Source organism: Mustela erminea, chromosome 9, assembly GCF_009829155.1.
Source record: "Mustela erminea isolate mMusErm1 chromosome 9, mMusErm1.Pri, whole genome shotgun sequence".
Lineage (NCBI taxonomy): Eukaryota > Metazoa > Chordata > Mammalia > Carnivora > Mustelidae > Mustela > Mustela erminea.
The window spans coordinates 47,442,445-47,566,384 of NC_045622.1; the positions used below are offsets into that span (position 1 = coordinate 47,442,445).

Below are 123,940 nucleotides of genomic sequence, written 5' to 3' on the forward strand. Positions count from 1 at the left end.
AAGAAGTATTGTTTTAATAGAATTTTGTAGAATCATGGAAATTATGTTTTTGTCACATGGCAAACATAGGCCATGCTCAGTTTAGTGAATAACTGGTATCCAGGATCTCAGACCAGGCCTTTTTTGCAGAACAGAATCTTCAGTTAAAGATCCCATAAATAAACCAATATGAAGTTTTGCGGCTTCCATTAGAGATGGGCTGGTGCGTTCATGGCATAAAGGAGATCTTAAGATCTGTCTTGGCAGAATCTCAAATGACATTTGGTTAGTTGGGTTGATTCTCTTGGAAAAAAAACAAAAAAACAAACCCATGATCTGCAAATTATTTTAATAGAACCAAGGTCAAATTTCTTCAGTAGAAAAAGTAACAAAACATGAGTTTTCAGAAATCAGAGACACTATAAGCAACACTTACTAATAAAGCCCATGACCAAATGATTCCACCTGCAAAATAAGTTGCATCCCTGTTAGGCTGATAGATGGGTTTTCATTAGTCTTTATAAGTCATTGGTCTTGCATCCGTATGGTGATAAACACTTGAGTTTGGATAAGACTTTCTTTGACTCTTTTAACTAAGAGGTTAGAGCACAAAAGCTAGCCACCTCTTTATTTGAGTTACTTAGGTACATGAGACAAATTCTTAATTTCCACTGAATTAGAGCAGAATTTTTGGAGATGTTGTGTTCTGGATCCTAATGGAATCCTTGATGGGTTATAACTTTAACACTTCAAGGAGTGTGTAAAGGGGGGAGGTGTATAAAGGGGGAACACCAGGTTAGATATGAGGAGTCCTAGTACTGCCATGAATTAGCTGTATCTTTATGCAAAGCACAATCTCTTGAGGATCAGTTTCCTCATCTATGAGATAGACTCATAATACCGGTTAGGATTATTGTGAAAATTAGGTAAGATAAATTGAAAGTTAGGACAGTGCTCAGTAGGCAGTATGCAGTCAAACATTAGTTCTTTTCTCTTTACTTAAGGGCAGACTTTGGATGGTCTGATACAATATAGATCCTTAGGTCAAAACAAAGAATCCATTTCAACTTTGAAGAAAAGAGCACTGTTTCTGAAAGGGCCTTAAAAAGAAGTCACTTATTTGCTCCATCTTTCTGCCTTTGGGCATTACTATCACCCAAGAGTCTCTTTATTTCTTTACATATTTCAGGAAAGGTAATCTTACACTCTTTCCCAATGGACAATTCCAGGGTTGCAAACTCCTCATTATCAGGAAACTTAACTTTATTACTGAAATACCTCACAGTGCAATTTGAACCTCTTTCTTCTTGAGCCCATTCTCCATGGGAAGAAAAATGGGTTGATCCTATCTTTGTAAGGGACCATGTTTTCCATTTATTATTGCCCTTTGCCTCGTTTTTTTCCCTTTAATGACAGTCAGAAAAAGCTCATCATGGTGATAATCATTATTCTCTTGGGTAGTGTCAGGCTAGGTATTTATAAATTCTTAGTTTCTTATTAGTATCAGATTTAGATCATAATTTCACTGTTGATTAACTTTTCAATTATCCATTTATTTTTCTTCCTTATATACTTGATAACAAAGTGTGCTTCTGAAGAATTATTCTGGTTGTGTGGTTCTTGTTTTCTCCTCTTGGTAAAAATAGAGTCATGAATCCTAGTTTTGTCATCTGCTTTTAGAATTTCATTTCATAGATGACGTATATTTGATGGACATAATTACCAACACCCAAATTTAGCAGGGTTTTTTTCCCTTTCTACTTGTGCACTGTATTCTGAAATAAAAACTGGAGTACCAAATGCCTAATAAAGCAAAAACTCATGTACAGAACAACAAAAGAATCTGGTCTGTTAGGGTAATTTATCCTTAGTTAGTTGAATGGTCCACAGCTTTAAGGTTATACAGTTATGCCTGGATTAAATAACAATAGCAAAACTTGATAAGCCCTCTGAAAAACAGCTGCTAAACGTATTGCTTTCTGGAATGTAATCATTAGAAATACTCTCTCATTCTATACAATTGCAGAATGCTAGTGGAACTTTCTTGTAGGCTATTTGACATTGAATGTCAATTGATTTAAAACATGTTTTTAATCCTCTTATTCCTTTAAGGCGTGTTGGGGCTTTCATGTCCCTTTTGTGGAAAATTTCAAATGACTGGAATGTTGGCTTCTAATTTCTGCTCACTGAAGTGTCCTCTAGACATACCAGATGGTTGGAGCTCCTTTGATGATATGTAAGGGAGCTACATAAATGTATTTATGTAAATACACTTACATAAATGTAAGTGTGTGAGTAAAGTTGCTGTTTTCAGCAACACACACACACACCCCTCCAAAAAAAACTCTGCTTAAAATTTCAAATAATAAAGGATTAAGAAGAGATTTTTGATCATCTAAAGGGAAAAAGTTGTGCCCCACATATATTGTTACAATACTTTAATGCATGACTTTTAGTGTAGGGATGAAATAAAATGCAAAATATATCATTCTGGAAGTCTTCTCAGCAGCTAGTTAAAATATTTAGAGAAGCTGTTTTATAAAGACTTAGAGAACCCCTGAATTTCCCCCCTTTCCTATCTCTTTCCTTTAAAACATGGACCTTTAACATACACATAGTTTTAACAAACATGTTAACCATCAAATCTTATGAACTCAGTTATTAATATCTGGCTGGTTTTAAGCATAGGCTCTCAGTAATATCTGAATACACCAGTATGTAAAATCTTAACTATCTGCTTCAATACAGGCGTAATACTTGGTTTTGAATGTTAATATATAGTACACTGTATTGTCCTATGTGTTCATGTATTTAGTTTGTTTAATAAAAAGCCTGTTAGGAATATAAGCCCATAATGACTTGAGTGCACTTAGCTGAAAACCTTCGATTAAAGGTGATTATATGAAAACCTCAATCCGCATTAAAAAGGTGGGATCAGAAACAGGAATGTGAACAAAAAAAGTCTTTAATGAAGTTGCATCCCTCTTTTTAGAATAAAGACATAATTCATCCCTTTAATGTGTTCAATTTGGTGTTTTTAGTATTTTTTAAAAGTTGAACAACACTCACCATTATCTAACTCTAGAACATTTTAAGTATCCCCCCAAAAAACTCTGTACTCATTAGCAATTATGTCTCCACCCTCCTCCCCCAGCATCTGGTAACCACTAACCTACTTTCTGCTTCTATGGATTTGCCTATCTTGGACACTTTATTTAATTATACAATATTTGGTCTTTTTGCATCTGACTTCTTTCACTTAGCATAATGTTTTCAGTTTTATGTTGTACTACAAATCAATATTCTTTTTATGGCTAAATATATTCCATTGTATGTATATTCCACAATTTACTTGTCCATTCATCGTTTGATGAACACTTGGGTTGTTTCTATTTGGGGGTGGTTATAAATAATGCTGCTATGGACATTTGTGTACAAGTTTTCTGTATGGGTATATACTTTCACATCTCTCTTAAAAGCAATTAGTCTAACAAATCACTTGTGTTCACTTAAGCAGAACCTCTTAAAATCCCACTTGGAGAATGCAATCTACAATCTTAGCTCGATTGGTCAATTAGGAGACCCCCGAATAATGGCTAACATCTCAATATGTCTGTAGAAATCTTTCTATGAACCTACCATCTATATATGATAATCAATTTCATGAAGACTGCTTCAGTCTTGTAGAAATTGAGCTGTCATCGCATAGAGAATTTCTAAGGTCCTCTGCATTGTTTCAAGGGATAGCTACAAACCATGTTGGAAAGTACTCATTCAATCTTCTAGGATTCAATGAAGGAGCACTTTTAATATATACTTTCCTTTACATACTGACTGTCTTTAAAATTTGGATTTTTCCATTTTTTTTTATTAATTATTTTTATTCACACATATTGTATTATTTGCCCCGGGGGGATTTTTCCATCTTCAAAAAAGATTGTCAAGTCACCAAACCACCTGTCCATTGTAGCTTAAGTTTTAATTAAAAGATAATTCATACTGAGAGTAAAAGTAAAAAGAATGTATTTTGTGTGCAAAGGATGAATGTATTAATAACTTTTTATTTGTAAAGTTTTTTTAAAAAGATGAATGGAAATTGCTTTCTCATGTACTTGTATATAAATAAACATTTCCTGTTGCCCACATGTGGAGTATCATATGCTATCAAAGTACACAGAAGCAAATAAGCTTTAAGTACATGAAAGTCCTTCAGCATGAGGTGGAATGTGCTCTGAATTTGGGCACCTGAGTTTGTTTATTCTCTAATTGGCTAACCTTGGACAAGTCATTTAACATTTTGCACCATAAATTTCTCCTTTGTAAAACAAGGGACTAGATTAAATAATTTTAAGGCCTTCTGATTCTAATACTATATTATAACTATAATACTCTGCTATATGAGACCAGTGCTCTAACCCCTGAGCTACGGAGCCTACTCTGCTATATTCAGAATGTGAAAGTTACATGCTCATTATTTCTAATGGTGAGAAAGATGCTTTATCTGAAGATGTAGTGGAAAGAGTATTACACTGAGACGCAGAAGACAAATTCTAGTCCCAGTTCTAACATGGACAAACTGTGTGACTTTGGGCTAATCATTTAATTTCAAGCGTTAATTTTCTCAACTACAAAATACACAGCAGATTAGGTATCTTTAAGGTCCCTTCATCTAAAACACATTATTTCGTTCTATATTCTTTGGAGACATCACTTAAGACCTTATCTTTCATGATTAGGAATGAAACTACTTACTCATGACCAATAAGGCATTCGTTCATTCACCCATTCATTTATTCACAATTTACTAGCATATGCTATAGGGCAGGTACAGGAATCTCCCACCTGTACTGCAGGAGTCATGGACTTGTTCTTTTTCTTGAAATTCATCTCCTCTCCAATCCTTTCCTCTCATCCCCTGTGTTGGGACATGCACTTGAGAAATCGAGTGCCTTGGATTATGAGTCATGGAACATGGTAGAGTTAAGAGGATGATAGAAGAATCAAACCTGATTTGGGGCTCCCTGACGAGTGTTCTGAACATAGGCTATCTATGTAGCCTTACTTGACATTATCCTTTAGTGTTTATAAAGTATTGGGCTTTACAAAATCACTTACCATAATTTTATGTTCTTCTCTAATTACAGCTTTTCTACAGTTGCTATGAGACTCTTATTTTTACTATTTTAGCACCTTCATTAAAAAGATGTTTTATTGAATTTCTCTCCCAAATATACATGCTGTGGTTTACGTGTTCTGTTATTAATATTAATTTAAATTGCATGAAATTTGTTTTTGTAGGTTAAAACCAGTCAGATATGACAATCTCCCATCATTCTAATATGACCTACTATGCCGTAAGCTGCAAAGCTTGCATGAGATGCAAATACTATTAGCGAGAGGAGAAACTTTGACTCTTATGTATTTTCATTCCATTTTGTTTTTTTCCCCACTAAGGAAATTTGGACAAGTGATTTCACCGTGAACATTGTTTTTTTCCATTAGTTAAATGGGATAATTGCAAACTTGAATAAGATTTTAAAATACATATGTATGTATTTTATGAGGGTAACTATCCTTAGTTGACTCAATTATTCCACATCTGCTAACAGGCAGACTATACCTCATATAAACTATCTATATACCCCCAAACACATCTGCAGCTGAGATATGAAACTGGGAGCTATGTTTAAACCAGTCATGTGTCTGTGCTTTTGGCCAGGTGCTCACCTCTGAATATTTCTATAACTGAAATATCTTATTTCCTTTACTTACTTGCAGGAAACCAAATGTTATTAACATAAGACACCCTATCTAAAATTTTCATACTTGGAATTTATTCAGGTTTCCTAGAAAATAGTTTTATTTTCACACCTAGATAAAAATAAGCTTGAAGAAACAGGCTAGTGTGACTTTGATCTTAGAGATGAAACCGCAAGAACTATATGTGGTCTTACATTCTACAAAGGTTAGCGATACTCATATTCACATTTAATTCTCATGTTAACCTTGTGAAGTACTTTCTACAGCTACAAGTTTGGATGGAAGACAAAGGTTAAGACCCCGGTTTGAACATAGGAAGCATTCCAAACAAAAGGAATGAAAAATATGAAAGCTTTAGGTCAAAGTATCTGTATTACTCAGAGCAAGTTACTTAGCCTCTTTTTATCTTGTTTTCCTCATTATAAAATGAGCATCTCCATGCCGGTCTTCAGTTATTTGACAAGCACTTGCTATGTGCCAAGAAGTGTTCTAGTCACTGAAACTAGAGCAGTGAACAAAATACAAAAGCTTACTTTCATGAAAAGAATAGAAAATAAAGAAATATAAAGTAATATCAAATGGTGATAATTACCATGAAGAGAATAAACCAGGGCAAAGGAGAGAAGCAGTAATGGTGCAGGGTCACTCTTTTATACAAAGTGGTTAAGGAGAGGCCTCATCAATAATGTCATTCGAAAATAGAGCTTAGGAAGAGGGAATGGTATATTTATTTTGGTGCAAGTGTTGTAGGCAGAGGGAACAGAACGTATAAAGGCCTCAAGGTGAGAGAATTCCAGTATGGCTAAAACACAACGAATGAGTGAGGGCTAAGGGGAGATGAGGTTTGAGGGGAGTGTGATATGGATCATAGCAGCCCTCGGAAGGTTGAGCAGAATAGTGTTTTGACTTATATTTTAACAGGACCACACTGCTGCTGTGTTAACAATAGCTTATAAAAGGGTAAAGACAGAAGCAAGGAAAACTATTTGGAAGACAACTGATATAAATCAGGTCCAGAAGGTGACCTAGACCATAGGAGTAGGTATGGAGATTGTGGGAAGGTTCATATTCTGGTTATATTCTATTTGACTGTTTTCTTTAATTGAGGTATAACTGACATATATCATTAGTTTCAGGTATACAACACAATATTTGATATATGTATATATTGTGAAATGAACACCACAATAAGTCTAGTTAATACTTAAATACATGGTTAACAATTTTTTTGGCGGTGATAAGAACTAAGTAATTTTTTATTATAGAAAATATCAAACATAAATTAGAAGAGTATAACAAACCTCCATGTACATACACATCACCCACCTTCATCAATCATCATCTCATGGTCAATCTTGTCTCTTCTATATTCCCACTCATTTTCTCCATTCTGTATTATTTTGAGGCAGGGCCCATACATTATATAACTTCATCTAGAATTATTTCCATATGAGCTTGACTTCACAACCCTGAGATCATGACCTGAGCTAAAACCAAGAGTCTGAGCCTCAACTGACTGGGCTACTTAGTCTACAGAGTTTTAAATAGTTTTTAAAAATACTTAAAAATGGATTCTGTATGAATTTTAAAGTTCAAGCCTACAGGTCTTGCTTATGGTTTAAATGTAAAGAAAGAGGAGTCAAGCATGACTGTAAAGTTTTTGGCTGAAGCAGCTGGTAGTGTTTCATTGACATTTGCTCATATGAAAAACACTGCAGGAGGAGGAGTTTGGTTCAGGATGTGCTGAGTTTGAGATGTCTATTAGATATCCAAATAAGAGATCTAAAGTTGGTAGTTGGAGATATGTGCCTGAGATTTGGGGAGAGATCAGGCTGGAGACAGAAATTTGGGAGTCAGTAACACGGAGGTAGAATCAAAGGCCTTAAACTGGTATCATCAAAGAAGTTAGTCTAAGTGAAGATACCTTAGGACTGAACGCTGGGGCACTCCCAACATTTAGTTAGGGATAGGAAAGAACCAGAAAGGGAGACAAAATGTATGACCAGTAAAATAGGAAGAAAATGAATAGTAGTGTTCTGAAAATATTCCGAGGAGCTGTGATCAACTGTGTCAAATGCTGCTGATCAATTACGAAAGATGAAGAGTAAGAGATGACCATGGATTGAGTAACATGAAACTCATTGGTGACATTATTATTTTAATGGAGTGATGGGGATGAAAATGCCGTGCATGAGTTCAAGAGAAATAGAAGAGAGGAAAAGGACAGTGACTATGGAATAAACTTTTAAGGAGTTTTTGCTGATAAGAGGTGTTGAGGAATGTGAGGCCAAAAAAATTTTTTTAAAGCAGGATATATTAGTGCTGATGGAAATGATCATGGAATGATTCATGATATAGGAGAGTTAGACAGCACCTGGAGTGATGTCCCTGAGTGCACAAGGGGAAGAACTGACTTTGAGTTATCACAAGACGCTTCATATAAATGAGCAGGAGGGAAGGCAGGGTCTCTGGGCACCTAGGTGTATGAGTGAGACAGAATGTGAGATAACACATGGAAGGCATACAAATGTTAGTTCTCTTCACTTGGAGCTTTTTTTTTTTTAATTTTTAAAGATTTTATTTATTTGACACAGAGAGAGAGTGCATACAACCAGAGGGAGTGACAGAGGAAGGAGACGCAGACTCTGCTGAGCAGGTAGCTCAACGCAGGCCCTAATCCCAGGACCCTGGGGTCATGACCTGAACTGAAGGCAGATACTTAAACCAACTGAGCCCCCCAGGTACCTTTTCTTTTCTTTCTTTCTTTTCTTTTTCTTTTCTTTTTTTTTTTTTTTTACAAGCGTTAATGCTAACAGCCTAGAGCCACAGACAGCTATTTTTACTAATTAATGGGTCATGGAGAACAGAATCGGGTAGCTTTAGAAAATTGGGAAAGGCAAAATGTAGGTGGAATACTCATACAGGTGGCACCTTGGTTAGGATTACTTGGCTATATATAATTAAAATAAGAAAGAAAGAATAAAGAAGACAGGGTTTCCTTTTCTCATGTGAAAGGAGTCTAGAGGTTGGTAGCCTGGAACGAGTACTGTGGTTTCATGGTGTTATCAGTGGAGTATCTCTCAACTCTGGCCTCTAATTTTAAGACAACGTATTGTGCAAGATGGTTGCTAAAGCCTTCATCTTCATGTCCGTGTCCCAGCAATGGGAAAGAAGGAAGAAGGGCTTGATCTCTTCATTCCATGGAGACTTCTTGGAAGTTCCATGCAACACTTCTATTTATAGCGCTCTGTCCAGAACTTGCCCTACAAGGAAGGCTGAGACACAGTCTTTCAACAGAGCGTACTGCTCCCTTAGTAAAACATGGGTTTTATTACAAAGGAGGAAGCAGAGAACTGATATCAGGGTAGACCTGAGCACTTGTGGGAAAAGCATGGTTTTATAGATAAAACTCCTGTTTGAACTCTAGCTCTACCATATTCTGATATGACCTTGAACAAGTTGTTTTATCCCTGTGCCTCAGTTTTCTCTCCTCTAAAACTGAGCCAATACCACTCATTACATGCTATTCTGAAGATTAAATGAATAATTCAAGTAATGTGCCACAGTGTTTGGCATATAATAAATGATACTACCACGAAATAAAAAATTAGCCAACTAGCAGGCCTCTAAGAGGTATAGTCTTAAGTCTTTTCAAGCCACTTTAACAAAATACCACAGACTGAGTGGTGTATAAACATCAAGAATTAAAGATTTTATTTTTAAGTAATCTCTGCAGCTAACATGGGGCTCGAACCCACAACCCCAAGATCAAGAGTCACATGATCTGGCAATCAAGCCAGCCAGATGCCTCAACACCAGAAATTTATTTCTCACAGTTCTGGAGGCTGGGAAGTGCCTGTAGGTGCCTGGAGATACAATGTCTGGTGAGGCTGTTTCCTGGTTCAGACTGCTGTCTTTTTACTGCAGCATGACAGGAGTGAGGGAGCTCTCTGTGATCTCTTTTTATAAGATCACTAATCCCATTTATGAGGTCTCTACTCTCCTGACCTCATCACTTCCCCAAAGCCCCACCTCCAAATACCATCACATTAGGGATTAGATTTCAACATATGAACTGAATATTAAGGACACCTGTTGTGATGAGCACTGGGAATTATAAGCAACTAATGAATTGTTTAACACTATATCAAAAACTAATGCTGGCTAACAACATAATTAAAAAAAATAAAAATAGTACATAAATTAAAAAAAAAGAAACCTGTTTCAATCTATAGCAGATATTGTAGAGTTCAGGTTGATTGGCTGCTATTACAGGTTTAATGTTAGAGGAACTGGATCAACTTCAAGGAGAGTTGGAACACACTGTCAAAGGCATTTGTTGAATCCAGTTCACTTTATCATATCTATTCAGTTTGTTCACATTAATATCTATTTAAATGCTTTCTTAATCTATTCATCTGGTACCAGCCAAACTGCAAATCCTGAGATATACAACCTGGTTAAGACCTGCAAAAATAGGACTATTTTGCCAAACACACATACCTCATATTTAGATCTCCAGAGTGGGAAAATGCTTCTCCAGCCATTCATTTTTGGATCTCTTTTCTAACTATCTTGGATATCACTAAACTCAACCTAGTATGAGTGTGTGAAAATGGCTTTAGCAAGCAAGCAAATAAACACAAACTGAGTTCTCCACCAACAAAATTTCAACTAAAGAAATTCTGAGGGATAGATTTCAGACGAAAGAAGAGTGACAGTGCAAGATATAAGATAAAGAGCAAAGAGAAAGGTAAATATATAAGTAAACCTAAAAACAAAATACAAATAAAGAACTGTAGAAGTTAGTATCTGATAGAGTAAAAAATGAATAATTCAAATTCATGAAAAAGATAAGAGAAGGGTAAATGGATTGAAAATGACTTAAGGTCTTCGGGAAAGGATTATAAGCACTGATTAGCTTTATACTTTCATAAACTAAGGGTGCATGGTATAATTCCTAGGGCAAAACCAAAAAGAAATAGCATTTAATTTCCAAACCTAGGGGAAAAATAGGAATGATTAAAAAACAAAAACAAAATAAAACAACAACAAAACCCACAACAACCAGAAAAGAAAGGAGAAAGAAACAAACAGTGAACCAGCACAGGAAGTATGAAAGAAGATAAACCCAAACATATTTTAGTTACATTGCTAATGGACTAAATGTTCAGTTAGAGGACAAAGATTCTCAGATTGGACAACAGCACAAATCCAACCAAGAGTTTTATAGAAAACACACCTAAGACATAAAGATACTGAAAGATCAAAAAAGATGTGGAAAACAAAACAAACAAAACCCCCAACCTCTTGCAAATACTAACCAAAACAAAGCTAATATAGTATAGTTATAAAAAGTTATTAGCCCATAAAAGCATTCATGGTGGGGTGCCTGGCTGGCTGTCCAAAGAGCATGCAACTGGTGATCTTTGGGGTAGTGGGTTTAAGTCCCATGTTGGGTGTAGAGATTATTTATTTTATAGGCTTTATTTATTTATTTGACAGAGACACAGTGAGAGAGGGAACACAAACGGGGAGTGGGAGAGGGAGAACCAAGTTTCCTGCCTGATGCAGGGCTCGATCTCCACATCACGACCTGAGCCAAAGGCAGATGTCCAATGACTAAGCCACCCAGGTGCCCCTAAGGATTAAAAAAAAAAAAAAAAAAAAAAAAAAAAAAGCATTCATGATGATGATGAGATGAGCTTTTCAAGATGGACTTTTCAGTCTATCAGGAAGATACAGAATTGAATTTGTGCCTAAAAATGCAGTCTCAAAAAACAAAACCTGACTAAAATGCAAAACACATTCACAATCATACAGGGAGATTTAAAAATACCTCCTTTGGGGCACCTGGGTGGCTCAGAGGGTTAACCCTCTGCCTTCAGTTCAGGTCACAGTTTCAGTGTCCTGGGACTGAGCCCCTCATCAGGCTCTCTGCTCAGGCAGGAGCCTATTTCTCCCTCTTTCTGCCTACTTGTGATCTCTGTGTCAAATGAATAAAATCTTTTAAAAAATTAAAAATAAAAATACCTCCTTCGATAATTGATAGAATGGGGAAAAATCAGTACAAATAACTTGAACATGATTAACATATCTAATATATAGACACAAAATACTGTGTCCAGTAACTGCAGAATACATGTTCTTCTCAACCATACATGGAACCTTCACAAAAACTGATCATACATGAGGCCACAAAACAACTCTTAACAAATTTCAAAGGACTGAAATAATATAGTATAAGTCTTCTGACCACAATGTAATTTAGGTAGAAGTCATTCATAAAGAGATAACTAAAAAAAAAAGCCTATGCTTAAAAACTAAGAAACACATTTGTAAATAACTCATAGGTCAAAGAAACCACATGGAAAGTATTAAACATTTTGAAGTGAATAACAAAAACACTAACACACAAGTGTGATCTCAGGAGAATGTCTAGATAGACAGACTTCAGATTAAACACCCTACGGGTGATAACTGTAGGTAAGTGGATGAATTCAACCACAGAGTACATGCGGAAGGAAGTGCCAATAACAGAACACTAACAGGCACCATCTTTTAAAGTGTAGGCAAATAAAAAGGCAAAAAGATTTTTTTAGGGGAGATGATCAGACAATATTTCTGAGACTCCAGTAAACAGGGATCCTACCCCAGCACCCATGCTTCAGGGTGACTGATGCTTTAGAGAGCATTCCTCAGGATTTTCTAAGTTCTCCATTTCTGGGACTAATAAGCAAGGCACCCTGAGCCCAGATCTGGTCCCACATGAGATCTCATTGCAGGAAGTACCTCTTAAAATTTTCTAAGTTTCACTTTGGTGCCTGGCATAGGTACCATTTCTCCCTTTGAGGTATGCTCCAATCCTCTAACTCAGGCTCAGTGTGCAGCACATGCCCAGAGGAGCTCTAGGTCTTATTATACCTATGGAACTGCCCAGGGTCTGAACAGAAGGCCATTCCAGTTTGATTGAGCAGTATTTCTTTCCCATGACAGTATGTGACTGGGCTGCAAGAATGGTGCTTTGTTTAGGTGATTCCTATTGGGACAAATGAATTACAGGTTCTGGGCTACCAAATGTCACCAATGACCCTTGGGATTGAGAGGGGTGTGTGTGTGTGTGTGACGTGTGTGTGTGTGTGTGTGCCCATGCATGGGGTCTTACCTGTTTCAACTGGTGCTGTCTTTGGTCTGTAGACCCCAGGCTTGTGAGCCTTGTGGCAGTTGTTCTTTACCTTGTTCACCTCGTGCCATTGACACTAGGGAGATCACCTTATCCCTTTGCAGGTTCTGCACCTTGTGCCAGGCCGGGCCCTTCTCAGCCAAGGCCTTTTAGGACTGTTGCTCCACAATGCCAATTGTCTCTTCTAATCAGTGTCCTCTCTTGTTTCAGTTGATAATGACACTATGAGAGCATGAGTCCAGGTCTGGACTTAAGCCATGCTGATGAAGGAATGGATGTTCCTTGCACAAAAGAAACCACTTTTCTTGCTCTACCCCTGGGCCTCTTGCCTATTATTCCTGGGTGTGATCAAGAGATCACAGCCTAGGAATGAGGTAATTACAGCCTTAAAAGTTCAAGAGAAGACATGGATAGAATATGTATTCTGTGTTTACATTATGGAAGTCCAAGTGACAAATATGACCAGAAAATGAATTATTATTCATTTTCCTGCATATTCTGGGTGAGGTGTGTATTTTTGGTAATCATCAATGAGGCACAGTAACGACCTCTGGTAGTCACTGGAAGCCAGTATTCAGTGACACAATGGATGCAACATCATGAGTAATGACGTAATCAGCATTAAATAGGTGGTACTGGGAAACTATAGAGGCAAGATCCATACAGTTCAATACAAACACTTTCTCAAGGGTCATAGCACTGTGAATAACTGCACTACCATTCTTTCATTGCAGAGGGAGATATGAAATTAGCCAGGAATGGCATACCTGGCAATAAAGAAGATGAAGAGATGGAGTCTATATATTACAAAGAATCTTCACATGCACTGACTGAGCAATAAAAATATACTCTTTATCTACCCATTATTCTAAATCTTTATTGACGAAACACTCTACTTATGTGGGCCCATGAATTCTGTAATCCATTTTAAAATCATATTGTTATATAGACAAAGGCCTTGCAAAAAAATATCTGCCCTCTAGGCAGCCCTGAACAAAGAGGAGCAGAAACTAGGCAAAAGCAGAAACCATGGGAATAGTGACTTAGAAAAGGAAGAAGTGCAAAGAGATCAAATAACGTAGTGACTTAGAAAAGGAAGAAGTGCAGAGATCAAATAATGTTAGAAATGACAAATCCACTGGATTTCAGGGTTAGAAAACCATTGACACTATAGCCACTGGAGGTGGGAATGACAGATTGCAGCAGGTTGAACAGTGAATGGTGTGAAAGTTGACAGTGGCTATTTTTTAAAGGAGACTGGCTATGAACAAGAGTAGCTATCAGGGATGTAGCAAGGAGTATATAGAGTATCAAAAAGAATGAGCGCAACTGAATAAAAAAAAGTACTTGTACAATATGAGATCTGGTAGGCAACAAAGGAATCAAACAATCTAATTTAGTATCACTTATAGACAGTAACCCCGTGTCCTAACATGGTTCAGTATGAAGTACACAACAACTCAGGGACTATCTCTGCCCAAACCCAGAAACTAATTAAGTTTTCAAGCTTTGCTTATAGGAAATACTGGAGGACAGAGAGTCAAGGTACTAACACTAATCTAAGAAGTGGGACATGCTATAAAACAATGGTTTGATTTCTTCAAAAAAGTCAATATGGTGAAAAATAAAAGGTGAAGTTCTAGGAAAAAAAAAACCCCTAGAAACATAATGAAACATCATAGATTAAACTTAAATCCTGGTTAAACATCATCAATTATAAGACAATCTAGGGCAAGTAGAAAAATTTGAAAATGGGCCGAATATTAGATGATACTGGATAATTACTGTTATTTTTCTTTGTTATGATAATGATACTGTAATTATGTGGAAGAAAAGTCTTTAAGGAAACTCAGGTTTAAGTATTTGGGAGCGAAATGTCTTATCTGTAGCTTATCTTCAAACAGTTCATCAAAAACAACTATATATCTATATAGAAACAGTAAAAGCAAATACACACATACACAAAAGACAAAACGTTAAAAATGATTCAGTCTAAGTTGTAGGTATAGATGTTGTATCATTCCACTATTCTTCCAACTTTTCTGTGTTTGTAAATTCTCAAAATAAAAAGTTAGAGAGGGAGGAGAGAGCCAAAAATTCAGTACTAAGAAAGCAAAGATGGGTATAATAATCAACAGCTCAAAAAGAAAGATTAGCACTATACAGAAGGTGTGCATCACTTTCTGGAATTAAAGAAGCTGTGGATGAGTACAGACCAGTGGGTAGCTATGGGTGTGGGTAGCTGAGGGAATAACCAGTGATCTCAATCTTCTCCATGATGCATGAGGCAAGGAGAGTACTCTAGGAATACTGAACAGCTGCTGTGGCAAACGGCAAACACGGCAAAGAGACATATAAGATTTCATATTTTACATAGGTTAAAGAGTTCACAGGGTACAGCTGCTAAGGAGAGTCTAGAAACTACTCATTTTTGCTCCTCTAAGCCCTTCAAGCTTATCTCCTTTCACAGAACTCACCAGATGTTTACTAATTGTTTGTTTACACTAATAGACCCTGAGTTTCTTGAAGGAATGGGCTTGACTTTCATTTTCGAGTTCCTAGCACCTAGCCCAGTGCCTAACATGCAGTAACCATTCAATAAATATTTACCAAATAAAACAAGACTGTTGGGTGCCTGGGTGGCTCAGTGGGTTAAGCCGCTGCCTTTGGCTCAGGTCATGATCTAAGGGTCCTGGGATTGAGTCCCGTATCCGGCTCTCTGCTCAGCAGGGAGCCTGCTTCCCTCTCTCTCTCTGCCTGCCTGTCTACTTGTGATCTCTCTTTGTCAAATAAATAAATAAAATCCTTTAAAAAAAATAAATAAATAAAAAATAAAAAAAAATTTTAAAAATGACTGTTTCACATTTAACTCTAAACAGTAAGTTTTTATTGATCTTATCCCCACCCATATATGTTGCTTAGTTAATTGATTCTCTACCATGCTCCATAGCAACATAAATGTTTTAGTACCAATTAAAAACCTCTATCATTGCATTTACTGCATTGTACTGAATTGTCTACGTCTGTCTTACCCAGGAGACTAAAATTTTGGGGGATTACTGATCTCGTAGCTTTGTATCACAAACACAGCACTATAGTTGGCCCTAATACATAGCAGGCATTTTCTGAGCTGGGCAGAACAATTATGACTTCAAATTTTGGTTTGCAAAAGCTTTATTTCTGAATGTACATGTGATCTTAACAAATACTTTTAACAAGCAAAATTAACAATATCACTAAAGGACAATCAACAATAAGATAAAGTGCCTAAGTATTTGAACGAATGTAGTCTGGATAAAACAGTGGGAAAAACAATGGCTTTACATTTTAAAAAGCACAAAAAAACCTATTTTCTATTTGCTTCTGTTTAAGTTTTCAAAATTCAAGACTGCTTTCCATACTACAGCAGGCAAAAATTTCCAAACAGACTTACCTTTAAAAGCTTAGCAGCTGGCTCCAGGTTGACTTTCTATGAAAATAATTCTGGAGACCAACTGTTTTTATTCTCAGGCAGAGCAGGTGGGCAATTTTCTGAAAATGGAAAGCAACACTGGACTTCTGAACAAGAATCAAGTCCCCAAACTGACTCTTTGGAAAGCCAGCCTGAACTTGTTCTTCGTTTGACACATTTCAGTTTCTTTCTCAGTAATTCTTCTTGATCAGTAGAATCACAAGCAGCAGAGCATTTCCTTAGACCCACGGCTTGGAATTCAAACATCTCTCTAGGAAATACTTTTTTTGTGGTAGGAGGGACCCATTCATTATCAGTTTCAGGACACTCAGCAATATTGAAAACCTCTGGTTGTGTAGTACCAGATTTAATAGGGCTTCTGAATTTCTGGCTGGGTGTCTTTACATTGTTTCGACACCTACGGGTGGCTTGGTGTGCATCATTTTCAGAGGAAATCCTTCTTTTTTTATAGTTAACATCAAGATCCGAATAAAAGACAAGTAAATTTTTGAAAGCTCCTTTTATCCCATGAGCTCTTGTTTGGTGGAATCCTGCGACTGGAGTTGACTGTGAACATGGAACAAAGTCTTGACTATCTCCAAAATCATATTCTGAATCTGCCTGAAAATGAGGTGGAGAAGAACATGTTCTTGGACACACAGAGGCAGATATGCTTTGCAAAGTTAACTTTTGTGAAAATTGGCTGGAATTCTCATGAAGTGATCTCAGTGAGAAATCTGATTCTGTATGATGACTTTCTGCCAAAGATTTTCCCCACTGTAACAAAATGTCCTGTGACTTTTTAGTAATTTCTGTTGTAATGTCCGTTTCTTTAGGACTATCATCAAAGAGATCAGCAGAAGCATCGTAGCTACTACCTTCGTGACCAGTAGAATAGTTCTGTGTTAAGTTATTGTTGATATGTCCACAAGGCATTTCTTTCAGTGTACTTGTACTTTTGGGACTACTGCAAAGTGCTTCTAAAGGATATGTAAGCTTTCTGCAGATTGTAAAACTGTCGCCTTGGTTCTTTGGCCACCTATAATGTTGTTCATGTTCTAAATTGCAAAAGTCAGAAATATTATATCTCCTGGAACACAAAGTTACCAACTTTTCACTCATTTCAAATGATTTTTCTCCACATCTTTTGAAATATTTGCTACTGAGATAAGAATGGTCACTCTCTGAAGTATGGCAGTGAAGTGAAATTTCAGCCCTATGCGGTGGAATTCTGGTAGACTTAAGAGTACTTGTCGTTTCTAAACCTTCTGAAGACGGAAACAGAGCTGACTGACAAGAATTTGGTGGAAAATATTCAGAAATATCACTTCCATTACTACTTATAGAGACAGCCTCTGTTGTGTTATTTGACTGTGACTCCTCAACACTAGGACTTGGATTTGCTTCACGGTTGGAAAGGAAGTTATCTTTGCTACAGCTTGCTTCGATGGCTGCTTGTGATGATCTTAAAGCTATAGGTGGTATATGGACGGTTCCCGTAGTTGTCTGGGAAGTCACAGATAACCTGCTGTGGTCTGCATGTAATCTATCGATGTCACTATCTAGAAGACATTTCCTACTACAGGCATCTGTCTGGGTTATAGCAATTTCACTTTCAATAACTGCCAGAAACTCATTCAGGCTTTCAGAGAATGGCAGATCATCCCAAATCTCAGCGTCAGAGTCCTGGGAACCACCAGTTACCTCTTCAAGTCTGAGTGATGAAGGTGGACAACATGTAGATCTCTCCTGAAGGCTACTGGGGTTATCTAAATCATGGTACTGGTGACATGTGGGCTCACGTGGGGAATACCTATTTTTAATTTCCACTGCACTGTGGAAGGATTTTTTATTACCTGACTCAAGGGGCTCTTGCATTTTCAAAGGGAAAATATTAGGGTGAGTAACTCTGATTTCATGACTGCTATGGACTGTGGTGGGCTGATAAGCTTGTAAGCCAAGCTCTTCATCCAACTTCTGTGCTGTACTCTTTTTATCCATGTATGAAACAAGGCTCCAAGAACCCTGAAAGGTATCATGGCAGCTATTATTGGAAGCAGTGGCCTCTGTAAAATAGATGTACTTTCTGTTCTGGTGAAGAGTACCAATGGCCTTGCTTTGTTCTGAAGCTGAAAAATCATCATTTGTTAGGTGTGAAAGAGTAGAAGTGAGCTCAAGTGATGTCTGCCAGAATCTTGAAAAATTACCTCTGCTATGGGACTTGAAAAAACAAGAACTGCTGTCAGGGTCACAGATGTTGCTGAGATCACTATTCGTGTGTTCTGAAGCAAGTAAGTGGCTACTTGATGCCTGGGTGCCACCATCAAGTTTCCTGAAATCAGAAATCTGCAAAAGCTGATGGAAGTAGTCAATGACAGTGAAGCTGGCAACACCTGGGTCTGGTAGAACAATCTGGCAAGCTACTAACGCTTTAACTTCTCTCCTGTGGTTAGAGCATTGCTTTAAGAAGTTATTAGAATCTGAACCTTGTCCATCTCGGTTTCCAAAATTCTGTGAAAGTAGTAAATGAATTTAAATGAGAACAAAAATCTCTTCTTTTGACTCAAAAGTGAAACAGAGACTTAACAGATTAAAATAGACACAGTTATAACTTCTACCCCATAATTTCAATTCCTATAGTGTTTTAGGCAGAGTAGCATAAAGTAATAGAAATAAACCTTGGAGTAAAGAGACTGGTTCTAACATTTACTACTGTTGGGGCTTTAGACAAATTATTTAACCTCTCTGAACGTTAGTTCTCTCATGTATAAAATAAGGATAAATATGCAGGACTATTATATTATCAGTAACACAAGGAAAACTGCAGTGCCAAGGAAACAGTAGTTGCTCAATAGTACCTACTATTATATTTCTCATTAGACTCCAGAAACTTTAAATGTTTAGGGAAAAGTTCTCACTCATTAAAAAGAAGAAAAGAACAAAAGCCATCTACGATTTTAACAACAACAACAAAAAGCTCAATGGCTCCTGATTTCACTGTTAACTTTTATTTTTTCTCAATATTTAGCTGTGGAATGCTCTATTCCCTCTTTTGAAACCTGGATTCAAGTGTGGGCAAAATCTCTATTCGTTCCCTTTAGCATAGATGAGACAGAAAACGATTATTCCTACAGAGTCAGTATATTCTTATAACTTCTACAATCACTTTTGTAATTATTTAAGACCATTCTTCCCACCTATTCTTAGAGTAACAAATACTCAGAAACTTTCTTTTCCATGTTAGTTCTCTCCTCCTTTTACAAATGATAGAATCAAACCAATAAAGAGTTAAGTTTTACTACAGAATTTAAACAAATTTTGGAGAGTGAAATAAACGCCAAATATCAAAACAAAATATCTAACTATTCTGACTTTAAAATTAATTTACATTTTTAAAGCTCTGAAAGCATCTGAACTGGCCTCTTCTGACTTGAAAGAGGAAGCTGTCACACATGGTGTTTTAACAGATCGTGGTTAGCCTATTTTTACAGTTTAAAGTGCTTCTACAGACCCTTACATGTATGACTCCTAAAGATTATTCAGAAAATTCAAATTATTTTATTACAATGAAAATGTTAACAGAATACTAAAAAGAAAGCTAGTCTCAATTACCGTCACTCCAAAAATAAAGCTTTGTCCAACAAAGCAAATTTCAACTGCTTTAGTTAATAGGGTCCGAATTGCATCATTGTCCAGTGTTTCTGAAATTTCATTAGGATCCTGAATGTACCTTGATTGGAAAGAAAATTAAAAATGTGAAGACAAAAGCTTTGAACTTTTAACTTGCCATAAAAAAAATACAATTAGTTTGAAAATGCAGCATAAACCTTGTGAGTGACATATAGGGAAAAAAAAAAAAAAAAAGACTTTAAAAGGTAGGCATTTTGCTCCCTCTAGTTTCCCATAGCTTAGAAAGTAAAAAATGATCAAGCGTGTATAAAGTGGATCCCTTCCTAGGAATCAAGCCCAGCATTTATTTGAAAAGCGGCAGTAGGTGTAGTAGTGGGATCTCTAGCCCTCAAAGCAGAGGGAATTCTTTCTTCTTTTGATAATCCAGTTTGTTCTCAACTACAAGGAAATGGACAGAGATTATCTTCTGGCAAGTAAGAGAGTATTCTAGAGAGTAGGAGATGGAAGGGAAGAAAAAGCTTTAATCGCTTGAATCATTCTTACATCTCAGGACACCTCAATAGGTCAAACTATGCAGATGACGTTGCAGTGCAAATGAAAGAAATGACAAATTTTCAACCTCTGGTATGCAAATATTCCCTCAACGTCTTCTTCCATTTTAAGGGACTTTAGCTACTTGAATGCTAACCTCAGTCTGGATAATCCTTTAGTTTGAAACAATTTTACTTTCTTATCTTATATTCCTCTAATATGGATTAGAGTATTGTAGACTAATATTTTTACGACAGCTAAATTTCCCTGAAAAAAAGGAGCCTAGCTTAACATTGTCATAATATGTAATGAGGAAATAAATACCTTTCTATTTATTTGATCATCTTTTAAAGGAACTGATAATCTGAGGTCAAGTGATTATCTTTCAACTAAATGCTTATTACCTTAAAAACATGTATCTTCAAATTCTACTGATACACTAAAAGAGTAGCTAAGGAAAAAAAAATACTTTAAATAGTCTTACCTGTGCAAACCAGTGGCTGTAAGACCAAAAAATGCATCTAAGCAGCTTCCAAATACAGTAATGCCAAATAATTTGTTAGATTCTGCGACTTTTAAGGAAAGTTTGTATCTATAATTGGCATTTTCAGCTTTACCAGTAGAGCCACATTTTGGACAATGAGACCTGGAAGAGTGGAGTTAAAAAAAAAAAGTACAGATGTTCACTATTTTTTTTTTTTTAAACTATGGAAAGCAAATCTGGAAAAGTAAAGATTAAAAATAATATTTTGTGTACAAATGTACTTATATAACTCATATTCTTAAGTGATTTCAGATCAGGATCTTTTCAATTTCTCTATTTATGAGAACTACTTTTCTGACATTAAGTAGCACCAAATTGATAGAAAACTGAAGGAGTGCCTAGCTGGCTCAGTTGGTAGAGCATGCAACACTAGGTCTCAGGGTAGTGAGTTTGAGCCCCACAATGGGCGTGGAGCTTACTTAAAAAAAGGAAAAATAAAACCTATGTGCATGAGAGAAGGAGAGACAGAAAAGAAGGAGAGTGAGGAAGAAAAAGAGAGAGGGTTAGGAAAGGAAAGGGGAGGTAGAAAGATATTAGGGAGCTAAATTACCATTAACAAATTGAGGCATATTATGGAATTGAGGGGGGGTGGACAAAGTAAACAATGAAATGAGGATCACACCAACAGAAGACCTGATGTTTAATGTCTATCTTTTAAGAGAATAATATCTGTTATGAGAATGATGAATAATCTTGAAACATTTAATAAATATTGAAGTACATTTAATACATCTTATGGTAATAGATTAATCCTAGGATTTTATTCTCCCTTCATGACCCTAATGATCTGGCTTAAAAATGAAAGGCAAAATGCAAAGAGAAAATAATGTTAGAGATAGTTGTATAATTGTTGTATAAAAGTTGTATAATTACTGTCAGAAAGCCACCAGGGGGAGCCTAAAATCCATAGCTCACAAGGTGACTATTTTGAACAAAGGTTAATCCTTTGTTTAAGTTACTGATTCACCATCACTAGATCTGTGCTAATTATTTTTTTTTTCTTTTGCTACACTGAAAATGGCTGCATGCCAATCCATTCATTTATCCTTACTCTTACGTATTAATAATACATTCAGGTCTAATGTAAACCTCTCAGCAAATCTTAGAAAAATATGCATCAGCATTTTTGCAGTTTACAAATGTTTTTAAGCAGCCCAGGAAATTTCTATGCATATTAAGATTTAAAAACCTCTAATCTATTAGCTATACTGACACTTACTTATTTTAATCTAGCTTTATTCCTCTTGGATTATACATATTTATTATGTTAAATATTATAATGATAATATAAATATATTAAAGTGTATGTAATTTAGTGTGTATATGCATTAATACTAAAAGCCTAGTTTCTGTTAGACTATCATTGGTCTTCTGCTTGCAAGATAGTCCATCATTAGCCTTACAGGTCTTACAGTTATCAAAGACATCACTGAAGGAAAAACTACACGCTAGGAACTGAAATCCTTAGATTTGGGTCATAAAATTCACCTCAATTGCTCCATTTGTAAATACCTTGTTTATTTTGTTAAAATAAAGATTCTGATTCATTAAGTTTGGGACAAGGCCCAAGATTCTGCTTTTCAAATAAGCCTCCAGATAAGCTGATACAGCTATTCTCAGACCACCTTTTGAGAAGCAAAGGTAGAGATAACACATTCAAAACAGTCCCCTGATTTAACTTCTAGAGGCACATTTTCCAAAAACATCATTTGTTAACGGAACAGCAGTCTTCAAATTTTTCGGTCTCAGGGAGGGGCAGGGAGCCTGGGACTCCAGGATCATGACCTGAGCCGAAGGCAGTCACTTAACCAACTGAGCCACCCAGGTACCCAGGCCCCTTTATATTCTTAAAAAACTGAGAACGTCAGAGAGCTTCTATGTGTCTAATATCTACCCATATTTTTTTTTTTTAAAAACATATGTTTTTATCCCCAGGGGTACAGGTCTGTGAATCACCAGGTTTACACACTTCACAGCACTCACCAAACCACATACCCTCCCCAATGTCCATAATCCCACTATCTACCCATATTTTTAACTGAATATGAGATATTAATGAAAATAAGAAATTAAAATTGAGAAATCTAAAAAAATATTTATTAACTACTCAAATAATAGATCCATTGAGTGGCTAACCAAAAAAAAAAAAAATCTTTATGAAAAATAACTGTGCTCCAAAATAAAAATATTATCATCAAGAGAAGGGCATTGTTGGGGCGCCTGGGTGGCTCAGTGGGTTAAAGCCTCTGCCTTCGGCTCAGGTCGTGATCCCAGGGTTCTGGGATCGAGGAACCTGCTTTCTCCCCTCTCTCTCTCTGCCTGCCTCTCTGCCTACTTGTGATTTCTCTCTCTCTGTCAAATAAATAAAATCTTTAAAAAAAAAAGAGAGAAGGGCATTGTTTTATAGTTTGTAAATTTCTTTAATGTCTGACTTAATAACTACTGCTGGATCCTCATATTTCCTTCTTTGCTCAATCTGTTGTATACCTAAATAGTTCAGTCAGAACTCCCTTACCCAGGGCTTCTTAAGCTCTGGGAAAGAGGGGGGCAGTGATGTCATTCTGGATACAAATTCCACTATCAATCTGAAGGTAATATAGTGATTAGGTAATGTAGACAGCTGCCAAATTGTTTAGGGTTGAATATGTTTCTGCCGCTAACTAGCTAGCTGTGTGATTTGGGGCATGTTACTTAACTTTTCTAAGCTTTAATTTTCTCCTTTGAAGGCTGGCATTAATAGCATTACTCACAAGGCTGTTGTATTAAAAGATAAGCTTATAAAGCTCCCAGCATAGTGCTTAGCAAATGGTCAACATTTATTAATGTTATCTATTGTTATTATCAGACCAAAGAGGCAATAATGGCAATATTGTTCAACATATATTTTTGTTGCAGGTTATCTTGATAAGAAATAACTTGGTAAAAAGCAAACAAAACAATTTAAAAAAATATTTCACATGTATTGACTACTGATTATGTATCACATAATGTTCTAAGCATTTTGTGATATTTACTCATTGGGTCTTATATAAACCCTATGACACAAATATTACCCTCCCCATTTTGAAAGCCCAGATAATTCAAGAGACAGGGTTGGGAGTCTGGCTCCAGAGAATTATGCTTTTTAATCATCATGATATATTGCAATAAGTATACTTTTTTAAATAATCTTTTTAAGGTTTTATTTATTCACTTAACAGAGAGGGAGAGTACAAAGCAGGGAGAGCAGCAGGCAGAGTGGGAGGGAAAAGCAAGCTTCTGCTGAGCCAGGAGCCAGATGTGGGACGCAATCCCAGGACCCTAGGATCCCAACCTGAGCCAAAAGCAGCTGCTTAACATAACATAACAAACTGAGCCACCCAGGCATCCCTGCAGTAAGTATACTTATAAACACTATCGTAATGTCATTTATTCATTCACTTAACAAGTATTTTCTTATTTATTTATTTATTTGACAAAGAGAGAGAGATCACAAGTAGGCAGAGAGGCGGGGGTGGGGGGAGGGGGTAGCAGGCTCCCTGCTGAGCAGAGAGTAGATGTGGGGCTCGATCCCAGGACCCTGAGACCATGACCTGAGCCGAAGGCAGAGGTTTAACCCACTGAGCCACCCAGGCGCCCCTTCTGGGTATTTTCTATGAACTAGACTTTGGGCTGGATGTTGAGGATTTAATGATGACTAACACAAATAGGGTGTTTCTGAGTTTACAAATGAATGCTTGAGAGAATGGCTCAATAAAAGAACAGCAATAACTACTAGAAGGATCTCTTCTCTTAGTCTAGATAGGGGCTGGAATTGCTAATCCTTGCCCATTAAATGCTAACTTGACTATTTAAGAATATTGCTGGCACAGTATTTTTACTTACTTACTACCAAATACTTACTATATATTCTCTCCTCTAGGCAGAAAGTAAAATATTCTTAAAAAAAAAAAAAAAAAAATATTTATGCAAGTGGGGGGGAGGGGCAGAAGGAGAGAGAGAGAGAATGTCAAGCAGACTCCATGCATGACCTGAGCTGAAACCAAGAGTTGGACACTTAACCTACTAAGCCACTGAGGTACCCCAAGTATTCTTTTTATTTATTTATTTATTTAAGAGAGAGAGAGAGAAGGGAGAAAGAGAGCACACATGTGAGCACAAGCTGGGGGAGAGGCAGAGGGACAAGCAAAATCCCTGTTGAGAATGGAGCTCACTGCAGGGCTCCATCCCAGGACTATGAGATCATGATCTGAATCGAAGGCAGATGCTTACCTGACTGAGCCACCGAGCCCCAGAAAGAAAGTATTCTTAAGGAACCCTAATCCTGACTTATACTTTAAAAATCAAAGAACCTTAGACTTTCAGGTATAACTGGCCTGCATCTCAGGACCACAAATAACTGACTGAGCCACCCAGGCGTCCTCAGGACCACAAATAAAGTATTGTGTGTCTAGCTGTTGAAAGGTACAGAGATTTCTCTAATAGTCCCTTTTCTGAAGGAATTTATTTATTAAACAAACAAACAAACAAACAAACAAAAAAATCTGGGTATGAAGTGAAAATAAAAAATAATAAACAAACAAACAAACCCTACACCATTCCCGCGATATCCCAGAAGTGGATTTGTCTTCTCTAAAGCAGGTACTTAGCAAAGGCTTGGAGGTAACCTGAACACCCCCACCACCACCCTGCCCTAGAGGATTACCAGATAATTCTATTCTGGATTTAAAGAACCAACCCAAGAGAATCTGTCCTGGTATATGGTGATTTTTTAAAAAAATAATTTATAACTTTAATATAATCTAGTTCTACAACTTACTAAACAAAAGTACAGTTCTGTCTGGAGGTGTTTTCACCTTCAGCACATTGGGTAGGTTCTTCTCTGGAATGAATTTTCTGATGTCTAAGGAGTGCTGAACTCCATCTGTAGGCTTTCCCACAGTCTTTACATATAAAAGGTTTCTCTCCACTGTGCATTCTCAGATGCTGACCTAGATATGAACTCTGACTGAGTCTTCCCAGTGTCATTATACTCAGAGGGCTTCTCTTCTCAATGAATCCTCTGATGCTGAATAAGATGAGCACTCTACCTAAAGGACTTTCTATACTCATGACATTTGTAGGGTTTTTCTCAACTGTATGAATACTCTGATACTCAAAAGGTTTGAGCTCTGGTTAAAGGTTTTCCCACAGTGCTACACTTAAAGGGTTTTTTTCTAGAATGAATTCTCTGGTGGATTCTAAGGCATGAATTATAAATGAAAACTTCACCACATTCACTATACTTATGGTCTTCCTTCCCTGCAGGAGTTTTCTTATGGGTGACAATCACCTGCCTGCAATGTTTCCACTGGGCAAGGGACTGCCTCAGTCTCTCCAGTTTGGGATTTCTCTGTTGCTTCTCTAAAGTGCTCTCAACTTCAGAAGTAGCTTCAAATGTAGAGGTGCTGGTGGTGAGTTTTTCTGAGAACACCTGTGATTCCACTTCAGTAATGAGTGGCTGTAACAGTGATCCTTTGTCCCTGGACTCTGGGTTATCTTCCCTCTCTGGGAAAGGCTGGGTCTCCTAAGGTACACACTTGAGCTGGGCTTCCCGGCTTGGTGCCTCTTCTGCCCATGGTTCTTTCTGTATAGGTCCATGAGCCAGGCCTGGGACTGGGAGGTGATCAGATACCACTAGGTCTGTGTGGAACCACAACTTACAAGGAGACTTAGAGACTACTTTCAGAGTCAGCACAAGATGAAGGAAGAATAGCCAGAGTCTTTTTCAGGGCTTGAGGGCAGAAAAGATAGAGACAGAAACATCTACTAAGCACTCTACCTCGCCTCAGAGAGATTTGAATGTGGCAACTCTCCCTACTGCAGTCCCTCTGTCCAGCCTGAAGGCCAATGCCCTGGCTCCCACAACAGATCACGTGTCCCCTTCTCGCCTGTAGTCCTGGTTCAACAAGTCCTTTCCCCAAACACTCCAGCACAGTTAGTCTCCTTTCCATTCTTGGGATGATGTATGGTATGGTGAATTTAATCCTTATTTGCTGTTCAGCTGTAGGAAATCTACAGTGTACACACGTATTTCCTCTCTCATGCTTACAGACTTTACTTTTACCTTTTGGAGACCAGGATTATCCGAGAGAAGCACTTCTGACATGAAGGATATATAAAACTGGAATTCTGGAGAGCAAGAACTGAGGCCAGAAGAAATTTTCTTCCTCTATTCATATGTTCTCACTGCAGTCTGCAAAACAAAATAGTCATGGGATGAATGGAAAATCTTTCATTGTATGTACATAATTCACTTCTTAGGAAAACAACTTAGTCTCCACTGTAAAGCATTCAAATAGGTGTCTTTTGTGGTATGTGTCAAGATATTGAAAAACTCATTTTATTTTTCTGCCTAATTAAAAGTGTTAGTAGCAAGAAAATACGATTTAAAATAGAGTAGCTCAAACAAATTTTTTGTTTTTAAATAAATGCCGCATCCCTGTAATTCAGGAATGATATAATTTAATCCTTTTCACAACTTTAGAAGAGCTTTAAGAACTTGTTTCTTCTGTTAACTTGAAGGAACTTAAATAAACTTATATGATTCTTTTAAAGAACCTAAATTGGGTAATGGTGCTTTTAGGCTGAAAAAAAAAAAAAAAATCCCTTTACTAGATTTCAGTGTATATATTTTTATACAACTTAAAGAAAAAAAAAAAAGACAATTCTGATTCTGCAAACAGACAAATAAAAATGTTACATAGTCAAAAGAGAGATTTAAGATCCTTTTATAAAACACTCAGAAGTAGAATAATAATGTTCTCTTTTTAAAAAATCAATGTTGGTTTACCAAAATTTTAAAAATATTAGCTTATTTATAGCATGATATAAATTTTTGAAATTAAAGCTTCTGTACATGTTTAAGATAGAAATTTATCATAAATTTTTCATTTGTAAACATATGGAAAAGGTTTCAATTTCTGAAAATGAGTGGAACTGTTTCTGTGACTGCCATTAGCAAAATCAGACAAAAGGAAATTAGTTTAAAAATCATAATAGACTCTTTTAGTTATCATTTTTCCTAAGGATGACCATAAATGTAGAAATGTGGTGACTATGGAAGGGAAATCTAAAATGATACCAATTCCATTAAGCAAAACATTTCTGTGAAAATAAAATCTTGCCACCTAAGGCAGTAAGATGAAAACTTGTAAAGATGAAACATAAAGGGATTTCTATAAACCACTGACCTATGTTATTAAAGAGAACATAGAAAAAATAAAAAATAATCCTAACTCTTTGTTCTTTGTTGTCATCTTTGTTTTGGAACCCTCAGGATACAAGACTAGTAAGGTTCTACCACAAGAAGACATGTAATCCCAGATTTGGTTGTCATCTAAGTCACATGGCAATCTCTAAGGACAAAGTAGAGTAGGGGAATGGAATACAAGGGGAAGACAGGAAGGTCACAAAATACTGCATTAGTGCTCCTAACCTCAAGTTCCTTTCCAACACAACAAATGATGGAATGTAGGTCAGCAAAGGCATCTTCCCTCTGCATCTCCTCTAAAATCCAGTTTGTGGAAGGGTGTAACATGGTGGTACAGCTACTTATGAGCTTTGGGAGATAAAGTAGGACAAAGCTCCCTACCTGAAAATGTCAACTTTCTTAAAATTGTGCTATTTAGAATGAACCCTCAGTTCCTTACAATAGCCTATGAGGTTCTTGGTCATCTAGCCTTGCCTCCTTACCTCACCCTGTAACTTTCTCCTGCTTAATCTCTGCACTTCAATCCTTGCTAGCCTTCTTTCTGCTCCTCAGACACACCAATTTCACTCCTCAGGTTTTTGTACTTTTCTCTTTGCCTAGAGTATTCTTCAAGTAGTTGGCTCATTCTCATCCTTCAATCTGTAACTCCAATACAACCCCTCAGAGAGCTCCACTTTATCTCAAGTAGACACACCTTTCTTCTTAAAATTTTATGACATCACCCATTTTATTCCTTCATAGTACTAATCCTGCTTGTGATATATCTAACAATGAAATTGCATATATCACCTTATTTTTGTTTGTTCTACCCCTACTAGTCTCAAAGTTCCTCGAAGAAAGGGATGTGGTCTATCTTGTGTTCTACTATATACCCCAGGGCTTAGCTCAAAGTACATTTTTTTTTTTTTAAAGATTATTTATTTATTTATTTTAGAGAGAGAGAGAGAGAGAAAGAGAGAGAGCGAGTATGATAGGGGAGGATGTCAGAGGGAGAAGCAGACTCCCCATGGAGCTGGGAGCCCAATGTGGGACTCGATTCTGGGACTCTGGGATCATGACTAGAGCCGAAGGCAGTTGCTTAACCAACTGAGCAACCCCAGGCACCCACAAAGTATGTTCTTAATCCATATACATTGAATAAAAAACTATAAGCAGAATTTTACAATTTAAGAAAAAATTTTATAGGAGCAGGTATATGAAACACAATAGATTTCTTTCCCTTTTTATTTAAAGCCCCCTTTAAAAAGTCTTTCTCTATTAACAAAGAGGTCTGACATTTGTTTTCTTTGTCTAGTCATTTCCATTTGGTTTATTCTTGCTAACACCTCTTTCCTTGGCTCTCTCTTGTTATTTAAGGGTTAGTAATTTATGCTAAAGAGAGCACAAAAAAATAATATGAGTTGTAACCCTTGTTCTCTTCCCTAACCCTGAACACTCCCCTACTACAATACGTTTTACATTTCTCTGTCTTTGCTTCTTTCCCTTCCTCCTCTGTCTAAAATGTTCTTTCACTTTCCTGGCTAATGCTTATTCTTCTTTAAGAAGTCTTCTTAAGGGCCTTTTTCTCCAGGAAGCTTTCCCAGGTAAAGGACCCCATTTTTAAATTTGCCACTTATCACATCCCAATAAACTTATCTGTTTAATGTTTTCTTCTGGAACAGAGTAAGATCTTAGAATTACCATCTCATTATATCCCCAGGGCCAAGCTTAAAAACTGTTGATCTGAACTTCAGCTGTTAACTTCCTTCCTGATTTTCAGCCTACTTCTTCCTAAGCTGGTTTTACCATACACCATTAAATATAAATCCAATTTTACCAAATCACAAAATAATCTTATATTTGTATATATACACATTAGCAGGCACAGAGTAGTTTGATATAACAGTAGCGTATTTAAAACTTCTTTTAAACATTTGCATTATATCCTTATTTCTACTTTCCCCCTTAGTTGTGGTCATATAATGAGCAGAGACTATCTTCTTTAGGGCTCTAAAATAAAGTTCTATTTTGTACTAGAACTATATGGGGAACTTATATCAAATCATATTCTTGACACAACTGTTATCAAACTAAAACTTTAGGAAATGGATTAAACCTTAAAGATAACTAGGATACTGTGCTAAATGTTATAGAAGAAACAATGCAAAATAAGATGCTTACTGTCTAATTGGGCAGGCAGCTCAACAACAAATGAAAACACAGGCAGAAATATTTGGGATTAATTTCTAAATTAATTGTGCAAGCACTAACTGCTGTGTTTTGAAGTTGGGTAAACCATCTTTATTTAAGGGTCTATTGCCCTCTAGCGGGTCAAATAAGTATGTCTAAAAAAACTACAGTATTTACAACTTAAAGGCAAATTTGAGAACTAAAATGAAAAAGGTCAACTATTTTTACTATTTGTGTTTCACCTGGTAAGCCCCAGAAAATGGCAAAAAGACTTCTCATTAATTTTCCAATAGACAAAAATCCAGTAAAATCCTTTCAGGCAGCTTTTTGCTGTTTTTACAGTGTTTCCTTTATGACACTTGTCATCTAATTTATCTCTCTCTCTACTGCTTGACTTGTAGAATCATGTTTGATACAGAACTGAATGAAACATCAGGAACAAGTAAATACCAAAGTTATGAAAATCTTACAATGGACTTGGGAACAATTTCATATATAGTATCTCTTGCAATTTATTTTTATTCTTGATTTTCTTGGGAAGGATGGTGAAGAAGCATTTAATTTCTTTCAGCTCTATCACAGCCAGAAAATCATATTCCAGTTCAATTTATCAGTTATTCATTGTGCAGCTGCTAAATACCAGGTACTGGGGGATAAGTGATGGGTAAAATGGACAATAATCACACAAAAAATTTTAACTAATAACATGGCAAATTCTATAAAAGAAATATACATAATGCTATGAGAAAATATAAGGGGACTAATCTAGTCGTAGCTTCAAGGACAGAGAATAGTTAGGAAAATACATAATCATTTTCTGGAAACAATTTTTCAGTTGTCAGATTAAAAGTGATTTTAATTTTCTTTATAGGTTTAAAGTATTTTGAAAATGTATTATGTTTATGCTTCAAAAAATGAATAAATATAATAAAAATACTAGGTAGTGAACTTAGAAATAACATACAAAGAAAGCCTTGGGTCCTCTCTCCATCTCTTACACTTAAAAGTAGAAACAAGGAGGTTGAGATGGGTGGGGCGGAGAAAAATATATGTTAGGATAGGTTGATGGGAACTAATTAGGACCTCAGTTAGCTTTTGTTTTTAAGTCCCAAATTTCCCAGGAATGTCCAAGAATGAAGACTGACTGAGATTTATTAAAATACGTGGGGTCCAGTATTTAACATAGAATACATGCTTTCTTTCTAGTCAAGCTATATGGGGATCTAAACCATATCCAAAGATGCTGTATTAATTCACCATGAAAAATTACAGTCACAGGGAAGGGACACATCTTAAACACACATTTTCTTTTGGGTATAACTATATGTTAAACCAAATTAGAAAGAGGAAGTTGCTTGAAAAAGGGGTATTAGGTGAATCAAATATTTTAAGGGAATTAGGCTAATATAGTTGATGTGTTCTTTTCTCACTAGAGATTGTTGTCAGTGGGCCCAGATACAAAACTCATTAATCACCATCCATTTTCATACTAGCCAAGTGGTTCTCAAACTTTAGTATCCATCAAAATCACCAGGAGGGCTTGCTAAAAGGACTTCTGGGCCCCAACTTGAGTTTGATTCAGTGAATCTGGGATGAGGGCCAGAGAATTTGCACGTCTCACAAGATAATACTTATGTTGCCCACACTTGAAAATCACCGGCCTAGCCATTGAGGCTGTCTGATGGTGAACAACACTTGCGATTAATGTGGTTACAGTTAAGTCATAAAGCTTGAGAGTATTATAGTCTCTTTCAGATTATTTTGTAAATCTTTGCTCTATTATCTGGAGACTTTTAATCTAAACTCCTTCACTACCAATTTCCTAGAAGACACCTTAATATGAAAAACCACAGCACTTGGGTGGTTCAGTTGATTAAATGTCTGCCTTCTGCTCAGGTCATGATCCCAGGGTCCTGGGATCCAGCCCTGTGCTAGGCTCCCCAGGGAGTTTGCGGCTCCCTCTGCCCCTCCCCCCACTCATTCTTTCAGTCTCACTTGCTCTTGTACTCTCTCTCAAATAAATAAAATCTTAAAAACAAAAACAAAACCATGCCCCTATATGCACATACAGTGACATAATTTTTTCTCCTTTGGGCTAGCCTACAATAATTCTTATTAAATGTTAGATCATGAAGAAAAATTTAATTATTTAACATTGTTGAGAACATTCCTGTCCTCTTCAAGGTGATTTTAGCTGCAGTAAGAATCAAAATGACATGAGAGAGATTAACAAGAAAATCAAATTTAACAGCATGTGTACAGAGGGAATTCACACAATCCTGAAAATTCCAAAGACGGTCAGGCAAAATGAGGTACATATGTCACCCTGAACTAAGTAGAAGTGGGTAGGGGTCCAGGACTTCCTCGAGAAGGCCCGCAATCCTCAGAAAAATATTAAAAAGGGTCAATGTTTGGCAAACAAATGTTTGCTGGGCCACTCAGAAGCAATGGGAATAAGAGAGGACTTTGCTCAAACAGGCCTTGCTAGGTTTCTCCTTCCTACCATACCTTACTATGTATCATAATGTGGAGATAGCTTTCATCTTGGATGAGGTCCTCTATCTACATTCTTTTTAGGCAGTTATGGGGGGAAGTAAAGGGCTCTTCTTGAATCTGCTGGGTTTTGATTGCTTTTTAACTCAAAATAATCTTCATGACAGAGTGCCCCATCTTGGGGCAGCCTCTATACTCCCAAAACTGTTCTTGCTGGGCAAGAAAATCTGTCACATTGTTGCTTTCAGATCTCCTGTTTCATATTACACAGGGCCAAGAGGCCTCAGCTATTTTAAGTTATTCCCTTAAAACTATCTAATGGTCACCCTTGAGGGTGCATACTTGTCTAATTTTTCTAAAAGTAGTCAAAACAAGTCCTTGATAAATGATTTACTGACATTAACATGAAAATTCTGGAAAGGGATGAGAAGGCAGAAGACAAAACTAAACAAACAAAAAATAAAACCTCTTTTATTTGGAGAAATATTGGTGAAAAATACTTTAAAAACTCTACCCCAGGGACGCCTGGGTGGCTCAGTTGGTTAAGCAGCTGCCTTTGGCTCAGGTCATGATCCCAGCGTCCTGGGATCCGGTCTCATATTGGGCTTCTTGCTCCGCGGGGAGCCTGCTTCTCCCTCTGACTCTGCCTGCCACTCTGTCTGCCTGTGCTTGCTCTCTCTCTCTGACAAATAAATAAATAAAATATTAAACAAAACAAAACAAAACAAAACAAAAAAAACCACTACCCAAGAAGAGGCTGCTGTCTGGCTCAGTCTGTAGAGCATGTGACTCTTAATCTGAGGGTCATGAGTTCAAGCCTCATGTTGGGTGTGGAGCCTATTTAAAACAAAACAAAAGAAACCCTAACAACAATAACAAAAAATCCAAGAACCACCCAAGAAATTCTTAGTGAGTACAACAGTTTGTCTATTGAATTTGTGGTAAATGTAATACTATTTTAGGGATGGGGAGGAGGAAAGAGTTACAGACAAAAAAACACAGGCTCTTGTGTTCAAGACACTTATAAACTGTTGGCTAAGACAATGTGTAACTACTAAGGAAGTGACACAAAGGTACTTACAATATCTGCAAGCTCCAGACTTCCACACCCAGGGGACAGTTATGGAGAGCCAACTATTTTGACTTCTCATAGATATTTCAAGTTTTCATAGGTAAAAAACTTGAATTCTTAGTTTCCTCTTAAACTTCTTTGTAAAGACCACTTTTAGACAACAGGCTTGAGCAGAGGTATGTACAGCAAGGCAAAAGGGTCCAGTGACCACCTGGTTGAATACAGACAAGCCTATCAGGTGACCTACCTCAAAATATCCATCGTCCCTAACAGACCAATGGGCTACTTACAACCAGGAACAGTTACCAAAAAGTTTCAAAGTACCAAAGTACCAAAAGGAAAAAATTCTGTATGTCTCCATACCTCTTCACCTTCCTCCTTGAAATAACAGCCCCACTTTCTTGTGGTGGACGTCTCGTCTTCGCTGTCCTGCCTGCCACTCGTTTGTGGTATATTCAATAAACTATTTCCTTTGTGCTGTCTTGGGTGAATTCTTTCACTGCCTGTGCTACCCATTTCCAACCGATCATTGCCCCACATCTGGAGGTCCCAATCTGATCAGACAGACACCACATTCTTTTTTTACAATTTTCTCCATCTCAGCAAATGGCACTACTCTCCAATCAGTTAAGTCAGGTCAGTTACCTAGGAATCATCTTTCATTCCCTTTTCCCTCAAATCCCACATTATACCCATCTGTATGTCCTCGGATCTATATCCATACCTAAAAACTACCATCCACTTCCCCCCATATATTCTGCCACCACCTTAATTCAAACCACCATCACCTATTACTTCTGCTGCTGCAATAGCCTCTTAACTGCATGATCTGGTCGGCGCTCATCTCTCAAGGCCCATTTCACCACTTGTCCTTTCTGAACACATTTCAAGCAGCACCGGTCTTTCCTTAAGTTCTTCAACACTCAGGTGCCAAGCTCTTTTCTACCTTAGGGCCTTTGCACAACCTATTCATTCTGGAATGTTCTTCCTTCTAGTGCATGGCTGGATCATTTTCATCTTTTAGGCCTTACTCTAAGAGTCAACTCCTCTGTTAAAAAGAAAACCACAGACCCAAAATCGAGTCCATTTAGGCAGGGTCCCCAAATCGATGTTTAATACCTAAACTAATTGCAGTTTTCAACCTTTCCGCAGAAATAATAGTCTTAACTGGTCAGTTACGGGTTTTCCGGATCAAAGCCAACAAGGGCTCCCTCCATCTTAACAAAGGTAATCAGCATGGTAAGACTTCCGGCTCCCCCACCAGCAGGGAGAGTGACCTTGCTTGGAACAATCCTTTCTTTTGCTAATAACTTTCTAGCCCTACCCTCTTTCCCATAAAAACCTATTTTGTACAACCCTCCCAGAACGCCCTTCTACTTGCTACTAAGATGCTACCTGAATCATTTAATAAAGCTGAATAGATCTTCAAATTTACTTGGCTGAATTTTGTGTTTTAAGACCTCAGAAAGGCCATACCAAACCAGCCTAACTCAGTTTCCCATTATCCTTAACTCGAACCATCAAAGGTTTAAGTTGTATTTGGTGAGCAATCTAACTTGTTCACCATTGTAATACCAGTACCTAGTAACTCTTGGCAAAGGAAGACACTTAAAACTATCTGCAGAATGACTAACTACTGGGTACTTTGTGACCCAGTCTTGCAAGGTCAGGAAAGGCTTCCTGACTTAATAAAATACAGGTTGGAAGGAGTAAAAATTGGCCAAGGTGGGGATGGGGTTAGGTCTGGAGGTGAGGTGAGTTGGTGCATTTGAGGAATTGAAAAAAGACATTCCTTCCACAGGGCTGGAACCTAGGGCTAGAGTGGTGAAAATCAAAGCTCAGAAGTGGGCAAAAGCTAGATGAGAAAGGCCCTGTAAAATATGTGAAGGGTTTAGACTTAAACCTGAGGGCAAATAGGAGGCAAGAAAGCTTTTAAATGGGGGGGGGGGTGCCCTGACCAGATCTGCGACTTATCTTACAGCCTGGCAATGCGGAGACTGGATTGGAAAATAATACCATTGAAGTAAGAGCCGCTGGGAGGCTAGACGCCTACCTATGTAGCAGTCTTGGTGTTAATTGTATGCATTTGAGATATTCAGAGACTGGTAAGGACGAGCCGAACATGAGACAAGGAAGGAATCTGGAAAACTCTTAAGTTTCCGGTTTGAGCACACTGATAAGCACTTTTCCCTCTAGATCAAAGCAGTTTGAAAAGACCCCTTTTCCGGCACCTGGGTGGCTCAGTCGGTTAAGCGTCTCCGTTGGGCTCAGGTCAGAATCCCAAGAGTCCCGCACTGGGCCCCCTCCTTGGCGGGAAGCCTGCTTCTCCCTCTGCCCTTCGCCCCACTCTTGTGCTCTCTCTCACTCTCTCTCTCAAATAAATATGTAAAATCTTAAAAAAAAAAAAAAAGAAAGAAAGAAAGAAAGAAAAAGACCCCTTTTCAGCACGCATTACTTGGCATAGCCCGCAAAATCTCTAATTCTGAGCACCCCAAAATCAGGAGTAGTACTTTCCCTCTTTGTATTACCGGTTCCAGACGCTCACCCACATCTAGTTCGATGGCTTAGTAAATGTTGAGTAAACGCTAGTTCAACTCTTATCAAGAGCAGTGCCTAAAATTTAAATGACTGACCTTTTTCTCTTTACTCTCAGAAACCTTTTACAGAAAAGACTAACTCTTGAAAAAAATAACATAGAATGTTCTAATTTTCATTTATAACGACACTGAGGACCTCGTTAGGAGTCTCGCCCTTTGCGCGACCCGAGAATCTCTTCCCATAGTTTCTCACCTGAAGCAGAGGACGGAACCTGCCCGGGCAACGCTCGGTGGTGCAGACCCCAGGGCTTAGCGACCAGCCAGGCGCCTTCCAATCGAATCTCCCGCGTCCTTTTCCGCCGGAAGTGACGCTTTGGCAGTGGTTCCTCACAGCCAATCAGAAGAAGGCGCCGCCAAGGGTGGAGATTGAACACTGCGTTCTGTGAGTTTTTGGGAACGACCATTTTCGTCAAACTGTGGGTAGAGACAGGGTTTGGCGAATGTTCTTCTCTGAGTAGTGGAGTCGTGGCGTAGTCTATAAAGTTGGTTTTGGGGGTCGTATAGGGATCCCAGGAGGTGGTGGTAGCACCCCTCCAGTCGGGGCTCAGCGGGGTGACTGGAAGGAGGAGTGGAAGCTGAGTAAAGGGGTTGGTGGCGCGGTGAAGACGGAAGGGGGTGAGGAAGCGGGACCTGAATGGGGCTATCCCGAGCCGGGAGAAGAAAGGGGGCGTATCCTGGAAGAAGGGACCAGGACGTAACTTGACTCGGGGCTATGTGGGCCCCGGCGCCTCCAGTTAAGGGATGGGTTATGTGGACAACATGGAGGTTTGGGGTGACCCATGAACAGAGTACCACAGGAGGTGGTTGACTGACTTAATGGAAGTGGGGTGCAAGGAGCCAGACCGAGCGGTCTGCGGAGTGACGCAGTGTAAGTCTCTACACCTGTCTTGGGGCTTCAGTTTCCTCATCAGTTAATGGGAGGGGCGATCATACACGACACACTGATGCTTAAGTTAGATGAGTTGATGTGTGTGCCGTTATGCCTAGCGATATAGTGACCTTAGAGAACGCTCAAGAAATTGTCATGGTAGCTATTATTATTATCATATGGGTTTGCGGAGGGCAAGGGGTGTGGCAATGGAATTGAGGCCGGCAGGGAACAGCCGGAAAGGTGGATCTGTGGAGCGCTCTAGGAAAGGATGGGATTCCGGCGGTCAGGTAGGAGGAAGTCCAAGGATGGTTAAGGTCGGCTTGGGCTGTAACCGCGATGAAGCTGGACTCTATAGGGGCCTGCACGAGACGAACAAGAAAAGTTGCCTCGCCCTCGCGTTCGGGGGGGTTTGGGTGACCAGGTGTGGGCGGTGTTGCCGCGGGGTGAGTGGCTTTGGGTTACAGCGGGGAGGAGCTTATCTGCGGTGGGCGGAGCTGTGGTTGGGCTTGGCTCTAGCCCGCTGCATCTACCGGTCTCGCTCCCACCCGCACTGCAGCCGCCAGCTTGAGGCATGGGGCGTCCCACCGTCCTGCTCCTGCTCTTGGCTATCCTGACGCCCGGGGCCGCCTTCCATGTACCGCCGGCCATGAAGGCCCTCAGCAGCCTGCGCTGGTCAGCCAGTTCTACATTCCGCCGTACTGTTGCCAAGAATTACTCGGTTCACTACATCCAACAGAAGGTAAGGCGGAGCGGGGTGAGCGTGCGGGTAGACGAAGTTTCGAAGTCTCCCGTGTAATAGACCCGAGCCTAGGCACCGTAGCCCACCCGGACTTTCGGATCCCTAATGCCTAGGACTTGTTCGATCTTTGGCTCACAGCTCCCAGAGGGTGACACCAAGTTTCAGTTCTGTTTAAAATCTCTCCTCCCGTTACCAGTAATGTAACATCAATCCTGGTTCCACACTTTCTTCTGTAATTGGCTATGATAGTCACTTCAACTTCTTCTGCTCTCAGAATTCAAATTCTGAAAAATCTTCAAATTCTGCCGTAATTCAAATTCCCCTGACCTCCCGTCAAATTAAAATTACTTAATGCCAACTCTGTCTCCTACTCCGTGGTGACAGTCATCCTTTGTCCCTAAGCAGCCTCTAAATACACGTTTCCAATATCTTACTAGGTAATATTTAGTATTCAACCTAAAACGCAAGCCTGTCATCTCTTGCTTAGCTCAAAGTTGATTTTGTAACCCTTTGATTAAGAGTTTTTAACCATTCCTATTCTCCATAAGACTGAACTTATGTGTAGCCCATGCTTGTAGAGGAAATAGTAGAAGAGAGTCAAGATTTGAGGGGGGGGATTAGCATATCTGTGGTTCTGAAGCTTGAGTTTAGAAGTTTAAAAGAGCCTTGATGCTTGGCTGAAGCATAATGCACTCTGACAAGCCTGGATAAAAAAAGTATATCCTGCGTAAAATGACTGGATCTCTTATGGTTCTTTATTTCTGGGAGACTCTGTAAAGATAGGCAAAGTTTAGGGAAATGTGTGGATTAGAAAGAATTTAAGAGTCTGAGATTTGGCTTTTGGAGTTGAACAGAACAGCATACCGCTCTGTTAGCTCTGTGACCTTGGGAAAGATACAGTACTTCTCTGAACCCAGTTTCTTGGGGTGCCTGGGTGGCTCACTAGGTTCAGGGTCCGCCCTAGGCACTGGTCATGATCCCTAAGGTCCTAGGATCAGGTAGGGCTCCTGCTTAGCAGGAGTCATCTTTTTCCTCTCCTGCTCCTCCTCTGCTCTTGCTCTCTCCAGCTTGCATGCTTGCTCTCTTTCTCTCTCAAGTAGATAAAATCTTTAAAAAAAAAAAATGAACCCAGTTTCTTAATCTGGGGATTTGATAATGGTTAAATGGACAGATGACAAGTCCCCAGCAGAGAATTTGGCCCTAAATTTTGAATTTTGGTAGAGGGATCGTATGAATTTGTAACTTATAAGAAATTATTTTTAACCCAGAAATTTAAATTACAGTTTATGAGGAAGAGAAAGCATTTTATTTCAGTAGGGGTACCAGGAAACAGGGGACTTTTATTTTTTAATTTTTGAAACGGGACTTTTATTCAGACAACTTACTTAAATTAAATCTGTAGGGTACTGTTCTTCATTTGTAAAATGAGAGGGTTGAATAAGGAAGAGCAAAGTACACACTCTACTGAGGAAAATTAAGGGCTTTGGGGGAGCTATCTCAGGGGGTTGGTGGGTGAAGGCCCAAGTGGAGGCCAAGTTAGGGTATTCTAGCAACCCCTTTCTTCCTGAACACTTTGAGCCTGAGCTTTATGCTTTGGTTTATTTCATATATTGGGATTTTATATATGATTATTTGCAGAGTTTTACTGATAAAGTAAAATTGAAGGGGAGCTTCTGGAATGAGGATCTCTGAAATCTTTTTAAAAGTGATGAAGGGGCACCTAGGTGGCTCAGTTGATAAAGTGTCCCACTCTTGATTTTGGCTCAGATCTTGATCTTAGGTCAGTAGGATCAAGCCCCATATTGGGCTCCCAGCTGAGCATGGAGCTTGCTTAAGTTTCTCTCTCTCCCTCACCCTCTGTTCCCTCCCCACACTTGTGCACATGTGCTTGTGCTATCTCCGCCCCGCCAAAAAGAAAATAAGAAATGATGAAAAAGAGAAGTGTCAAGAGAAAAGGGGGAACAAAAGGAAGGAAGAGACCAAATGATCTGTGAGCCCTTAATTTATATTCCTTCATTATACATTCTTTTCTTGACCACTTACCTATTTAGAAATAAAATTTAAGATCGGTCCTTTTTTCATTTTTGGTCATTTGATAAATCTGACTTTACTCAGCCACCTTTTGCCCTCTGACTTAGTTTATATTTTAGGACACAGATTCCACATACATGTTTATTACTATAATAATAATTTTCCTTACACCAACTCCAGCTGAGCTTTATTTCATTTTTTGAGAAAACTTCCACATATATATTTATTACATAATAATGATTATAGTAGTTGCTAATTCTGGACCATAGATTTTTAGTGGGACTATGTCTGTATAAACTCAACTTCAATTTTTTTTTTTCTTAGTTAGAGGACTTGAAATACTTTTGTGCCTTTTGATAATAGACATCATTATTGGAATTGTAAGGCTCAGTTTTTATTCAAGGTTGAATTTTTATAACCTTTGTAATGATTTTCTTTATCTGTGGTTATATCTGTCCAGTTGACCAAGCCATTCCCAGCTGTCCTTTTAGCACATAAGTACATGAATGGTCTGGGTATAAAGGCTTAGTCCATGGCCCTTTCCCTCCCCTTTGCTCCTTAACATACGCATATACCTTTAGCAACATAGAACATAGATTCAATTGAATTTTATAGTGTTGGAAATTCTGTCTGAAATACCATTTTTCTTCTCCTCAAACTGATACCTGTATCCTCGCTGAAATTTCACCTCTTCTGTGAAGCCTTCTGGACTTTAGGGCAACCTAGTTTGTCTTTGATCACTCTGCACGCTTACTATTTTCTGTGTATACCCCATAGCTAGATAGTGCTTTCCAGTACCCAGAAGAGCCCATTAAAAAATATAAAGTACAAATTAAATACTTGTTGAGGGAGTGAATGAATGACTATCCAAAAAAAGCCTAAACAAAGCAAAGTCATTTAATTCACAAAGCAAATCATTTAATTGACACAAGTTATTTTTTATTCTTATTTTCGTTTTTTACTTCTCTTCTTCACTAATTATTTTTCCCCTTCTTTCGAAGTCTTCAAATGTTGTTGCTGTAGTAGGAATACTTTTTTATTTGGTTTCTTTTTTCTGAAGTAACTGAATCAGGAGACCCAACAAAGGATAGTACATCACTTGGTCACATCCAGGCTTTGGGTACATGTGTGATGCCAGAGTTTTAAGGGGCTCCTTGGAATCTATGGCTTGTGGTTACAAGGTTTCCCTTCTTCTCATTACTCTCCACCTCCCACCCTAGCCCCTCAGAATACAATGTGAGTCCTGAGGGCATTTTACTGTGTGATGTAGTGGGAAAAAAGAATGGGTCCTTTGAGGCTCTCTTTTTCCTCAGTGTTACTAGGAAACACTAGTGTTTCTAGTGTTCTCTAGAGAAACAGAACCATAGAATGTGTCTCTCTGTCTGTCTATCCCTCTTTTCACAGAGATTGATTTATTTTAAGGAATTAGTTCTTATGATTATGGAGGCTTGGTAAGTTCAAAATCTACAGGGTAGGCTAGCAGGCTGGATACCCAGAGAAGAGTTGCAGTTTGGGTCCAAAGAGTCTGCTTGCATAATTCCTTCTTGCTCAGGAGAGGTCAGTCTTTTTTGCTCTTCAGGCTTTCACCTGGTTGTATGAGACTCATTCATATTATAGAGGGTAAATCAGCTTTACTCAGAGAGTCTGCTGATTTACATATAAATCCTATCCAAAGAAACACCTTCATAGAAACATCCAGAATGTTTGACCAAATATATGGGCACTGTAGCCCAGCCAAGTTGACATGTAAAATTAACCATTATTTCTTCCAAGCTTGTTGTGAGGTTTAAATATAGTAACACATGAAAGCACAAGCATAGTGCCTGGGACATAGTAGGAACCTAAGGAACGTAACAGAGTAAATGCTGGTTTCTTCCCCATTCTGTCCTAAAACCACAGTCCCCATAGTGTTAGCATTTCAGATTGAAGCAAATGAGTGACAGTTGTGGTAATGTCTCTTTTAGAAACTTAATTGGTCAGTAATCTATACTCAACTATTCCTGTTTAACTAATGATCAGTGTTTATTCATCTTGACCCAGCATTAAGCTCATGGCCACTGACTTCTGCAAAGCCTTCCCACAGCTCCTTCCTTGTCTGCTATGAGGCAGTCACATCAGTGGGCTAAGCTGTTTCTACTGGTGTGTATCCGTAATGGTTCTTTATTTCCTACTCCAGGTTTCCCTTTTCCACTCATGCCACAGTGGCCCTAATGTCTAGTAAAATCCTGATCTTTCTCCTCCTCCTCTCCTTTTTAATTTTTTCCCCTCTTCTCCACTTTTTATTATTGGTTCATCTATTGATGGCTTTCCCCTAAGGCCCAGAGTATATGTCACAAATATGCAACTTCTGAATTGATTTGTGTTTTTACTCCTAGAATCATTACCAGAAGGGGTCTTGGAGATCATGTAGTCCACCCCTTAGATATGATGAGGTAACTTTGATCTAAATTAGAAGAGTCAGGAACTTGTTAGAGATTGATTACTATACACGTTTGAGAGCAAATTATATTTCTCCTATTAGCTGAGGAACTTCAGACAGGTTACTCTGAGCATCTGTGTTTATAATCAGCAAGATGTCTGGGATAATTATACTGTTCATCTCACAGATTTGTTGTGACATGAGCTAGTATGTGTAAAGGACTTAATAGTACAGTTTATATATCATTTTACTCAATAAATGATAAATATTTTAATTTTATCTTGAGGTTTCTTAATATATATGGCTTTAACTTACCCCCTCTCCACACAGAATAAAATATTCAAATCATCACTTACTATACCTAAAATAGTTATTCTGGAAAATATGAAAATCTATACAAACTCTTTTTTCAGTTACATAAATAGTAGGTTTAAATATAGTAACACATATAGTAACATATTTCTTTTTATCAGTGGGTTATAGTTTAATAGACTTGTAAATAAGGCAAAGAAATGCTCCAGTCTGGAAATTGCACATGTCACTTCCTTTCATAATTCTTTGAACCATACTGATTATATTGCTGCATCTAAGGACAGGGTGGGGAGACAAAAAATACTCACTTTGGAGATCCTAGAAGGAAACAACAACACTAATGACTACCATACTCAGTCTCTTATTCACCACCCATCCACCTACTCGGTGTTCATCCAATTCCTTTTATATGTCAGGCACTGGACTAGGTCCCAGGAAGGCAGAGATGATTACATCCTGGTGGAATTCACATACTTCTTGACCATTCCAGTCATACATACTTAAGCTTATATCTGAAAAATATGAAAGAGGACTGACAAAATGTGTAATGTCTTGGCATTATTTGGCTGCATTTGCAGATTGCTTCAAAAAATCCCTGAAGTTGGCACTCCTAGATGGCTCAGTGGTTAAGCATCTGCCTTTGGCTTGGGTCGTGATCCTGGGGTCCTGGGATCAAGTCCCTGCTCAGCAGAGAGCCTGCTTCTTTCTCTCCCTTTTTTGCTCCCTCTGCTTGTGTTCTCTGTCTATATCTCTCTCTGTCAGATAAATAAATGAATAAATAAATCTTAAAAAAAATCCCTGAAGTGAGCCTGGTCTACTTAATATTTTCTTGCTCAACTTAATCATTACCATGATATTTCGCTGACCTGATGTGTATATATACATTGAAGCATGTGATAAATAAAGGAATTTATTTATTCGTACTGTCACTTAGTATTTAAAATAATGGGTTTTGCCTGTCTTTTTCATAATGAAACAAAATTGATATAGAGCTTTATGTAAAAAATCTGAAGTATGCTTTTTAAGTGTCCATCAAAAGGAAACTTTTGCATTGACAATGTGTATGTTATTGGTGAGTTATAAAAATCTTTTTTTTATATCTTTTTTTAAAGACCTTATTTATTTGACAGAGAGAGAGAGATATCACTAGTAGGCAGAGAGGGCAAAGAGAGAGGGGGAAAGCAGGTTTCCTGCTGAGCAGAAAGCCTGATGAGGAACTCGATCCCAGGACCCTGAGATCATGACCTGAGCCAAAGACAGAGGCTTAACCCACTGAGCCACCCAGGCCCCCCTTTTACTATCTTTTTTATTCTGGTTCCCAATTTAAGAAAAATCTTTGTTGTTTATGAGCAGTGAATGAGTAAACATTTATTGATTGTCTTATCAGGGCCAGGTATTATTTTAAAACTCGTTTACACAATCATTTTCAAAAATAGATGGTTTAGTTGAGGTTCGTAGAGGTTAAGTGACTTGATCCAGCTATTGAGGGAAATATATTTTAATCTTTTGCTTCCAAGATCTATGATCTTTCATTCAGTTGACATCACGATGCCTCTGTTTTCAAAACTGATGTCTCTGTGTCTATTATATTCCACATTCAGTTTTAAAAACAATACTGTGAGGTAGATATTATGCTTATTTTTAGAAGTGAATCTATCAGGCTTCAGAAGGATCAAAGGAAGAAACATCTACAATATGCCATTTGTAAATCTCCTGCTTTCTTAGTCCCAAATTGTAAGTAATTTGTGGTACATCGATAAAATGAAATATTATGCCTTAAAAATGATGGTCTTGAAGTATATCTGGTAATGTGAGAAATGTTCTTGAATTAATGTTAAATGAAAAAAGCAAAATAGAAAACACGAACATACAAATGTTGCCAAATTCAATTGAAAAATTCCAAATTGAAAAAAACAAATTTCAAATTCCAAATTAAAAAATTCCAAATTTTAAAAAAACATTCAAAATCCAAACAAAAAAAAAACCTTCTTTTTGTTAAGTTCTTACTCTTTGCAAGGCACTCTTCTAGGCCTTCTAGGCCATGGGGAGAAGAGCGTTCAAGGCATAGGGAAAAGCAAGTACAAAAGTCTGAAGGTAGATGTTTGTCTGGCAGGAACCACTAAAAGGAGGCCAACCAATATGGCTGAAAGGACCCAAGGAGAGGGTAGCAGGGGGTGAGGACAGTGAGGAGGAAAGAGAACAGAAACACTCCTCTAGCAGAAAAGGAAAGTAAATGGGCTAGAGAATTAATAGTTTGATTATAGCCAGCTTTGAAGTCTCATTCATTTAATAAGATTATTTGATAGGCTGTATGTTTCTCTAGCTACATTTACTTCCTTGGGTATGAATGAGAAGTTGGTGGAGAGTTCTTTTTTTTTTTTTTTTTTTTAAAGATTTTATTTATTTATTTGACAGGCAGAGATCACAAGTAGGCAGAGAGAGAGAGAGGAGGGAAGCAGGCTCCCCGCTGAGCAGAAAGCCCGATGCGATGCGGGGCTGGATCCCAGGACCCTGAGATCATGACCTGAGCCGAAGGCAGAGGCTTTAACCCACTGAGCCACCCAGGCACCCCTGGAGAGTTCTTTTTAACCATTTGCCAAATCAGTGAGAGAGAGAGACATGGGAATTGAGGGACACATGCAAGGGAGTAGTTTATTCATACCATGAAATTTAAGCCAAGTAAGGAAAAGAGTGAGGATGGGGTGAGGAACAGTGAAAAGTAAATTATGTGAGGTTGAAGGTCCTTCTTGCTTCCTGCAGTTAGCCCTTTACTGTGTTCCCCTGGGTCACTTCAATCACCTCTTCTCCTCAGAGCCTGCAATGATTTCTCATTATTTGTTGTTTTTTTTTTAAGACTTTAGACTTTATTTATTTATTTGAGAGTGAGTGAGAGAGTGTACAAATATGAGGAGGGGCAAGGGGAGTGGGAGAAGTTCAAGCAGACTCCCACTGAGCAGGGAGCCAGATGCCAGGCCCTGTCCTAGGACTCTTGAGATCATGACCTGAGCACAAGGCAGACACTTAACAGACTGAGCTACCCAGGCACGCCAGCTGATTGTTTCCTTTATTCAGAACAAAATCCTGTATCATTCAAAGCCTTCCACCCTGTGACCCCAACCCATTTTTCCAGTGTGCTAATCTATTCTTCACAAATGCTCTTTCTTTTCCTGTTTCTATGCTTTAGCCCACATTGTTCCTTTTGCTTGGAATACCTCTCCCAATGCCCTTACCTCCTTTATCAATCTTAGCCTTTTTTTAAAACCCCATCTCAGACACTGCCTTCTCCATGAGGTATGTCCTAATCTCCTGGAATGTCAGATCTATCTTTGTACTTCTCTTATGGCACATGTTTTATTCTAGCCTTGTGTTAAAATCTTTTGTACCCTTATTTTACTCCATTTTTAAAGCAGGAACTCTGTCTTGTAAGTATCATACTCCATAGCATACTGCCCATAGGTTTTAGATAGTTTTTATAGTTCTAGAGTATCATCATTACAAATGTTTGTTGAATCTGTTCTCCTTTACTGCTTCCCTCTACATTGAAATAAGGAAGGGGTGTGTGTGTGAATAGGGAAGGAAATGGCATGGAGACTTTATTTTCAACTGTCCTTAAAATCCTTTTGGGAAACAATGTAGAATGCCAGGCAAATAAAAGCAGTCCCACTTATTCACATTCTCTTATTCTGATGATCTATCTGGAAGCTGTAGCTAGTTATCTGAACTGACCCTTCTCCCCACACATGTACAGAGAAAGAATCATGGGAGGGAGTGTGGCAAAGTTTGCTCTCTGTTTTGTGTCTGGGTGAGGGCCAGGGAAAGGATAAATAATGAAGATAATTAGGAAAAATGTCCCCATAAAGCCTACTTCTGTGGCAGTTGTGTACTTCCCATATTTACTAGAGACCTGAGGTAAAGGCAATACTTATTATGATTCATTTGCAAAAAGAAGCCAGTTAACGATGTATATTTGTAAATCCTTACTTTCTGTTATGTATTTGTCAGTTCTGAGTTATCACACAGTACTGCACCTGGAGAGGATCAACTGTCCTGTCTCTCTGAAGTTCATGATGTTCTTTCTTTTCGTTTATGTTGTGGGGATGCATGCATGGGTTAGGAAAAGGCTGATTTATTAATAAGTCAGATTTCTTTAGGAGCTTTCCCTGAATAGCTTTGCAAGTTGGTTATATGGTACAATGAAGTATCATTCTATTACAGTAGATATGATATCTGACATATAGTAAAGTAGCACAGTGTTCATCCAGAAATATTTATTTAACTCTTCCCATGTGCCATACGCTATGTTAATAGCTGGGGATAAGTGGAAATCAAAGATAGACTTCATGAAGTTTACAGTGTAGTGGGAAAGAACATAGTGATAAGTAATTACTAGTGTGACAATGTGTGCTCTAAGGAAGTAGATTGTTGTGGGATCTATAATGGAGTCCTGAGTCTTACGTATTAGAAAACCCTTTAAAAAAAAAAAAAAGATTTTGTTTATTTATTTGAGAGAGTGAGAGAGAGCACAAGAAGGGGGAGGGTCGGAGGGAGAAGCAGACTTCCCACCGAGCAGGGAGCCTAGTGTGGGACTCAATCCAGGGCTCCAGGATCCTGACCTGAGGTGAAGGCAGCTGCTCAACTGACTGAGCCACCCAAGCGCCCGTGTATTAGAGAATCCTGGCAGCAATGGTGTCAAAGCAGAGACTGGGAATTTGAATAGGAGTTAGCCAGGAGAAGGGAGATAATCGAGATTTCTGCCCAGGTAGAAAGTGTATCTTAAGGTAGGAAAGAGAAGTCCATATTGGAGGAACTGAAAGGTCAGTAATACTGGGACAGGGGGTCGGACTCTCATGAGGCAAGAGGTGGGCTATGAAGTCAGTATTATTACTATTTCCGTTGGCACAAGCATGGTATAGGTATTCCTGTCTGAATTTTTCATTGACTTCAAGAACATAACTTGGTGTTGAAGTGGTATGGGGCAAAGCACTGCTCTGCTGACCAGAATAAATGCATTCACCTTGTAACAGGTACAGCCTAAGTGCTCTTAATATTTTTATCTTCTACACTGCAAGGAGGTACTACATCTTCTTTATAGAGAAAGAAAGGGCTCAGAGGTAAAGTGATATATCCATGATCCCATAGTTGATAAGTGATAGTGCCAGGATTTAAACTAAGCCCTGTTGACATCAGAGCCCTTGATCTATGTTACTTCTGTGTTAGCTCTATTTCTGGAATAGACATAAGATTGTGTAATTCATGGCCTAAATTAGAGATAGTGTGGAAGTCACATTTGTTAAGGAAATCCAGATTAGACCATAATAAAGTTGAATCAAGAGGAATCTCAATTCTCTAGCACCACGCTGGATAATTTTGGAGAGGAAAAAAAAAATCGTAATGGAGGTTTTAACAATATAGAACTTTCTTCTGACTTGGCTTTCCTGTTACAAAAAGAAAATCTTGAATGCTCTTTATTTTTATTTTTTTTTAAAGATTTATTTTATTTTATTTTATTTATTTGACAGAGAGAAATCACAAGTAGACGGAGAGGCAGGCAGAGAGAGAGAGAGAAGGGGAAGCAGGCTCCCTGCTGAGCAGAGAGCCTGATGCGGGACTCGATCCCAGGACCCTGAGATCATGACCTGAGCCGAAGGGAGCGGCTTAACCCACTGAGCCACCCAGGCGCCCCTTGAATGCTCTTTAAATAAATGAACCATGTTAACAGCAAAAAGGAGCTATGAAACCTTCCGAGACACAAACTATTAGGTATTTTTGGAGGGCTCTGTAATTCTAGAGTAAAGGATGTTAAGAGACCTCCACTGATGATCACAAAAAGGTACTCTCCAAGAAATAAAGAAAGAGACTAAACTGGTTGTGGGGCAGGAGTGAGGTCCTTACTTTAGAAATTGTTCCCTTAAGTTTGGTGCTTAGTTCACCGTAGTTCCATTAGGGAATCCTCCTTTTTAAGCTTTCCCAACAATCTGTGTACAAAATTTGGCTTGGAATAAGTTAAAGATCATGTAAATATTGCTTATCTATACTCCATGAATTAGTCACTGCTATATATTTATCTTCTATTCCATTTGAATGTTCCTTTTTTGTCTACCAACTCAAAGGAATAGATGTCACCATTTGGCACTTTGGTTTTGAAAGTCTACCTTGGTTAGAAAGTCAAGTTTGGGTAACAATTCCTGCATATTTTGTTTTCTCTGGAAGCCTGGATAATGGTCTCATTTTTTTTTTTCAAGATTAAAAAAAATATTTAGAGAGAAAGGGAGTGAGAGAGAGTGCATGTGAGTACGAGAGAACCAGTGCAAGGAGGATCAGAGAGAGAGGCAGAAGCAGGCTCCCTTTGTGGGGCTCCATCCCAGGGCCCTGAGATCATGACCCAAGCAGAAATCAAGAGTTGGATGTTCAGCGGACTGAGCCACGCGAGTCCCCTAGTGGTCTTATCTTTAAACATAGTGCTTAGAATGATAGTATTCTCCTATTTAATAAAGTATTATCATTTTAAAGGATATTAAGCTGAAAATTTAAACTAAATCTCTAGGAGAAACCTGGATATTTGAGCCATGATTGTAATTATATTATTCTGACCCCAAGAGGAAATAAGTAGTCCTTTGAGATGTGAATTCATAATCTTCAACATATGGAGTGATGAAAGTGATGCTACAGATTATTTTAAAATTCTTTAGAAATAAAATTTTCAATCACCTTTTATTTTTGCGATATATACCTTTCCTCAGAGCTTACATAATTCATGTAGTGATGAATGAGTAACTAAAGGTATATTGCACTGTCACAGCACTGGATAGAAAGTCAGAAGCAAAAACCTGTCACACATACCAGGCCACATGGTATTTAGTATGTTGGAGACTTTCACTGTCACCAAGTCATTGCCTTTTTGCTGTTTTCAGTTCCATGATAACTGCAAATTTTAAAAAAATTTTGCTTTGCCAGGTCATACTGTTCTAAACAAAAAGTTGGAACAAATTGCTCAAGTTTTTTTGGTTTTGGTTTTTTGTTTTGTTTTGTTTGTTTTTTGCTGAAGTTTTATATCACTGAGGTATTTGGGTTGCTCAGTTGGTTAAGTAACCAACTCTTGATTTTGGCTCAGATCCTGATCTCAGGGTGGTGATGCGCATCCTTGCCTCAGGCTCTGTGTTCAGACTGAGTCCTCCAAAGAGTTTCCTCTCTCTGCCCCTGCCCCACCTGTACTCTTGTGTTTGTGTGTGCGTATGCATGCGTGCACATATGCTCTCTCTCTCAATAAGTAAATGAAATCTTTTTAAGAAATGTTTTATATGACAATTTATTCCTCATAAGTAGTACTATTAAACATATACCATTGCATATGTTTGTGCATGTATTTGGCAGTGGTTTCAGATTTGGGATGTGCATGCTAATAAAACATGTTCTACAAAATACACTGTAATACACCAAGCTCTCACTTCCTTCAGGACCTTGCTAGATACTTGCATGCATGTATTATCCAACTTAATCATCATAAGACCTCTCTGAGGGGTGCCCTGGGTGGATCAGTCAGTTAATCGTCTGAATCTTGATCCCAGCTCAGGTCTGAGAGCACACCTTAGGGTGATGAAATTCAGGCCCTGAGCTGGGCACCAAGCTGAGGGCGTGGAGCCTACTTTTAAAAAAAAAAAAAGATCTCTGAAATAGGTACTATTTTTTTTTCATTTTATGTGTAAGAAAACAAGCCCACAGACATGAAGTAACGTATTCAATTCCAATAGCTCTAATAGATGGCAGAATTGGCATTCAAACTCCGATCTGTCTCCGATCTTTCTCTTTTGCTACCTTATAGAACATTTGCTTGTGGTTTTCAGGAGAGAAAAAAACAAAGTTTTTGAAAGATACCCTTGGTACTGATCCGATTTTATTAGTGCAAAGGTGTGTGTGTGTGTGTCTGTGTGTGTGTGTGCACGCGTGTGCCCAAACCTTGACACTGGTATTTTTGATAAGTTTTCCTGATGGCTTATGACTAGAATGTTTGGCCAGCATCATTGTGATTTAATAACCTAATTTAAACAAGGAACTACAACCCAAACAATGACTCTGATTCAGCCGATAGGAAAGTGAGGAAGTACTTGTTATCATTTGCCAGTGAATTCTTATTTTTATGCAGTTTGAACCGTGGGTCACACTGCAGACATTATCCTTTAAAACTGCCGGAAACCTTTGTCACTTCCGGAGCACTGATGGCTTCTTCCTTTGAGGGAGCAGCTCATACAACAATTTCGGAAAGCAGTGGTGATAACTCCCTTCTCCTTGGCCTAGGCTGCTTCCTTTCTCTTAAACAATTGACTTTAAATGACAATGAGTGGTTTGGCTACTGCAGACCAAAACGCTCTCTGTTTGCCTTTTTATGTAGTTTAAAAGAGGAGGTAATTAATATGTGCTGACCACCTCTCCGTGATCTCTTTGAGGGCAGCAATGTTGAGTCTCACACATCTGTGGATCTGGGTGGCTGCAGTACCAAGCTTTGTACATGTTTAGCTGTACTGATAGAATGACACTGCATGTAATGTTCTTGTTATTGAAAACATTAAATGCAAATATCCAACTTCAGACAAGGTATAAAAGAGCCTATTGCTGTTACTTACATACCCCCAGTGTTTTGGTTCATATATGAAGAATTTGAGTATAACATGGTGAAATGAATGTTAGCTAAGATGTCAGGGAAGTTACTCTCCAGAAAATATGGATCTTGGTTTTTTAAAGATTTCCAGAAGGCTTTTTTTTTTTTTTTTAAATTTTATTTATTTATTTGACAGAGAGAGAGAGATCACAAGTAAGCAGAGAGGCAGGCAGAGCGAGAGGGGGGAAGCAGGCTCCCTGCTGAGCAGAGAGCCCGATAAGGGGTTCGATCCCAGGAACTGAGCTGAAGGCAGAGGCTTAACCCACTGAGCCACCCAGACGCCCATCCAGAAGGCGTTTTTGCACTTAAATTGTGTAACATTGCCAAACCCTTTTTTTAGTTTGAATTTATAGTCATTTATCTGTAATCTCTATTCCCTAGATGACCCTTCTCCATTTCACATTCTAGACAAGCATATACATATGTTTACTCTCGCCTATTGGTCTTCCTCTGAAGATTTATTCTTTAAATACTTCTTGAATCTTCAAGGCATCTAGCCTGTTTAGCACTTGCTTGTTCCCTTCTGTTAAAAAATATTCCCCTCCAGGGAGCCCTTCTTTGTTAATTGGAAAAGTAGTGAGGTCTTCTGTTGTTCTTTTGCTCCTTTTTCACAGTTAATTCACTGTCCTTGTTTCATCTTTGCTTACACACATCTAAGATGTGAAGACAACTCTAGTTGATTTGTGAATTACATGTACTTCATTTTTAAATTCCAAACTGCCTCATCCCATGCCTCCCAGGATATTTTGATTACCGTATCCATTGTTCAGCTTGTATAGGCTTAGACAAAACAAATGAATTTTAGGATCAGCCTTTAAAAACATAATCAGAGAAATAACCCTGCTAGAAAAGAATCTCTAATATTTATTGTATATTGTTATTTCTTACTGATACCGTGTGCCAGGCATTACACATTGGTCATTTCATTATTTTGTACATTCTGTTCTGGAATGTGGCTCATACAGTACTGGTATCTCTCTGCTTGGGATGGTTTATCTTCATCCTTTCTCTGCCTAGCACTCCTGTCCATCTTTCATGGCTCAGGTCTTACATCACCTCTGTGAAACTTCATGGGGCTGCTTTGTTTTTCTTCCCAAGCTGTGTATTGACTAATATCCCCTTTGTGCCTTCTGCTGTACTTTATAAATACTTCTTTTGTACTACTACTCTAGATTGCAGTAATTTGTTTATATGTTGGTCTCTGTATTAGTATTTGAGCAGGCTCAAATTGTTAGGATTACACCTATCAGTGTATCCACAGTGTACACCCTCAACAGTTGTTTAAATGAGTAATTGGCCCAAGCTGAGGTGATTATTCCCTTTTCTGAATGCTGTTAACACTTGCTTTTATTATATTTTGCCTACTACTACCAATAAGGCATACACTTGCCCAATTAGAACAGAAGCTTGTCATTGAGCTAAGGCCCCTTACAGTGTCATGGGTTAGTTCTTTAGGCCTGAGGTCTGGAGAAAGAATTGGGACAGTGGGACAGGTGGACATAGAGTGGAGGTAGGCATCATTCAAGGTGCTGAGATAATTACTTGATAACTGGTATAGAGGGATTTCAGTATTTTAACTGGCTGAGTAGCAGACTTGGTTCTTCCAAGTAAGGAGTGCCTTGAGAATAGGATGCTGCTTAAACTGGTTAGTATCCCTCATATGGATAGGTTGAACTGGGAGGTATGGGTGTTCAAAGCAAGTTAAACTTTTATTAAAAATATTAATGTCATTACGTAACACTCCCTTCTAAAACTCCTTTGGTTTTTTTTTCACATTTCTGTTAATGGCACTAGTCATTAGTGCCATTAACTCCTGGTCACCCAGGATTACAGTATTTTAGAGTCATCTGTTCCTTTACTTTCACCTCTATACCGAAGTCCAATTAACCACCAAGACTTCCATGATTCCTTCCTACTTTATGCCCCTTCCTTTGCATTTCCAGGGTTACTAGCTTTTATAAACCTACATAATTCCAAGCTAAACTATTATAATAGCCTCTTCAGTCCCTTTGTTCTGTTAGTCTCAGGCCAGGCCAACTGGCAACTATGGTTTTTTTCTCCCCTTCTCTTTTCCAATCCAGGCCTTTCCTGGGCCCTGCTTAAACCCCACCTCCTCAGGGAAACCTTCCTCAACTGACCCAGCCTAGTATGAACTATCTATCCTTCCCTGGGCTCTGCTGGTACTTACTGTCTATAACTTTTGTTAACTATATATTAACTTTGTGAAATGGCTCTTGTTGCCTGAACTGTAATTACATCTTAGAATATGATTTAATAGGTAGTTGTCTCTCAAGTTGAAAGCATACATGCCCTAGAATTAATATCCTTACAGGTCATAATGATTCAGGACATTTAGAGTTTTAAAATTTCCTGATTGACATAATTTAAAATTCTGTAGCCAGGTTGCTGAATAGCAGGTAATTTTCTTTGAAAGAAATGCTGACTGTAATCCACTAACTTTAGTTTATAACTATGAATGGATCACATCCTCCTAATGAAACACTAATCCTAGACTATGTGGATCCTATAAAGATGAATGTTTCTCATATAATGGAGAGGTAAAGCCTGGAATGCAAAAATCTTTACTATAGGGTGAATGTAAAGTATTGCGATAGATAGATAGATAGATAGATAGATATAGATATCTGTATATATAGCACACGATTTCAGAGAAGGGAGAATTGCTTGGTGAAAACTACTTCTTACTGTAGGAAGATGATTGTTTAGGGGCGAAGGCAATTGGTATCTCTTAACAGTCTTAGAAATTTTCCCTCAATGTTTAAATCATTCCTTTCAGAAATTTTTTTGTTTTTTCTGTGTGTGTGTGTGTGTGTGTGTGTGTGCGCGCGCGCGCTTTATTATTACCATTCTTTTTTTTTTTTTTTTTTGCAAGAGCACATAGGAATAATATACATTCTTGTCCATTTTCTTTATTTCAGTTCTAGTACAATTAGCATACAGTGTTATATTAGTTTCAGGTGTGTACAGTTTTAGATTTCAGGTGATTCAACATTTCTATAAATTACTCAGTGCCCATCACAGTAAGTGTACTCTTAATTTCCTTCACCTCTTTCACACCATCCCCCCCACCCACCTCCTCATTGGTGACATCAGTTTGTTCTCTGTATTTAAGAGTCTGTTTTCTTGATTACCTCTTTTTTTCTTTGTTCATTTGTTTTATTTCTTAAATTCTGCATATGAATGAAATCATATGGTATTAGTTTTTCTCTGACTTATTTCAGTTAGCATTGTATTTTCTAGATCCATCCATATAGTTGCAAATGACAAGAGTTCATTCTTTTTTTTCTGGCTGAGTAATATTCCATTGTATATAAATACCACCTCTTCTTTATCCATTTGGCTATCCACGGACACTTGGGTTGCTTCCAGAATTTGGCTGTAGTAAATAATGCTGCTAAAAACATCAGGGTGTATACATCTTTTCAAATTAGTGTTTTCATATTCTTTGGATAAATACTCAGTAATGGAATTACTGGATCATATAGTAATTCTACTGTTAATTTTTTTAGGACCCTTCATACTGTTTCTCATAGTAGGCACACCAGTTTGCATTCCCACCAACAGTGCACAAGGGTTTCTTTTTCTCTGTGTGCTCACCATTACTTGTTTCTTGTGTTTTTGATTTTAGCCATTCTGACGGGTATGAGGTGATACCTCATTGTGGTCTTGATTTGCATTTCCCTGATGATGAGTGATACTGAACATCTTTTCATGTGTCTGTTGGTCATTGAGATATCTTTTTTGGAAAAATTTCTGTTCATGTCTTCTGTCCATTTTTTAATAGTATTACTCGTTTTTTGGGTGTTGAGATGTATACTGTGGATATTAACTCTTTATTGGATATGTCATTTTCAGGTGTCTTCTTCCATTCAGTAGGTTGCCTTTTAGTTTTGTTGATTGTTTCTTTTGCTATGAAGAAGCTTTTTATTTTTATGTAGTCCCAGTAGGTTTTTTTTTTGCTTTTGTTTCCTTTGCCATAGGAGACAAATCTAGAAGGATGTTTTATTACCAATGTTAGAAATTACTGCCTGTGCTTTCTTTTAGGATTTTTATGGTTTTAGGTGTCACATTTAGGTCTTTCATTCATTTTGAATATATTTTTGTGTATGGGCTAAGAAAGTCCAATTTCATTCTTTTGCACGTAGCTGTTCAGTTTTCCCATCAGCATTTTTTAAAAAGATCTTATTGAATTGACAGAGGGAGCATACAAGCAGGGGAAAAGGCAGAGGGAGAAGCAGACTCTCCACTAAGCAGGGAGCCTGATGCGGACTTGATCCCAGGGCTCTGGGATCATGACCTGGGCCAAAGGCAAACGGTTAATGGACTGAGCTGCCTAGGCGTCCCTCCCATCACCATTTGTTAAAGAGACTGACTTTTTCCCCCATTGGATATTCTTTCCTCCTTTGTCAAGGATTAATTTACCATATAATTGTGGGTTCATTTCTGTTCCATTGATCCATGTGTCTGTTTTTGTGCTAGTACCCTACAGATTTGATTATTATAGTTTTGTAGTATGTCTTAAAATTTGGGATTGTGATACCCCAGTTTTGTTACTCTTTTTCAGGATTGCTTTGGCTATTCAGAATCTTTTATGGTTCCATATGAATTACAGGATTATTTGTTCTAGTCTGTGAAAAATGCTGTTATTTTTATAGGGATTACAGTAAATCTATAGATTGCTTTAGGTACCATGGACATTTTATCAATATTTGTTCTCCTAATTCATGAACGTGGAATATCTTTCCATTAGTCTGTGTCGTCTTCTATTTCTTTCATCAGTTATGGTTTTCAGAGTATAGGTCTTTTACTTCTTTGGTTAAGTTTATTCCTAGTTTTTTTGTTCTGTTTTGTTTTGTTTTAACTTTTTTAAAGATTTTTTTTTCTTTTATTATTTATGTATTTCTTTGACAGAGAGAGAGATCACAAGTAGGCAGAGAGGCAGGCAGAGAGAGAGGAAGGGAAGCGGGCTCCCTGCTGAGCAGAGAGCCCCGCTGCTGGGCTCCATCCCAGGACCCTGAGCCGAAGGCAGAGGCTTAACCCACTAGAGCCACCCAGGCACCCCTTGTTTTTGTTTTTTATTACTAGTTTTTAAAAGAAAATTTTATGCAATTTTTTTCTCTTTTTATGCAATTTTTGAGACTGTTTTCCTTAATTTCTTTTTTTTTAATGACTTAGTTATTAGTGTATAGAAACGCAGTGGCTTTCTGTATATTGATTTTTGTATCCTGTGACCTTTCTGAATTCATTTATCAGTTTTAGTAGTTGTTTTGGTGGAGTCTTTAGGATTTTCTATATATAATATCATGTCATTTGCAAGTAGTGAAAGTTTTACTTCTTCCTTACCAGTTTGGATGCCTTTTATTTCTTTTTGCTGTCTGATTACTGTTGCTAGGACTTCCATTACTATGTTGAATAAAATGAGAGTGGATATGCTTATCTTGTTCCTGACCTTGGGGGCAAAGCTCTCAGGTTTTCCCCATTGAGTATGATGTTACCTGTGGGGTTTTCATATATGGCCTTTATTCTGTTGAGGTGTGTTCCCTCTGAACATACTTTGTTGAGAATTTTATCAAGAATGGATGTTGTACTTTGTCAAATGCTTTTAATGCATCTGTTGAAATGATCATACAGTTTTTATCCTCTTATTGATGTGATATATGACATAGATTGATTTGCTTATATTGAAACATCCTTGCATCCCAGGAATAAATCCCACTTCATTGTGGTGAATGATTTTTTAGATGTATTGGATTCAGTTTGTTAATATTTTGTTCAGGTTTTTTGCATCTGTGTTTATCTTGGTCTATAGTTCTGTTTTTTCGTAGTGTCTTTATTTGGTTTTGGTACCAGGGTAATGCTGGCCTTGTAGAATGAATTTGGAACCTTTCCTTCCTTTTCTGTTTTTTGAAATAGTTTGAGAAGAATAGGTGTTAACTCTTCTTAATGCTTGAAATTAAATTTAGAATTTAGAATTCCCCTGTGAAGCCATCTGATCCTGGGCTTTACATTCATTTCCTCTTTCTTCACCATCTTGTTTTCCTTCTCAGTGTTTTGTGCTTGCTTAATAGCAGAGCTTGTAATTGAGGTTTCCTGATTGGACTGTATTTCTAAACATTAATGAGCAAAGCAGGATACCATGAGGAAGAAGATTTATATCTGTTTTATAGTCATGCATTTTGGAGACAAACAAAAATGACTGTTTTTAAAATGGGGAACTCGAGGGACACCTGGATGGCTCAGTCGGTTAAGCTGCTGCCTTCAGCCCAGGTCATGATCCCAGGGTGCTGGGATCGAGTCCCAGGCTCCTTGCTCAGTGGGGTGCCTGCTCCTTTCTCTGCCTCTGCCTGCCACTCTGCCTACTTATGCTCTCTTTCTCTCTGATAAAAAAATAAAATCTTTAAAATAAATAAAAAAAATACAACATTCCACCTTGTATTGCTATCCTGGTGAAGACCACCAACTTTGGAATCAGCCTGCATCTGTATTTCGGGTCTAGAATTTTCTTTTTTTTTTTATTAAGTAGGTTCCATGCCTGCCACTCGGCCTACTTGTGCGCTCACTCACACACACTCTCTCTCTCTGACAAATAAATAAATAAAATCTTAAAATAAAATAAAATGGGGAGCTTGAAGAGGTACTAGTCTATGGGATGAAGATATTACTGGTGAATAGTTTACTTTCTCATTGTAGGCTACTTGGATTATAGTTTTAAAGGGAGACAATGTCATATAGTAAGTAGTGTTGGGAGGTTATAATTATTACTCCTGAGTATTTCCTTTAGAATGTGATGTTTGTTTTCTATTGATTTTTCTTTTTGAGTGAAATGAGCTTTCAAGGTGAAGCTTTTCTTGGTTATATTCTTTGTGGCAGCTCTTTTATAGAAGATCCTTTATGTAAATGCCACCTTACATTATTTTTTCTGCCAATTCTGAGCAATTCTGAGGACAGAATTGTTCCTGGGGAAAATGTATCATCAAACTGCTTTTTAGGTTTCCCAGGGGTCACATGCCAAAATATCCATATGGTTGTAACGTACTTTTGTGTGTGTGTTTGTATGTCACAAGTTGTAATAACTGATAGCTATCAATCATCATGGAGTATTTGCTGTAATTCAATACATCAGGGGCCTTTACTGTGGTCAGGGATTTATACACACACTATCTTGAATCCTTGTGACCTTCTTGGGAAGATACTAGTACCCCTTTTACAGATGAGGCAACTGAGGTTCAGAGATGTGGGAAAATATGCTGAAATTCACCTAGCTTGAAAGTGGCACAATCAGCATTTCAACCCAGAACTGTCAGGTTATAAAGCTGGGCTCTTACCACTGGAGAAGCCCCACTCCTCTGGGCCTGGGGTTGTCCTGGAAAGCCTTACAGAGGGGACAGTGCTTCAGCGAACACATGGATAGACGGAGGATGAAATAGGGAATTTTCTATAATGACATATAATTTCATACAATGTAGGAGAATATTCCAGGCGGGGATATTTCACGTGCAGCAGCCTGGAGACTTGAGAAAGGATATTATGTCCAGAGGGTTTCTGAATTATGAAGTAGTAGAGGACAAGTGATAGAAGATGAGGTTGGAAAAGAGGTGGGCAGGGCCCCAGTATGGGTATTATCCTAATCTCTGAGTTTGCCTTCGTTAGATTATATCTCCTCTTTCCTGCTATCACAAACATCCTGTGCTTACCTGCATTAATAATGTGCATCCCTTTTGTAGAAATAGTTTCTTTGCTTGCTTGTCTCTGCTATACTGTGTCCTCTTTGAAAGCAAAGACTGTGTGTTTTATCTTGTGGCCGTTGTAGCCAGGAGCATGCAGTAGGCACTCAGGAAGTAGTAGGAGGATGAAAATGCCTTGTCCTTCTTGAGAAGAATTAATATTAATCATAGTCATCTGTGGATTTAACACTCTTCTACTCTTTCAAAGTTGAGTTGGATTTTAACTTGATAATTTTTGAATCTGTTCATATTTCCTATGTCTAACACACCTGATAGAAAGAGTGTCACTGGTGAGATAGGGCTAAGAATAGAGATACTGGTATAACCCAAGTTCAGCTAGGTCACTTGGTCTTGGTCACTTGTGTCACCCCTCACATTTTCTACAAAATTCAACTTAATAGTCATTGATGAATCAGTCCTATACCCACTGTGCTTTGTGCTGTGGGGGTTCAGATGTAAACAAGAGGAGAGAGGCAGTATGATATAGTGGGGAAAGTCACCCTTTACACATCATAGAGTTTCTGTGAAGAAGAGATGAGAGGATGTACTTTTAGGTTTTAGATGTGGCCCTTGCATTATTCACAGGGGCAAGTGGGACTACTACACATGATTTGATCAACAGATTCTGACATCTTATATAGGGTTACTTTAGTCTTGGGTTAATAACAATATAGCAGGTATAGGATATGTATATAAAAATAACTATAGTGAAATTCTATATTTGAAAAATGGTATAATAGAACTAAAATTACTGTGGAAACACAAAGAAGGCAGGAAGGACAAGGACCGCTTAGTGTAGGAAATGACATTGAATAGATCCCATGGACCTTTTCACACAGTGACATATGTGATAGAGGGCTATGGAGATTTTTTTTAAAGATTTAACTAATTAATTCAGGGAGAGAGCATAAGCAGGGGGTGGGGCAGAGGAAGACAGAGAATCTCAAGCAAACTCCTGCTGAGCATGGAGCCTGACATGGGACTTGATCTCATGACTCTTGAGATCATGACCTGAGCCAGAATCAGGAGTCAGAAGCTTAAACTACTGAGCCACCTAGGCTCTCCCGAAGGCTGTGGAGAATAAAGGCTTAATTAACTATTGTCTGCTCTGAGACCCCTTCTCTGACCACTGTATTAAAATCAGATCAACCTTTGTATTCTGTTTTGGAATCAAACCTGCTCAGTTGTGGTTTCCAGGTGTTTATTTGTATATTTGCTTGTTTGTTGTCTGTTTCCTTCATTAGACTATAAGCACTGTGAGGTCATTGACATATCTAGCTTGTCTGCTGTTGTCTCCCTAGCACTTATCTATGGTAGGCACTCAAGAAATGCTTGTTAAATGAATTGATGACTATAACCATTCACTGTCACTTCTCTGTACATCCTATTAACTCTGGGCAATTGCTGTACAAGATGGTGACACAAAGGCAGAAGCACCTGAAAGTAATCAAAGAAGTGACTTGGTCGTGTTTGAACTTGTTGCCATTGTTCTGAGTTTTTTGGTTTCAGCTGAGGATATCCTTTTCCTTTCCTTTATCTTTTTTACAGTGTCCTTATCCCTCAGACCGGATGAATGCTGAAAACAATGAGTAGACCATACAGTATATTTTTAAGTTGATGATTAAAGGTCTCTAGAGGCCATTTTATAGTGAAATCAGGACTGAAAATTTTGACCTTGGAGTTCCCCAGGAGGAAAAAGCTTAGGCAGCTACTTTTCTTCAGTTGCTTCCTTTTGTGGGTGATTTTCATGCGAGAATTTTGTAAAGTTTAGTATTTTGAAATGCTCCTTTTAAAATCTTGTATTATTCAATGTAATCAAAATAATTCATTTTAAAGCAATCTCTGAAAAGAACACTGTAGATTTTTGTTGCAGTGATCCTCACAATGTGATTCATAGAAGAGTTTCCATGAGGGAGGAGGAGATGCATTTAAGCATTGTGTTGTAGTATCTTGTTCATAGGTACCACTTTTAAAAAAAAGTAGTTAATTTAACAGGAGTAACAAGGTAAAGATTGTGGTCCTTTATGTCTTTTGTCTCATTAGAGGGGAACAGATACTATAACTTTGAGAACTTGGGAGTCTCACTTTGTACAATTTTTTAAAGCAGCTTTTGGAGGAAAAAGGTGAAAATAGGATCTACTTTATTAACTTCGATTAAATGCTAGGAGGAGCCTGATGGTCTTGGGACTCCTACACCAGTTTAGTAGGATTCTTACTATTTAGAATGTCCACAGTCAGAGTCAGTGCAGAATCAGTTGTTGAAGAGCAGCAGTGGTGGTTACAGTTGTTTAAAAGATTTCCTTTTGGGGCGCCTGGGTGGCCCAGTGCGTTAAGGCCTCTGCCTTCGGCTCAGGTCATGATCCCAGGGTCCTGGGATGGAGCCCCACATCGGGCTCTCTGCTTGGCAGGGAGCCTGCTTCCTCCTCTATATCTGCCTGCCTCTGCCTACTTGTGATCTCTGTCAAATAAATAAATAAAATCTTTTTTAAAAAAAAAAAGAAAAGGTATGTGCTTTGGTGAGTGATGTGAAGTGTGTAAACCTAGCAATTCACAGACCTGTACCCTTGGGGATAAAAATATATGTTTATAAAAAATAAAAAAAATTAAAAAAAGAGAGAGAGAAACTGTTGGAAATAAAGGGGGAAAAAAAAGAAAAAAAAAAGACTTCCTTTTACCGATTGCTGTTGTGCATGTACTGCTGATATTATACACTGGGCCCTTTTTGATTGATCTTCCCTAAATGTATTATGGTTTTGGAAAATGAACATTGTTATATGTGTTATATATGTAGCAATTTAAGTGACATGGTTTGAAACAGCTTATTAATCAGTCTTGCCATGATCTCTCACCTGGACCTTTCAGTAACCTTCTGTTCAATCTTTCTCCCTTTTTAAACTATCACCTTCCTTCTCTAGACCGCCTTCCACAGAATAGCCAGAGTGATCTCTTTAAAATATGGATCAGAACAAGAACAAGTTTTGTTTTTGTTTTTTTTTTAAGAGAAAGGGAGAGAGGTGGAGGGGCAGAGGGAGAGAGAGAATCTTACCCCGGCTCCATACCCAGTATGAGACCCATGCTCATCATGAGCATGAAGCAAGGCTCAATCTCATGATCTTGGGATGTAGGGCTCAATCTCAGTGACCCTGAGATCATGACCTGAGCTGAAATCAAGAGTTGGATGCTTAACCAACTAAGCCACTCAGGCACCCCTGGATCAGAACAAGCCTTAAAACTCTTAAGGCTTCTCATTTTCTTAATGTTAAATTTAAACTCCCTACCCTAATGTTTTCCCCTCTTTTCACCATGCTCCAGACACTCTTGTCTCCTTTCTGTTTCTAACAAGGTAAGCTCTTTCTGACCTCTGGGCCTTTGTATTTTCCATTCCTTTCTGGAATTTTTCCCCTGGCTGGCTGCTTTAGGCTTTGCTTCCAGTGCCACTTCATGAAGAGTACCTCTGCGTTTGTTTCTCAGGACTGTTGTAACAGTACTACAAACTGGGGGGCAGAAATTTATTTTCTCACAATTCTGGAGCCCAGAAGTTCAAAATCAAGATTTTGGCAGGATTGGTTTGTTTGGGGTGTGCAAAAGGAGAATATGTTCCATGCCTTTCCTAGTTTCTGGTGGTTGCTGGAAGTCTTTGGTGTTCCTTGGCTTACAGCTGCATGATTTCCATGTCTTCTTCTGTTGTCACATGGCTGTCTTTGTTTTATTCATTGGTGTCTTTTTTTTTTTTTTAAGATTTTATTTATTTATTTGAGAGAGAGCACAAGTGGGGTGAAGGGCAGAGGGAGAAGCAGACTCCCTGCTGAGCAAGGAGCCCATTGTAGGATGCAGTCCTGGGACTATGGGATCATGACGTGAGCTGAAGGCAGATGCTTAACCTACTGATTAGGCACCCCTACTGTTGTCTTTACATGGTCCTCTCCTCTCTGTCTCTGTATCTCTTCTCATAAGGACACCAGTTATATTGGATTAAGGACTCATCCTACTCCAGTATGACCTCAACTTAATTATATCTACAGTGACCATATTTCCAAATAAAGTCATATTCTGAGTTTCCAGGAAGGTCATATTCTGAGTTTCCAGGAAGAACATGAATTTTTGAGGGGTTGGGGAAGGCATTATTTAACCCAACACACCTTTCCTGAACTCTTTTTTTTAAAGATTTTATTTATTTGTTTGATAGCGAGAAAGAGAGAGAGAGCACACGCACAAGTAGGGGGAGCAGCAGGCAGAGGGAGAAGCAGGCCTCCCACTGAGCAGGGAGCCTGATGCGGGGCTCGATCCCAGGACCCTGAGATCATGACCTGCGCCGAAGGCAGACACTTAACAACTGAGGCACCCAGGCGCCCCTCCTTTCCTGAACTCTTGAAGTAGGCTGCATTAGTGGAACTGTATCTGTAAACATACTCATAAATTACTTCCTTTTATCCAGTGGTGAGCAAGCTACTTGATTAGACCACCTTGCGTGCATTGCACTCAATTCTGGGCATGCCATCCATGAGAGGAACATAATTGAACTAGAATATGAAAGGGAGTATGAACATTTAAGAAATGGTGTTAGATGGGTAAGAACCAGTATTGCTCTGTTAGTAGGATCTGAAAAGTCCTCACACCCTTTGCAGGAAGACTTTCCCTTCAGAGAAGGGGAAGTAGAGAAGAATGGGTGGTGTTACATACACCATGGGGTTATAATTCTGTTTGTGGAAAGATATGACTCTTTAGGCGTAAGGGTAGAATCTCTGTCTTTTTATTCTGTACCAGATTCTTTCTCCATCTTTCAGAACATCTGGCATGGTATACGATTATAACAGTGCTACCAGAAGAGTATTTTGCATGTCCAGAAGCATTTAGAACAATAGAGTATAAAGGAAGAAAAATATTAGTAATATATCTTACTATATTTAACAAAGCAAGAGAATATAAACATGTAAAGCTCTGTTTGGTAATATACAGCACTATGTAACTTTTATAAGATTACTGTTGAAATGCTTAAATATTGTATATATGAGTTCTGTCAAGGTTTTTTTACTCTATAAAATGGAATAAATACAACAGTCTCTATTCCCTTGCAAGTCAGCAAGTGGATTTTAGCAGCATTTGTATGTGGTGTAGAGGACCTCGTGGTTCTAGGTATTCATGCTTACATGGAGATCAGGAATGACCCCTCAGTTCCCTTTACCCTAGTCCTTCTGTCAGCCTCTTTATGGAATTCACATTCTAGTTTTATCCAGCTGTTAAATGTCTCTATTCCGACACCTGAGATGTGAACCTCTGCTGAAGCCCACCTATAACTAGGCAGGTTGTTGTGCCTGCAGATTCAGTTCTTTCTTGCACGTCATACTTTTACTTCTGTCTTCAAATTGTTAGAACACTATGCTCTTCTAATAGCCCTGCTTCCTACTTGACTGGTTAAAAAAGTAAAGGTGTGATGTAAGAGGCATTTTAGCTAGGACCCCTTTAGTTTCTTTCCTTTCCACCTGGAAATGTAACTCCTGCACCCACCTGTTACCCAATGGAGGAGAAATTCCTCTGTCTGTCCAAGTTAAATCCCTCCATCTTTGCTGTTGACCCCCTTCTGTCTTGCCTCCTCAGAATCCCCCCTGCCTCACAAAATGCCTCCTTACCTATAGTTTCAGTCATTCCCTCTAATCACTTTTTGCTCGTGGGCATGATACCTCTTACGTGTTTCTTCCTTCTTTATAAAACCCTGTTGAGAAAATGTATCTTACACTGATCAGATCAACATTTTATAGCATATTCAGATTTACCAAACACCAGAATGCTGCTGAATGAGCCCTTATGATATACATTTTATAGGAAGCTGTCATTCAGGTTAGATAAACTGTGCACTCGCTGAGATCTACACCTTTAGATCCTTTTCAGCCCTAAAAACCGTGACTATACCTTGTCAAAAGGCCAAGTGTATTTTAATTTAATACTTTGGTAAAATGCTGATTAGTTTTTCTACTGCCGCTCCATACAGATGCTGGCCTTTGGTCTATATTAATTTCAGTTATTTATCATCCTGTTTGTGCTCCCAGTAAAGGGCATGCAGTTCCTGTGTCCTCAACAGCCTGTATAAGCCTAAACTGTTACAAGTTGGTTTTAGATTTTACGCTTGGGTTTTTCCCTTAGGCATGTGATTTGTCACTGGGCAAAAGACACAGCAAACTACAGTCTTGTGCTCCTTTTCCAAAGTCAGTAACAGACCCATGCAATAAATGAACCTGCACAAACTTACTCTTGGACACTTTGACCTCCGTTCTCATTATTTTGAATCATTCTGGTCTCTGAAACAATGTTGGGTCTCATTTTATACTAATAGCAGAGCTAGGATGTATGTATGCCATTATTCATTCTCTGTATATTCACTGATCTTCTATTATGTGCCAGACATTATACTAGTCACTGGAGATTTAGTGGGCAAACCAGATAAAAGTCTTTGCCTCATTAGACTCTATTTGTAGTGAACCAGATTCGTTCAATGTTGGTTTAGAGAGGCAAGCTCAAATTTCAGTTAGGTTTCTCTTGATAGATTTCCTTATCTACATCTGGAGGCAGTCTGATGAATATCATCTTATCTCCTATTTCTTCCCCTCATAAACCATATACCTCCTGCCAAAAAACAGCAGTAGTTCCTGAATATGCTTGTTCTGCATAGCTTTTATCTTGCTCCCTTTGCTTGAAATGCTCTTCTGTTTCTTTTGTACTTGAAAAAAATAATTGTTACTCCTTAGGGTTCAGCTCAGATATTCCCTCCTTGGTGAAGCCTTACAGGATTGCCTCAGGCAGGATGGTAATTTCCTCTTTTGAGCTCTCATAGCACTTTGTAGAACTTAACCATACTATCCTGTGATTGTTTATTAGTGTGTTCACCACTTTTGCTAAATTCGAGAGATGGAATTCTGTCTTACTTCCCTTAATGTGTGTCATTTAATGAGTACTCAGTACACATATTTTTATTTTTATTTTACTTTATTTTTTTTCAATACACATTTTTAAATAAAGGAAAAATGTACTATAGATGTGATTTTAGTGCAGCATAATTTACATATGATTATAGTGAAGTAGAAATGTAAATATACATACATCATAAAATAATACATATACCTTAAAGGAAATTTAAAGGGTTATAAGTCTATTTTGTTGATTATCTTATACATATAGAAAAATGCACTGTCCTAATTCTAGAATCCTCTCATTATCTTTTAGGGTCCTTTTCCCCTAAGAAGAGTAACCACTATTCTTTTTTTTTTCCTAGTTAATTTTTATTTGTCTTGGAACACATAAAATAACAAAAGTTTTTATGATATAAAATGAAAAAATATTAAAATATGTGGTTAAATATTGTAATGGTAAAACAAATGACAATTTTTTTAAAAAAATTAAGTTCTTTACTTTCATTTTTAGTATTTTTTTGGTAAGGGATATATACTGTGTTATGGTGGTTAAACAACCAAATTTTATTTTATTTTATTTTTTATTTTTTTATTATGTTCAGTTAGTCACTCTATAGTATATAATTAGTTTTTGATGTAATGTTAAGTGATTCATTAGTTAAGTATAACACTCAGTGCTCATCATAACGTGTGCCCTCCTCAATAGTCTCCACCCTGTTACCCACTCCCGGGACCCCTCCTCCCCTCTCAAATCCCCAGATTGTTTCTCAGAGTCCATAGCCTCTCATGGTTCATCTCCCTCTCTGATTTCTCTCCCTCCCCTCCGCTGTGGTCCTCCGTGCTATTGCTTAGGTTCCACGTATGAGTGAAAACATTTGATAATTATCTTTCTCTGCTTGACTTACTTCCCGTAACATAAACCCCTCAAGTTCCATCCATGTTGATGTAAATGGTGGGTATTCATGGTTTCTGATGGCTGAATAATATCCCATTGTATATATATACCACATCTTTATCCATTCATCTGTTGAAGGGCATAGAGAATCTCGGTTCTTGTTGACACTGCTGCTATGAACATTGGGGTGCACATGCTCGTTCTTTTCACTACGTCTGTATCTTTGGAGTAGGTACGTAGTGCAGTTTTGGGTCGCAGGGTAGCTCTATTCTTAACATCTTTTTTTGGAGAAGTGTCTGTTCATGTCTTCTGCCCATTTTTCGAGTGGGTTATTAGTTTTCTGAGTGTTGAGTTTGAGAAATTCTTTATAGCTCTTAAGAGTAACCACTGTTCTGCACAGCATAAATTTTTTAACTCTTATAAAATAATGATGAATGCCATATTTCAATTATGCAAATATATCTTTTTTTTTTTTTTTAAAGAGAGATTTAAAGTAATTAGCATCTCTGTATCTCGGGTTTTTTTTTTTTCCCCTTAAGAGTTTGGACTTAAGGGGCCCCTGAGTGGCTCAGTGGGTTAAAGTCTCTGCCTTTGGCTCAGGTTATGATCTCAGGGTCTTAGGATGGAGCCCTGAGTTGGGCTCTGTGTTTGGCAGGGAGCCTGCTTCCTTCGCTCGCTCTCTCTCTCTCTCTCTGCCTGCCTCTCTGCCTACTTGTGATCTCTGTCAAATAAATCAAATAAAAAAAATAAACAAAATCTTTAAAAGAAAAAGAGTTTGGACTTAAGGTCGAATCTGAAATTTTTAGGAGTCTAATATTTAAAACTTAATGGCCTCTCCCCCTTCTTATACAACAGCGCCCTCTGATGGTGTAACATTTCTTAAAATTTATGTATTTAGTAATCACTGCAGCACTTTGTAATTTGAGAATTTAAACTGTGGTCAGGTAATTCTAGAGGTGCAAAGCTTCCTAAAGCCATTGAGAGTTGATCATGTGATTTATTGATCATGTGGTGCTTTGTGAAAGCCAGCAGATGATGCCAGAACCTTCATCTGATGCAATACTTCAGTGTTGTTTGACAAAACATGTTATTTCTTGATTTACTGTAATTTTTTGATGCTTCAAGGGCAGGATATCCTTACGTTTGTTTTAGCAGTAGAGCAGAGAATATTTTGTGTGTGTAGAATTTTGGTAATTTTGAGTCAGGGGCCCACGGTCTTTAGTCAGAGGAAAAGGGAGTTACTGAACATTGCACTGTTCCTGGAGAGGGTGCATGAGTAGTCCGTATTCTTGACAAGCATATACTATTTTTTCAAATGTAATTAGATGCTGTTGTGTACTCATTTATACCGGTATTAAGTTTATATTAGCTTCTCTAGTGTATTTTTTCAAGCATGGACTATTAAAATAGAATATGTATGCAAACTGTAACATTAATAATAAGAGAAGTTCATACATAAAATTGTGAAGAACCACTGATTAGAATTGAACTGCATCCATTTAATAATTATTTATAAAGTATCTTATATAGGTATACTGTGGTAGCTATTGTGTTCTTGCCTTTCTAACTATTATTTTATAAATATAGGAGGCTGGATAGTCTAACTTTTTTCTACAATGGACTCTCCCATATCACTTATTTTCTCCCCTTCCTTTGTCATTTTCTCTTCAAATAAATAATTTATTTCTAATAGTCTCCTTTTTAAGATTAGGGGCAGGTTACCAAAAAAGTATAGAAGGAGGGAATATAGTTCTCTCTCCTGGTTAATATGGACAGAAGGGTGTGTGCAAAACAGTGTCATACTACAGAGAATGATGGTTTTCATTTGAAGAGTATACCTGAGGAAACTTCTCCTTTCCTTGTTAAAATGGAAACTACATGTGGTAAGGTTGGCAATGAAGAAAACATCCCTGTGGGAAGAGAAGGACAATCCTGTCTCTTAGTCTTACATTCTTCTTGGTGGGATTTGGTTCATTTCCTTTATCACTACCGTACTATCCTCGAGGGATACTATTGCCCTTTTAATTCTTGAAATCACATTTACTCTCCAGTCCTGTTTTCATAATACAGACAAGCATATGCAGAACATTTAAGCAGGATTTTCACAAGGAAATACCAACTCATAAGATATGGTTTACTCTCCCTTCTTGTTTTAGCTTTGGGCTATTCCTCTATGAGGGATAACTTAACTTAGTAGGACTCCACTTACAGATACTCGCCCTTCTGCAGCTAAAGACCTATGGTTTGCCTAAACCTTACCTTCCTTCCAGGTTTTGATTCCTTCCTTGAAAACTTGTATCCTTCTAACATGAGGGTGTCTCCCCTTCAGGGGAGATCAACCTTGCCTAGAAACAATGTGTCTCCATTTAGGAATTCTAATGGAATGTAATGCCATACTTCCAATACAGGACATACATATCAAGTGGAAGAAAGTGGGTCTGTCTTCTTTTTAGCATCTTTGAATTAGAATTGGGAACCAGAGAGCCGTCTTTCAAGGTACTTTGATTTACTGGAGGTGGAACTCTTTTTTTTTTCTTTTTCTGTGTACCTCCAAGTATACTTTTCCTATCTCTAGTAAAATTTCAGTTAGCTATGATCATATATCTGGGTTTGTAAATTAAACTAACTGTAATACTGAGTTTTCTAAAATGAAAAGCTCCTGAGTAAGAGTTAGTGTGATTTTTTTATTTTGTTTTTTTATTAGTGCCTAATTAAATGAGTTTAAAATAGTTGTATAGTAACAGTTACTGAGTTAGGCCAGTGAAAAGACCAATATTCCACATTTTCTTCAATTTAACTGTTAGTAAATGGCGGGGAGTATGTCCTTCATTTTACAAATTGGGAGAAAGATGCTCTAGTGTTTCCTGTTTAAGGTTAAAGTTGGTAGTCAGCTGTCTCTGCAATACTGTATTACAGTGAAAAATGGGCGTTTTGTTGGAGGTGGGATTGGGTAGGGGATAAAAGCGTGTGAAAAAATTATATTTGAGGGGCACCTGGGTGGCTCAGTTGTTTAAATGTCTGCCTTTGGCTCAGGTCATGATCCCAGGACCCTGGGACTGAGCCCCACATTGGGCTCCCTGCTCTGTGGGGAGCCTGCTTCTCTCTTTCACTCTGCCTGCTGCTCCCCTGTTTATGCTCTCCCTCTCTCTCTGTCAAATTAATAGATACAATCTTAAAAAAAAAATTACATTTGATTTTTATTTATTTAGTTATGTTATCCTGGGCAAATTATCCGCCTTTCTAAGTGTCAGCACCTTTTTATAAAACTAGTGTAATGAAAGTGCCCCAGAGGGTAACTGCGGGGAGGACATGATCTTTATAAGGCACCAGCATGGTGCCAGGTGTGTAATTCATGCTCTGTGTTATTTGCATTCCCTTCTCCCCTGTGTCATGTTAGTGTTACACAGGTTAGTGTAATGTTCTAATGGACTTTTCTGGATATGAACTTTATTCTTGAATAGTTTTGAAGTTAATTAAAATAATTAATTTTGCTGCAATATATTTTATTTAAAGGATGTTCTCTTTGTTCCTTTTTGCCTACACATTCTGACAGATCTCTTCTCTACAAGGTGAAGGAGAGAGTATTTCTTGAAATTTCTTGGACTGCATTTTAGAAAGGACTACTTTATGTGACTAGAGGTGTGTTTCTTTTTTGAGGTCATGTTTTATTGCTTCTACAGCACTATTATTTATTTTAGTTATTTCAGTAAACCAAATTGCAAAAATAATTACAAGTTCCACCTCTTCCTCTAACTTGTGACCTTGGCAAAGTCACTTGATGTCCTTGAGTGCAGTTTCTTCAGTTGAATGACGCAGATCAAATGGTTTATACAGCCCTTGTCCCTTTTTTTGTTGTGATTTATAAAATCTCTTTATTCAGGAACACAGAGCTGAAAGTGGTATGTGGGTCCCAGTTCTCAACGGCAGAGGGCACACTGCCCCTAGTGTGCGAAGCCGTTAGGTATTGGAAACTATCTGCAGTTACGTAGCCTGAAGTTGATGTTCTTGATCATAGGAAGGAGCCAAGGAAATTCCCTAAACTAATGTTTTGCAAAGAAGATTTCATGGCCTGTTTTCTAACTATTTAATATTTAGGTGAAACACTTAAAAAAAAAAAAAGGAGATTTTGACATTCTGGGGGCACTTCTTACGATTATATGAACTTCTTTTTTCTTTTGTAAAGAGCTTTATCATCTCCCTCCACCTTATTTACCCTATCTAGGTACTCTAAGCTTAGAGTGATTTGCAAATGGGTTGGAGAGTAGAACTAACATTTATTGAGTCCTTACTGTATATTAGAAGCTATACCTAGCACTTTAGGTACATTTTCTCTAATCCTCACAGCAATCCTTTAAATTGTGTGTTACTCTTATTTTATATAGGAAGATACTGGGCTCAGAGAGGTGAAGTGACTTGCCTGAGGCCTCACAATAGGGATTCAAGTGCAGGTCTATTAACTCTCAAACCTGCTTTCTTTCTACCATACCAGAGTTCCTTTTTTTTCCCAATTCAAACAATTAGGGCCAAATTACTAGGAGCAGGCATGGCCAGACAGTGGTCACACAAAGAAGTTTGACTTTCTCTTGTTCTAAAGTTTTGGTGACCCTTATAATTCTAGATGGAAGCTTTTCCTCTGACAAGAATTTTTTTACCATTTATGTTTAACATCCTATATATAAACACATACCCATGTTTTCAAATTTGAAACCTTTAAACTGGATTATTGAAATATTTTTTTTTGGTGGGCTACTTTTTAAGGGTACAGCAGTGTCGCATTTTACAAGAAGCCTGGGTTCTAAAGTCAGTAGGTAAGGTGAAAACCACTACAGTGGAATAATCTCTGAGAATCCCACGGTAAGGTGTCTTGTTAGAGAGCCATGTGCCTCCTTTCTGTAAGTCCAGCACAGCTAGTCTTTCCTTCTTTGGTGAAACAGATCATGATTTTTCCTGTTCAGCTTCAAATGATGAGGCTGGCTTGTATTTGGGGGCCATGTTGGGTGGTAATACACATCTTTAAACACCAGACTCTCATTCACCATGGTTTGATGCTTATAGTATTGGAGGTATTCCGAAACCTAGATCAAAAGAAAGAATAGCAGATTCATCTTCTATTTGAGGGCTTAGGCTTAGGCTAACTCAAAACTTCAGCTGTACATCAGCATCACAGACTACTGCCTTCTACTCTCCACAGTTTCGGACTCAGTAGGTCTGGGATTCTGCCAGACCATTTGCATTTTTAAGAGATTCTCAGGTGATGCTGATTCTGACTGTAAGGACTTCGAATGGAGTACTGCTGTACTAATGAATGGAGGCAAGTAGGATCACTTGTCTTCCCTCCACTGTCTCTCTTGCTCTCCATTTATTTTTAGGTGAATGGGTATACTTGAATTCATTTAAATTAAGTGTAGGTGTTATGGCTCAGCCAACACTTTATCCCATTGCCTGGCCAAGCTTACATCTTGGCCCAGAACAGGAGCTTGGCGATTCAATAGATGATTATTGAATGAGTGATTGGTTATATATGTTAAACTAGCATATAAAATGGGAGGGATTTTTTAGCACATGGACATCATTATCATATGCCTGTTCTGTACAGACTTTATTTTCTCAAGGTAGGCAGATTTTGGATTAGAATAGCTTCTATTTTAGGACTATGTGTAATGATGATCATGGTCATCAGAAAGTATACAGTTAGTGCAGTTTTGAGAAACTTGCATGATTGGGACCTCTGGAATACTGTGAAGTAGATATGTGTGGATAGATGGAACTGGGTATGAGGAGTCCCATCTGTTTTAGAAGGACCTAGGTAAGTCTTGCAGAGCTTGGTTTAGGTCTGAACCAGACAGTCTGAAGCAGCACTGGAGCAGCACTGAGGTACTGGTCTACACCAGACCAAATGCAGCAGTTTTACTTCTGTCTCCATAGTCCTGGGGAAATGCAGCCCCATGATCCTAGAGGCTCAGTGGGACTCTGTACTGTGGATAACACTATAAATTTAGGTAGTTGCACATGAATATTTCATGTTGTAGGATATGATAATTATATTTAAAATGGTGAGTTTATTAAGGGAAGGGTAAAAAAAAATCACAAAAATGTAAAGTTTGTTTTAAACTTAAAACTATTGTCATTTTTATCATTTGGACATGTTTTATAGTAAGTTTTGCAAAGTCTCAGTGTCCTGTGTTTTTTTCTCTTTCAGTGTAAATTAAATTTTCTTCCTTTAAATTCATCTTACTTTTTTGTGCTGAAATATTTTCAGGTAAATTGCAGACAGCATGACATTCTATCTCTAAATCATTCAACGTACAGCTGTAAAAAACAAAAATGTTTACTTACATAGCCTCAATATGATCACTCCTAACAAAATTAATGAGTCATTAGTATTGTCTAATACCTAGTCCATATTCACATTAACCTAATTGTCCCTAAATTATCATTTGTTTGAACCAGAATACAACCTGGAATCATGCATTGCATCTGGTTATTTTGTTCCTTAAAGTTTAGTATTTATCATTACATTGTCTTACCGTTGTCTTATCCCACGTTTGGATTTGTCTGATTGCTCGGAGTGTCTTTATCTTGTTCATCTACCTTGTGTATTTCCTGTTCTGTACAAACAGGAAATTAGATCTAAAAGAAATCAGATCTGAAGGCTGGAAAAAGTTACAAGTTGAACATTTTTGGCATGATTTTATTATAGGTGAAATTTGGTGATATTTGCTTTTCTTGTACCACCTGAGGAAGTGCATAATCCATGCCTGGCCCGCTGGTAGTGATGCTAATTTTGATCAGTAGATTGAGGTGATGACAGCCTGATCCTTCCATTGTAAAATTACATTTTGTTATGTGACAAGAAGGTACTCTCCATGGTGTTACTTTGGTCCTAATACAAATCTTCATTTCCCTGTCATTCATTTTCCTAATGTTTTTAACACCATGTGGTAATTTTTGCCCAAATCAGTAACTTCATAAGGGTTTGCAAAACTCATTTGTCTAATTTTGTCATTCCTTCTGATTTAGCTGACATTTAATTGAACACAGCTCTTTTTCATTTCATTTCACTGGGACTATTTGATATTTTGAAACACAATTCCACTGGAAAGGGAGGTTAAATGTTGAATTTTTTATTTTTGTATTCCCAATTTCTAAGTTGGTTTAATAGGCACCTTAAGTGGTGACAAATGACTATATATTTTGTTTTTTCTTTTTTGATATCCTTCTGAACTAGTAGATTTTTGTGAATTGAATGTTTCAATCAGCTAATGAAAATACAGATGGTAAGGGATGTCTGTATTTTTTAAAAGATTTTATTTATTTCAGAGAGAATGGTCACATAAGCAGGGGGAGGGGCAGAGGGAATGGGATAAGCAGACTCCCCACTGAGCAGGGCCATCCCAGGTGCTGGGAATCCCGACCTGAGTGGAAGATAGATGCTCAACCAGCTGAGCCACCCAGGCGCCCCAGGGATATATGTATTTTAAAAGTTAATGGATTCGAATCTCTGTTTCCAGTTCAGTTTTAATTACTGTTTTTTAAATACCTCCTTTATAATTGTTATCTCTTCTCTTACACTGAAAATCTTGAGTACTGATAACACTGTTTTTTATTGTTGTTGTTTTTAAAAGATTTTATTTATTTATTTGAGAGAGAGAGGTGCGCACACAGTGGGGTAGAGGGGTAGAAGGAGAGGGAGAAAGAGACTCCCTGCTGAGCCAGGAGCCCACACAGGGCACAGTCCTAGGACTGATCATTATCTGAGGCCTGAGCTGAAAGCAGATGCTTAACTGGCCAAAGACATCCAGGAACCCCTTTTGGGTTTTGTTGTTGTTGTTGTTGTTTTAAGTAAGTTTCACACCCAGTATGGAGCATGAACTCATGACCCTGAGATCAAGAGTTGCATGCTCTACCAAATGAGCCAGCCAGGTGCCCCTAACATTTTTTTATCTTACAGTATAAAGAAAGTAATTTCAAAATAACAGTGCCAGTATTACTACTGTGACTAAAATCAAATGAAGTTTAAAAAGTTTTGTGTAGGTGTGGTGCACAATGAATTCTGGACCACTGAAAAGAAATTAAAAAAAAAGTTTTGTGGTTATTTTTGTAACATAGGTTGATCTTAATGGAAGAATAAACTTAATTACTTTTTTTGTTCTCATTAAATTACTCTCCTCTGAAATTTGTCTACTGTGTTTTTGTCTTAGGTTGATCATTTTGGATTTAGTGCTGATAAAACTTTTAAACAGCGGTACCTAATAGCTGATGCGTACTGGAAGAAAAATGGTGGATCAATACTTTTCTACACTGGTAATGAAGGGGACATTACCTGGTTTTGTAATAATACGGTATGTGCAAATTCTTATGCTCAGTTTGCCTTTTATTATGGCAAACTGGAAAAAAATATGTTTTGCTGTATGTATGACCAAGTATCATTGTAGCTAATTGTGAAGCTCTTTAGAAAATAACAGATAAAACTCACTAATAATAGAAAAATGGCAGAAGCATACAAGTGGGCAGATCACAAAAGATTGAATACAGATGTCCAGTAAGCCTGTGTGTTCTGCCTTAAAGAATTATACATGAAAATATTTTTGGATAGTTAAATTGTACATTTTTAAAAAATTTTGTCTTGATTCTAGAGTGAATAAGGATATGAGGGACATGGGAATAAGAATGTTATTGCAGAGGCATCTGGGTGGCCCAGTTAAGCATCGGTCTTCTGTCAGGTCATATTCCTTGAGTCCTGGGATTGAGCCCTACATTGTTCGCCTTGCTCATCTGGAAGCCTGCTTCTCACTCTCCCTCTGCCTGCAGCTCCTCCTGCCTGTGCTGTCTCTCTGTCAAATAAATAAATAAAATCTTTTTTTAAATGTTATTGCATATAGGTTTTTTTGGTTTTTGTTTGTTTTGATTATGGTCAATGTAAATGTAAACACAAGGGTGTGATTTTTGTTTGTTCAGTGTTGTGTATTCAGTCTAAAACTGTGCTAAGGCATATAATTGGTGCTCAATAAATATTTGTTAAATGAATAAATGGATAAAACCTAAACAAAGCCAGGGCAAATAAGAAAAAAAAAATGCAAGTTTGATTGTCAAATAGGATTTTAGCTTTCCTGTTCTATTTTTCTTATATTTGTGAGGGTTAAAAAATTGTATAGATGTCAGCTTGCTTCCCTGACTGTACATCCTATCATCTTTTATAATAACACTTAAATCCATTAACATCATTTAATTTGAAAGGAAGAAATTTTCCTTTTTTGTATTGCAAAACTGTGACTAGAAGATGTCAATTTCCTACCAAAAAGCTAGTCTGTGAATTACCTTAAAGTGAAGACTGAATTATATTTTCTCCACTGCCAATGTCTGGCAATGGTGCCTAGTATTCAGGAGGTCTCAGTAAATGTGTGTTGAACTACACTGAATTGGAAGTAAAGATATGAACCCAATTATACTGTTACTGGATTTCCCATTTCTGATTATTTCCTTAGGAATATTGAGTCTAAATATGTTAGTTGAAAATAATTTTCTGAGAAATGAGATCCTAGGATGTCTGTTTCTCTTACATCAGTGACAAATGAAGTTAAGATTTATTTTCCATCAGATTCCTGCTTGCTTTTTCTATGAAACAACTGAGGCTGCTTTAGCTTTTTTTTTTTCCTTTCTCTTATGTGACTTCCTATTTATGCCAAGGCCATGGGGCAGCTTCTCCTGTCCAGTTATTTTTCCAGCTCCTCCCCCACTTCCTCCTCCTCTTCCTTTTTTTTTTGAGAGAGAATAAATGGGAGGGTAGGAGGAAAGAGAGTAGGAGAGAGAGATTTTAAGCAGGCTCCACATTCAGTGTAGAGCGCAACTTGGGGCTCAGTCTCATGACCCTGAGATCATGACCTCAGCTGAAATCAAGAGTCAGACACTTAAAAAAAAATTTTAAATAAGAATAAATGAAAAATTAAAAAAAATTTAAAAAGTCAGACACTTAACTGAGCCACCTGTGTGCTCCCTCCTTTTCTTTATAGAATTAATAAACAGGCAGCTGCTCCTCCGTCCACTGACAGACACTGCAGCATAATTTCAGGCTTGCCTCAGAAGTGGTAGAGAGGAGGAGCCACTCAGTGTTGAAGCAGTTCAGGAAGGGGCTAAAGGTAGATCCTTAGGAGGATCTCAGTTTTTTCCCAGCCCTAGACACATCCCTGTACATACTAAAATGTCCTGGTTGCATATTCACATATTCTGGACATTCATCTATTAAGAGACAGTGTAGCAGAATGTCAGGAGTGATTAGACTGATTAGGACTGATAAGGATTGAATTCTTGTTTTACCATTATGCTTTGTGACTTTGGGTAGTTTCTTATTCTGTGCCTCAGTTTTCTTATGCGCTAAATGGGTATATTAATAATCTGGTTCATAGAGTTGCTGTGAGGACTAAATAAGAATTAGGAACTTAGGACAATGCTATACTATTATTAAATGTTAATATATTACATGGACCTCTTCTGAAAAATACAAATACCCTGAAATAGATATAGGCAAATAATCACTTATTATAATGCATATCAGTTCACTTAAATTGCTTCCATTAAAAGCCTGAGGTCAGCTCCCCAGAGGTGTGGCTATTTTGATAGATGATCCTTACCCTTAAGAAGCTCATAATCTGGTAGGGTAAGACATACATATAAGCAAATATTGCAACATGGTAATAGAGAGCTATGCCTAGCACGGTGGTGTTGAGAAGCGGGAGTGATCAGCAGTGCCGGTGATCAGTAGGTAGAGGAGAGCATGCTTGAGCTGCTTATTACAGAATCTGCAGATAAATGGCAGGGACTGGGCAACGTATTAAGAGAGAAAGTAAGGATTATTGAAATCATCACAGATAACAGTTTAAATTCTCCATCAGCACATGCACGCAGATCTTTTAATTGTTCATTTATTGATCGAAATGAACAAAACCTTTTAGAAATTTCTTAGTTGTTGGTAGGGAGCAGCAGTTCATTAAAAAACAAGAGTGTGCCCTAGGAATGACAAATAGTTTTAATCTGTGCTAAATCTAAATCTAATCAATTGATGTTGGCTGCCTAGAGTGCTTTGTCAAGAAGAATTCTGAGGGCACCATTTGAGGTAAATGAAAAAAATGCAGTGATTGATTAATCACAAGCATTAAGTGTGGACATAAGGAGGTTGAATGCACTGGCTGATTGTGCTATGAAGCCAGCAAGCCAGTGTTCAGTTCTTGGCTCTGCCACTTTCTAGTTGTGTTGACTGTCATAGGATATTTAAACTACTGTGTCTCAGTGTCCCTGTCTCTAAAATGGAGATAATAAAAGTGCCTGTCTCCTAGATTGTTGTGATAATTAAGTGAATTACTATATATGAAGTATTTAGAACAGTGCCTGATGCATTGTAAGCACCCAGCTATTACTGGCCTTTGTTAGCGACTGCTTATTTCCAAGTAAATAAGATAATATGGAACCCAAGGGAGTCCAGTATGCTTATTTTTATTGTTTTTTTTTTCTTTTATGTTGTGAATGTTTATGAGTAGGCAGCTAACTTAGACATCCTCAGTTCTTTCCTAGACTGGTACACAGGGCAATTTGAAGACTATTTTCAACACAATATTGATCCTACAGCTAGAATGTTAGAATAAGGAGAGTTGGAATGACTGGTGTTTGAGTGACTTGAGCTTATTTTTTATTGTTTCACTCTAACATAGTATGAGATTGATGTGCAACAATGAAACAATAATTTTTTATCTGTAGAACAAACATAAATTATGCAGCTTCTCAGAGTTCTTTTTGGTCTGGTTTAACATTTGTTTCATAGGAGTTGCCAAAAGGTTTGATGATTTTTTTCACATCCTGGTTTTTATCCTGTAAAATATTTGTAAATTCTTCCCAGGGGTTCATGTGGGATGTGGCTGATCAACTGAAGGCTATGTTGGTGTTTGCAGAACATCGATACTATGGAGAATCCCTACCTTTTGGTAACAAATCATTCAGGGTAAGTACAGGTATGCCTTGTTTTATTGTACTTCCATTTACTGTACTTCACAGATCATGTGGTATTTGCAAATTGAAGGTTTGTGGCAACTCTGTGTTGAGCCAGTGTATCAGTGCCATTTTTCTAATAGCATTTGCTTCCTTTGTGTCTCTGTGATACATTTTGGCAATTCTTGTAATATATTTGACTTTTTCATTGTTTTTATATTTATTTATTATATATAATATAATAATATTATTATATTTATTTATTTTATATTTATTTATATTATGGTGATCTGTGATCAGTTGTCTAAGATGCTCACATAAGATGGCAAACTTAATTGATAAATAACTTATCTGTTCTGACTACTCTACCGAGTGGCTAGTCCTCCATCTCTTTCTGTCTCCTCAGGTCTGGTTATTCCCTGAGACACAAAAATATTGAAATAAGCTAATTAATAATCCTGCATAATCCTGCAATGGCCTCTAAATGTTCCAATGAAAAGAAAAGAAGAGTTGCATGTCTTTCACTGTAAATAGAAAGCTAGAAATGATTAAGCTTAGTGAGGAAGGCATGTTCAAAGTTCAAAATAGTGAGAGAGGCCAAAAGCTAGGCCTCTAGTGCCAGTCATTCAGCCAGGTTGTGAATGCAAAGAAAGAATTCTTGAAGGAAATTAAAAGTGCTACTCTAGTGAACATACACCTGACAAAAAAGTGAAACAGCATTGTTGTTAATATGGAGAAAGTTTGAGTGGTCTGGATAGAAGATCAAACAAACCACAACATTCCCTCAAGTCAAAGCCTAATCCAGAGCAAGGCCCTAACTCTCTTCAATTTGATGAAGGCTGAGGAAGGTGAGGAAGCTACAGAGGAAAAGTCTGAAGCTAGCAGAGGTTGGTTCATGAGGTTTAAGGAAAGAAGCCATCTCCATAACATAACAGTGAAGATGAAGCAGTAAGTGCTGATACAGAAGTTGCAGTAAGTTATACAGAAAATCTAGCTGAGAGAATTCATGAAGGTAACTACATTAAACCATAGATTTTCAATATAGACAAAACAGCTTCTTAAAGAGAATGCCATCTAGGACTTTTCATTGCTAGAGAGGAGAAGTCAATGATTGGCTTCAAATCTTCGAAAGGACAGCCTGACTCTCTTGTTAGGGGTTAGTGTAGCTGGTAACTTTAAATTGAAGCCAGTGCACATTTACCATCCTGAATATCCTAGGGCCTTAAAGAATTATGCTGAATCTACTTTGTTTGTGCTGTATAAGTGGAAGAACAAAGCCTGAATGGCTGCACATCTGTTCACAAAATGGTCTGCTGAATATTTTAAGGTCACTGTTGAGACCTACTGCTTAGGAAGAAAAAAGTTTCTTTCAAAATATTGTTCATTGACAACGCACCTGGTCATCCAAGAGCTCTGATGGAAATGTACAATGTGGTGAACGTTGTTTTCATGTCTCCTAATACAGCATCCATTCTGCAGCCCATGGATCCAGAAGTTATTTTGAGGGGTGTCTGGGTGGCTCAGTGGGTTAAGCCTCTGCTTTTGGCTCAGGTCATGATCCCAGGGTCCTGGGATCAAGCCCCATATCGGGCTCTCTGCTCAGTGGGGTGCCTGCTTCCCCCTCCCTCTCAGCTGCCTCTGCCTACTTGTGATCTCTCTGTCAAATAAATAAATAAAATCTTCTAAAAAAAAGTCATTTTGAATTTCAAATCTTATTTATGAAATACATTTCATAAGGCTTTAGCTGCCACAGAGAGTGAATCCTCTGATAGATATGGGCAAAGTCAGTTGAAAACCTCCTGGAAAAGATTCACCATTCTAGATGCCTTGAAGGATATTTAGGATTTGTGTGAAGAGGTCAAAATAATCAACATGAACTGGAGTTTGAAAGAAGTAGATTTCAGCCCTTGTATATAACTGTGAGGGGCTGAAGACTTCAGTGGAGGATGTAACTGCAAATGTGGTAGAAATAGCAGGAGAACTAGAATTACAAGTGTAGCCTTAAGATGTGACTGAAATCCTCCAGTCTCATGATAAAATTTGAATAGATGAAGAATTGCTTCTCATGGTTGAGCAAAGAAAGTGGTTTCTGAAGATGGAATCTACTGCTGGTGAAGATGCTATGAAGATTGTTGAAATAACAACAATGAATGTAGAAAATTATAAAAACTTGACTTGGTAAAACAGCTATAGGGTTTGAGAGGACTGATTCCAAGTTTGAAAGAAGTTTTCCTGTGGGTTAAATACTATTGAACAGCATCACAAGCTACAGAGAAAGCACTCATGAAAGGAAAAATCAATCAATGTGGCAGACTTTATTGTTGTTTTATTTTAAGACACTGCCTTAGCCACCCTAGCCTTCAGCAACTGCCCCCCTGACCAGTTGGCAGCCATCATCATTTAGGCATGATCCTCCACTGGTAAAAAGATGAAAGCTCAGAAAGCTCAGATGGTGGTTAGGATTTTTTATCAATGAAGTATTTTAAAATTAAGAATGTACATCTTTTTTTAAATAATACTAATGCACGCTTACTGGACTACAGTATAGTGTAAACATAACTTTATGTGCACTAGGAAGCCAAAATAGTAGTTTGACTTGCTTTATTGAGATACCCACTTTATTGAAGTGAACTGGAACTGAACATGCAAGATCTCTGAGGTGTGCCTGTATACTTTTTTATTTTTAAGTTTAAAACTTTTTTTTTTTTTTGAAGTTTAGGCTTTTACATGTTCTAATAACATGTAAGAAAGAAATGATAGCTTTAACTTGAACAGCTTGAAATTTCAAAAATTTGTATGTAATCTTTCCTTTTTATATGCAGTTGAACAGATTAAGCCTTTTTAAAGCCATAATATTATCATTTATAGTGTTGGTCAGTCTTTAACTCAGTGTGATGAGGTTAGCTCTAACTAGAGAAATCCTAAGGTATGGCTGCAGAGACTTTGAAGGGAACTTCTCAGTGTTGCAAAAATGTCAGTAAGTAATTCTGGTTTATAAATTATACACTTAAATTCTTAGGTCTACCCCTGGAAAAAATACAGTGAGCACTCAATTGTTTAATAGGTATTTTTCAATAAAATGAGTACAAATTATCCCGTTTTCAGTGAGTCCCAACAGGCCACTTGGATTACCTTCTGGCCTTTCCTGATCTCACAAGGAGCTTTGGCCTTGACCACAGACTGTGCGCCTAATAAAAAGGATACATTTTCTGCATCTAAGTCACTCTGTACTACCTTTGTGATTCTGAGTGGTTGCGATCTGCGCTATTATTTACACAATATTTTTTTTTAAACAACTAACTTTTCAAACTTCATCTTACCTTAACAAGGGCTTTATATCCTAGTTACATGTTTTTTTCTAAATGACATTAAAACAAGTATTAAATTAAGAAAGACTGTATTATCTAAGACCATCATGCATACTACCAGTATACACATACCATCCTTTTTGGGAACTCTGAGTTAGAAGAACTCAGGGACAGTAATTTTCTAGGCTGCCTATTTTGAAAGAAGTTTTAATTTTTGTTCTCAGAGGTTTTATTACCTCATTATAAATAAATAAAAAGTGAAAAATGAAATGAAAAGCAGAACAAGTTGCTGATATTTGTTGGGCTGCATGAGAAACTCTATTCTTTAGCTGCTTATTCTGCATAATTATCTGATTCGGAGAGTTGATAGATCCTGAAACCATTGAGAAGTAGTCACCTTGTTGCAGACAGAAATGTAGTATCCTCTTCTAGATCCCTTCTTTCATGCTTTCTTAGCAAAAAGGAGCGGAGGGCTCTTCTTTGATATGCTTCCTTCTCTTCATGTGCTCACAGAATTTGTCAGTAGCTTGGGGGATAATATTACAAATATTAATGCGAGGATTAGAAAAAAAATTGCACTCAACTATACATAATGCAATGAAAACTGGAAGTAAAAGACTAGTGACAGACAATAAGCAAGGAGGTAAGAGGTCAGAAGGTATACATCTTGGATAAGGGGGAAGGCTAAAGGATGATAGGAAAGAGGAAAGATGGGAACTGTGTGGTTTCAGACTTGGCTAAATGATGGAAGGAGTCAGAGTGGTGAGACCAAAGCATGAAGATCAAGTAAGACAGCCTAATAGGTATATAGCTGTACTAGTTACCTATTGCTATGTAACAATTTACCTTAAACCTTAGTGATTTAGGGGCACCTGGGTGGCTCAGTGGGTTGAGCCTCTGCCTTCGGCTCAGGTCATGATCTCAGGGTCCTGGGATCGAGCCCCACATCAGGCTCTCTGCTTATCTGGGAGCCTGCTTCCCCCACCCTTCCCCGCCTTCCTCTCTGCCTACTTGTGATCTCTGTCAAATAAATAAATAAATAATCTTAAAAAAACAAAAACAAAAACCTTAGTGATTTAAAACAGCAGTAGACATTTATTGTCTCATGCTCCTGTGGGTAAGAAATTAAAAGTGGCTCAGCTAGGAGGTTCTTTTTTAAGGGGTCTCATGAGGTTGAGATGTCAGCTGGTGCTAACAATTATCTGAAGGCTTGACTGGTGCCAGAGAACCTTCTCCACTATAGGGAGAATCCACATGAGTGATAAAATGTTGCTGGGTGTTAGCCAGAGGCTACAATTTGTCTCTTCCTGCATTTCTCCAAAGGCTTAGTTCAATGGCCTCATGACAAGGCAGCTGGCTTCCCTCAAAGTCGGTAATCCAATGGAGCAAGGTGGAAACTGCAGTGCTTATTATGAGTTAACATTGGAAGTCACATATCGCTTCTGACACATTTTATTGGTTAGAACCAAGTCACTAAGTCCAGTACAAGTTCAAAGAGAGGACTTATCTTTTAAAGGGAGATACTTTATTAGCCTCCTCAGCTTAGCAGAGCTCTGAGCTTTACTTCCCTATGTTAAAGTGAGGCAGTTGTCTCTAGGCAGAGAATTAGATGATCATGGAACTTTTTGAGTATCCTTCTCTCAGGGATCAATGTCTGGTATTGCTGTTTTTCTAATGCCTGAAAATAGTTGTTCTATTGGTTTTTGTTTTTAACTCTAATTTTCTATTGTTTACAACAGGGTAATTTCCGGTTGTTGTTATATCAGACATAATTTTCTTTCTTGCTAGGGAGGGTGAGATTTATTTTTATTGATGATACTTCAGTATTTCACAGGATTCGGTCTACTTTTGCCTGTATGGTAGCCATTTTAAATGTTTCAAGTTTTAAAATAAAAATTATACAGCAATTATCTGTTAAGCTGAAAATTGTATTCACATTTGCAGTTAAAAGTTACTTAGAGTTTGTTTCTGTTATTTCTACAACCTCAACAAGATCTTTGGTAAATAGCATTTAATAGAAATTACATTTGAATGCAAAATATATTATGTTTGTCACACAAACTTAAAATCATTGTTTTAATGATTTGTTTAAATCAGCATTGCTCTTATGTTGACTGGGCATTTTAACTCAATTGCTTAGAAATTCTGTTTGGAGAAAAGCTTATCTGACTGGCTTTTTTCTTGGATCTATGCTATGCCTAAGCTGCTATTATGTGTACATTTATATTTGTTCTTTGTTATTTTTCTTTAGGATTCCAGACACTTGAATTTTCTGACATCAGAACAAGCTCTGGCTGATTTTGCAGTGTTAATCAAACACTTGAAAAAAACAATCCCAGGAGCTAAAAATCAACCTGTCATTGCCATAGGGGGCTCTTACGGTGGCATGCTTGCAGCCTGGTTCAGGATGAAATATCCTCATATAGTGGTTGGGTAAATGCATTTATGTTGGACATGAGCACTTGTTAATGATTGTCAAGCATACTTAGAGATTTGTTTTGGTAAAACAAGTTCTGTTGTACTGATATTTCTACTTTATATCTCATTAACAACTGTAATTTTTCTCACCATTTTTGTTCAGTATCAGTTTCAATTTCAGAACTTTAATTCAGTAGGTTGCATTTTTTTTTCTTTTCTCCTTTCTTATTTTTCTCACCATTTAGAGCTCTTGCAGCCTCCGCCCCCATTTGGCATTTTGGTAATCTGGTACCTTGTGGTGTATTTATGGAGATTGTAACTAAAGATTTTAAGAGAGGTGGTCCAAATTGTTCGGAAACCATCCGTAGCTCCTGGGATGCTATTAATCGATTCTCAAGAACAGGTAAGCTTTAATTAATAGAATAGAATCACAGAGTTTTTTACCTTTCACTTGTTAATTTCAACACTTCTCAGTTTTTCAGTAACATTTTTACTTAGGTAAAACATACAAAAACATACACAAATCAAAATACATCACTTGATGAATTTTCACGAGGGAAAACATAATCGGTATGGTGTAATAGTTTACTCATCATCCAGTATAATCAGGAACACAGTATGTATGTTTTGTGTCTGCTGTCTTTTGCTTGACACTATGTCAGATACTTCCATTTGTTTTACTTGTTGGGGTTTACACTGATTGCTCTCTAGTGTTCCATTTGTTTATTTACTTGTTTACCTCAATCGTATCTTTAAAACAGGGAATAATTCATATAATTTCTGGCAAACTCCATGAGGATAGACAACCTGTTTATCATGGCATTATCCAGATGCCTAAAAATATTTTATTGAATGTTGAAAAAGCATTCTTGGAGAAATGGTATAGAATATTGAATTTTCTGGAGTATTGAGTAAAGCGTTCTGTCAGATAGTGCTCTTTAGGTTCCCAACAATGTGATTCTCTTCTCAGGTGCTGGCTTGCGTTGGCTTTCTGAAGCCCTTGACTTATGTACCGCATTAACAAATGCTCAGGATGTCCAGCATTTGAAAGCCTGGCTCTCTGAAACCTGGATAAATCTGGCAATGGTGGACTACCCTTATGAGTGTGACTTTTTACAGCCTTTGCCTGCTTGGCCTATAAAGGTAACAGAAAAATGTCCTTTCATCACTTTTAATATGAACTTCTGTCTCTCTTTCTTTTTGTTTATAGAAAGCATCTTTTCTTTCTTTTTTTAAAATTTATATTCAAGTTAATTAACATATAGTGTATTATTAGTCTCAGGATTTTGTTTTGTTTTTTAAACTGGTGCTTTCTGTGACTTTTAGCAGTAAAGGAATCTCCAGTGACAAAGGGACTCTTGGTTTGACTAACCTGGGCAGAAATCCTGACTTCTGTCACTTTTTGGTTACTCACTTGGACATCTTTTTTTAATTTTTTTTTTTTAAGATTTTATTTATTTATTTGACAGACAGAGATCACAAGTAGGCAGAGAGGCAGGCAGAAAGAGAGAGAGGAGGAAGCAGGCTCCCCATGGAGGAGAGAGCCTGATGTGGGGCTCGATCCCAGGACCCTGGGATCATGACCTGAGCCAAAGGCAAAGGCTTTAACCCACTGAGCCACCCAGGCCCCCCTCACTTGGACATCTTACCTGAATTTTCTTTTTTCCCGTTTTTAAAGATTTATTTATTTATTTATTTTTATTTATTTATCTTATTATTTAACAACAGGTAGAGGGAAAAGAAAAGAGTCATTTTGTTGTTGTTGTTAAAGACAAGTCGTCGTCGTCTTCTTTTTTTAAGATTTTATTTATTTATTTGACAGAGAGAGACAAGTTCTCCATCAAGTGGGAGAACACAAGCAGGGGGAGTGGGAGAGGGAGAAGCAGGCTTCCTGCCGATCAGGGAGCCCCATGTGAGGCTCCATCCCAGGACCCTGGGATCATGACCTGAGACGAAGGCAAGCACTTAATGACTGAGCCAGCCAGGTGCCCCAGGAAAGAGTCTTGAGCAGACTCTGTACTGAATGGAGAGCCTGAGGCGGGGCTCATCTCATGACCCTGAGCCCAAACAAAGAGTTGGTGACTTAACCAACTGTACCACCCAGGCGTCCCTTATCTAACTTTTCTGAACATCAGTTTCCTCTTATTTGAATAAAGAAGACAAAATGAATAGATTATAGAGTTGTATGAATTAAAACTAATACCAGTAATTGCTGCTAATGGAGTGATTACTGTGTGTTGTGTCTTGTGCTGAACACTTTGCATGGACAATTTACTTATTACATCTTTGTGATGTATGTGAGACAGGTAGAACTGTGTCGTATGTGGTTAGTGGTTAATAAATGGCAAATGCTCTCACATGCTATGATTCAGTCAACTGCTAATGTGTTCTAAGTGCTACACATTTATCACAAAGGAGTGATCTCCATGCAGCAGGTGGAGTGGAAAGAGTACTGACTCTGGATCCTTGATCTAGAAACTACCATTTACCAGCTGTGTGATCTTGGGTGAGGCTATCTTCTTCTAAACATCTTCCTCTGCAAAATGAAATAATTATACTTAGTTCTCCGTAGGGTTGTGCTCAGGATCAAATAAAATACTAGATGTGAAAACACTCTGGAAAGTGTAAAGACACATTACATCATAAATGTTTAGGTTCTTTATATGGCAAAATGCTTTATTGTGTATCTCCTTTTTTTTTTTTTTTTGAAGATTTTATTTATTTATTTGACAGAGCGAGATCATAAGTAGGCAGAGAGGCAGGCAGAGAGAGAGAGGAGGAAGCAGGCTCCCCGCCAAGCAGAGAGCCTGATGCGGGACTCGATCCCAGGACCCTGAGATCCCATTTATTAACCACTAACCATATACGACACAGGTCTGCCTGTCTCACATACATCACAAAGATGTAATAAGTAAATTGTCCATGCAAAGTGTTCAGCACAAGACACGACACACAGTAATCACTCCATTAGCAGCAATTACTGAGCCGAAGGCAGAGGCTCAACCCACTGAGCCACCCAGGCGCCCTGTGTATCTCCTTTTAAGCATTTCTTTGTAAAGAACATTCTTAGTTTTAAAATCCAAGTTTGGCCAACTTGATGGTTAAGTTTAGAGAATATAACTGATTCTGCAGCTGGAATGAATGCCAGAAATGTAAACAGACTTGATAATATGAGAACCAGTTTTCAAAAGCACTTTTAATTTAACAGTCCCTTTGAAGTTAATATTAAATGAACATTTTGCTTAAAACTTTATAACCCAAATGGAGCAAGGTCATTTGCTATTAGAGATATTTTTCTTCATCTAAAAAGTAGAATGACAACTGGATGTCTTGCACATACAGGCCAGAGGTAAATGTGTATTGAATTAAATTGAATTTAGATAATACAGAAATATTTAAAAGAGCTGTCTCTCTCATGGTAAGAAAACCTGGATCAAAATAATGAGAAAAAAATAAATTCGAGTCAGTTAGCCTCCATATATGTCTTTGTGCTAATAAGGCCTTATCTATATTATTTTACTGTTTGCAGAACACTTTCATATATGCTATCCCATTTAATCCCCTTATATATGAAAAAGAGGTACAATGGAGAGGAAATTTATGGAGTTTTATAAAGAGGAAATTTAAGCTCAGTGAAGATGGTAAAAGTGGGATTTGAGCTTGGGTCTACCATTGTTCAGAACCTCTGATCTTCTACCATATTGCACTGCATGAGGAGAGGATTTGGCTGAAGTTTTGGGTGGATCACTAGCTGCATTGTGACAACTATCAAATTTAACTGTATTCTCTTTACAAAGTGATAATTACTTTTGCATTTTTATGCCCACTTGAAGAACAAATGAGTTGTCAGGTGATAAAAACATATGGGGAATTCCCTTGTTATTTACAACAAAAGTCGACAAACTTTATTTGTAAAGAACTAGATAGTAAATATTTTATGTTTTGTGGACCATTCGGTTTCTGCTGCAGTTATTCAGTTCTGCAGCTGTAGCAAGAAAGTAGCCAGTGTCACAAAAATACTTTATTTATAAAACAGGCAGTAGCCTGGATTTGGCCTGTGGGCTTTAGTATGCCAACCCCTGATTTAGAAAAAAGCCAGAGGAATACGGCTTTTCAGTGTTCATTTGTTTATGATTTGGAACAAGGAACACTAACTTTGCTTCTCTACCCATTTCTTTAATGTTTCTTTTGAGATACTTTGCTGTTGTATCTTTAAATGTAAATAAATGTCTATCCTTTCTTTCTCTTAAATATTCACTCAAAGTTAGTGGAGTGTATCTGAGATATTTTGCATTCTGTTTTTGATCTAGCACAGTTCTTTTATCTTTAGTGTATATACATTATAAAAGTTTATTTTTAAGACAAGGTAACTTGGGTCTTTGCCCTATAATCACCTTTTGTTTTTCTTCAGGACTACTTCTTGTCATTCTTTTCAGTTACTTCTTACAGTTTTATCTTTTTGGCATATTAAGGAATTCTTGATTGCTTATAATATATTTATGATTCTGTTTCTTGCCTGCACACCAACCAAAAGAAATCTCTCTTTGCCCCCTGCTTGAGAAATTTCCATTGCCCTATTTCCAGTTTTATCCTATATGATTTTAGAGTATTTCTACTACATGTCTCCCTCCCAGACTTTTAGCTTTATATCACTTTCTTTCACTGTTCATTCTATTTCTCCTTTCTTGACCTCCTCTCTGTTCTCCCAACCCACTAATCCCAGAAACACTACCCAGTTGGGGACCACTCTTTCACTTGGATAGTTCCATTTAACCAGGACTCCTCCTCCCTCTGATACACTTCCTCCTTTTTAAAGGGCTGACAAACAGCCGTCCTTTTCTAAGTCTGTAACTCAGGCTTAGGATAGTGAGATGATGTGTAACAGTTGGGTTATGAAAAAAAAGTAGGTGATTTCCAATTCTGCCTGGACCTTGTATGGTTCTGAATGATCCATAGGCAGTGATTGAATGTCTTTTCCGTGTCAACTCAAGTATCATTCTTTTTAATTTGTTTGTGGGCTGTGTACACTCAGACTCCTTTTGCTTTTGTTTACTGTTAACAGAAGCTGCAACATTCATGCAGAAATAATCATGGACTTGGCTGAGGGAACACAAGAGAAAAGGGAAATAGAAAACCTCTCTGTCATTTGACTGCTCCGTCAGCATAAAAACTACTAGACCTCTTCTCAGCTTAAAGAGCAGTGTTTAAGGATACTATAGAGGTTGTTTATTTTGAATAAGTTTTTAGCTTTAGCTCACATCTCTTGGCTTAGCCTTCTGAGCATGCAGATAGATATAGTGAAATAATAAGACATAAAATGGAAAATTTCTTCGGTTTGTCTTGGTGTTTGATAATGTATTCGACCTCTCTGGGTGGTTTAAGCGGTTTAGGTGCATTCTATGAAAGGAGAGCTTTTAAAGACAAAACTAATGTGATTATCTGTGAGTGTGAGAGGGGTATTGAAACCTTAGAGAAAGAATATCTATTAGAAAAGCTGAATGTATCTGCTTAATCCTTTCTCTAATGTGGATGGACCATACTTTCTGAGAGGAGGTTGGTCTTTTTTTTTTTTTTTTTAACCTATCTTCTTTCCTTCTTTTAAAAAAATTTCTTTGCCCCCTTTTTTCTTTCTTTTATTCAAATGCTTATCCTTATAGGTAAAGGGACACGTAAAGCTTTGAAACAGATCATTATCTTTACTTTCTCTAGTGTATGTGGGGTCAAAGCACAAATTAAATATTTGGGTGCAGAGCTAATTAGTTTGGTACTAAAATAGAAATGTTCTGTTTCTACACTCTTTAAAGCCATAATTAAAATGGATGTGTAATGCTCTTTTTAAATTTCTTTTCCCTGTACATTTACTTTTGCTCTAGGAAATAGAAGGTAAATTAAGTATTTTGTATGTTGATTGTTGAGCCTCATATTAATTACTATTTTACAGTTTTCTTTGTTGCATAATAAAAAAGTTTTGTGATTTTTTTTTTTTAAGATTTTATTTATTTATTACAGAGAGAGCACAAGTAGGGGGAGCAGCAGGCAGAGGGAGAGGGAGATGCAGGTTCCCCACTGAGCAGGGAGCCCAACATGGAGTTGATCCCAGGGTCCTGGGATCATGATCTGATCCGAAGGCAGCCACCTAACTGACTGAGCCACCCAGGCACCCCCAAAAAGTTGTATGATTTTTATATAAATATAAAATTTATATAATATAAAATATATATTATATATTTTATTTTTATATTGAATCCCTTTTATTAAAATTTTTACCAGATAAACTTAGAAAAATATAAAGATAATCTAAGAATAAAAAAAATTGCTTAAAATATTTAAGTGTGAGACTACAGGTATATTTAGGCACTGTTTGTGTTGTTATTTTTCTCTTACACTAAAACCTTGAGGTTGAGTATGTGTAATGTTGGTTATTACAAATGGAAGCTCCAGAGTGTGTCTTCCGTTTGAATTCCAACTCTGCCACTTCCTGGTTGTATGACTTTGGGCAAGTTTCTTAGCCTCTCTGTGCTTTAGTTTCCTCATTGGCAAAGTGGGGATATCATATTTGTAATGCTTATAAGGGTCATTATGAGAATTTAATAGAACCCCATGTATAGTAAGCACTAAAGTGATACTAGTTATATAATAGTAACTATTATTGTTATTACATAATAATAGGGGGACAGTGTTATCCCAGGACTTTGTCGCCAGAGTCTGGGTTCAGACTACTAAAACTGTATGTCTGTAGCCAGACTTCTCCCAGCTATATTCTCCTCTGTGATATGGGGATGGCCTTGTGTTTTACCCTGGGCCATTGTAGAGAAAGTACCTGACCTCGAGGAATATTCGGTAGTTGTACTAGCAGCCTCTGTCCCAGATGTTCTCGTATCAGTGAATTTATGGCACAAGTGGAAATGCTATACCTTACATAGAAATTGTTTGGAAGAAGCTAATTTGATAGTGTCCATGAAATTAGTAGGAAATATAGTACAGAGGCTATATGGATGGTGAGTGTTCTGAATGAAAGTGGTTGGCAGGGACTCTTACCTTGTTGTCTGAGTAGATCATAACCCTTAAATAAACAGTCAGTTGGCTAATAACTGCAAATTATCAGGCTTAAGGTGAAGTGGGTATTAGATGAGGTTGAACCAAAGAAGCTGATAGCTTGACCACCTTTGACTTATAAACATGGCAGTTTCATGTGGTTCCAACTTAACATTTACATAAGTGTTTTGTGCATTCTGTGGATTTTTAATAAAAGTACGTGATTATCTCCTTTATTTTTATTTTTAAGATTTTATGTATGTATTTGACAGAGAGAGAGATCACAAATAAAGAGGCAGGCAGAGAGAGGGAGGAAGCAGGTCCCTGTTGAGCAGAGAACTGGATGCAAGGACTGGATCCCAGGACTCTGAGATCATGACTTGAACTGAAGGCAGAGGGTTAACCCACTGAGCCACCGAGGTGCCCCTGATTATCTCCTTTTATTCTTTTTTTTAATTCGTGTTTTATTTTTGAATTTTATTTATTTATTTAAGAAATAGAGGAAGAGAGAGACAGAGAAAGACAAAGTGCCTGTATGAGCAGGGTGGGGGAGAGGAACAGAGGGAGAAGAACAAGCAGACTCTGTGCTGAGTGTGGAGCCCAACACAGGGCTCACTTCTACACCCCCAAGATCATGACATGAGCTGAAATCAAGAGTCAGACACTTAACTGACTGAGTGAGCCACCCAGGCGCCCCATGATTATCTTCTTTTAACTAAGCATGGAAATAGTGCTGAGGTTTTGCTAGTATAACTTCAGTATTTTTTTGGAAAATTTCATTCTTTACTACCATAATTGTTAAGGAAGTACACAGAGATATGTAGAGATTGTGTTCTTTATGCTAGAGGATGATACTTAGAAATTTGTAAGTATTTTACAAAAAAAATTTAAGTGATTTTTTTTTTTTTAGGCCTTCTGTTATCTGGTATACCAGTAGAATTACAAATTGGTACTTTCTTTCTGTAATGCAACTTGACAGGATGTAACAAAGGCCTTAAAAGTATTTATTTCCTGGGGCACCTGGGTGGCTTAGTTGGTTAAGCATCTGCCTTCAGCTTAGGTCATGATCCTAGGGTCCTAGGTTTGAGCCCTACCACGTAGGGCTCCCTGCTCAGCAGGACATCTGCTTCTCCCTCTCCCTCTGCCCCTCCCCACTGCTCCTGCTCTCTCTCAGATAAATAAATAAAATCTTTTTAAAAAATGTTTATTTCCTTTGAATCAGTTACCTCAAGAAAACAATTAAGGATATATGTAATGAATTAGCCTCAGGTTTATTTATTGTAGCCTTTGTAGTGTAAAAGATTGGGAATGATACAAATGAGCAATTGTAGGATTGCTTCAACTTTTCCTCAACTCCCCATCCTGATTGCTCCTTTGGTCATTGTCTTTAAAGTGTGGTGCTCAGAACTGGACCGAGTACTCCAAAGGAGCCCTGACCTCAGAGAGGACAGTGGACCCAGGAGTGGCCTTAATCTGGGCATGGAATTTCTATTAGATGCCAAGTTTCTGACCAGGATGTTCTCTTTGTGTAACTGGACTGCCGAAACCCAAGTATTGTCAGCTGGTGCCAGTCCCCAGCCATGCTTATGTCTTTTAAGGAGTGACAGTAACTGCTATTGGCAGAGATGGCTATTCATGGGTACTCCTTTTCTTTGCCTGACAGAGGGCCAGTGTTCTAGCTCTGAGAGGGAATCTGATGCCAGTATGTGAGTCACACTTAACTTGCTACTGTTCTTTTCGAGTTTTAGGCTACTTCTTTGTTGTTGCTCATCAGCACTCACTTTTCCTCCTGCCCAGCTTACATTGTCACCCTGCCTCATCTATTGAAGCTATATGCTTGACCTTAGTGTTCTTCTATGCATTCCACAGGTCCATTCCATAGAATTCCATAGACATTGAATTTTCCCTGATTCATTTCTTCCACTTTTTCACGTTTCCCTTTTTTATCAGAAAGATGTTGCTGGAAACTAGTCCTAAGCAAAATTGATTAGAGGCTAGGTTTGCTTTTTGCTGTTTACTTCCTTTCTCAGTGTCCTCCTTTCCTGAGTGGGTGCATAAGGCCAGCCCAAGCCTTGTGGCTTCTGCTGCCCAGAGTCTATCCCCAAAGTAGAGTAACTAGACTCTTTCTTTATTGGCTCTTTGTTCTCTGGATGTCTTTCTCTCTTATATATATTTTTTTTTTCATTTTATTTTTTTTTTAAAGATTTTTATTTATTTGATAGAGATCACAAGTAGGCAGAGAAGCAGGCAGAGAGAGAGGAGGAAGCAGGCTCCATACTGAGCAGAGAGCCCGATGCGGGGCTCGATTCCAGGACCCTGGGATCATGACCTTGGCCAAAGGCAGAGGCTTAACCCACTGAGCCACCCAGGCGCCCCTCTCTCTCTCTTTGAATCAGAACTTGCCTGCTATATACATTTTTTCCATATGAAATGAGAAAGGATCAAATCACTGACTTCATGTCAAGGTGTTAATAGAAGATGAAAGCTTACGGAGTGTGATTTCCTTGCCATTGTGGCCATTTGCGGTTTTACAGGGGATGCTTTCTAAGCTGTGTAGCTTGATGGATAAGACCTGTATTTTATAACTAGAGAGATCTGGGGTTGTATCTAGATCTTAACATTTACTAGCTGAGTAACCTCGAATAAGTGGTTTAAGATTCAGTTTCTCTATATAAAATAGTGGATGATAATATATCTGATAAGATTGTTTGAGGACTATATGATATAATGGTTGTAAACCCATAACTCTGTAATTAGTAGTTATGGTTGTTTTTTGCTGTGATTCCATTGCCTGTGATTTTCCCCCACACTTTATTGTGAAGAATTACAAATGTAGAAACATTAAAATAATTGGACAGTGAACACCCATAAAAATGACACCTAAATTCTAGAAAAGTATTTTGCTGTATTTGATTTTGCACATACATATTTGCCTAACCATCCTTCTATCCTTTATTCCATTTTATTTTTAAAATGCATTTCAAGGTAAGTTGCAGATATCAGTATACTTCTTTTGAACATTTCACCTTTATCATCATTAATGGGACTTCAGGATTTGTTTATGTTTTTTTTTTAGATAAAATTTATGTACTGTGAATTACACAAATTGCCAATGAACTATTTATTATATAACCCAGACCTCTATGAAGATATGGAATATTTCCCTACCCCTAAAAATTCCCCATGCCACTGTCTAGTCACTCATTCTTTCACTCCTCACCCCAAGTATTGTCTATGATTTTTTTTTTAAGATTTTATTTATTTATTTGACAGAGATCACAAGTAGGCAGAGAGGCAGGCAGAGAGGGGGGAAGCAGGTTCCCTGCTGAGCAGAGAGCCCGATACAGGACTTGATCCCAGGACCCTGGGATCATGACCTTGGCCAAAGGCAGAGGCTTAACCCATTGAGCCACCCAGGCTCCCCTTGTCTGTGATTTTTAATACTAGAATTTTATGGGGTGCCTGGGTGGCTCAGTGGGTTAAGGCCTCTGCCTTCGGCTCAGGTCATGATCCCAGGGTCCTGGGATTGAGCCCCGCATCGGGCACTCTGCTCAGCAGGGAGCCTGCTTCCTCCTCTCTCTCTGCCTGCTTATGATCTCTCTCTGCCAAATAAATATATAAAATCTTAAAAAAAAAATACTAGAATTTCAGATGCTGATTATAGTCTAGTGATAGGAATATTTGGAAGCTGGTTTACTGCCTAATATGCTTCTTATCATACCACAGATGTTGGAGCTTGGTATAGTATTTCCATAAGAAATTTTTTTTTTTAATTATTTTATTTATTTATTTGACAGAGAGAAATCACAAGTAGTCGGAGAGGAAGGCAGAGAGAGAGAGAGGGAAGCAGGCTCCCTGCTGAGCAGAGAGCCCGATGCAGGACTCGATCCCAGGACCCTGAGATCATGACCTGAGCCGAAGGCAGCGGCCTAACCCCCTGAGCCACCCAGGCGCCCCTCCATAAGAAATTTTATAAATTTTGTAGTTTCATAAAAACGTGCTTACTCATTCAGCTAGCATTTAGTTGTCAGATACTTTGCTAAGTGCTGAGTGAGATGTTCTGGAATTACATAAGTACAGTGCAGTGTTATAGGGGCTCTGCTATAGGGCATAAGTAGAAGCACAGGAAGTACAGGGCATAAGTAGAAGCACAAAGCGGGTGATTTAGGTCTTCCCGACTTGAAGCCGTAGCTAATGATGGCCTTATAGAGGAGGTGATACTTGAGCTAAATATCATAGAAAATGAATTGGTGTTTGCCAGACTAAATTAATGGAGTGGGAGAGTGGGAAAGGGTATTTCAGGGTGAGGAAAGGCAAAGAGGAGAGAAAGAGCCTGGTGTGATGGGAATGGTTTTGCTAGATTGGAAGAAAGGATGAGCCTACAGTGGTAGATGTGGAGGACTTTGCACCATGCAAATGACTGGTTTATTTCTGTAGCTAAGAGAATAATTTAAATTTTATACTTGGAAATTAATGGTTTATTCATTTATGAACGGGATTATACTCGAGATGAAAACTATCAAGCAGTGCTATTAGATGTTTAAGATTGTTTTATAGACAAATGAAAATTTTTTTTCATTAAAAATTATGATTTTGTAAATATAAACTCTTTTTCCTTTACATTTCTTTAAAATGACAGGTAGTGTGCCAGTATTTGAAAAATCCCAGTGTATCTGATGCACAGCTTCTACAGAATATTTTCCAAGCTTTGAATGTGTATTATAATTATTCAGGCCAGGCGAGTTGCCTGAATATATCAGAGACAACAACTAGCAATCTGGGAACCCAGGGTTGGAGCTATCAGGTAAGCGTGTATCATTTCCTCAAGTAGAACTTACTTTTCACTGATATCGTTGTACTGTAACAGAGTTCACAAGATTTTGTCACTGACCTGGATCCAAATCTGGGCTCCATTATCTTACACTGTGAGACCATGGATAAATTCGTTCGTTCATTCATTCGTTCCTTCCTTCCTGTATTTAATCATCACCAAATATATTCTGGGTACTTATGCATTTATCTCAGAGATAAATAGGACATGATCTCTCTTTCAAATATAGCTCAGTGAAAAAAGATACTTATGTTACAATAGATCTTTATAAGTCCTATAAAGAAGCATTTTATGGATACAGAAAAGGGCAGCCTGACTTGACTCTCTCTCAACCTCCATTCCTTAATCTGTATGAGACTAATAATAATACATACCCTCCAGAGTTGTTTTGATGATTAATTATGATAAAAGATGTGTAAGAAAGCAGTTTATGAAGGAAGAATATATAGCCCTAACTTTTGTTAACTTCTTAGCTGGGCCTTTCCAGGAATAACAAAAGATGGTTTAACAGAGTAAAGAGTGGGTACTCTGAAGCCAGACTGCCTGAGTTCAAGTTCTAGCTTTGCTACTATTCACTGTATGACTTTGGGTAATTTATTTAACTCTGTGCCTCATTTTCTTACTAGATTCTCTTTTGGTTTCCTTTTATAGGCCTGCACAGAAATGATCATGCCTTTTTGTACTAATGGTATTGATGACATGTTTGAACCTCACGCATGGAACTTGAGGGAATTTTCTGATGACTGTTTTAAACAGTGGAGTGTAAGACCGAGGCCTGCCTGGATCATTACTATGTATGGAGGCAAAAACATCAGTTCACACACGAACATCATTTTTAGGTGAGTTTTTACTCATGCAAAGAAAAACTTTGGTTGATGGAGACATTTGTAGAATAGCTGAGAAGATAGAACAAGAAAAATGCTGACAGTAAACAATATAGAATGCAGTAGTGGTATCCATCATGTCTTTCTTTGAAAGATCGTGGATGCTGGGGCACCTGGGTGGCTCAGTAGGTTAAGCCTCTACTTTCAGCTCAGGTCATGATCCCAGAGTCCTGGGATCAAGCCCCACTTTAGGGGGGGGTCTCTGCTCAGCAGGGAGCCTGCTTCCCTTGCTCTCTCTGCCTGCCTCTGCCTGCTTGTGATCTGTCAAATAAATAAGTAAAATCTTTAAAAAAAAAAAAAAGTGGATGCTGTGTAAGAGCTATGATTTTATACTCTGTTACCAACATGGTTAAAGGCTTAAAAAGAATAATAACAATGACATTTAAATATTTTATTGAAAAAAGGGTAGCACAAAATGAAGCATCATCTGTTGCTCTCAATTTGTGTCGCTGTTGATACTATTATTAATTGTTAATAAAGGTGTTTTTAGTATTTATTCAAACACTTTTGAGGTGCCTACACTGTTCTGATTCAGGCACTAAGTGAGGCACTTTAAATAAGTTGTCTAATTGAATCCTCACAACAGTTCTGTGAAGTAGTTGTTACAGTCCCGTTTTTACGGAGGAGGAAAGTGAAGGTCACTGTGTTCAGTCACTTGCCAAACCTTGTCTAGCTTTGTCATAGTTACTAAGTGATAAAGCAGCTTTGTCATAGTAACTAAGTGTTAAAGCCAGATTTCAACGTTGGCCTGTGACTACAAAACCTGTGTTTGTTCTGCGTTAAGTTGCTTCTTTAGGTGGAATGGATGTATTTGGTATTGGCTCAAGTCAGACATAATCTGAGTGGACTCCTGTGTGTATCTGATTGTGACTTTAAAATTTCCATGTTTTTTGGTTTGAATAGTAGGCTGTCAGCTCTTAAGATAACAGTCAGTTACTAAAAATAGTCCCCAAATCTGCATAAAAATAGTTGTGAGATAGTGTATATACTTCTTAATGTGGAGCTATTGTTTAAACTGTGAATGTCATTCTTTTACAAGCTCTTTAAAATGACAGTCAAGGGGCGCCTGGGTGGCTCAGTGGGTTAAAGCCTCTGCTTTCGGCTCAGGTCATGATCCCAGGGTCCTGGGATCAAGCCCCTCATCGGGCTCACGGCTCAGCAGGGAAGCCTGCTTCCTCCTCCCTCTCCACCCCCCTCTCCGCCTGCCTCTTTGCCTACTTGTGATCTCTGTCTGTCAAATAAATAAATAAAATATTTTAAAAAAATTAAAAAAAATAAAATGACAGTCAAATTTGGCCTTCTGGATATGGCCAGTAGCTGAAGGATCATTCTCTGGATTTAGGCTGGTGGCACTGCCCTCTTTGCAAAAGAGCCTTTCTTACTAGATTCCTGCTGTTGGCTAACCCAACAGGTTACCTGTACCAAATAAAAGTTGAAACACTTAAATGGAAAATGTAAAGATTCTTCGGTTTAATTTTTTTTAATTGTTTCTTTTTTTTTTTTTTTAAGATTATTTATTTATTTATTTGACAGACAGAGATCACAAGTAGGGAGAGAGGCAGGCAGAGAGAGAGGAGGAAGCAGGCTCCCTGAGGAGCAGAGAGCCCGATGTGGGGCTCAATCCCAGGACCCTTGGGATCATGACCTGAGCCGAAGGCAGAGACTTTAACCCACTGAGCCACCCAGGCGCCCCTTAAATTGTGTTTCTTATTCTCAGTAGGATTTTTCAAAACTTTTCCGCTCAATCTTATAAAGTGATGGTTGAGCAAATAAATCTAAGTATAGATTATTTAAGGAAGCTGTGCCAAACGAGGGTGTGTGAAATCAGAAAAACATGAAGGGACCTAAAGGACTGTAAAAGGCTTAAACACAATGCTTTTGATGTCCAGGTTCATTTTTATTCTTCAGAAGAGGAATTACTTTGTCAGTTTCTTGTTTTTTCTTTGGTAATGTATCTCCATATAGTATTTAAATGGATTTCAGTAGCATGCTGATACTTTAAGCTCATCCTTCATTGCTTTAACCCTATAAAGCCGAAGTTCAAGTTGAATTGTAGAGTCTTTAAATCCTTATATGAAGGTTTTAATATGTGACTTTTGGTTAAATATATTGTCCTTTTTTATTGGATTCAACCAGAATAGATGAGTATTTTGGATATCAGTTTGAGCTTTTATTTTGCTTAGGCTATCAAAATCATCATCATCATTGGGGAAGAAGGCAGATTTTGTGAAAAAATTTTGGAGAATAGAACTGAAGCCAAGAGATGGGAATTATAGCTTAGTGTTAGAAACTTTTAACTGCATAATAAGGTGGGACTTTCTAACAGAACTGTGCAAAGGTCAAATGAGCTGTTTTAAATAAAATTACTAAGCTCTTGGATCCTCAGTCTACTTTTCTGTAAAATGCTAATAATAATACCACTCACTGCACTGTGTTGTGTGATGCTTAAGAGTTAACCCAAGGAAATATTTGGCCCAGATTTGACAAATACATGTGCTCAAAAAATATTTGTTGAATGAATAAATGGAAATACACTCTCTGCCTTATACTTCATGTCCTAACCACAGGGAACTATTTGTTTTTGCGTGTTCTTTCACTCCATCTTTTTCTCCCTTTCTTAAGACTCAGGCATCTTACAAGACACCTTCCCTGAGTCCTCCAGGGAGGTTAGATTTCTCCCAACCCTTTAGCTCCCCTAGGCCTGTGAATATCGCTTAACACTCTGTTGGAAATTATCTATTTCTTTCTGCCCCATGAGATTGTAAACTTCTCAGTGGCAGAGACTTTGTCTTAATCATATCTGTGCCTTTGATATTCTGGTGACTGGCACATACTGGATGCCCACGAATGTGTGTGTGGATAAAAACAAGGAACAAAATACAAAGCTTAGAAAGGCTTCCAAGACATGAGAAAGTTTAAAAGCAGGACTATGTGAAGATACTGAGGTTTTTGTTTTGTTTTGTTTTGCAGTGGCAAGTCTACTTTTAAAAAGAAATCTTTATGCTGCTAGGTGTGAGAAATCCAATGTAAAAATTTTAAAGTTTTAAAAAATTCAAAATTTTCCTGCTTTTCTGAAAAAAACACATTCTCAAAGTAAAGAAACAGCCTTAGGTGTGTCTGTTCTGTTTACTTCATGGTATCAGCTAGAAAAAGGTTCTGGTTGATGACTAAGTAAATGTTCAAGGAACCAGGTGGAAAGTGTCTTTATGTCCCTGCCTCTCTCCTTTGGTTGTCTCACGCAAATCTAGTTGTGACTGCTTTTCTGAATGAAAAGTTGAGTATGATTTTATCCGATCAGAGGTTTGTCAGTTAAATTAAAAGCTTGGGCTTTAAGTCAGGGAGACCTAAGTGTTAAGCTGTATAGACTTAGGCAAATTGCCAATTTGTTTAAGTTAGAAATAATGACTATGAAACAGAGATACTTTAATGAGTAAATAGATTGTCATGGAAGTAAGCACCATGAGGGCAAGAGATTTTGTCTGCTCACTGTTGAATGCATTGTACATAGTAAACATTTGTGGAATGAATGGTGACTTAATAAGTAGTAGCCATTATTCGTTTCATTTCAGTAATTTTTTTTTATTCCACAGTTTTGTTAGAAGAATTTATTTTTCCCCCAACCCCAACTAGTAAAGAATTATCTTATCAATGGTCATGCTCAGTTACTTAAATATAAATTCAAAAGGGAGTCCCTGAGGAGTTGGTTAGTTTAATATCATTTCTCAGGCAAATTAATTATTGCCAGTGATTAGAAGCTTGTTGTTGGGAATTTTATCCAGTCATCTAGATGCTCTCATAAAAGCCAGTATTCTTTCTTTCTTTCTTTCTTTTTTTTTTTTTGGTAAAAGTCCCAGTGGCTGGTTTAGCTTTCATGTGTCTAAGACCAAGAAATTCAAGTCCATGTGCATCTTAGGTTTCTCAGCAACTCCAAACACTGTTGCTAAGCCACTGGGCTGATTCAGATGACCTTTTAAATCAAATGCAGTTTGCTTCTTATGTGGCTGTTGGGATGGCTTTTTTGTTTTACAAATAATGGAGAGTTTCCTATCTGGGTTGGTTCTGTCAAATCAGAATAATGATAAAGGCTATTTGTTCACTTAAGAGAATCTAACTCCTGTGTAGTTTAAGAATTTATCTGGTATTTGAAAACTAAGGCTACTAGTTTGCATGGGAGTTATACTTTTTGTTTTTAACAAAATCAAAAATCTACATTTTTGGAGTGATTTATTTTTTCCTCAAGAATGATGTTATTAAGTTGCAATCGAATTAATTTTGTTTCTAAAGAGAAAGTGTGGTGAGAATAGAACAGGGACTTCTTTTTTTTTTCCCCCCAAAGATTTTATTTATTTATTTGACAGAGAGCGATCACAAATAGGCAAAAAGGCAGGGGGAAGCAGGCTCCCCGCTGAGCAGAGAGCCTGATGTGGGGCTCAATCCCAGGACCCTGAGATCATGACCTGAGCCGAAGGCAGTGGCCTAACCCACTGAGCCACCCAGGTGCCCCAGGGACTTCTTTTTTTAAAGATTTATTTCTTTGAGAGAGAGAAAGAAAGGAAGAGAGAGACGGAGTGAGCATATGAGTTGGGGGATGGGCAGAGGAAGAGAATCTTCTGGCACATGTACTTCTTAGCATGGGATCCCATGGTGGTCTCAATCCCACCACCCATGAGATCATGACCTGAACTGAAACCAAAAGTTGGACACTAAACCAACTGAGCCAGCCAGGTGCCCCTAGAACAGAGAGTTTAAAATTGTATTTCAAATACACACACACACACACACACACACACATACACACAAAATGTACCTAAGTGCATATGTTCTCATTTAGTTTGTCATTTACCTGGAAAAAGTTGATCACATTACTTTTCTGGCCAGAGTTCTATGAGACAAGCTTTCACATCCTTTTTCATGATTAAATTACCTCTCAGAAGTATTAACACTTTTCATGCTTACAGACTATGATAATAATAATTATAATAATACCACACATTTTATAGTTTATACTTTATTGTCATATAACATGAACCTCACAGTATCTCTGTGAGGGAAAGGAATTTTCTTCTCTTTAAAAAAATCTGGGTGGCTCATTCGGTTAAGCGTCTGACTCTTGGTTTTGACTCAGGTTATGATCTTGTGGATCAAGGGATTGAGCCCCATCATGGCCTCCAGGCTGAGGTGGGAATCAACTAAAGATTCTCTCTCTCCCTCTGCCCCTCCCTGCTGCTTTCTCTCTTCTTCTCTCTCCCTCTTTTTCTCTTTCTCTCTAAAATTAAAAAAAAATCTTTAAAAAATAAAATTAAATATTTTTTTTTCTTTGTAATACATGTGGGAATTAAAGTTCATAGAGGTTAGATGATTTACCCAAGGTCATGGGCTGGTAAGGGTATAAAACTTTGATCTTGGGGCGCCTGGGTGGCTCAGTGGGTTAAAGCCTCTGCCTTCAGCTCAGGTCATGATCCCAGGGTTCTGGGATCGAGCCCCACATCGGGCTCTCTGCTCAGCAGGGAGCCTGCTTCCTCCTCTCTCTCTGCCTGCCTCTCTGCCTACTTGTGATCTCTCTCTGTCAAATAAATAAATAAAATCTTTAAAAAAAAAAAAAACTTTGATCTTGTTAGTTAATTGTTCTTGCCACTACTACACATAGGTGAAGGTCAGTCTCCCTATATTTATATTAATCACTTATATTAACTCTGGTTTCCCATGTAAAAAAAGTGTGGAGTGATTTCTTGTTCCTGAACTTGGATACATATATTTATGGATCTCTTTGTAGGGCATTTAGTACAAGGCCACAGATAACTATACACTTACTTTTTCCTCCATTCGTTTAATAAATATTTGGCTTCTAATATGTGCAGGCCTGGTTCTAGGCACTGTGGATATAGTAATAAACAAACTCTCTCATGGAGTTCTAGTTGGAGAGATAGTAAAAATTGTACCTATAAATACGTTAGAAGGAGCTAAGTGCTAAGGAGGAAAAATAAACCAGGGGAGAGGCCATGAGATGTCGGGAGGAGGGAAAAGGTTTGCAGTTTTATTTTACTTTATTTCTTTTATTTACTTAAATAATCTCTACAGTGAATGTGGGGCTCGAACCTATGGCCCCAAGATCAAGAGTCACTTGCTTTTCCAACTGAACCAGTTAGGCTCCCCAAGTTTTGCAGTTTTAGATGAGTTACCAAAGAAGATCTCACAAGGGGGAACTTTTGAAAAATCATCTAATGGAAGAAGGTAGCCATGGGTTTAGTGGAGTAAGAACACTCTAAACCAAGGAGTAAGCAAGGGTAAAGGACTTGAGAAGTAAATGTCTTATCATGTTCTATTCCATATATAGTAAGGAGGTCAGTATGGCTAGAATGGAACTAATGAGGGAGAGAGTAGCAGGAGAGAAAATCAGACACCACAGAGGGTCCAGATCATGTAGAGACTTGTAGAGTCTAATAAAGATTTTGGCTTTTAGTTTGAGTGAAATGGGAAAACTCAGTGTTTTGAGCAGAGAAGTGACACAATCTAATTCAGGTTTTAACCAGATCAAATTGGCTGCTCTAAGCAGGGAGATAGGAATAAAAGCTGGAAGATCAGTTAAAACACTCTTTAGGCTAGAGATAATAATGGTGATTTGGGTCAGAGTAGTGGCAGTGGATGTAGTGAGAAGTGTTGAAATTCTAGATACATTTTGAATATATAACTGATAGGAATTCTTGACCCCTTGGGCATGAAAGAAAGAGAGGGTTAAAAAATGACATCAAACTTTTTGGCCTAATCAACTAGAAGGATAGAGTTGCCTTCAGCAAACATTGGGAAGATAGTGAGAGGGGTGGTTGGCAGTTAGGGACTCTTAAGAGCTCTGTTTTGGACCTAGTAAGTTTGAGATGTCTAATGAGATTTCCGTGTGAAAATGTCAAGTTGGCAGTTGAATTTTGCTTTTGAAGTTTAGGGGAAAGGTCCTCCCTAAGAATATTATTTGATAGTCATCTTGTATAGACTGTACTTAAAGATGAGACTTTCAAAAATGATTATGTAGGGGTGCCTGGGTGGCTCAGTGGGTTAAAGCCTCTGTCTTCAACTCAGGTCATGATCCCAAGGGTCCTGGGATCGAGCCCTGCATCGGGCTCCCTGCTCGCAGGGAGCCTGCTTCCTCCTGTCTCTCTCTCTGCCTGCCTCTCTGCCTACTTGTGATCTCTCTCTGTCAAATAAGGAAATAAAATCTTTGAAAAAAATGATTATGTAGATTATGGGAACCATTTCATATATCTGATAATGTGACCCTAAAGATTTGTTATTTCAGGCTTTGTAACAGTATCAGCAAAATGGAATATATATGAGAGAAATGTCAGAATGCACATAAAAATATTCTGTAAGTGAAATCAAATTATATGTAGATAAAGATATACCAAGAGGTGCAGTACCAGGGAAAAGTGATCTAATAGTTCCCAGGTTCTTAAATCCAGGTATTTCAGTCTTTATTTTATTTTGAGGAATCTAAACATCCATGAGGTTAGGAAGCTGAGAAGCAGACCTGGAATTGGAACCTAGGTATGTCTAATCCCAAAGCTCATGTTCTTCTTACTCTGCACCACAGAAGTCAAGAGGATGTGTGCTGTTCCTTTTCAACCTGTATCTATGAAATGTAGGGAAGTATAATATTGAGCATTGGACTGGGCTTACAAGGCCTGAGTTTGCATCTCAGATTTGCCATTTCTAACTGAATGATTTGGGCAAGTCTCTTAATTTCTCTAGGTACTAGTTTTCTTTCTTTCTTTCTTTTTAAAGATTTTATTTATTTATTTGACAGACAGAGATCACAAATAGGCAGAGAAGCAGGCAGAGAGAGGGGGAAGCAGGCTCCTTGCTGAGCCTAGAGCCCGATGCAGGGCTCAATCCCAGGACCCTGAGATCATGATCTGAGCCGAAGGCAGAGGCTTAACCCACTGAGCCACCCAGGTGCCCCTCGATACTAGTTTTCTCATCTATGAAAGAGTTGTAATGAAACCCGCCTCACAGAGTTGTTATAGTCAAATGTGAAGGCCTTGGTAAACTCGAAACCACTCTATGCAGGTGTGGAGTTAATAACACTAAGGAGCAATTTGATTTACAATAGCATCAAGAATAAAATATTTTGAAATAAGCTTAACAAAAGAAGTATAAGACTTATACACTGAAAACTATAGAACATTGTTGGAAGAAACTAAAGATCTAAAATCCCATGTTCTTGTGGAGGAGGTAGTATCAGTAAGCTGTTAATATTCCCCAAATTGATCTACAAATTCAGTGCAATCTCTATCAAAATTTCAGCTGGCTTTTCTACATAAATTGACAGGCTGATTTTAAAATTCATATAAAAATACAGGAGACCTAGAATAGCTAAAACAATCTTAACAAGGAAGAACAAATTTGAAAAAGAACTCATACTTCCTTGTTTGAAACTTAGTATAAAGCTACCATAATCAATACGTTATTATATTGTCATAAAGAAAGGCATACAGATCTTTCAAATTGAATTGATAGTCTGGAAATCAGCCCTTGTTATGTGTATGGTTAATTGATTATCAACAAAGGCCAAGACCATTTGTTGGGGAAAGAATAGTTTTTTTCAAGAAATGATGCTGGGGAAAAAGGATATTCACAACCCAAAGGGAGATGTTGGATCCCTATCTCATAAGCATACAAAAAATTAACTCAAAAATGGATCAAATGATAACTCAATTTAAAAACTGTCAAACATCTGAATAAATATTTTTTTCGAAGAAGATTTACATCTGGCCATTCAGCACATGAAAAAATGCTCAATATCATCAGTCATTTGGGAGACTCAAATAAAAACCACAGTGACATTCCATTTCACACCCACATAGGATATGATCAAAAAGATTATTAGTATTGGCAAGAATATAGAGAATTTGAAACCGTTTTATAGTGGAGGGTAGTCGGAAGAAAGGCAGGCAGGGGAAAGGGGAGGCCCATTCTAAGAGGAAACTACCCTTGGTTCAGGGTGTTCAGGTGGTAGCATGGCTGAGCAATCTAAGGCAATAGATTAAGGCTCCTATCTCTTTGGGGATGTGGGTTTAAATGCCACCACTGCCAAAATATTTTAGGGGGTACCTGGGTGGCTCAGTTGGTTAAGCACCTGCCTTCAGCTCAGGTCATGATCTCAGGGTTCTGGGATCAGAGCCCCACACTGGGCTCCCTACTCAGTGGGGAGCCAGCTTCTCCCTCTCCTTTTGTCTCCTCCCCCACCCAGACGCTTATCTGTCAATTAAAAAATAAATAAATAAAAAGAGGAAACTATCCTTAAAAGGAAAAAGACCCCATCCTGTTATTCTAAGCTTTGCTGAGTGCCCCAGCTTTAAGTCTTCCTACTGGGAGGACTTATCACATGTATGTGGCAGAAAGGAAGGAAATGGCCTTCAGAGTCCTAAGCCAGGCCCCAGGGCCAGCTTAATGGTTTATGGGATATTAAAGCAAAGAGCTTGATCTGGTGGCCTGTGGCTTAGGGCGTTGTCAGCTGCAGCCCTCTTTTTTTTTTTTTTTTTTTTTTTTAAAGATTTTATTTATTTATTTGAGAGAGAGAGACAGTGAGAGAGAGCATGAGCGAGGAGAAGGTCAGAGGGAGAAGCAGACTCCCCATGGAGCTGGGAGCCCGATGCGGGACTCGATCCCGGGACTCCGGGATCATGACCTGAGCCGAAGGCAGTCTTCCAACCAACTGAGCCACCCAGGCGTCCCGACTGCAGCCCTCTTGATCTCCAAGGCTTCAACTACTCTGGAAGGAGCACTCCACCTTTCCCCACATGAACAGCTACCTGATAGGTAGACACGTGCATGAACAAAAACCCGATTGGGTGACAGGTGCATATCTGTTTTAATCAGATTAAAACAACCTGCCAGAAATCTCATAAAAATGCCTGGACTTAGAAACTCTGAGGGCAACCCTCTCAGGTGCCTTCCCTCTTTGGGAGCTTTGTACTACCCATTAAGTTTACTTTGCTGCCCACCACTGTTTATCTGGTCTACCTCTTCATTCTTTGAAGTGATATGACCAAGAACCACGGCACTAGAGGAAAAGAAATCCTGAAACAATTATGTTGCTAGTAGGAATGTAAAACTGTAGCTACTTTGGAAAAAGTTTGACAGTGCATTAAAATGTTAAGTCACCATATATCCCAGAAATTCCATTCCAAGAGAAATGAAAGCCTGCACCCATGGAAAATGTTCACGGAAGCAATGTTGTTGATAATAGCCAAAAAGTGGAAACAATACAAATGTGCATCTGATGATTGAATAAATGAAATGTGATGTATCCATACAATGAAATACAATTTGGCAATAAAAAGGAATAATGTACTGATACATGCTATAACATAGATGAAACTTGAAAACATTACGCCAGAGTGAAATAAGTCAATCACAAGACTGTATATTGAATAATTCCACTTATATGAAATGTAAAGGCAAATTTATAGGGGTAGAAAGTTGGTTAGTGGTTGTTTGGGACTGAGAATGAGGGAGAATGGTGTTGGAGAATAGAGATTGACTGCCATGAGTATGGGTTTTGTTTTGAGGTGGTGAAATATTCTTTATTGTGGTGATGGTTGTAAACTCTGAACATATTAAAAATCATTGAATTGTACATTTTACATGGGTGATTTCTATGATAGGGGAATTATATCTCAACAAAACTGTTAACAATATTATTAAGAATGCTATCAGTGGAGTATTGGGTTTTTACTCGGCCAAACTAAATAGCCAGTTAATGACTGATCCTATTTACATCATTCTGAAATGTTGTGTGAACCAGCCAAGACTAATAAAATACCATTTATTTAACTTAAAAGCTAATATAAAATGAAGATCTTTGAGTAATGCCCAAAGTTTCTGATTCTAGATCCAGAGGAATTTTTTTTTAGATCTTTGAGTAATGCCCAAAGTTTCTGATTCTAGATCCAGAGGAATTTTTTTTTTAGTTCTACCATCCTATTTCCCAAAGTAGTATTAAGAGGAAAGTATTATTTAAAAAGAAAAAAGGGAGTGCCTGGGTGGCTCAGTCAGTTAAGCCTCTGCCTCTCCCTGGGATCGAGCCCCACATTGGGTTCCCTACTTAGTGTGGAGCCTGCTTCTTCCTCTTTCTCTGCTCCTCTCTCCTGTGCACTCTCTCTTCTGCTCTCTCTCAAATAAATAAAATCTTAAAAAAGAAAAAGAAAGCAGTTTTTCTTTTTTAAAGCTGAAATAAGTAGAGTTTTTTAAATATGGGAGTTTGTTTTGTTTTTTTAAATCACTCTGGTAGTTAGGTCCTAGAAAAGAGGGAAACCAGTATAAATTGAAGGACTCATCTGTGCCTTACACTTGTGCTTATTCAGTACATCCACATCTACCATGTGGTTTAACCTTGTAACAACTGTAAGAGGTCGGCCTTATTACCTCTATTTTACAGATGAAGAAACTGAGTCTGGTAGCTTGTGTGTCATCTAGCTTTTGAGTGATGAATCTGGGATTGAAATTCAGCCTTCTGAATTCCAAGTCCTAAGTGTAATCTGGGATGCTTCATGGAGCACCACCTTCAGCCTTCTCTGATTCTGTTTCTTGTTTGTAGAAATATTATAAAACTTGAGCATGAAGCAGCTTTTTATATGACAGATTAGATCCTCAGATCAAATCCCTCAGGTTATGAACTTGTAATTTTAGATGTTATGTATATAATAGGTTTCTCCTATCTTATCTGGGTATAGTTATGAAAAACTAACAATCTTATTTTTTCTTCTTTCCCTCACTTAGCAATGGTGAACTAGACCCCTGGTCAGGAGGTGGAGTAACCAAGGATATCACAGACACCTTGGTTGCGATCACCATCCCAGATGGGGCCCATCATCTAGATCTCCGAGCCAGAAATGCCTTTGATCCCACGACCGTGATATTAGCCCGCTCCTTGGAAGTTAGACACATGAAGCAGTGGATCAGAAATTTCTATGCCAGTCTGAGAAAGAAGCACTGAACAGTTTTGATCATTTTCACTTCTTTTATGTTAATTCTACCCATGTTCCCATTCACTTTGATTTTCTACATGTAATTACTTTTCCTTGTTTGTCTTTAGATTTGGTGGGGCGAAGGTTGAGATAGAAAAGAGGGTGATGGTGGTGACAGCAGCCTTCCCACATCCTGGGTCCTCACCATCTTCACACAACCTCCAGGAAGAATCTCTTTGTGACACTTTCCTACACCATCAGTGGCCCTCATAACTGGAGCAGAGTTCCTGACTGCCTTTCACAAGAGGGAGAGTCGCTTCCTTTGTTTCTCTGCAAACAGGGCTTTCTCTTGGTTTTGAGGTTTAAGTCTCTTTGGTCCTTTTGTCACTCCCCAACCCTCCCCCCTGAAAAAAAGAAAAGCAGAAAATAGATAAAAATGATGTAATTGCAGCTGGTAGGAAGGATGTCTGATGCCAATCCAGGAAATGGAAGCCATTTCTTTTGTACTTGATTTAATGACTTTGAACTGTGCTGTAAATAAAGAATAAGGCTGGACCTTATACCTGTGTGTCTGTCGCTTCTGAAGCTCACTCCAGCTGTTGGGAATGCTGTGTACACTGGGCTTGGCTGCTTTTGGAAAGTCCCTTTAATTTTCTCTCTTCTATTTGGCAGCTTTTTTCCATTCTGGGATATTTGCCACTGTGGTACTGTCAGTAAGAAATCTGGCCTTTTTCTGCTCCATTTCTCTTTGTTCCTAAGGTCAGTTTTGTGGTAATTTGGTTACATTTTGCCAGTTTAGATAATGACTCTTGTTTTGCTTTTATTTTTACATTTGAGCGAGCTTTTATATACTGCAGTCACTGATGATACTTCAGTGAGAAGTCTTTAAAAATTGGTGAATCAGCTATTTAGAAGATAGAATGTAGTTATATTCAGCTTTTTTTTTTTTTTTTTTTTTTTTTTTTAATTTTATCTCCTGGTGGTCATTACTGCTGTCATTAAAGTCAGAAGTGTCAGGGTGCTAAGAGGCAGGTGCACGAGAACTTTTCTGTATGGCTTCCAAAAGACAAGCTGACTAATTCATGCAGGCAGCATATTTGACATTAATAAATGGCCGAGCCGTTCTATTTCCAAGGGGTTGGCTTCTTTCAAGCAGTTCTTACACTGAGACCTTTCTTCAGAAGAGCTTTTCTAGGATAACAAATAGGGTTGGATCAAAACCTTTCAGGGACACAGAGAGACTAACAGTTTCTACTCTGTTGAAAGATTTCTTCCCTCTTGTTTCTTTTTTTATTTTCTCAGTAATTTTTTTTTCTTCACCCTGCCTTGGGAACATTTTCTGCTTTTCAAAAACTATACCTTGAGCTCATTCATTTCTAAAGCACTTATTTTTTTTAAAGTGCAGATATAGAGTGCATTCTTGAGTGGGAAACTGAAATATTTCAGTTTCCTGGCATCTGGGAGATAGAGAAAAAAATCTTTGTCTGGTTTTGGAAGCCTTCAGTTCTCATTGTAATGAGTTGTCCATCAAAGCATTTAGTCACTATTTTCATTTCAGTATCAGAGCAAAGTCTGCTGGAGTGAGAATTTAAGGGTCAAAACTACTAGTTTTTATTCTCTATCAGCTAAGAAGTTATATAATACAGGGTTTAAATGCTTAATAGAGGAGATGCTTTACTATTTATTTTAGGTACCATTGATTTTGTGATACTTTCCTTGAAATCCTGTGCTTATTTAAAATCTTTAAAATATTTTGCCATTTGATTTAATATTTGTTGTTTGGATGAATTACATTTTTGTGAAGAGACATATTGTCAAAAATTGCTGTATCTTTATGCAAGTATAATTTGGTCTTATGTAATGTTTTTCAATGTATGTTTCATTACAGACAGCAGCCTTAAATTAGCCTAATTACAATAATCTAGAATTTAATTTTAAATTGAAAAAGAACTGGACCATGAAATGAGCCTTATTTAAAGCATTTCCTCATTAATAGATGATGCCTTTGAAAGACAACGAAAGAGAGACCTAAAGAATTGGGTTTATTTCTCTTTTTGTTACTTTAACTACCTGGAGTTAATAGATAGAAGGAAGGAAATAGGAATTTTTCTTAGGGGATCTGTAGGATCAAGAGATTACCCAGAAGAAACAATGTCTAGTCTAGTATATTAGAAGATGAGGGCACCGCAGCTGTCATCCAGTCCAAACCCATCATTTGTAGATGATGGCATTGTGGCCCAGAGAGACAGGACTTGTCACACTCATTTCTGGTAGAACCAGGCCTTGAATCCAGGTTTTGTTTTGTTGTTTTTTAAATTGATGCAGTGAAATGTCTACTTGGATAAGCAACAAAACCTCACCAAATCAGCTTATGCAGAAGAGGAAATTTACTGAAACTATGTAGGAATAGCTCCAGGATTTGAATAAAACTAGGAATTGTGAGGGAGGGAGTCCAGAAAGTCATGAAAGGTCAAGACTACTAATTTCTGTTTCATCTCACGTTCAACAGAGGTCATGAGCCTGTGGGTGAGATTTGTTCCTCAGATTTTTATAATTTGGCCAGCAATGTAAAAATGTGTATGAGCTTCAGAGTTACATAAAGGGCTTGTTAAAACACTGCTAAGCCTCATCCCAGAGTTTGTAATAAGTTGTGGGGCTGACCCTGGGAAGTTGCTTTTCTTACAAGTTCCTAGGTGATACTGGGGGATCTTATTTTAAGAACCACCAGTTGAAAGAATTCTGAATTTGAGTATCTCAAGACAGGAAATGGCCCTGTCAATTTACCTCATTCCTGTTATCCTGCCTGGTTCCGTCTGAATGTGGGATCTTTGCCTAAAGTGTCTCTTCCCGTGGTTGCTTCATTCTTTCTCTGCAGACCAGCTTTTTCTCTGCCGGTACAGGCCCATGATGACTTCCCAACATGGTGTCCTTGGGCCCCTGGGGCTGCACCACCTTTCAAGCCCACAACTCTCAAGTGTTGAGGGAGGGATGAGGTTATAAAACCATGAGCTACACTGAGATACACTGTTGGAGAGGAAGCAGTTCAGGCATATATATCTCACAGTGTTTTCCAGAACATAAGTAGCCAACAAAATGCTAATACTTAAGTAGTAGAAAGATCCACAGTTTAGCTAGTTTGGAAAATGATGGGTTAAGCGAAGCTAAATACTCACTGTTTTTTGTTTTTAATCTATAAATATGCATTGTGACTGTCTAAAATAATAATGGAAAATGCAGCTTTTCCTGTTCTTACAGAGCACCTACAAGGCATAAGGCGTTCTGGGACTCGGAGAAAACAATGGTGAAAAAGCAAACACATCTGTTCTAATAAGGTTTATATTCTAGTGGTAGAAAGACATGAATGTCAAGTTACACAATGAGTTGGTATAAGTGCCCTGAAGAGTAGGGGTTATTAGCAGGAAATCAGAACTAGTCTACAGGAAGAAGAGAATGCTGTTTAGAGAGATGGTGTTTTAGCTGTGATCTAAGCGTGAATGGAAGCTACATAGGAAGGAGTGGAGGAAGTAGCATGTGTGAAAGCCTGGAGTATAGCATATTCCAGAAACTGAAAGAAGGCCACTGTCTAGGATAGCACACACAGGGAAAGTGCCATAAGATGAATCTGCATATTTGAGCAGGGAGAAAGCTTATTCAAGTAGACCATGATTAGGAGTCACAAGGAATGAGAAATCAGTGATGGTCCTAGGAGGGGAGTGACATAAACACATTTTCATTTAAAAAGGTCATGTTGGAATATGCATTGAAGGGGGCAAGCCTGTGATGTAGAGACCACATCATATTTGCATTTGTCCAGCTTAGAGAAGAGGGTAGCTTTGACTAGGGTGGTAGTGATGGCAATGAGAAGTAGATGAATTTGGGAGAGATTGAGTAAGAAATATCAATAGGATTTGATGATGTGTTCTCTGAGATCTAAGGATGATTTTTGGGTTATGCATTTGGATAGATGTGGTGTTCTACACTAGCAGAAAGCACCAGAGGGTAAAGGGTGAACAGGTTTGGCAGGAAGACTATGGGTTCAGTTCAGTTTTGTCAGGCTGAGTTTTATGCAATTTGAAATAATCACATAGAGCTAGCTGTCAAGGAGGACTGTTGGATGTAAAGATCTGGAATCCAGTCTGGGCTAGAAAGCCTTGGTGAATAGATGGTAATCAAAGCATGAGATGTTAGTTCAAGGAACTAGTGTTAGGAAATGTCAGGAGCCACTGCTGTGTTGTACCTACCATGATGCATTAATGAAGCCTTACACATCTAATTCTCCTACAGCCTTAGTACATATGGCTCCACTTAGCCAACCAACATGGTTGCTGTGGTATAACCATGGCTTAGATTGGGATCTACCTCTGCAATCATTTCCTGTTCTTATTTGCTAGCTGTTAACTTGCCTTAGGCCCTGCCAGTCATTCCAAATTTCCTCTGCAATTCCTTTCCTAGCATTACCCTCCAGTATGTTTTCACTGACAAACTAGTATGCAAAAGCTCAGGTCAACTCGATTATTTCTACTGTGAAGTCTTTCTCGGTTTTCCTAAAGGGAATAAATGATTTCCTTATTTATGTTCTCAAAGCACCAGGTTCATACCTCGTATGTCAGTGACAGTGTATACTCCACCAAGGTAAGGATTGCCTGTTTTATTAATCTCTGCATCTCTAGTACCTTAAAGGGTGCCGAACTACCTCTAATCTAGTACACATATCCCAAATTGTGATATTTTGCTAAATGTTCTCACCCTCTTTTTTAAGAAGACCAAGTTCTTTGACAGAGGAACTATGTCTTAACTCTTTCTAGTAAGCGGTATCTAGGATGGGGTCTGGCCGCCAGATATCAGTAGGCTCTCTGTAAATTTACATGAATAGATACTTTTCAGGGTGGAAAGGCCAAGCTTTCCATTGGTCTCTGTAGCTAAGCACCTTTCACAGCTCTGATGTGTCCATGTGACCTCCTGTCCCAGGCTTTCCTAGATTTTGCAAAGATGATGTCTTAGTACTCAATACCTCTAGAACTCAGACTTCCTGATTTGCCCACTCTTAAACTGGGTGTGTTCCTGGCTCTCTTTCCCGCTATGTCAGCCTGTCTCTCTTTGTCAAGGGGGCTGAATGCAACTCTGTCTTGAGGTTAGGTAGGAACCTGACCATTAGAAATAGACATGCAAGTGGAGAGATATCTCTGAAGCTGTTTTTCAGTGCAAAGAGTCAAAGAAGGGTCTGATTCCAGTAGATTTTGATTACCTACCAAGGGTGATGGGAGGATAGATGCTTCCAGTAGTAGTGTGTGAACTCAGTCTTGGATCATTCAGTTCTACGTGTGTGTTTAACGTGGCTGACATCTTTGATAAGCTCAGGCCTGGAGTACAGAAGTTACCTGCCCAAGGTCATAGAGCTAACATGTTTATTTAACAGTAATTGTAAAATTTTTGTTACATCTGGTTCTAAAGGTGTTCTAAAGATATACATTAAACAGCAAGAGTGGGACAGAAGAGATTTAAAAGGGATAGAGATACAAAATGGATCTAGGAATGCAAGTCAAAAAGCAGCATTTATCAAACAGGTTTCACAGAATGCTAATAAGGCTGAATGTTAGTGGGTATTTCATCAGGAAGGTATATATGATGAAAATGTTTGAACATGGTTGAAATAAATTTTAACAGATTATCTTTACTACAGAATCTCTCAAACTTTGATACACCAGGTGCACTGTGAAGAATGCAACATTTTCCAAACTTACATGACCCAGAACCCCTTTTTTAGCAACATTTGAAGAACTAGTACTTTGCCAAACACTCATTGAGAAATACTGCCATGGAATCCTACATGTTTTTTAAAACAGGGGCCAAGAAAATTTGGCTAACTTTTCTAGCAGCCATCTGCAAAGAAGACGACAAAATCAGTTAAACAGTTCACACTGTGCATAAAATAAATCAGACCAATCAGCTTGGAGGAGCCCAGGCAGGAATTTCCTGATGGAGCCTCAGAGAGGGGAAAAATGTGATGAGATCTTCATCTTCTTCGTACATATTGCTAAATCTCTTGGTATTCAGCCTTACACAATCCTTTAATGTAGAGGAAAGTCTTTTTGTGTGTATGGTTTTTTTTAAGATTTTATTTATTTGGCAGAGAGAGTACAAGCATGGGGAGCTGCAGGCAGAGGGAAAGGGAAAAGCAGGCCCCCAGCTGAGCCAGGAGCCCTACCTGGGGCTCAATCCTAAAATCCTGGGATCATGACCTGAGCTCAAGACAGATGCTTAACCAACTGAGCCACCCAGGTGCCACTAGAGGAAAGTCTTAACACCATAATACAATTATTCTATAATGAGCTAATGAAATACACTACTGGAATATATTTTTTTGCTGATTTGGCTTAATCTAGAAATAGATTTTATAACATTTGGAGGAACACTCTCAGCCAAAATTTTGCCAGATAGATACTTCTTGGCCAGTTTCTAATGCTGTAGTAGACAGTTGAAGAGGGAGAAGGAATGATGTTTAATAACACAAATGAAGTGTTTGAAAAAAAAGCTCAGACACCTGAATATACTGTTAACTTACTATGGGACCAAGGGTAGCTCACCAATCATGTGGAGGCAGAGCCCAGACAAGGAATCAGGTGCTGCTTCCCCTGCAGATGTTTGCATCTGTTATCAAACTTCCTCTGTAGCTGTGGGGGATGATTTTAATTTGTGTTTTTCTTTGTTTTGTAGCTCCTGAAATCTAGAGATAAATAAGCAAAGATTTACAGAAAACTATCGGGTCAGTAACTTCAGGATAATTAAACTCTAAATGAAACTTTTTGCTCAGCTGCTATGTAAAGTGCTATGACACTGAGGGTGTACAATAAGTGCCTGAATATGTACAATACAGTGAAGTAGCCAGATGATTTAATAAATAAAAGACTTCCTTCTCTCATCAACAAAGGCTATCTGTCAGATTCCTGTTTCAGAACTCTCCCTTGCAGGGCACCTGAACAGCTTAGTTCGTGAAGTGTCTGACTCTTGATTTTGGCTCAGGTCACGATCTCAAGAGTTGTGAGAGTGAACCCCGTGTCCAGCTCCATGCTCAGTGGGAAGTCTCCTTGAGATCTCTCACTCTGCCCTTCCCCCAACATGCATGCACCCACACTCTCAAATAAACAAATCAATTTTTTTCTTTTTTTTTTAAAGAGGGCACCTTGGTGGCTCAGGGGGTTAAGCATCTGCCTTCAGCTCGGTCATAATCCCTGGGATTGAGCTCCATATCAGGCTCACTGCTGGGCGGGGTGTTTGTTTTTCCCTCTCCCCTACTGTGCTTTCTCGCTCTTTCAGATTAATAAAATCTTAAAAAAAAAAATTCCCTGGTAGTTGACAGAAGACATTTTATATGTTACCATGATGTCAGTTCATTTGGTCAAATTTTCTACTCTTTCAGAGTAGAAGATACGATATAAATCAGTAAAATAAACCATGTGCTTTATTTTTGAGAACTTACAGTCAGAGTTCCACCATCTCTTTTGTCTCTTTTTCTGATGCCACAAAAACCCTTACCGGCAGGAATTTAGTCTTTAGGTATAAGCAAGTGGTTTTCGACTGGTATCAATTTTTGTGCCCCCCAGGGGACATTTGGTAATGTCTGGTGTATTATTGGTTGTCACAACTTGGGAGTAGGCTGGTATCTAGTGAGTAGACATCCTATAATGCAGAGGACAGCCTCCCACACCAGTTACCTGATTCAAAATGGCAATAATGTTGATGTCGAGAAAGTCTAAACTTTAATCTGAGTCTCTATTGGAACTTAAGGCCCTTTCCTCAAGTTTTACCCTGCAAACATCGTTAATTCAATTTACCCGTTAGTCTTACATTGTAAATAATACAATACCACAATGTTTAGTATAGACACGCTCCTGTCTAAAATTTAATAATCTTTATTGTAGAGACTGATTCTTTTTTTTTAATTTTTTATAAACATATTTTTATCCCCAGGGGTACAGGTCTGTGAATCACCAGGTTTACACACTTCACAGCACTAACCTTAGCACATACCCTCCCCAATGTCCATAACCCCACCCCCCTCTCCCAAGCCCCCTCCCCCCAGCAACCCTCAATTTGTTTTGTGAGATTACGAGTCACTTATGGTTTGTAGAGACTGATTCTTAAATTACTCCTTGAATTTAGCTTTCCTGGGCCAAATAACTGTAATTCTTTAGATTATTTGTTCATTTATCATTTGTTCGTTGAAACATTTATTGAACGGCAACTCTATGCATTATAGTGTTGGACAGTAAGAATTCAAAGGCAAAGCCAAGTTCTTTTCAAGAAGCCTAGTGTTGATGGGGAGAGGTGGTCACAATGTCAGAGGATGCAGCTCAGAATTTGTGTCGCATTTAGGACGCTGTGGAAGCATGAAAGCACATGTGATGAATTCACCCTGCAGGTTTGAGGAAGGCTTTAAAGGAAAAGTAACATTTGTATGGAGACTGAGGGATGAGCATTTGCAGGGTGGATGGAACTTTGTGAGAAAGGCAACAAAAGCATTATTAAAAAAAAAAAAAATTTTCAGTACACATTATGTACCAAGCATTAGGCACCAACCGTGTTACTATGAAAAGGGAGGGGGGACATAGTTTCTATTGTTAGGGGGTTCATAAAACGAAAACCAAGGGAAACCTCCCCTGTAATGCTGGTATCATAGTTTATAGATCGGAGAACTCTGCTGCCTGTCTTTTCTCATTTGAGCCCCTCAACATTCCTGGGCCTCTGGGAGGCAAGACAGATATTACCTCTATTTTATAAAGGAGGATCATGAAGCCAAGAGAAACGACGTGACTTTTCCACCCCCGACCATGGCCCCAGATCTAGTAAGCAGCCGTTGTCTGATCCCAAATCTTGCACTTTTCTACTTTTCCTTGGTTCCAAATGCAATGTCCTGTGTAGAGAGGCAAGCACACTTCTTTCTATCCTCTCCTTGCCCTACTGTCTTCATCTGTCTTACCATTTTTTTCTACTGGCCTCAATGCTGAGGGAGTTTTCTCATCTTCCCAGCTCTACTGCCAAGGGAAGGGAGGATTGAGAATTGCCACTGTCTATTTGAAAAATCATCTCTTCCTCTATTTCCCCAATTTTTTGAAGAATAAGGAAAACTGAGTTGTGGAAGAGAAAATCCTTTTTTTTTTTTTTTTTTTTTGTCTTGGTGTTTGAAAATGTATGCAACCTCTCTGGGTGGTTTAAGCGGTTTAGGTACTTTCTATAAAAGGGAGCTTTTAATGACAAAACTAATGTGATTATCTGAGTGAGTGTGAGAGGCGTATTCAAGGCTTAAAGAAAATCTGTTAGAATAGCTGAATGTATCTGCTTAATCCCTTCTCTAATGTGGCTGAACAATGCTCTGGGAAGCCATTGGTCCGTTCTTTCTTCTAGTAAATGCCTGTCTCCAGAGGTAGGGACTGTTTGCCACTTTTGATACCCTTACGCTTCACCTTCTCAGCTGCACAAAAACACAGGAAAAGTCTAGAGGAACCCAAAGGACTAGCAGAAAGCAAGTGTTTTCCTCTGAATGCTGAGGGCAAAACGTACAACATATCCCTACTTTCTCCACAGTGTGCTGAAAACCTGAGGCTGTGGTCATCAACAGGAATGGTACCTCTGAGAAGGGCCCAGGTCTGGGTGCCTGCTTTCATTGAGTGCTGGGTGAAGGGTCACTTGTGGAAGCTTAACATCTTACACCTGAGTTAAAGAGTGGATTAGCTGCTCCTTTTTGGGGCCAGCGTGGGAGTGGGGAGATTGGAAGGGAAACACAAGAGAGAAGAAAAGTAATACAGGTTTGGATTCTGCAAATTGCTCTACTGACTTTGGGCCAAAATTAGATCCCTTTGAGACTGTTTCTCTAATTTGAGAACTTGGAATAATAATGCCTGCCACTTAAAGTCACTGTGAAAACCATACTGAAAATGTGAACATAAATATGAAAGTGCCACAGTCAATCTAGAATATTGTCAAATAACATTGTACACTTTTATTTATATTTTATCTTACTTTATTTAAAGTATTATTTTTAATTGTTCTTTTAAGACTTCTCAATGTGTAATTCATTTTAACTCAACAAAACATTTGTTGACTACTTATTATATGCTGGGCCTTATACCTAATTCTGAGAATACATATATGAATTGGTGTCTAACCCTTAAGGAAGTCATAGTCTTGTAGGAGAGGCAAGCATGTAAAATTTAGCTTGATAAATGTGCACATAATTGATTATTTCTAACTTGGGGTCAATAATAATAGCTAACTCTATACAATGCCTTTTATTTGGCAGGAGCTTAGCTAAGTGCTTAAGTTACTTCATTCAATCCTTAAAGCCATGTGAGGTAGGAACTGTCATGCCCATTTCACAGATGAGGAGGCTGAGGCTTGGTCAGATCAGCGAAATCACTTTTCCACTGTGATAAATGGTGAGCCAAATTAGAGTCCCAGATCTGTCTGACCTGATAGTCTAAAGCTTTACTCATTATGCTGGGCTATGTCTCAAATCAAGAAAGACTTCCAGAGGAGTTAACCATAGCTGGGTTTCAAAACAGACCTAGAAATTTTCCAGGTATATGGAGGAGAAAGGGCATTCCAAGGAGATGGGATAGCATAGGTGAAAGTACATCAGCTAGAAAAGCATTTGCGCAGTTTGAACTAGAACTGGAAGCAGTGTGTGATTAGCAGTGGAGTGGGGCAGGTTGGCAGAGCTCAGATTATGATCTCTCTGTACCTTTGTGAAAAAAGTAGGCAAATTATTTATTTTAATTAATTTCTTGATTTATAGTATTTTTATCAAAAGGGTTTTGCAGCATAGTGGGAACTCTCGCCATCTTTGTGGTGCAGAATACAAGATACACTTCAAATTTTAGAATGAGAAACTTTCAGAATAGATGGCACATAAGAGATCATGAACTCGTTCAGTGTAAGAAGAAATCAACGCTGACTGCAAGCAAATGTCTTCATCCAGGTTAAAAAGCAGTTTAATCAGCTGATCCAGGAATATCTGTGTTCTTTAGATGAATTATGAAATGAAAGTAAACATTTAATGAGAGTTACCCAAAAAATTACAGGATTATTTTTCGGTGCATTTATAGAAATTGGCAAATTGACGGGACACCTGGGTGGCTCACCAGGTTAAGTGGCTGCCTTCAGCTCAGGTCGTGATCCTAAGGTCCTGGGATCAGAGTCCTGCTTTGGGCTCCTTGCTCAGTAGGGACCCTGCTTATCACTCTGCCTGCTCCCTGTTTTTCCCTCTGCCTGCAATTTCCCCTGCTTTTGCTCATTCTTTCTCTGGTAAAGGAAGAAAGAAAGGAAGGACAGACGGACGGAAGGAAGAAAGGAAGAGGGAGAAAGAAAGAAGAAATAGGTAAGTTGAAAAGAGGGAGAGATGTGTAGTAGATAATTCTGGGGAATGGGTATAATAAAGTCCTTGGTAAAGCTATAGTTTCCCTACTGGGAAACTTACTAACAGCCATCTTTGGGGAATGGTGTTGGATATGTGAGTGAGTATCTTTCTTGGCTGAACTGAAGCTGGGAATGAGGTTTGTCTAGAGGAAAGAGTTAGGGGATACCTTCCTATGTCTATTTATTAATTTTCTTTGATTACTTTAAATGGGAGCCTTGCAGAGATGTGGTTTGGTTCTTGTTCTTTACTGAGCTCATAATCTGAAAGACAGGAGAAGCAAGAAAACAGGTCTTGCAACCAACTGGAGTTCTATAATAAGGGAAAACCCTTAGGACCGCTATGGAAGTCCCAAAGGGGCACCAGTTACCAGACAATGTTACAGATGGGTGAGGAAAAAGCTTTCTGCGTGGAGGGAGTGACACTTAAGGTAAGACCTGAGAACTGAGTAAGAGTGTAGTAAAGGCGGGGGGTGGGGGGTGGTGGGCAGAGTGCTCTAGATAAAGGGAACAAGTAGTCCAAGGAGAGAGACTATGGCATTGGGGAACATTAGTGTGAATGTGCTATTCCCATTTGGTATAGGTGACGTGTAGTATGTAAGGTGGGAGTGACATGAGAATGAGTGACATTCTCTTTCCTTTCCCCAGTAAACAAGATTACATAGGTAGTTTACTGGAATGTGTCACAACTCTGACAACAAAGATTGAAAAACATTTGGAAGTGCCACAGAAAGCAGGTGCTGATGTGCTGGGTGCACACTAAAAGATTGCACAAACAAAACCTCCAATGTCCCCCCCCCCCCCCCCCGCCCAATGTCACTGCACTGACCTGAGAACTAGTCTCCTCAAAGGGGCTACTTCTTACCTCTAAGATGGAAAACAAAAGGCATGAAATCAATGCTCTGAATGTAAACTAGACAAATAAATGCCAGGGCAGCAGGAGGGGAGAGCAATAAAGTGAACAGGCCTGAGTGATGGCAGTAACCTGCTGAATTCCCAGGTCACAGAGTAATTTACTGACTGGTCCTAGGCCACTAGATAATTACCCAGACAGCCCTGATTCTGGTGCGAAGACTCCTGCTGCTCGGGTTATTAATACCAGCAGCAACCAGCGGGTGTTGGTGGGAGCAGAGAGGAGCCAACAGAGCCCCCAGGCTGCTGAGTGCACGCAGAATCACCTGCCAGGGCTCTCTGAGCCAGACCTCCCCAGAAATGCTGGCCAGCTCCAGCATTTAGCTCTTAGCCCAGCTGCTGCATGGTCCCCAGAGAGAGGCTCCCCAAGGATGGATGAGGGCTTGGGCAAAGGAAGAGGACAACCAAGTCCTGAAGTTTGACCAGCTTGTGACAAAGAAAAATCTGCTCTGTTTCCCCTTGGAGCTGACTGAAAAGTGATTTTGAGGACTCCCCTGAATAATTTAAATTAATATCCGTGGAGTAATGTCAAGTACTCCTCTTTGACATGGCATGGAAATTAGACTTCACCGTGCTCAAGTGGGGCCAGGAAAAATGATGGTGTCTGTCTTAGGGTTAAATCATTTGGGAGCTTGACCTCAGGTAATCCTGAAGGGATTTCTAGGGGCAGGTGGTGTGGACAGGTGGGGCTCTCTTATCCCATATTCCTCTTTAAATTATGGTAACATATGTAGTGCCCAGCACTTTGTAGATGTTTTCAAACAATGTGAGTACACTTCATTCTTCCTCCTTTAACATTACCTGGTGAATGGCCACAGGAATTATCTTTCATCTTTTCCCTTTAGGACAGTGGTTTTCATTAAGGGGTAGTTTTGCTTCCCAGAGAACATTACCAATTTCTGGAGAGACATTTTTGGTTTATAACTGAATTCTACTGGTATTTACTAGCTAGAGGCGAGTGATGTTGTTAAACATCCTACAATGCACTGGACAGCCTCCCACAACAAATATTTGACCCATTCAACTATCAATAAGTGCCAAGGTTGACAAAACCTGCTTTAGGAGATTCTACACACTACACCCAGGGTAATCCTTTTAAACACAAATCTTAAGTTGCTTTCTTGCTTCAAAAGTCCCAGATGGTTTAGCCATCATAAATGCATTCCTAATTATTTACTCAGTATGTACGGAGTTCTGTTCTGTGGTAGACACTGTGTGAGATTACAGAGATACATCTGCATAGACCCTGCCCTTGAATTCATGATTACAAAACACTAACTTTGTGTCATCCCCAGCATTTAGTACCTAATCAACTGAAGATAGAGACAAGATGTAGGCAAATAGAAAATGAAACTTGGGTGCCTACTTGGCTTAGTTGGTTAAGCAGCTGCCTTTGGCTCAGGTCATGATCCTGGAGTCCCAGGATTGAGTCCCATGTTGGGCTCCCTGCTCAGTGGGGAGTCTGCTCTGACCCACGCCCCTCTCGTGTTCTCTCTCTCTCTCTCTCTCTCTCATTCTTTCTCAAATAAATAAATAAAATCTTGAAACAAAAAAGAAAGAAAATGAGAACATGGTTTTGGGACATGAGGAGTAATACTGCTTGTGAGACATCTCGGCCAACAGGGCAAAAAGGACAAGAAATACTACTCTAGATGGAGCAGAATGTTCTATAACCAGAGGGCTGAGGGTAGGGTATTTTTTCTTGTTTCAGTAAATAGAACTTCCACTTTCTTAGGTCCCAACCTGAAACCCATGCTTTCTTCTTGACCCTTCCCTTTTCTTCAAGCTATTAAGTCTTTCTCATGTATTTCATGAAGGAATTATGCCTCACTGCTTAAAGTATCCATTGTGTGTAATGAATTAACTTTTCTCCATTACATCTATAAATGGTCCTAGCTATGCACTGTATTTAGGAGAATTTTTAAAAAGTAGTTTTAAATACTTTCTGTAAGATTTAATTTAATCAGGGGATTCTCCTTGAGACAGGTTGCCAAGTATCG

At 38.2% G+C, this 123,940-nt stretch overlaps 2 protein-coding genes across 5 annotated transcripts; one reads left to right on the plus strand and one right to left on the minus strand.

Moving 5' to 3' along the window:
* Window positions 1-15,794: 15,794 nt before the first annotated feature.
* Window positions 15,795-36,931, minus strand: DDIAS (DNA damage induced apoptosis suppressor). The gene is made up of 5 exons (XM_032357983.1): window positions 36,834-36,931; window positions 27,164-27,292; window positions 21,019-21,180; window positions 19,986-20,103; window positions 15,795-18,884 (listed from the first exon to the last, which is right to left on the minus strand). The coding sequence occupies exons 2-5, from the start codon at window positions 27,274-27,276 to the stop codon at window positions 16,392-16,394; spliced, it is 2,886 nt and encodes a 961-aa protein (XP_032213874.1). The 5' UTR covers window positions 27,277-27,292; window positions 36,834-36,931; the 3' UTR covers window positions 15,795-16,391.
* Window positions 36,932-36,951: 20 nt separating this feature from the next.
* PRCP (prolylcarboxypeptidase) lies at window positions 36,952-110,179 on the plus strand. Of its 4 annotated transcripts, none has more exons than XM_032357984.1 (10): window positions 36,952-37,022; window positions 38,068-38,250; window positions 75,409-75,549; window positions 79,095-79,196; window positions 84,743-84,924; window positions 85,155-85,312; window positions 85,880-86,052; window positions 96,584-96,748; window positions 97,427-97,614; window positions 109,432-110,179. In XM_032357984.1, the coding sequence occupies exons 2-10, from the start codon at window positions 38,083-38,085 to the stop codon at window positions 109,646-109,648; spliced, it is 1,494 nt and encodes a 497-aa protein (XP_032213875.1). In that variant the 5' UTR covers window positions 36,952-37,022; window positions 38,068-38,082; the 3' UTR covers window positions 109,649-110,179. The 4 variants fall into 4 exon arrangements, with proteins under 4 accessions (XP_032213875.1, XP_032213878.1, XP_032213877.1 ...); XM_032357987.1 differs by lacking the exon at window positions 36,952-37,022 and adding an exon at window positions 37,038-37,056; XM_032357986.1 differs by lacking the exon at window positions 36,952-37,022 and adding an exon at window positions 37,265-37,508.
* Window positions 110,180-123,940: the final 13,761 nt, after the last annotated feature.

What these genes read in the sequence shown, in the direction of transcription:
- PRCP (XM_032357984.1), top strand. Translation starts at nt 38,083, where the DNA reads ATGGGGCGTCCCACCGTCCTGCTCCTGCTCTTGGCTATCCTGACGCCC. An exon ending in TATCCTCATATAGTGGTTGG is followed by an intron (nt 84,925 to 85,154) that starts GTAAATGCATTT and finishes CTCACCATTTAG; the next exon opens with AGCTCTTGCAGCCTCCGCCC. An exon ending in TAATCGATTCTCAAGAACAG is followed by an intron (nt 85,313 to 85,879) that starts GTAAGCTTTAAT and finishes TTCTCTTCTCAG; the next exon opens with GTGCTGGCTTGCGTTGGCTT.
- DDIAS (XM_032357983.1), bottom strand. Translation starts at nt 27,276, where the DNA reads ATGAATAGAGGAAGAAAATTTCTTCTGGCCTCAGTTCTTGCTCTCCAG. An exon ending in ATAATCCTGGTCTCCAAAAG is followed by an intron (nt 21,181 to 27,163) that starts GTAAAAGTAAAG and finishes CCACTCTTCCAG; the next exon opens with GTCTCATTGTCCAAAATGTG. An exon ending in GCTTTATTTTTGGAGTGACG is followed by an intron (nt 18,885 to 19,985) that starts GTAATTGAGACT and finishes CTACTTTCACAG; the next exon opens with AATTTTGGAAACCGAGATGG.